The 109,356-nt window shown below is 41.1% G+C and overlaps 2 protein-coding genes, 1 long non-coding RNA gene and 1 other non-coding gene across 7 annotated transcripts in view; 1 reads left to right on the forward strand and 3 right to left on the reverse strand.

Annotated features, from left to right (window-relative positions):
• LOC101159437 (calcitonin gene-related peptide type 1 receptor) overlaps positions 1 to 5,425 on the reverse strand; it is a 35,625-nt gene extending 30,200 nt beyond the window's left edge. Inside the window, exon 1 of one of the 2 annotated variants that reach the window (XM_023956337.1) lies at positions 5,299 to 5,425. The gene's annotated coding sequence lies outside the window, so the exon portion shown is untranslated. Of the gene's footprint in view, positions 1 to 4,267; positions 4,459 to 5,298 lie in introns of those variants that run through there. The other variant, XM_023956339.1, reaches the window with a different exon arrangement.
• A 526-nt stretch (positions 5,426 to 5,951) lies between these two features.
• On the reverse strand, positions 5,952 to 6,023 carry trnaq-uug. The gene has a single exon. It is a non-coding gene; the product is annotated as a tRNA-Gln (tRNA).
• A 28,160-nt stretch (positions 6,024 to 34,183) lies between these two features.
• On the forward strand, positions 34,184 to 99,955 carry vdralpha (vitamin D receptor alpha). Of its 3 annotated transcripts, none has more exons than XM_023956221.1 (10): positions 34,184 to 34,236; positions 35,018 to 35,097; positions 73,676 to 73,823; positions 74,923 to 75,053; positions 83,778 to 83,962; positions 84,840 to 84,939; positions 87,674 to 87,851; positions 90,101 to 90,252; positions 90,557 to 90,673; positions 93,396 to 99,955. In XM_023956221.1, exons 3-10 carry the CDS (start codon positions 73,678 to 73,680, stop codon positions 93,647 to 93,649), a joined length of 1,263 nt encoding a protein of 420 aa, XP_023811989.1. In that variant the 5' UTR covers positions 34,184 to 34,236; positions 35,018 to 35,097; positions 73,676 to 73,677; the 3' UTR covers positions 93,650 to 99,955. The 3 variants fall into 3 exon arrangements, with proteins under 3 accessions (XP_023811989.1, XP_023811990.1, NP_001121988.1); XM_023956222.1 differs by lacking the exon at positions 34,184 to 34,236 and adding an exon at positions 34,314 to 34,672 and having other exon boundaries at positions 93,396 to 93,649; NM_001128516.1 differs by lacking the exons at positions 34,184 to 34,236; positions 35,018 to 35,097 and having other exon boundaries at positions 73,678 to 73,823; positions 93,396 to 93,649.
• LOC110015319 lies at positions 41,144 to 49,624 on the reverse strand. Its single transcript, XR_002290498.2, has 2 exons — positions 43,159 to 49,624; positions 41,144 to 41,582 (listed from the first exon to the last, which is right to left on the reverse strand). It is a non-coding gene; the product is annotated as an uncharacterized LOC110015319 (long non-coding RNA).
• Positions 99,956 to 109,356: the final 9,401 nt, after the last annotated feature.

Here is a 109,356-nt window from a genome sequence, read left to right on the forward strand (position 1 = left end):
GACCCGTTTCAGCACGTATCATGTTAAAATGACATAATTGGCGCATGAATCACTAATGAATTGCATATCCAGCGCAATAATCACGCAGAGTTCCTGTTCAACGTTGATGTACGTGTTCTTTGCATGGTTTATTCGCGATAGATCTGTGAAATTTCACATAAAGACCACAGCTTTTCTCACTTTTTTCCACATATATTCACGAATGACCAGTTTTCATCCAGTATGAATACATGGATGCGCTAAATATACGTAGCGGCTGCTAGACACGGCCTTAACCTATGCACCACGTCTTTGGACGGCAGCAGGAAGCCAGAGTTCCCGGAGAAAACCCAAACATGGACAAGGAGAACATGCAAACTCCACACAGAAGGGACCCAGCCGGGATTCGAACCAGGGCCTTCTCACTAGAAAGAGTGCTAACCACTGCCCCAACTATTGGCAAGTTTGCTTGTTTCCTTTAATTCTTTTCTCTAACAGCCAGCATTTTTCTCCAACTCCAGCAGCAGCAGCTAAAGTTAAAAACAAAAACTCAAAAGCTAACATTGCTCGTGTTTGTGGAACAGCGTCCTGAAATGAGATCTATGACCAGATGAAGCCAATCAATCATGATTGTCTCGTTTTAATAATGATAAATTAGCCAATTTTCTGTGATTAAAGTTCCCTTGCATGTTTCTCTGAATTTCAGAAGAGTTTGATTTATGGCTCTGCTTTGAGGTCTGGGAAGCTCCTGCAGACGGAATCCAAACAAGCGTTTGCATTCGTGTAGATTGTTTACAATAAATCCCCACATGCTGACTGAAAGTACAGGTCCCTGTCCCGAAACGCTACAGTCGGACGCCAAAGCCAACATTTGGCGCTTAAAGCCAATGCTTTCATAGGTGAAGGATGTCTAATGGACAGAACTTTAGGCAGCCCAGCGGTGACAGAACTTCCAGCCTGTCTTAAGACAGGACTGTTTTGGTGCCGTTTAGCATGTTTAGCATGTTTTTACTGTTGACAGTCCATCATCATCATTAGCTAGTAGACTTGTCTCTCTCTTCATTGTTGTCATGGAAGCCAGTTGTAGTCTGTTGTAGTCTTTTCTGGTTCCTGCACAGCCTGGTGTGACGGTTGTGACCCTGAGCTCTAGACTGCTGGTTTGAATCCTCTTTGTTGATGTGAACAAACCAAAACAGTTTAACAGCTTGCAGTTTTAGATCTGAAATGATTTAAGATCTAAAAAAGAAACTTCTGTTATTATCTTGTTGTATTTGAGCTGATCTAGACTGTAAATGAGTTCTCTTTTAATCCCACGAATTGTTTTAAAGTACCAAAGGGATGGATCGTTAGTGATGATGCATTTGACATGCTTGTACACATCTTGAAAACGGATTAAATTAGGTTAGAAAATGAGTGTTAATCACATCAAAGTCATTCATTCGTCTTCTAATCTGTTTCGTCCCTTTCTGGGTCACAGGGCTGCTGGAGCCTATCCCGGCAACTCATGGGCAAATGCAGGGGACGTCCTGGACAGGTTGTCTGTCAGTCTGTCTCAGGGCCACATGCACAACTGTGGACAATTTAGAGTGACCAATGGAAACCATTTTCCAGCGTCAGCTTTAGTGATAATACACAGTTTCTGGTCTGCCCTCGCGGGTATGGTTTTCAAAATAAAAGCAGAAGTAGTTCTGCGAAGCGATCAGATAACGGCAAAAGATCAGACGGTACACCGGCAGCCCAACAGTGGCTTCCTCCACCTCGCAGTAAAGGTTAGAGTTAGAAAACATCATAAATGTAGATAAACAGAGTCACTGAGTGGATATACACTATTAAATGTTTCCAAATCTTTTTTTCTTCTAAACATACAGCAGCTTCTGTGCGAGCCAAGAACCATCAGGAGCTCTGACAGCTCCGCCTCCTCAGGCTGATCCATGACTTCTGCAGCGGAACACAAGTGCGACCGGGAAACTCGACACGGCCGCTCCAAAGTTTTGGAACATGTCAACTGTCCAAGACTGGTGTGTGCATTTCCGAATCCCTCAAAAGGGCCCTCTGCAGGGAACACCGCATGGATTATCTGGAAGTCTGTTTACGTGCAACCGAGGTGGATGGAGGCAAACGTTAATGGGAAGTTCTGCAGGAGATCAGAAAGAACTTTCCAAAGAATATTTCGTTTCTACAGCAGAAAGAGGGAAAAGGCCTCAGCAGGTACATCTGGAAGAGCTGGAAACAAAGTTTAGAATCTGTTTGCTCCCTGTGTGAATTCCAGAATTTAGTTTTGTCTCTTCTCCAGGTTCTTTTTTTTTAGACTGATGTTACTCTGAATACTTTTTAGTTTGAAATAATCTGTAGTGGAAACTCCTGTATGAATGTTCATATGTCAAAAATATGCCCCAATTTACATGATCGTGGAAATGATCATGTAGGCCTTCTAGGGGGAATTGGGACTTAAGAAAACCCCTGAAATGTTGTTTCCCCAGAACAAGTTTCAAAGATTACCTGGAGGCCTTTACATCAGTGCAGCATTTGCTTTAGGACATAGTTTCTGCAGAGCAGCAGGAGCTCATCAGAAATTCCCCTCTGAGTTGTGGGCGGGATTGTTGGTTTAATTTCTACGACACAATAATGACATTTTTCAAACTGCTTTTTTTTTCGATTCACAATTTGAGTGAAGACATACTCAGAAATGCAATCTTAAGCTCATTTTGCATGAAAAGTTCTAAAATAACAATTTTTGGTCTGATTTTGGATCTAAAACACCAGGAAAAAAATATTTTCCCTTTTTTAAACCACATTTTTTTGTTTTGCCTCTTGACTTCCATTGAGACCAATTTTGACCGTCTTTCTGCCGTTTCTGTTGAAACTTAAATGCCGGATAAACGAAAGCTAAACATGGAAATGAGCCCCAAAAAGAAACAGAAAGGACGAAGAAGCTCCACAAAGTGATAAACTTTCAAGACTTTTATAGATATTTGCATGTAATTCAGTTTGAAAAATGTTTATTTAATTCCAATCAATTGATTACAAGGTCAAAAAGAAAGTGTTTGGCCACACTTTGGGCTCAAATACAGACTTTTAAAGATTTCTAACTTTTTTGTAAAAGTGATGGAGAAGTATTTCTGTTTCAAGACCCACTCCAATGAAAATGGGGTTTTTGGTGATCTTGTGGCATTTGATGGACGACATAAATAAAGAAAAAAAGAGCTTAAATCAGCAGCCCCGCCCACAACTCAGAGGTGAATTTCTGATGAACTCCTGCTGCTGTCTTAAAAACAACACTTTTTGTGTGTGTGTGTGTGTGTGTGTGGGTGTGTGTGTGTGTGTGTGTGTGGCTAAAAACCACTGCAAACACTCTGAAAATAGATCAGAGGATGATGGAAGTGGGACTTTATCCTGTAAACACTGGAGGTATTCTTTCAAAAGACGGGTCGTTCAAACGCCGACCCGAAACGAAGAACCAGCATTCTGACACTGCAGCTCTGACTGTGTCCACATTACACAGAGTAATGGTTCATCCTCATTCTCTGCTCATTCCAGCATTTTTTGGCTTAAACTCAGTGGAAAGTGGTCATTTACCAATTTCTCATCCGATAAACCACAGAGGAGAGGCGGCGCTCCAGCAGCCTCAGGATTTGCAGCCACTGACTCGGTCCAGAATGACGTACAAACCTTGTTAGGAACTTTCAGGGAAAGATATTTATCCCAGACAGGAATAATCTCATCATTTCATTCTGTGCTAAAACACGTGTCTACAGAGTGGCCACATATGGATAGCGGAGCCAAAGAGGGGGAAATGTCATCTTGTTTTTGTTTTTTCAGTTGAATCAAACTCAAAGACAAGAACAGCTGACTGTTAATCCCCGTATGCAACGATGACAGAGTGAAAAAGAGATTGGGAGGTCCGTCCCGTCTATCCGCTTGCGTTAACCATCAACATAGTTCTGAGCTCTGGTCGTCAGAATCGACCTTCGTTTAGTTCTTCGTCTTATTTCAAGTTCTTCCTTTGCTCCTGCTCCTGAAACATCACCTTTTATTTTTCTCCAGAAAAGTTCAACTACGGATCATTTAGTTTATTCTAGAACCACAAACAACAGAACTGCACTTTCTAGAATGAGCTTTTATGCACCACCAGCCCCTTTACGTGTTTTTATATTAATATTAGTCAAATAAATAACTCAGGGTGTTAGCTGGCCCAACGGCAGCTCCTGGAGCTCCACGGCTATTATCTGCACTGTAAAACGTGTTGGGGGTGGGGGGGGGGGGGGGGGCAACAAGGCGGCCAAAGCACCTATTAATATACTGATAGCTTCCTGGCGAGAGCAGGCCGTTCCAGTGGGACTCTGGAGGGGTCACGGGGGGGTGGTGGTGGTGAACGTTTCCCACGATCCAGGCCGCTCTCTGGGTGTGACTCTCACCGCCGTGGATCAGAAACAGACAGACGGCGGCGAGGATGAGCTGCTGTAGGGGGATCACGATGGCCCTGGAATCATTTTAGTGACAGTGAAGAGCTTCAAGAGGACTTGACTTTCACAGTTAAAGTGGAACTCAACAGAGGGAAGAGGCTGCTGCTGCTGTTGCTGCTGCTGCTGCTGCTGCTGCTGCTGCTGCTGCTGCTGCTGCTGCTTGTTATTGTGCAGGTGAATGAAAATCAGCCAGGAGAAAATGCAAATACCCCCCGACTGGCTGATTGTTTGCCAAACAGGCTTCAGTGGATTTTGCTTTTCTTTGCAAATAAGAGCAAATCAAACGACATGATGGAATATTTCTGTTCATGGCAGTTTGAAAAACGGATCACAGCAGTTTTATCAACGTCTCCTGATCTTGACTGAGCTCCCTAAAGCCGCTTCATTTAATACTCCAACAAATTATCACGGCAATGTTATTCTGTTCTATTCATACGCTACTCAGAAATGCAATAGTAGATGGAGGCGACACACCAGCCAAGGGGCTAACCTTCCAATAACCTACATCACTTCTTGTTGATAGATATAAACAAAACTAGACCCAGAGTCCTGCAGGGATAGACTCTTACATGTTTAAGCTGAATACAATTATTATCTGTGTTACAAAAAATAACTACTATATGTTTAACTTAACACTCTTTAGATTTAGTTTTTGAAATGATTCTACCTTTTCTAAATGTATAACAACAGCTTTTAATATTTATATTATTACTAATAAAGATTTACATCATTAAGGGAGCATTTCATTGTAAAAATGGTACAAACTAATCTTCTACACCTTTAAAATAAAGCTTAATGAAGCCGGCGCATGCGCTTTAACGGATCAACATGTTCAAAACTGAGGTTGGGTGTTTACCTTTGATTCCAGATAAAACGTCAAACGCTTTTTTCTCCCAAATATCCGAACGCTGACATGATCCGCGCGGACAAACTGCTCACCGACCAAGCCTGGCGCTCCAACCACAGCTGTCAATCTCTGTAGACCCCACTACAGGCCGTTTCCGGTGGCTCCCTTCAAAATAAAGCGGATTTTTAGTTGTGTTTTTTTTATTATTATTTTGTCATTATTATTATTTCACTTTTAGCTGCACTCTTTGAAGCTGGAATACAAGTATTTGTTGAAAAATCCACTTTAAAAAAATTAATACATGTATTGTTTTGTAACTTTGTTGTTTCCCGGCTGTTTTATTTTTCTTTGTCTGTGGACAGAAAACGTCGCATCTGCTTTAGTACTTTTTTTAAACAAAAATATTCCACTAAAATGTGTAAAGTTCAATGAACACGTACTCCCTGACGTCCAAATCAATGTATTTAAGGAGCGTAGCCTACATTAAAACAAAATCTGAAATGTTTTTAAGGAGATTTTATCAAACAAAGCTTCTCTGCATTTGCTGGCTATGATGGAATAATCCCGGGGGGTGTTTTTAATCTGAATATGAATTTTCAAATACCACATAGATGTGAGGTATTTATCAAACCGTTTAATCAGTGCGGGGGAAAAAAAGGATGAGGTCCCACCGAGATTTGAACTCGGATCGCTGGATTCAAAGTCCAGAGTGCTAACCATTACACCATGGGACCATGCCGTCGCCCGGCGAGACAACTTTTTAAATAAGGTAAATAATCGATCACATCACTGCGATCATATCACGTGTATTTGTTTGTTTTATACTTCCACATTAAAACATAAATTTGTATTTAAAATGACATTCACAGTTGCTTATATTTGACATACTAAACAGAGCCCAGTGAACGCGGAGGGCTGAATTGGTTTGGGAAAACTCTATCTTGAGCTCCTCAGCCAAAACACAGACAGAGAATTATTAAAGTATAGCTATTTTCAGGTTTTAGAAAATGTTTTCCAAAGAATCTATTTACTTGGAGGATGTTTTTCATGTTTTTCATTTTTTGGTAGCAGCATATTTGGGATCACCTTTTCTAGATGAAAAAGTAAATGACCAACTAACACATTATACACATAAATAAAATAACTTTTAGAAGATACGTTTTTAAAATACACTATCCAATAAATAAATAAATAAATAAAAAACAAAAAAAAAAAAAAAAAAAAATGCTACTCGTCTTGTAGTTCGTTTATACGCCACATGGGGGCAGCAGAGTGTGGCGTACACACATTAGACGCAAAGACAAACAGGTAAAGTGGCTGATTTTACGCATCTAACCCTTGTGCTTTCTTAGGCACTTTAACATTGGGAGTGGGGTCATCTAGAGACACTAGACAGTGCGCTGAACTTTATTTTTAAATGATTTGTGATCTTCTCTGGTGTCCTCTTCACCTTTATCCACCTTTGTCATGGTAGAGAGAACACGTCAATGAGACATCGGATAGCACAAGGGTTAATCTTACCTAAAGTTAAAATGTTTACCTTTATTTGTCTAGAAAGGAACATTATATGATATTCTTTTCCTCAAAGTTTAATGCATGTAAAGAGAAATGAATGCAAATGTGCACAATCAGCATGAGTGACACGATGTGGAGCAGTTTCTCCACTGCAGGCCTGTCCCATACAGCTTCACCCACCCTCTGCTAAACACAATGAAGGCAAACCAACGCCATGTCCCTCTCTGCTTTGTCTTTGCTAACAGCTCAAAGCACACCACACTCATCCTTGTCATCACAATCTCTAACACGTGAGGAGATCCCTCCCACTTGACCTGTGACCCTTTTATCCCCATTTAAGGCTAGTGTTCATACATACGCACAGATGGTTGGACAGATTCACAGGAGATTTGGCCGTGTATGAACACATTTGAGCAATTTAGAGGAAAATTGGCATCCAGGTGGAGTTTCCACTTGATGAAATAATCAATAATTAAATCAATTATTGCAGGTACTTAAAAAAAGCGCAAAAATGTGTGTTTTGCATTATTTATGGAGGTAGTGACTCTACTCTTAAATGATTGAAGCTGATCAAAATTTGACACTTAAAAAGAAATGCTGCAACACGTTATGTAGGATGAGCAGGAAGGTTAATGACCTTCAAGAAGTTTTGAAGTTTTGCCATATCTGATTAAATCCCTTTTTTGAGTCTGTGTGAAATAAACACACTTTATCTCCCCCTAAAAAAAAATCCTGCCAGGTCAGACAAATGTAATCTAGCATCCTCCTGAGCTGGGAGCCGTTTTAAGGGGTCAGTGGGGGACAGAGGATTTACCTTTGTCCCAGTTTCAGATAATGTTGACTTAAAACTTTCAATCAGTTAACACAGCAAGAGCAAGATTAACAGAGTCCAGCTGTTCTCAGCAAATATAGACTGAACGTCTCCTATTTATTTAAAGATACTTTAATAATTAGCAAAATCAGAAAAAAGTACAAGAGTCTGCTAAACAAAAAATTCTATGTAGGAAAAAATCAAAATAACAATTTCAATTGAAATAATAATGCTAGAGCATTAAGGCAGAATTTTATACACAGTTTTTTACAGAAAAAACTAAAAGGTTTGGCCAAAACTTTTGTCAATTTTAACCAAAACAACTGGTAAGGGAAAAAAAAGTGTAAAATTTTGCACGACAGCAGTGACAGATGGTTTGAGAGCGCCGCTTAAAAAAAACAATTCATTTATGTTAAAGGAGAAAAAGCGGCGCCAAACAGGTATCACCTGTCCGACGTTTACAAAGCCGCCTCCTCTCCTCTGCCCAGGCGGCTTCACAGCAATTCACACCTGGAATCATGTGACCAAAACAAGCCGTGTGTTGACCACAGCGCGCTGCGACCCCGATGACCCACGGGGCGGCTGGCTGGTCCAGGAACACGCGTGACTTCCTTCCTGACTCACAAGTGTCAATGTCCCAACAGGTCCCGCTTCAACAGACGTGAAAGGAAACCTTTTGATTTGAAGCAGTTTGGACCACAAACACAGGTTTTTGCCTACTGTGCTGCTGAACTGAAGGACAATGTTTTGTTTTTTTAATCCGACACACTTCATGCTTCTCTACTGATCCACGTTTCACCCGTCGATCTAAGACCTCTGCATCTGAGGCAACTTTTTTGCTAGAAAGAAATAACCAGAAACTAGGTTTTGTGTCATCTGTGTCCCGGTGAAGAAGGCTTCACCTTTGTCTCTGCTGCTTAAAGAGAAATGTTTACAACGTTGGCATCTCTGACTGATTACAGTCACTTTAGGAGCTGCTATGGTGCTTCAATCAAAAATAAGTTAAGAATATTGTTATTTACATCAGTGCTTCTCCTGTTTCCTAAATTATTATTTTATTCTAATTTTTTATTGTACTTAATTACCAATAAAGAATAAAATAAACAACCGTTTTCACAACTTTGATATCTATGACACCAAAAATGAAGGCAATAATAAAGACGGCCCTAAATAACAAATAGCGAGTATTTCCAGCATTTGCTGCAATGACAGCTTGACGGCGGCGTCTGCCGCTCCTCACCGGCCCCATGGTGATGTTCTGAGGCAAAGATCCACCTGCAGCTCTACCAGGTCACTTGTAGGTCCAATCATCCGGTCTCTGCTTCAGCTGGTCCCAGACCTGCTCTGTGGGGTTCAGGTCATGTGAGACACGCCCACTTCCTGAAGTCCAGCTGTAACGATTCTGGTCCCGTGTGGTGGAGCGTGACCATCCATGAACAGGAAGTTGGAGGTGTTCTTGGGGGATGATGGTGGTTCTCCGAGGTCAGAACCTGCAGTGACTGGACCGTCTACAAGAACCTGCTGAAGCCGGTCCAGACTGTTGCTCCTCCTCCACCAAAGTGAATCCTGGAGACCACGTTGACCTGGGGGTGTCGCTCCCCTCGCCTTCTCCAGCGATGCTGACGGCCGTCATTTCTGTCTCATCCGTGAACAGGACGGTAGACCGCCGCTGCATCGTCCATGGTTGTGGTCTGTCACTGGGGGCGGGGCTCCACTCCTGGGTCAGTCACAAACTCTGCTGATGACACTTGGAGACTCCCCAGGTTCACCTGCAACACCTGAATGTCCAACCCCAACCTGAAAGGCGCTGTGGTCAGGTGGAGCTGCTCGCCGTCAAGCGGCGTCGTGTGTTTGAACGATGAACTTGGAACGACTTCCTGACTAAATCGGCCTTTTGGACCCACAGAACGTTGACACTGATGAAACTCTGAAAAGGTTTTAGTTTTGGTCCCCAATAAGTGACTGAACACACTGAGTGACACCATCATGTGTTTTTCACCACATCCTGAACCTTTTGTGAGGGTGGTTCCAGCATCAGCCCAGCATCCCTCTGGAGAATCTCCTGACCCACAAAGATTTTCTCCTCTGAGTTCAGCAGATGGACCTGGCATATGTTGCATGCCTTCCTTGTCTGCCTTTTGTTTTGTTTTTTAGACGTGTCACCTTCATAATGCCTTGTATTCGGGGGTCAGGGCCTGAGAAGAAGGAATGTTTCACATGCAGAGAGGAACCTCACGAGTCACAGAGCTGAATCCTGCACAGCACAAAGTCTCCAAACGTCTCTCTGTGGGTTTGGTTTTGCTGGAATGAGAATTACAGGGGGCTGAAAGTGGAGTTCGCACTTGATAATGTCTGTTAGGGCCGGCAGGGTTTATTTTGGAGGTGAAACAGGACACTGAGTCCACAGAAAATTGACGCTAAATGTATTTTTTAAAAAAAGCTTTACAGCCCCTCCTGTCCTTTCTCAGATCATTCTTTCTTTCTATTTGCTTAAAGAAATAAACTGTTTCAGTAATGTGAAGCCTTCATAAAGATCATCTTCTGATTCTCCAAAACATGGAGGAGCTCTAGACCTCACATAACCTCCATTTCTGTGTTCAGGTGTGATTCATGGTATCTCCCAAATGTTTTTTTTTTCTTTTTTGAATGCAGCCTCTCTCCTCACAAGAATGCATGCTCTCATCCTTTGCCATTTTTAAATGAAGCTTACCCAAATATTAGCCTTGCAGGCCATCAGCCATTAAATCTGCCACCATTGACATGAGCGGAGCTCTGAAATGTGTAACCTTCAGGGCTGCGGGTAGCGCAGGTGTTACAGGAAGGAGGAAATGCAGGCGGCGTCCTCGGAGACTCGCAGTTTGGCACGAAACAGTGAGGGCGTCATGCAGCTGTCATGAAATTATATCTGCTATCCACTCGAATACAGAAAAACTGTTGTTTTTTAGTTTTTTTTTTGCAGTCTGAGCAAAGCGGGTTGTTTGAAGAACATGAAGAGAAACAGAAACTAGATTTATAAAAAAATCATCAGCCTACTTTTCTTTTTTTTGGACACATTCCAGCCCACCGAGAGCAGAAAGTGAATTTTTTTGATTTGGGATAAAACCTTTAAGTCTGATCATGGACAGAATTATTTCTGAAAATGAACATCCTTCCAGGTTGTGCAATAAGGAGCAGAAATGAGTGTGTTAAAGCCTCTCAACAAGTCTTTACATGATTTGTGGAAAGGATCCTTCTGATTTTTGTGAGATAAAAAGCACCAAACTGAAACCACAGAGGAGGACCAGAGGTGTGTCCAACACCTTTGGAACCAAGAACTAGTCCCGATTTAACTGGAGAACAGACTGTCCAAGCTTTAATGAGCCCAAACCACTTCTTTTTAAAATAACTATTAGTTGTTTTAGTTAAAAGAAAAGACAAAATTACCAAAGAAACCTGAACCACGTCCAGAGCCTTGTGGAACACCATCACAGGCCCATTTTATAGGGGAAAAGCCGTTAAAGTCCCACTTCAATCAGCTTTTAAAATACTTTCAAGGTGTTCCAAGTGGTCTTTAAATGCCTAAAGCAAAACACTGTTGTTTTCTAGGACATGTTTTCTGGAGAGCAGCGGGGGTTCGTTGGATTTTCACCACCTGAAGCAACCCAGCCCCCACTTCCCGTCACCCGTTACTGCGATTTTTGTTTTTGTTTACACACTCTCTCCAGCTAGCTGACAGCCCCTCACACCTAACATTGCCGTCAAAGACGGTTATGAATCTATTGGTCTGCAGATATGCATCAGAATGGGGCGGAGCTCGGAGCTTGTGGCCCCGCCCAGCCCATTTTCTTCGTCACAATCACGGCATTTTTTCATCTGCTCCTGATTCTCACTGATTTAATAAAGAAATACTGAGATGCAATTTTTAATTACATTTTCTTTGTTTGTCCTCCATCTTCAGATTTTTTTTTTTATAACACCAAAAATATCGTTTTACATCGGAGTGGGTCTTTAAAGCGGCTCTTAAATCAGGAAAAGTGGGAACAAAGCTAGAAAACATGAAGTCATCAGGGACTTTCCACTTCTTTTGCGGGTTTTCCCGTGAATTTTGGATTAATTGGCGCTAGAATTCCTGCATCTGTCCTCTACACAATGCTGTGTAAACACAGTTGTCATATTGTGATGAATTATTAAACCAAGGTAAAGGATTGGGTTCATCTACATCAAACAAAAAAAAGAAAATAAAACCAAACAATTTCACAGTTGGGGAGAAAAAAGTCATTGGATGAACAGAAAACTTCCTGTTTTATTATAAACACTTAATTACAGTTGATTCCTTCTGATGCTTGAACAGGAAGCATCCGGACTTAAAGGCTGGGAAGTGGAAGGAGTTTGGACATTTTGATCACTTTGGTGGTCAACAAATAAATAAATCTGACAGAAACTGTTTTTTTTTTCTTCTAAAACTCTCTTTCATTGCCAGACAAAGTTTTAAAAATGCCATACATACGGCCTGCATCACTGAGAGAAACAAAAAATCAATTGAAGATAATTATTAGAGCAAAAAGAAACATCCTAACTGATAGATCTAAATGAACTGAATAGGTGCTCCAGTAAAAAAACAAACAAAAAAAAATCCCTTTTAGCGTCTAAACTCTTTAATAAAATCACAAAATAAGAGCTTCTATTTTGGCAGTTTCACAGAGCCTTTCCAGAAGCTTCAGGAAGTTTAAGGTGTCCTAAAAATAGGGCAGAGGATGCAGGAAGTAGGTTAAAAAACAATAACATCCAGTCAGAAAGGATACGCATCAACGAGCAAAGGGGAGACACAGAAATGTGTGTGTGACCCTGAAAAATGAGGGAAAGTCCTCCAAACCTGTGAAGAAACACAAAGTTTACAACAGCGAAGAATAGAAAAAATACGTTTAGACTATTAGACCCACTGAAAAGCCATCATAGATGGATTTAAATGGATAAAAATATCATTTAAAATAGATACATCACAGAAATGAAAGGAAACAAAAAGCGAATCTGTTTTATTCTTCAGCCGTTTGTCAACATCTTGTTGTTTAAAGGTCTTCCTCATGAGGATCTGTGGAGATTTTGAAATGTAAACTAAAAATGCATCATTTTATTAACCAATTTTTATTAACCATGCCATGTTTGTCCTTTGATTGTTGTTGCTTTTAATTAATATTGTGTTTTATGAATCTTAAACATTTTTTTACCTAATGCCAAAATAAAAACCTCCTGTAAATGTTGAGTTTTTTTACAGTGAATGGTTGGGACAATGATAATTCCACACTGTCAGTGAATCTGCATGAAAATCCTGATATAAAGGCCACAAAAACCTCCTGTCAGGGTTGACTGCAATATTTAAAACACTTATTGTTTCCTGACAAAAGGGAGTTTTGTTTTTTTTCAGACAGGAGGTTTTGCATTTTGGTCATCAATACGTCTTTTCTGTCAATCACCGTGTTTTTCTACTGCAGGTTGATGAAAGGTGCTCTACAAATGAAGTGATTGATAATGAATCAGATCCACTTTCTTTTTGATAATCTCTTTTTTTATCCGATGCCTTCATTTAAAGACAGGAAGTGGGGCATCAGCAGCTTCTGGCGTGTTTTCTTTCCTCGCAGTTGGTTCTGTTTTGTTCTCCTGTAGGACCTGCTGGTAATTACGGCCGCACGTGCCCCGACTGGAACCTGAGAGGCAGCGGGGAGATCATTTCTGTCACTCACAAAGCTCAGATTTGCACTTCTGGACACCTGCACACCCTTACAAACCTGCTTTTCTTTCTATTTCTGACACCTTTCTCTGTTTCATGTATGCAAACAACCTAATGAAACCTTCAGATTGCCTGTGACTGACTTTCCTGCCTGTAGTGAATAAACCCTCTTGGTCCGGCAGAAACAAACACCTCCTTGTGTTTTGAAAGCCCCTCTGGGCCGCTGCTGCCACTTTCCCTCCTGACTTGAGATCTCCCCTGCTCCAGCTCCACATGTTGACATGCACGGCTCCTTCCCTGCAGTTCTGTCACATGTGATCTGCTCACTCGCCGTCCCTGCTTCACGCCTCCGTGCCCACGGTTACAGTCATCCTGCCCGATGGTCACAAAGGCTAATGGAAAGCAAACAAAGACAGTTCTGACATCCTCGTCAGCACCGTGCTGGGTTAAAAGTCACTAAAGCACCGTCCAGTCTGAACAAGAATTTAGAGAAATTCAGTTTTCTAGAAATTGTTCACAGAACTCTGAAAGCAGCGCCCTTAAGTCCTGTCCCAATGGCAGATTTTCTTTGAACAAGCAATAGAATCCTCCAATGAAAATCCTCTAACTAGGAATTCTTAAATTACAAACTCCAGTCATTTTATTTCAATCACTAAGACATGGTTTCTCAAACCAAAATTAAAAAAACTTTCTTGATACGATTATTTAGACAGACGGTGTGACCATTTTTTTATTTTTGACTAATTTCAATCTCATTTGTTTTAAAATCATGTTTTTTTGTGTAATAAGATGTCAAACAGAAACAAAGAGTTCCACGCGAGCGATCGAAAAGGGAAAAACAAGCCGAAAATGTGAGGATTCTGTGCTACTGGTTTTAGTTTGTTTTTTAAGTTGTGTTCTTGGTTTTTTGTCATGTTTTGAGTTGTTCCCCAGTTCATGTTGATTCTCCACAGCTGTTTTCATTTCTGTAGATTATCCTCAGCCTATTCAGGCGTCTGCTTTTTCAGTTCTTCCTTGTGAGATCATCTGCCCCTTATTTTAATTTTAATTTTGTTTTTTAATTTCTAGTTTTATTTAATTTTCTTTTTTTTTTACAATTTTGTTTCCTAGATGTTTCAGTTTCTGTCACCAAGCCTGGTCTGCTGTATTATAGCTCCTCTACTGCCTGTCCTTACAAAAAGGCTAACTGTTAGACACAACTATATTAATTTAAATGTTATACAGCCCCTTAAGTATTTGCCAGTTCTAAGCAAGTAGTCCGTATTTTTTTTAGTTTTCATGAAATATTTGTAGTTCAGTTTGCTTAGTGACCAAAAATATTGAAATAAGTGGAACGTTTCTGAACAAACTGTGAAGTACAAGTTGGCCATTTTTAATAAATCCTCATAAAATCTAAAACATCAAAGACCTATCTCCAGAAAATAAATCTAACCTTTTTGTTTTCTAGATAATGAGTCTAACTTTTCCACATGTAATTTAACTTTAAGATAACATCCTCAACCCAAGTCACAGGGAAGTTTTATGAGTTTTAAATCAAGATTTTCGTCTGTCAAGAGCTTGATTGGGACTCATTTTAATAATTGTTTCCTACATTCCTACAGAACCTGCATTGGTGGTGCTGATGGCACATTTCTGCAGTCAGCAAAGAACACATGAGAGCGTGCAAAAGAAAGAAGAAACTAACAACTGGGTCCTGCAGTGTCCACATGCGCGGAAGAGTCCTTTGTGGTTAGAGGTGTAAATCCTCAGATTATATTGCACATTAAATTTGTCAGCGTTTCCCAAGAAGGTCTGAAGTTCTTTAATAGCTGTGGGAACGCTGTGTGCATGAAGCTGGATCGCCATCTGGAAGAAGAACAAGATGCCCGAGAACATTCAGAAGATTCTAGACTGAAATCTCTGAATGCCGATCTGCTTTTATAAAGAAAACCCCCCAAAAAGAATTCTAAACTTATGCATTTACATAAAGCAATACCATCATTTTACTTTATGTATTTATTCATGTCTGCATTTTTGGTTCTATTTGTTTTGCAGCCTAGTATCCCTTGTGCTATCCTAGGCACTTTAACGTTGGGAGTTGGGTCATCTAGACCCACTAGACAGTGCTCTGAACCTTTTTTCTTCAATGATTTGTGATCTTCACTGGTGTCCATGGATTACATGAAATCTTTCCACCTTTATCCACCTTTGTCATGGTAGGGAGAACACCTCAATGTAAGGGTGGGGTCATCTAAGATAACACAAGGGTTAAGAGAAGTTTGGGACTTAGAGAAATATTATTTAGGCTTTACTGTGACAATCTAAATAACCAAAAAAACACTTTTTTATTTTATTTTTTGGTCCTAATTTGAAAGATGAGACTATTGAACAACATTTTCGGTCGGATGCTTTTACGTGACCTTTACCTGACAGCAGCAGAAGAAGGCAGTGGTGCAATCTGGAGGAAGCACTTGTTGAGATGAGATGAAATCACAATCGAACGCGAGAAGGAAGAGTCTATGTCCAGCAAGCAACGTGAAAGAGGGTTTTGTTTTTATTGACATTTGTCAGTGTGGGTAGAGTAGAAAAAGACTGTGTGAGCATTCAGTTTTCCTAAAAAATGGGGTTTGAACTAAATATTTACAGAGTAGAATGACGAAAGCAGCTGAAGTCCTAGTTTTTCTGTGAGGTTGAAGTTGGCGCTTGTGAACGTAGAAAGCTGTTTGGTGATTATACTGGGTCCTAAAAACCTCAGAGATGCTCTGTCTGCTCAGATAGTCTCCCTGGATGGTATAAGTATAGCCCCCAATTCCACAGTTAGAAACCTTGGGGTTTTATTTGACCAGGATTTATCATTTAAGGCTCACATATCTCAGGCGTGTAGAACTGCCTTTTTTCACCTGCGGAATATTGCTAAGATCAGAAATCTACTTTCTAAGAGTGATGCTGAAAAACTCATCCATGCATTTGTTACGTCGAGGCTGGATTACTGTAACTCCTTGTTAGCAGCGTGTCCTAAGAGTTCCTTAAGAAGTCTCCAGCTTGTTCAGAACGCAGCAGCTAGATTGTTGGCAGGAACTAGCACTCCTGGGGAGTGGGAGTGCTTCCAGATTCCAGTTGGCTCATCCGTGCTCCTGTACCTGACCGTGTCCCTCGTCTCTACAACTGCTCCTACACCTGGCTGTGGTTCCTGTCTCAGGCTCGACTCGCGCCCCCGACTGTCCCCCCAACTCCATCTGGATGAAGCTCGTCCGCTGGACTTTAACCATGTAGTTGTAGGGTTTGATAAGTTAATTCTCTATGAGTTCTGGTAAATCGCCTGTCCGTCCTGGGGGAGGATCCCTCCTTCATGTGGACACCCCTGAGGTTTCTTTGTTTTTTTCGTTTTTCCAGGAGTATTTCCTCACTGCGAAGGGGGGTCTAAGGGCAGGGATGCCCAGTTTAGTCTGTTTAGTTAAAGTTTTAGTATTATCCTATTGAATTCTGCGCATTTATGATCCTTTTTGATTGTATGTTTTCTTTATAATTACAGATACAAAGCCCATTGAGACGACTGTTGTTGTGAATTTGGGCTATAGAAATAAAATTGAATTGAATTGAATCCCTAATCTTTAAAATCTGGTTGATAAATAGTACATTCTGATGTACATTTCTTTGAACTTCCTTACTCACCTGTGATTTTAGATTCTTCTCTGTTGTAACTGTTACTTATCTGTGCTTTTCCTATTTGTTTAAGGCATATTGGAAGAATGAAAAAAAATATACCTAATACATAAAAAGTGAGAAACGTTTTAATCTTTACATGAAATTTTTACAGATATGTAAAGAATGAATCTCGTTAAAACCACGGAAGAAGTACGAATAAACCACACAATGAACACGTAAACCAACGTAGAACATGAACCATGTGATTATTCAGCTGTTCATATCAATTCATTAGTGATTTGTGCCTCAATTAGGTCATGTGAACACAATATGTGCGCCGTGTCCGCGATATAAAAGAAATACATCGGTGGTTCATGCGTGAAAAGTTTATTAGACATACGTGGAACGGTCGTGGAAAGACAAAAATGTGTGAATGTATCTCGGTTAAATGCGCATAAACTGTCTATTTCTCAACCGACTAAACATTTTAAGCAGCTCCAAATTGATTTCAGGTCTAAAATCATCGTTGGACGTCTGCGCACATCGACGAATGCAAGAAACATTTCTGAATGACGTAAATCACGCCTGGATAACGCAAGACATGAGAATTTCATTCGTGGAAAATGCGCAGAATGTACGTAATGGTGAGTCTTTCCTGTTTTCCAACTCGTGCTGTTTAATGTGCTCTATCCTAATTCTTCTCCTGATAAACCAATCAAATTATGAACACGAGTTTCTTATGTGGTGCAGTTGAGTACGGAAGTGATTTTTTTGATTCTACAATACAACAATTTATATTTTTTTCCCTAAGTTGAAACAAACGTGTAAATTAGGGCCCATGGATGAGACTTGGCAGGCTTCAAGTCAACCACGACGCCGTCATCTCACTTTACCTTTATTCCGTGTGCTGTTCTGACGGCGGTTTGACGCGTGTCAAAGTCGCTTTCTTCATGTTTGTTTATTCATCTTATTAGTGCGTGATGTGCATGAGACATCTGTAAGGTCGCTGGTCAAAAACAGAGAGATCTCTGGCACACGGCGAGGATTCATGGCTGCAATAAAGAAAAAAAGAATCCTCACTGAGTCGAATGTCTGACCTTACTGGAGCAGAACTGCCATTAAGGAGGGAAAAACCTGCAATGTTTGCCTTCAGGAGCTGATAATAAGACAGAAAAACAATCACTGTGAGGTTATTCATGCATCTTCTCTGCTCAAACGTTGGCTTGTGTGTTGCTGCTCTTCTGTCTGCATTTCTTAGACTTGATAAGGACCAGATTATTACTTCCCTTACATTCTAAATCCTCATTTTCCAGGGCATTTTATTTTGAAGGTACTTAGCGTCTCACCAGGTCAGACTTTTACGAACTACCTGTTTTCATTTTTGGTCTCGGATAAGTGAATTCCATGTCGCATACCAGCTTCAGAGCGGCGTATTCTTGGTCCAGAACTATATTTTAAAATGACAGAGTCAGCTGCTGAACACATGGCGGCTCATCTGTCCACAGAGAACTGATTGTGAATTGCCAGAATCTGCGGCTCACACTGTTTAGATTTTTTTTACTCCCCAACCACAACATTTACGCAGCCTCCTGCTTCTTTAGTGTTCTGAGTTTAACCGATGAAAGGAACTTCAAAATCTGAACTTTGGTTTTACAGCATTTTGGAGAAACAGTTGTTTATTTCATAAAGTATGCGGCCAGTATTTGTGTTCAGGTTTATCCGACAGCATCCCCATGAATCCTGGCTCTGCAGGAGCCACTTGCTTCGGGGAGGCTCGGCATGAGAAGAGCGCTTTTTAAAGGCCGCGGAGCGCCAACACTGCTCATTTATCCCTGCGGTGGAGAAAGAGCTCTAAATCTGTCTGAAGCTGTTTTCACTCCCAGACTCCCTCCAGGTGGGACACCTCTGATAAAACCCACAGACTGCTCCGAGGAGAACTCCCACAGACAGACTCACTCTGTAAAGCAAGGCCTGGATTAGGGAGGGAGAGGAATAGAGCGGCTGTGAGAAAGAAGAGGAAGGCCTCTATTTGTACACACTTTGTATTTCTCTGTGCGACGAATCAGCATGACACCCTCCAATAAATCGCACGTATTGACTAAATAAACTGGCACTGGACCGGGGCGGCATGTGTAAGACGTTTTCACTGTATGCGCATTCAGATAAAGTACGAGTGCAAACCGAAAGGGAAATGCTGAAATACGGACAGAGGTGTGCTTGGGTGGATCTGAGTTTCTGAAGGTCAGCTGCACAAAGCGTGTGAGATTACATGCAGATATCTGGCGAGGAGGGTTGCTTTCAATGTATGTGGGAAAGGAAAGATAATTACCAGGAGTGCAGCGCTTTTGATTCACACCTGGAGGGACACCTGAAGCAACAATGGCGCTTCATGTTCTGTCCCGTTTGTGGTTAGCGCCGTTCATGAGCGGTTTTTGGGACTTCTAGCATAAAATTGCTAATGTAAAAATGTAATATTGCAAATGTTTTGTGTTACGGATTCGAGTTCAAGAAGCCAGATGCAGAGAAAGGCTTGGACGCCAAAAGGGCGAGCTGAAGCTTGTTTAATGACAGGAGCCAAGAATCACCTCACAAGAGGGGAAAAAAGAGGGGAAAGGTCAGTAAATCAAAACGAAGGCGCATGCAGCGTGTGGAACCATGAAATGATAACCAAACACAACGCTCCAACACTGAGAAATAAAACAGGCAGACAACTTAACTAACAAGGTGCAGCTGTGAACTCCAGCAGGACGCACAGGTGAGTGGGCGGAGCTGCACCAAGTGATGGGATTCATGGGAATGGAGTCATTTCCCATCCAGTTTAATTCCTCTAAAGCCAAATTTTGTACTTGCAGGAAACGGTACAGAGCACTTAGCAGGAGGATCTTGAACTTGATTCTAGAATCAACTGGGATCCAGTGAAGTGAAACCAACACAGGAGTGATGTGATCTCTTCTGCTAGTTCCTGCTAACAATCTAGCTGCTGCGTTCTGAACAAGCTGGAGACTTCTTAAGGAACTCTTAGGACACGCTGCTAACAAGGAGTTACAGTAATCCAGCCTCGACGTAACAAATGCATGGATGAGTTTTTCAGCATCACTCTTAAAAAGTATATTTCTGATCTTAGCAATATTCCACAGGTGAAAAAAGGCAGTTCTACACGCCTGAGATATGTGAGCCTTAAATGATAAATCCTGGTCAAATAAAACCCCAAGGTTTCTAACTGTGGAATTGGGGGCTATACTTATTCCATCCAGGGAGACTATCTGAGCAGACAGAGCATCTCTTAGGTTTTTAGGACCAAGTATAATGACCTCAGTTTTTTCTGGGTTCAAGAGGAGGTAATTAATTGTCATCCAGGTCTTGATGTCTCTAATGCAGGCATTAAGTTTCTCTATATTGTCATTCTGGTCAGGTTTAATGGATAAATACAACTGTGTATCATCAGCATAACAATGAAAACTAATGCTGTGTTTCCTGATTATGTTTCCTAAGGGGAAGCATGTAGATCATAAACAGGATGGGTCCTAAAACTGAGCCCTGTGGGACTACATAGTTAACTCGCATGCACTGAGAGGAATTTCAATTTACATTAACGAACTGGTACCTATCGGATAAATAGGATTTAAACCACTGGAGGGCAGATCCTCTTATTCCTATGTTATGCTCTAATCTTTGGAGTAAAATACTGTGGTCGATAGAGTCAAAGGCTGCACTGAGGTGTAAAAGGACCAGAATAGAAAGTAGTCCCTTTTCTCTGGCCAATAACAAGACTCTGACTAGTGCAGTTTCCGTACTGTGGTGAGGTCTAAACCCCGACTGAAAGTCTTCAAAGTGGCTATTGTCCTGTAGGTGGCAGTAAAGCTGCTTAACTACAACTCTTTCTATGATTTTAGAAATAAAGGGCAGGTTTGATATCGGTCTATAGTTGGCCAAGATGCTAGGATCCAAACTGGGCTTTTTCAGAAGAGGTTTAACAACTGCATATTTAAAAGACTGTGGCACATAACCTGTTTCCAGAGAGGTATTTATCATTGTTAATATGGAATCATTAATTAGGGGAAAAGTTTCTTTAAAAAGTCTAGTGGGAATTGGGTCTAACAGACAAGTTGAGGATTTGGAGGACGTAATAACTCATCTTATTTCCGCTTGATCCACAGCAGTGAAGCAGTCCAATGTTACAGAGGTTTCTATGGATGCCTCCACTTCTACCGCTTCAGCCTGCTCTAGGCTGATAGTAGGAATAATTAAATTCAACTTATGTCTAATATTTGAGATTTTACTATCGAAAAATGTAAGAAAATTATCAGAGCTGAGATAAACAGGAACATGTGGTTCTACTGAACTCTGACTGCGAGTTAATCTAGCAATAGTACTAAAAAGAAATCTTGGGTTGTTTCCATTCTCTGATATTAAGGTTAAATAGTACTGGGTTCTAGCTCTACGCAGAGCTTTTTTATAATTTAATAGGCTATGTTTCCAGATATCCAGAGACTGCTCTGAACCGGAGCGGCGCCATTCTCTTTCCAATTTATGGGTTACCTGTTTAAGAGAACTTGTTTCAACATTAAACCACGGTGCTACTCGGTTTTGTCTAACAAGCTTAAGTGTCAGGGGGGGAACAACATCGAGTGTACTCCTGAAGGCTTATAAGGCATCATTAACAAAGTGGTCATTTATACTAGGACTGATGCTATGGGAGCTGGACTCAGAGTATTTTCTCAGTAGGTTACTAAGTACTGGCTGAAGTGTGTGTTTAAACTCAAACACAGAACAATCAGATAAGGTTCTTCTAAGCTGTTTCTTATTCACCAGGGCAGTAGCATGATCTAATGTAAACTGGAAGGTAATTAGAAAGGGATCAGAAATGATGGGGTTACGAGGAATGACACTCAGCACTCACTTTGTAAGATCCACTCAAAGGAAATCAATGTCTTTTGTGTTTTTAACAGAGAACTATCAGTTTTGGGTGACGGGAAGGGGCGGCGGGGTTGCTCCGTGCCAATGATCCTGCCCCACAGCCACAGAGTTGAATGTCTAATGAACTCCTGCCGATCTGCAGAAACTATGTCCTAGAAAACCACACAGGCTTTTGGACTTTTCCAAAAAGACGATTGGGAACGCTTTCAAAATAGATCAAAAGGTGATCAAAGTAGGGCTTCAAGGGGAAAAAAAAGTCAATGTTTTCCGGCTTTAATCGCATAGTTTTAGTACCAAAACAAGCTTGGCAGGTGAAGCCGAGCCTTTCCGACTTCCAGGGAAGCACGAAAGAGTCTGCTTTCAGGCCCGGTGGCGGTGATTTCTCTCTGGATTAAGCAGGAAAACACCATGTGAAACAAATTTAGTCAACAAGTGAGTCATTAAGGGATTGAGCCTGTGAAGCAGCACAGACGCTGATAATGGCCTGGAAGGAGTTCGGGTACGTGAAATTGGCCATTTGTTTTACTCCTATGTCTCCCCCACAGCGAGTCCAGTCGTGTTTGACTTACTTCACTGAAACCAACACAAACTGAGCCGCTTAGAATAATCCAGATAATTTGACATGGGAATAATGTAAACTATCCGAAAGGATTTGCAGAGACGTTTAACTGGCTCGCTACCATGAGAGTAATTGTAGTTAAACTTCCTTGAAACTTTTTCCCAGCATTTTTACCTAAGGGGGGGGGGGGATGCTGCCCCTTCTGGAGAGCCTCTGCTGTAATTGGTTCTGGAGGTCTCGGGCTGCAAAGCAAGTGGTTTACTAACAGAGGAGAAGTGTCGGCGGTCTCGTTTTAGCACTTTAAAGACAGACGTGACCACACACTGGCTTCTGTGCTCTTACGACGGCAAACGGTCCCGTGTATGAGTCTGTGGCGACTTCAAGCCACAATTAGTGTCAGAATTTCAACCAAGATTAAAGATTTTCTATTTTTAATGCTCCTGGATCACAAGGCGGCAGTGTTTCATGCTGAGGTGGAAAAACCTCTGCAAAGTTTTATGAGATGTTAACTTTCCACTCGGAGTCAGACTCTGGAGACGGGGATACCTGGAAATGTTTCTGGGAAATGAGATTATTGCATGCAATTAGTTACTCACCTTCAAACTTTCACTTCATTTGCTTTTCATTTAGTCCCGGCTGGAAAAAAAGGAAATAAATCATAGTCTTTGCACCTTTGGTTGCATAAAATTCGCCAAAACTTTAAGGAAAATGAAAAAAAACAAAATCACAACGTTTGGGGATTTATTTGAGTGTTTAAGCTAAGTCAAGACATTTAAATGACTTATTGTCATCCCAACTGAGCACAGACTAAGATTTTGCGTTCAAACTTTTCCAGGTGTGAATCAAATCCCTTCAGTTTTATTGTAAAATAACTTTGAAGACAGATGAAAATGTAGCACGTGTTCACATTCATTCAAATTTCGGAAATGAAAAGTTTTTTACTTTTTCTCGGGGTGAAATTAAATAATCTACGCTCACGCCATTCACTGCGGCGACCACTTTCAAGAAACGTTTATGTAGTCAAGGCGCGTTTTGGGGCTCTCGTGTTCAAAACTTTGGTGTTAAAGCGTAGCCAAGCACATTTTTGCAACCGTTTTCAGGCTCTGCGGACAAAATGCATGTCCACTGAACGCACATTGCAAGTTAAACCAGGTGGAACTTGAATCAGGGGGATTGGATTTGGTAGTGGCGTAAGGTCATCGTCCTTTTGAAGTGACGGAAATGCCAACCAAAATTGATCAGGAGGAAATAATAATTGCAGTCTTTTTGTCTGGCTGGAATTCTGTGACACCAAGTCTTTCGTGTATTGGAACAGAGCTGTGAAAGAAAAAGCCTGCAGCGAGATTCACCAGATTTAAACCGCGTCGACCTTTCACACTAAGACTCTTCCAGCTGTTGGTACATGCGCCAGCATCGGGTGGCGACAGTCCAGTGTGAACACCATAATCTAGATGTGTCCCGGTGAGAACGTAGTTTAAGATTAAAACTCAAACGTGGTTTGAAAGAACTCAAACGTTTTATTGGGTGAAGGCGGGCTTCGCCCTGAACAGGTCACCAGTCTGTTGTAGGGTTACACACTCTCAACCACACACTCTGTGTCCGAATTCCTTCACAACTCATTACATAGTGCACTACATAGTGCATGTCGAGCTGTCAGAATCGACAATTTCAAAAGTGCCCTAGAAATTTCCCAGAAGTCTTCACAAAAAAACAATGGACAACAATTCTTACTTAGTAGATTGGGGAAAATAGACCACAATGCATTGTGTTTTAACAGTTTTTGCAAAAAAAAAAAAAGGTATTTAAATGTCTTTTTTAAATAAACAATCAATGTTTTCATCATCAGAACACAGAAAAAAGTCTTTGTAAAATACTGTTATTTTTTTACTTCACATAATCGGTGGAATCCCCTCAGAAACTCATCAGTTTAAAAGCAAGTTCTGAGTCTAAAAGGGAGGTTCAAACGTGGCGCTTTTGTAGTAGCTGTGTTTTGGGAATCGCACGTCTGTTACAGTAACTTCACTGATGTTTTTCCAATGGAAAATTGCATGCAGGATTTTCTTTTATTTCTTTTTATTGGAGCAAAAATAAAAATACAAATCTTGTCGTCTTCACTTTCTTTGCTCAGACGTTCCCTCACTCAGCTGCTGCTCCACCTGCTTCTCCTGTTTCCATCTGCTTCAGCAGAACTTCAGCAGCCAGACAGTTCTACGGCTTGAGGTTCTTACACCAGGGTTCATGGTTTTTCCGAAGTAACCGGTTCAATTTTCCAGGGAATTGTTTTGCTCCCCCCCCCCCAGCCTCTGATTCATCTTTACCTGCCAGCGTCGGTGGCTCCATTTTCAGCAACGCCTCAACAGCCACACCCACATCCACCATCCTGACGTCCACCTGCTCCGCCCCTTTGGTCCTCAGCATCTGCCCACAGCCATTCATCTCCAGCCAAGTCTTGCAATAAATCTTTAAAAATCTTCCGGAGTCAGCGTTCTAAATTTGGGTCCACTTGTTTGACAGTGGTTCTCATGAATGCAGTCTCCATGGAAACCAGTCAGATGAAAAACAGAGAAGTTACCCTCTAAGCGATGACATTTCGGTCTGTGATAAAGTGAAGCTGAGGTGGACGGCGCGTGTTTACTTCAGGGTTTCCCTCCCTCCTGGATGGAAGGAATGAAGAAAGGCCTCTGCTACAGCCACAGCACACAGCAAACACGACAAGCGGCGACACTTGTGGTCAAACATTTACCCGGACCATGTCCGGTTGGAGGCCTCTCCAGCTGTTTCAGCTCCCTGGCTGGACTCGGATCAGAAGAACTTTGCCGCAGCCGCCGAAAAGCTGAATCAAGGCTGCAGGAGCGCGCAGCCGCAGCTCGCAGAAACACAAATACCGCACATGAAAGATTTACCATGGGCATTCCAGGGGGCTTCTGCCTTTGCCTGGAGAGCCCTAACAACGCTTCAGCGGTTTAAAACATTTAGGTGGAGGAGATGTGAGTTGCGTAACCCACGTGCGGTTTCATCACAGATGTAAGTAGGATGGAAAAATGCAAAATGCAGCCTGTCGTCAGTCCAGTCACACGCCACAAAGGATTCTGGGACCCCGTTTGAATGTTCTATATGTGGTATTTACTGAGCTGAGCCTCTGTCAGTGAACGCATCTCTTCATTTCTGAATAGCTTGAGGGAGCTGAACTTAGACATTGTTGGCACACTGCAGTGTAATTTTCTATGCATAGCTCTGCCTCTGAGGCCTTGTGACGAGCACAGTCGTTTGTTTCATCTGCGTTCGTTTCATCAATGAAGTAAACACGACGCACAAAGCAGAAGTGCACCTGTTCATGGTGCATGTAAATCAAATCAAGCAGCAGTTTTTCATGCAGCTGCAGAAGCTCTTTCCTCCAGAGCAGCAGGCACTTTGTGACACGAGGAGCCAATTCAAACTCTAATACAAAGAAATCCAAAAACATTTAGATCTGAAATGTTTTTGAATTCACAAACAGCAACTCAAATTGGTTTTTAAACAGATTTTAGCAATAACGGAAAAAAAAGTGCTTTCATAACAATATTGCAGAAGGAAAATAGGTGCAAATAGTGTTGGAACTATGTTTATTTGAAACTAACAGTACTGCATTAGTATGGTATGTCATACCTTCAGGAATAGGATACCATCCATCCATCCATCCATAGGATACATCAAAACAAAATACCATCAATACTTATAAGAACTTAACAACCATTAACAGGGGAAACAAAAGCCTATTTGGGCTTATTTAGCTTAGCTTAGTCACTTATGTTCATTCTGTCATGGTGCTTTCATTGCATGTGCATTTTTTAATTTTACGTTAGTTTTCAGTTATAATAATAATTCATTAAATTTTATTAAACAATTAATAATTAATTTAAATCGTCGTTTACAATTTTGTCCATTTCTTTTCAGGTGGGCATCCCTACAAAATCAGCAAAGGACTCAAATGAAAATAATACCCTTTTCTTTTCCACCTCTCATTTCCCTCTGGGGCAAATTAGACAGGATAATGGAGAAAGGTGCAAATCTGGAGCTTATTCAGATTTGCACCTGCTGTCTAGGACAAGGAAGAAAACAACTAAGAAAGCCCCGTGCTCCACTGGATCAAATCTCCTGCATGGTGCGCACTCCCAAACCTGAGGAGATCAGACACTATCTGTCCTCAAGCTGACAGTGAGGATGGAAACTGATGTGCAAGGAGATGAAAGCAGGAGGAAAACAGTGTCCTTTTGGCATTTTTGGACTGCCTCAGTTCTTTATATTTGCTTCGATAAGCTCTTCGGGTGCTTTGTAGCGCCTTAATTAGTTCTACTTCCTGTTTTATTTCGGTAAATGTGTCCCTGGAGTGCCATCTGACCTTAGTTGTCTCTCTCTCCCTGCTAATCTGTCTTGATTGTTTCCACCTGTGTCTCCTCAGCCCGGCCCGGCCCAGCTTGGCCCGGGTGTGTGTGGTCTGCAGAAACATCCTCCTGTCTTTCACTATTTCTTTGTCTGTAGGCTTCCTCTACGTCTCCTTAGATTCCCTGCTTTTACGTCGTTCTTCTGTTTCCACCTGCCCCTGTTCGGGTCAAATGAAGGTTTGCTGCTCTCTTCAAACTCTTGAACACTTGCGTTTGAGAAGAAAACACGGACCGTTATGAAAAACCTCCCTGTTTTTTCCTCAAAGAACGTTGAAGCAACAGTTTTATGGTCAAAAAAAGAAGAAATTCAGTTTGATTAAAAAATGTAAAAGGGAGAAAAGTGACTGCAGGAAGCTGCCAGCATGACTGAAGGCATATGACTTCATAGTTAACTCCAATCAGTCTAACGAGTGACAAAAATGCCAGGAGAGGGTTGAAATTCCCCTGGGAAGGGGCCTCCGGGTGCTCAGAGGTTCAGCTCTCCTTTTTGAAGTTATTTGGAAGAAGTTCTCATTTGTTGAGAACCATATTTGTGTGGCAGCAGTAGATGACGATGTCATTGTTGCAGGAGATCCACATGTGGGATTAGGTTCATTTTAGGTTCTGTTACCAGAGAAAATGCAGTGAAGGTTCGTTCTTTTTTAAAACATCTTTGTAGTCGCATTCTGATTCTCTGTTGATCTATTTTTAAAGTGTGATGATGCTGTTTTGAGCCTGTGTCGTTTTCTGGGACTTAGTTTCTGCAGAGCGGCGGAGGTTCATCAGAAATTCACCTCCGAGTTGTGGGCGGGACTGCCTGGACGAAGTAAGCCCGCCCACAAGTCTCGTCATCCACCTGTTTACATGCCCTCCCGCCAGCTTACAGCCCCTCACACCCCCAACCTAACATTGCAACAAAAACGGCGAGCAATATCGTAGTCATCCAGCCGTACAGTTCTAATTCAGATTCCAGCTCAGACCAGGAAAATAAAGACATTCAATGATCTATTTGTCTGCAGGTGGATGCCTCAGAATGGGGCGGAGTCGCAAGCTTGTAGCCCCGCCCAGTGCATTTTTTGCATCACATATTTTATCTAATTTACCCGGCATTTTTTCGTCTGCTCCTGATTCACAACGATTTAAAAAAGAAATACTCAGAAAAGCGATTTTGAATTGAACTGTCTTAATGTTTGTCCTCCATCATCAGAAAAATGTCACACGAGACGCTAAAAACGCCATTTTCATCGCAGTGGGTCTTCCCGGGATGGACGAAAAGCACAGGCGTCTGATCAGAACGTTTTCTGAAGCCGAATAAGCTTCTGGTGTCTGTGGTGGGAGGGAACCGTGATTGTTTTCAAAGGAAGGCGGGCTCATTTGAAGCTTCGCCACTTATGGGGCCAGGGGTCACGAGGGACCAGAGGGAGCGGGGAGGGGGTGGCAGAAGTGAAAGCTGAGAAACCCAACAATGCAGAGTGAGACATCACTGCAGAAACTCTTCTGTTTGGACCGTCCTTCTTCCTGTTTGCTCTCCGCTGTGACACGGACACCGGCGTTCTGTGAAGGAGGAACTTTTAGAGTTATTCAGAAAATGAAAAAGTCAAGGGAAAGACAGAAAACATGCTGGCCCAGATAACAAAATGGCACAAAGGAGTGGGGGTTTGGTGTTGTGCAACAGCTTGACATTGACCAGGGTTGCTGAAAGATGACGTTGTGGTCCATTGTTTCATCCATCTGCAGCCTTCAGTGTTCCTGTCAAAGAACCTCACAGCAGCTCCTTTTCTTCAAGTGAGAGTTGTGCAGTTTAATGGCTTTGGTTCCCGTCTATAGAAATGTTTCAATGCAACCTTCATTTGAGTGGAAACATTCTAATTATTGTGTATTTAAACTTCTGTTTATTTCTGTTTAAGTAAAGAAAAATGTGGCTTACATATGGCATATCTTCACAGACAAAAAATGTCTGTTTTCTGTTCTTTTTGAACACATTACTAATGTTATTTTTAATTATCTTTTATTTTAACCCATGGTGACATCAGTGTCACAGAAAAACATCAGAGGTGTCTTCCCATGAAGGAAAAATGAATCTGGGTTCCTAATGGGTACATTGTACTTCTGTTAAAAGAATTATAAAAACATACTTACAAAAGTAGTTGTATTTGTTGTGTTTAAAGAAAATTGTTTTCTAGATTCAGTATCACTGCTTCCACTGAATAAATCAGCAAACATCAGCCGGACGAAGAAGGAATTCTTTGGTAAAGACATTTGATGAACATGTTTGATGAAACTAGAAAAATGGTTCTCAGCAAAAAAGGGACAATAAAATGGAAAAATCCAACAATCAGTGATCAGTTTGTATTTTTGGGGGATCGTGTGGGAAGAATCTTAAAATCTTTTAGGCATGAAGAGAATCTCGGAACCGAATTGACGCCCATGAACTCGTGGAAAACAAGATGAGACGGAGATGTGAGCGGTGAGAAGAATCATTTCAGAATAAAAGAAGGCCTTGAATGAGAGGAAGCACAAACCCTTGGTGCAGTGTCTCTGTGAACAGGACTGCAGCATCACCAGGATGCCAGTGGTCAAAGCTTCACTGTTTGCTGTGCTAGTGGTTTTTTGGCTTTTTCTTTTATGTGGCCTGAAAGGTTTGAATCTTTCAGCAGATTTCAGAAAAGGCCGCTGAACCGATGATGCCAGCTGGCCAAATAAAGCTGCGATAAGAACCTGTTTGAGTTTATGCTCCAAACTTGCCGACTGAAGAATTTCAGTAAATGGCTGCGATTTTTCCACCAAGATTTAAAAAAAATATGTATATATAGGACAGTTAATATTAAATTTCATCCACTTTAAAAAAAACTGTGATTATTTTCCTAATAGTGTGATACTTTTGGATAAAAAAGGCAAAGAAATCCAGCAGTTTTTATCCTTTAATAATAAAACAGTCATTCTTCTATTAACTTATTTTTTTTCCATGATGTGGATTTTAAAAAATGTTACGTTGCTCACAGTTTCCCCAAAATGTCACTTTTGTGATTGTCAATCTGAAATGCATCAAAAAACTTTCCAAAATAAAATCTCTTTGACTTTAGCAATAATTTTTATTTCCTAGCAAAACTTACATGGTAGATGGAATTGATCTGTTGTATTTTTTTTCAGGTTTTTGTATTTTTGTTGAGAAAACTTTTAACATTTTGCTATAAATCTTTGCAGTTTTGGTAGCAACTTCCTGTAATTCCTATTTTGGTGGCTAACATATTTTATTGATATCTCAAACAACAACAGTGGTGGTAATGATCGATAAAGTTTCTAAAAGAAAAAAGGCGGGTTTGAGTTCCCGCCTTAAGGAGTAAACAAGAATTTGTTTTCCAAACGGAAAAGCAAAGATCGGATTCAAAGGTCACTGAGGTCACTGCATTTGCTGCGCGTGGGGCGGAGCTTCTGCGGCGTTCGGTGTTGCCGTGGATCTGAGGGAACGCCCCTATCTGAAGATGTTTGGCTGCTTTATCAATCCGGCGTGCAGGGGGTGTGCCGCGTAGTCCCGGATGCTGTTTATCTCACGCAACACTCCCTTTCACACGATTATCTGTGGATGCATCTCCGAAGAGGCCGTGTTTGTGAAGCCTGTTGGACTCTGATGCTGCTCCATCAACCGGTGACTGCGCTGCAGATGTAAATGATGCCGTTTGGCGTCAACAAGCGCAGCGTTCCTTCGTTTTTTGCAGCCATGTCTCATCTTTCTGTAGAAAAGGCCTGAGCAGAATCAGGAAGTGTTCTTGTTTCTACATATATAATATAATATGACATTGAGCTGAATTCCAGTTATTATTGCAGTTTTTTTATGCTGTTTTATAAAGTGCTTACACTTGCCACGGAGGCAAAGAAACAAAACCTTCTGTTTTTTTGAAGAGATAAAGAGCTGCTGTTCCATTTCCACATGATGTTCATTTCTACAGAGACTTCAAACAAACGGCAAAAGCTGCTGCAGGAACTCAGAAAAACAGCAGAATTACACAGGAAACAGCTTTGAGGAGAATCCTGCATTCACTGCTGTGGAATCACATTGGAAAAATAAAGCATCACTCAAAATAGGTCAAAACATACAATACTAGATGTTTTTCCCTTGTTATTAGTGAGAAATCTGCCAATAAAATGATTAGAATTAGGCCTAGGAAGATTTCTTGAAAAAAAACGAAACCTTAAAATTAACTATAAACTTTAATTTAAATATATTGTTCTGGAAATTGAAAATATGTCTTGAAATAGGTACGTTTTCCCCTCAATTACATCCTGTTTAATGCGTTTTTAAAAGTCTACAATCATCTCAAAGGAAGACTACAATTTACACATTTTAATAGAAATGCCTCCAAAGATTTTACATAAATGTATGTTAACTTTGATAAGTCTGTCCTGCATTTGTTTAATGCATTTATGGGGTTAATTTGTTTTATTATAAGTTTGTTCACTATTCACACAAAAAAACTTCTGCTTCAAAATATTCTGTAAAGTTAAATTTTTTCTTAGGAAATTAGTTTAGTCTGAAGTGCACTAAAATATCTAAACCCAACACCAGACAAAAGTACTTGATGGGATTTTGTGTTTTTGCAAACATAAAACATGCAAACGTGTGTGACATGTTTTGGGGATTTTTGCCTTTCCAATCAAATCGTTGCTTTTTGCTCCTTGTCTCCACTTCACAGCATCCCAACCGTCCTGCTCTGGACTTGCTGCAGGAGAGCTAAAAAGGGACAGAGGTCGCTCCGACTATTCCAGGTCTTTCTCCTAAAGTTAGAAAACAGGAACACTGGGTCTTTGGTGTTCCCTGGCAGACTTTGACATGTCCTCTTTCTGTGAAATGAATCGGAGAAAAGAATTGACGGCAGGCTAATCCAACTCCCCCATCAAACATTTATTGGATTTGATTGAAAGAGAACAGAACACAGTCCCTTTTTTTAAACCTTCTCTGCAGTCAATTTTCATTTAAAGTCTTTTATAAATGATTTTTGGAAACAGGAGTTATCTTCATTTTTTACTGTTCACTGTTTGGGATTTTGAAAAACTCAAAACATCTTTGAAGATAAGCATCATGAGAGAGCAGAGAAAACTGGACGGCATCCGTAATAGTCTGATTAAGCTGACAGTGGTGAAGTCGGGGGACGGAGGATATCCAAAGAGCACGGCAGTCATAAATAAAGACAGAAGAAAGGTCTGTTTGTTACTGCTGGTTCTGCAGCGTAAATCCGTCTTTTGTGACCATGGAAACCGATGAAAATCGCTGAGAAGCCTCCCCAAAAATCTGAAGATGACAATGCATTTCGGCTGCACCCCTCACAGTGTTTCGACAGTGTGTGCTTGTGTCTTTGTTTTAAATTGAGCTTTCAGAAGAAAGAATCAGCGTGAACTCTGCTTTCATCCGACCGCAATCCAGTCACCTCTGAGGGCCTGAAGCTCTTCAGGACTCGGCCGGACTGCGACTGTTTGCTTTTCCAGCTGTTTCCTCCGCTCGGCCTGCAAGTGGGAGAGAAAAGGGCTGCATGTGTGCGTGTGGACGCTGGTCTGGCCGCGTGGGCGTTGAAACAAGATGGAGAGAGTCTGAGGCTCTAAGAAGAGAGAGCCACAGAGAAGGTGTGTGCACGTGTGTTTGTGCACGAGTTAAGTCAGAGTTTCTCCTGTTTGCACTCTGGAAACACTCCTAGACAACCGGGGCGTTTCATACCCTATATGCCCTCACTGTCACACACACACACACACACACACGCACAAGGGGGAAGATACAGCCCCAGCGCGCATGCTCCTCACAGAAACCCGCCCATGGCTTGCTGCCCCTCGTATAGACTGAGCTCAGACACAAAGCCACTAGGGATGGCCTAGATTCCTGCACATGCACACACAGGCAGGCTGATGGAAAAACATCAAACACACACATGAGTGTAAAAGAACAACTTGATGTTCTAACTCTACTAAAGTGGGGGGGAAAAATAAACATATTTGACATTTTTTGTTTTTATTTTTTTATTTGGAAGTTTGAGATTGTCTTAAGACTGCAGCTGCTTCAAAACTCTTTTCTTTAACTTAGCAGAAATAACTCTAATAACAATGGGAGAAATTAAAAGAGCACAAACAAAGATGGAACACAGAGACGCGACGGCATTCCTGTGCAGAATGAGGAGAAAGGTTCAACAAAGAGGCAAAAATGTTGTTTTGTGCAAACATTTTCCCACACGGCAGTGGCATTTTCTCATGAGAAGTATGTGGTCAAACGGGTGACTTTAGTCTGAAACACCCTCACTCTGCTGCTTTCTACATGTTTCTCAGTGCAAGCTAACATTCATGGAGTTTTGTTAAACTAAACATATAAAAATGGTGGTGCTTTGATTTACAATTATATTTTATTATAATATATTATGTTATGTTATGTTATACTATATTATATTATGTTATATTAAATTATATCATGTTGTATTATGATATATTATATTATATTAACACTTGCTGAATATGTACAGTATATATGTTTTTTTCAGACATTAAAAAGAGTTTAAAAAACATTGTAAAGTAAACAAAAAAACACTAACAACACAATGTAAATTAAACAAACACAATAGTAAAGGCAACAATACATTCCCTTAGCAAAAAGTATTCTATTTTAGATCTACTACAAGTACTAAAAATGAGGCGGTGTACTTGAAGTTTACCTTTCTACAGTATATATTATTTTATTATTTTGTAAACTTGAATGTTCACATTTAGTCTGAAGAAGTAGTTAGTTTTACTTCCTACACTACATGGTCTTTACTTATACACAAGTAATAAAATATACGTTAATCTATTGATCTATACGTGTGTTGCGGTGTAGATCAGGCATGAAAGCATCAGTTTCCAGGCCGCAGAGACCAGAGCGGGAGGAGAAAAGGATGCTGGGATGTCATATATTATGTATAGGTAAATCATAAATAATCAATGCCGGGAATCGTGGGGGTACTTTGTATGTTTACATTGTAAATCAGGCGTGGGTACAACAAAAACATGTCAGCAAAATGCAGAAACGAATGTGTCAGGATGCCAACACTAACAGAAATACGTTTTTCAACTTGTTCAAAAGTTTAATTTTTCATGTCTTCTTATTTCATTATTGAATGTTTACTATACATCAGGCTGTCCGGTACGTCATGACACACCCCTATATGGCAGGACGACGGCTAACAAAACAGCGACGCGGACGGACAAGCGTCTCCACCAATCACAGAGCAGATCTTCCCGGAGTGGCGGGCTGTGATTGGGCGCGGCGGGGACCCATATGTATATGTATAGATATGCCTGACGGTGGGGGCGGGGCTTCAGAGAAGTGCAGTCCATCTGTGTTGATACGGACCGAAAAAGCTGGACTAACGGAGTGCGCGCGGCGTCGCCCTTTGCGTGGACTTATGTGAGTCAGTTGCACTTTTATTTGCGTGTGTGTGTGTGCGTGTGATTGTGTGAGGTGGCGCGCGTGTCCCGTGCAGGCCAACGTGCTGTAATTAAAGCCCCCGTGTGCTTTCGCTCAGAAGTGTGTGGTGGTACCGCACGCGCGTTTCGGAGGCCTGGGGGGTATGCGCGCGCGGCGTTAGCTGTTGTTATCCCCACATTGTGAGCCGCCGATGGCACCGACAATGCGCCCGGTCACGCCGCGCGTAATGTCATTGTAGGAGCCGCTGCCTGCTGGCGGGCCCAGCAGCTCCGTGTGGAAATTTCAGGACCTTCCCACGCCCCCCCCCCCTCTCTTGGAGTGGACGCGGCTGCGTGGAGAAAGCAGGACAACACTCTTTTCTAACATGTGGCGGCGGAAACATGGCCGTCGGAACGCTCCCGTGGGCTTCAGCTGAGTAAGCGTTTCTCCCGCGGACGGCGCTTCGTTTTCCATGTTTTACTCGTTATTCGGCGGGGAGGGGAGGGGGGGGGGGGAGAGAAAAAAGAAGTTTAAACCGAGCTGAAAAACGGCGCGTTGTGTGGCGCATTCCTGATCCCGGTTATCCCGGGCGCACCAAAAGCCGTGCCAGATTAACCGGATGACGTTTGGTTTGGCTAAAGTGCGCGTCTGGGCAATAAATAACAGGCCGCCTCCTCCTCTTCCTCCTCCTCCTCCTCCTCCTCCTCCTCCTCCTCCTCCTCCTGCTCCTGCGCTGACCGTTACCTCCCTCATTTACCTCCGCTTTCTCTTCTGTTGACAGTTTTCCTTCTGCAGCGGGAAGAGACTTTCTCCAGCGCCTGGAACATTTTACACCGACAGAAGGGTAATATGCCACATCAGGTGAGGATCAGTCCCCCCCCCCCCCCCCACGCCACCCAGCTGATGTGTGTGTGTGTGTGTGTTATTGTTTTGGGCGGTGCATCCCTCCACATTCCACCCCACGTGTATGTGTGTGCGTGTGTGCCTTCCTGCCCCTCTCCCAGGGCAGTTTAATTTAACAATACAAGTGTGCTTTAAAGGGCTGCAAGAAGCTGCACACATGCAGCTCGGGTGCAATCTGAGATGAGGCTTCTAAAAGCAGAAAAAGCTGCATGCCTTCCTTCCTGGAGGTTAAAAGTCTTTGCTGCGTGTGTGTGTGTGTGTGTGTGTGTGTGTGTGTGGCGGTGGGGTGCTGCTGTTGCTTGCTGGGAAATGGGACGGTACCGAGGCACCTCACCCTCTCATTCACCACAGAGACATTTTGTGTGAGTCTGTGGGAGTCATGGAGCGGCGCTGTAGTAGAATGAGAAGCTGTTTCCTTCAAAGCAGAATATTATGTGATGCATTTCAACCGTCTAGGTACAAAATGAGCTTTTATTTTGGAATCATAAAAGCTCCTATTCAATGTATTCCCCCCCTTATGTTACTTATACTTTGTAAAGTTCAAATAGGCAAGAAAAAGGAAAAACTCTCATCATTGTTGTTTTTACCTTTAAAGACCCACTTTGATGAAAATGATATTTTTGGTGTTTTTAACCGGCATTTCTTTGACGATGGAGGACATATATAAATAAAGTTAAGCCTCAAACTGCATTTCCGAGTAAAACGGGAAAAAAAAGTCCCCGTTGAAAAAGATCGTATGTGTGACATAAAAAAGTTGCTGGGCGGGACCCAAGCTCCGCCCCCATTCTGACGCATCCGCCTGCAGACCAACAGATCCATCGACGTCTTTTTTTTCCCCGTCTGAGCTGGCAGCGGTAATGTTAGGCTGGGGCTGTGAGGGACTGTAAGCTAGCAGGAGAGCTCACAACTCGCAGATGAATTTCTAACGAATTTCTTGCCGCGCTGCAGACACTATGTCCTAGGAAACAACACAGGTTTGTTCATTTTGGCTAAAAGCCGCATCATCATAATTAAAAGACAGCTGTGAACGCTGGCAAAATATGTTAGAGGATGATCGGAGGGGGGGCCTTAACCCTTGTGCTTTCTTGTGGGGTCAAAATGACCCCACCCTTACATTGACATGTTATCCCTACCATGATAAAGGGGGATAAAGGTACACGGTACTACTGACCATGTAATCCATGGACACCAGTGACGATCAAAAATCAATGAGGAAAAAAAGGTACAGCGTCTTATGGGTCCAGATGACCCAACTCCCAACATTAACGTTGGGAGTGGGGTCATCTGGACCCCACAAGACAGCACATGGGTTAAAGACGTTTCTACATTAGGTTTTTTAAATACATTTGAGACTGTAAAAAAGGCGATTGCATGTGCAGAAGTGGGCCGTGTCGGCTCTAATACTCTGTATGGATTATTACTTTACCAATATCAATAATCACTACCGCTATCGATAAAAGCTGCAAAAATAGAGCTGACAGCTTTTCATATTCCATACCTGTTGTGCACATGTTTTTTTTTCTTCTTTGTTTTGGCCAAATTCTCATCCAAATCTCTCCATCTGTGTTTTTAAAGCTTTGATTGGACTCGTCTGGTTTGTTCCAATTATCGTTCCATTAGGGTTTGGAAAGCTTTGAGGAGCATGCGCCTCTATTTACCCAGATGATGGGGTTTTTTTGCAGCCGGTGCTTGTTTGCGTGTTTTTGCCGTGTTCTCACACATAATAATCCACTCAGGTTTGCGCTGCACGGTGTTGTGAGTAAACACCCTGTTCTGCCCGCAGTTGTCCAACCACTTACTTTTTGATTTTGCGGATTCTAAGCTTTCCATTGCAACGGTTTGGCGCGGGACCGCCTCTTGCATGAATGTTGGGTTTGTCGGAGTTTGTGTATTGAACGTCTTGTCATCTTTCCTTGTTGCTCCTGCATCATCTGAGCGCTCCTCGCTCCCCTGCTACTCCCTCAGTGGGATGCAGAGAGCCTTGTTTCTGTAATGAGGGGCTTGGTGGAGCATGTTGTGTTCGAGAGGTATGTTTTTTTTTTTTTTACTCTGCTGAGTTACCGACGCGTCATAAAACAGTAACAGATGTACGGGGTCTTCAGTGTGCAGCGCGCTGGTTTGAAATGTGGGAGCTCATGCTTTCTTTTGCCCTACAACCATCAGTCTGAATTTATTTTCTATACTTATATGGTATTTATAGATTCATAACAGGCATAAGTTCTTATCTCATGGTGGTCTAAAATGTGCGATGAATAGAGTTGGAGGTAATTCCAGTTGGGGCATGGAAAGGGTAACTGTTTCATTTAGGAAATGGTGGAGGGGCAGTTATCTCAAAATTATTCAAAAAGTTACCCCCCGAGGGGCATTTGCTTGTTCCCCTTGTACCCCGGCCTCCTCTACAGACTCAAACCTGCTTCCTCCAGTTGGTTATGGACAGAATGCAGGTGTTGCTGTGTTCGCCAGGCTGTACCATTTTTCTCTCTTTACCCTGTGATTGACTGGTGACCCTGTATGGGTGTCTGTTGCTCTGAACAGCTGGACCCCCCCCCCCCCCCCACACACACACCACACACACACACACATTACAGCCAACAGAAGGAAGCAGGTATGAAGGAAATGCTTTGTCCATTTGGTCCTGGGCTGTAAATCCACCTTTACTGCGTCACGCTGCACTTTCACCCCCTCCCTGAAAACTCTCTTCCGGCAGATTTAAAGTAGACCGAGCTGAGGCTGAAATGAAGGGATGGTTTCCATGGAGACTTTGGGGACAGATTTAACAGTCTGGGCAGGTTAGAGCAGCTGAATTAATAAACATTTTTTGGTTCTAAATAATGACCATGAAACATGATGTTAGTTCTGCTGTTAAACTACTGACCGTGTATTGAAGGTTCATCTTTGACATTCAAGATCTACCGACCTGTCTGGTCTATGCGCTTCCTCCTGCTCGAATACCTGAATCAGGTGTGTTTAGTCAGTCAAAAAAGACCTGATTCTCAGAAGAGAGAACTGTAAAACCAAGTTGTAGATCTCCATAACCCAGTGGTCCTCAACCTTTTTTTTAGGTCAGTGAGCACAACATTTTCTGCGACTGGCCAGTACGAGGCTGAAGTGGGCGTCTGATTTTTTTGATTTTTTTACCTCTAGATTAACTTTTGAGGGTAAAGTAGATCTCAGCCCTCTTTAAAATAGCTGCAGCCGCTTTAAACTTTATTTATAACATAGATTTTGTGTTGGAACCTTTAAAGTGAAAGCTAAAAAAAACGCCAACTTCCCATGGATTTAGAAAAAGCCTGTATTTTCTAAGCATAACAATAAATGTGAATCTATCGTTGGAGTAACTTTATTAGCAGCATCATTGTAAAATCATTACACAGCCTGTTGCTGCGTTATTATTATTATTATTATTATTATTATTATTATTATGGTCTGTGGGAACAACTGTCACAATAAATCCACATCTGGAGTGCAGACTCCTGGTTCTTTGTCTGTTAAATGCAGTTGTCTTTTATTCTGAAGGTGAAGGCTCTCCTTCAGTTTCCTTTCTGGATCTTTTGTGCTAAAAGAAACTTTCTGAGAAAGAAATCTTAGAAAAGAAAAAAAAAAAAAAAAAATAAAAAGAAACTTTCCGATGTTTGTTGTCAACTTTGCTAGCTTGAGAGTTTCAGTTTAGCGGTCGGTACGGCTGCTTTAGGAAGGCAGTGGATGGATATCTGACACCAGACCAACAAAAACCAACACGTAAACGTGCACAAAGGGACAGAGAAGTATTTCTCTCTTAAAACTTGTTCATCATAGGTACGCTTCGACTGTGAGAAACAGAATGTAAAGAAGAATCCTGGAAGAGCTTGCAGAATTGGTGACATCCACCAATTTTATTAGTTTCTTTTTCCCCCCACAATAAAAGCTTGGAAGAACTGGTCAGATGTTGATTTCCTGTGCTAAAGATTAAATCAGAACAAGGCTGATGAAGGAGGTCTACTTTGTGTGACAGGGTCTTTGTCTTTTATGAACACGAATGTGCTAACCGGCAGCTAATGGATTCCGGACGAGAGGTAATTGTGTAGCTACAGCATGGACGTAGTAGGAGCTCCGCGTTTGAGGCTGATGTGATTAGGTCTTGTTTAAAGCCTCTCAGGAGCTTGGAGAGATTAAACATCAATAGCGTCTTAAACCATAGTTTTAGGTCACAGGTCAACATAAAAGTGCTGTACATGGAAATGTAAGTTCTAGCTGAGAGTTTCACACCAGAATGAAACATGGTGGCACGCTGTGGTCTTGGGAAGATTAGCATAGCAGCGCTGGGTTTAGAGGCTCAACAGACAAACCACCATGGGAAATGGCGGGCTATTTGGGTCATAAAGTCCCCGTCTAGATGTAGAGTTCCAGTCTTCACTAGTTCACAGATACAGGTGCTTTACTTCTGTGAGGAACCATCGTTCCTTTAGAGGTCTCCAGGTTTTCAGTTTTCTAGAATGGACGATGAAGAAATGCTTTTTTATGCTCACAGACTGGTCTCTGATTTATTTAAGTAGAACATTTGTTTTTTTTCCTGTAATCTAACGAGGCAGCTCACCAAAAGTGGAATAATTTTAATAGGAAAAAACCAATTCAATGGTTTTATCAACATGTTTTAAAGTAAAACCTATAACTTGCACCCAGAGTCTAGACTTTAGCCCATAGATCAGTGTTTTTCAACCTTTTTTGAGCCACGGCACACTTTAACCTAGATAAAAAATCACCACCTTAAAAAAATACCAGCTAAAGCTCGTCTTTAGCTGGTATTTTTGTTAGACTTAAGCGACTTTATGAGCAGAATCGAAACAAGGAAGTGAAGACTTTAACCATTTCTGATTGGTCAGACTGATGACGTGTGATTAAGCCTTCAAGAATGATTGGTGGAGACAGTTAAAGGGGTGGGACTTTTCCGAAAAACAGCTGACGCTACGGCTAAATCGCGGTACCGTCATTCTTATCAAAATGTCTTTAATAGAATCAAATAAACACAACGAAAAAAGTATTTTATGATCTTTCATATTCCTTACTTCTCAGTGTTTTATCAGGACCTGTTTGGATGAACACAGAGCTGATATCCTGGAGATGGAAAATGTTTTTACATCACTTAATGAGGGCAATTTCCCACTGGCAAACCAGTGTGCCGCGGCCATAGATCATGTTTGTTGCAGGTAGGCCTGCACAGTAAATCGCAAATTTATCGCGATATCGAACTGTGCAATATGCATATCCCAAAGGACGGTCGCAATAACTGGTTACTTTAGATGTGCTAAAACAATCTTATTGCAGCTTGAAATATTTAACAAGTCAAATAAATCCATTTATGCACTTTATCAATTGGATGAAGCCCTTTTATGTTAGATGTTCACCTCCCTGGTAGAGTAGTTTAATTTGGAGTATAATTGAAGATATGTTGACTCTTATTTAATTAAACTGCAGTGAAATGGAAATTATGGTTTTGGTTGTTTTGGTATATGTTCATATAACGCAAGTTATATCGTCATCGGAATATTGATCGCTGATATTGCACATCGCGAGTTTTCCTTATACCGTGCAGCCCTAGTTGCAGGGATTCAGTGGGATTAACTTGGGTGCACAGAAAGTGCTGCTAATGTTTGTTCATCTTGTTAAACATCAAACTTGCAGCTGATTCTTAATTCCTAATGTTCATAAAGGACACATGTCTAGTTTACGACGACTTGGAAAACTCCAGAAGAAGCCATACTTCATGCATCAGGTTGGTTTTCTGGAACTATTCAAGTTCTTCCTGCACCGTCATATTTTTCTGCCATCTGGAGAATTATGAAGTGGCCTTTTTTGGTCAATCATTGTATGGTTTACATTTTTCTAAAGGTGGGAAATTTGTTTATTAGTAAATGACGGCACATTACTTTATTAAATTGACTTTTAAAGTCTGACTGACGGAATTGATTTCTTTATTTGTACCTAAACATGAGGTATGTTTAAAATGAGAGCACTCAGCATCAGTCTGTGCTTTGATATTTTATTTATTAATCTACCATAACTAACATTCATGCAGACAGATTGGACTTCATTGCGATGGCTTTGAAATCATCTTTCTAGCAGCTTTTAGCCGTTTGTTCTTGTTGAAAAGCTGCTGTTCTTTTGGATAAAAGCTCAAAATCAAACATTGGTTCAAATCAGCGTGATGTGGAAATAATTGAATTTTGTAAGTGTCATAAAGAAAAAGGTGGACTTTGTTTTTGGCTTTGTTGTGCCAATTCCAGTTTGTGAGGCCCAACTTGAGTTGTTTGAGGCAAAGCGGACTTCCAGCCTGTAAAAACACCTATGTGGTGCTTCGCCATCTGCAGTGGATCCGTGTGATGAGCTTCAACAGCCACTAGTGGTTTTCAGAGGGGGCATTTTTATGAACCTTTGTGACCCACAGACCTGTTTTTGCAGGAACCTCCCTAAAAAAAAAAAAAAGAAGTTTCAAGCATGAAACATTGCTCCTTTTGGTTGCAGTTGACGTACGAAATAAACATCATTCCAACAGATTCTACATCAAAGCTGCAAAACTTTACTGTAGAACAACGTTACCACTTTACAGTAATAGGGCTTTACATTTGTAAAGTAGTAACACTTTACTACTGTACCTAAGAGCCTACTGTATATAAGAAACACTTTACTGTGAAGTGCAAATGTGTTGCACTTTTCTACATTTAAGTTTTATTACTGTAAAGTGTTGCATATCAGCGCACAGCTGATTTTCTCGTCTTCCAGCATCCATTGAAATTAGCTTGACTGCGTGAATAGTCAAAGATTTAAGGTCATTCAAAGGGTTAGTGTGTTATTTCCAGTCACTGGCAAAAGCTCTAGTGTCAATGTGTTAGAAAAAAAGTTTAAAAAAAAAGTTGAATTGTTTGTTTGTAAATTTTCATTTCGAACAATGAAATGGAAAACAATGAAAAAGTCAACAGCAAAGGAACATTTTTATACAGACTATAAATTAGAATAAATGTCAGCAATATATAGATTTTTAATCCTAGCCCAACAAGTTTATACTGTAAATAGTCATCAACATCTGCCCACATAATCACACGCACACAAAGATCTACACACAAACATGTACATGTTTACAGTTATACTAGATTTACCATTTTTATACTTTCCCTGTCCATAGTTCTTTCCACTGGGACCGCAACACCCAACCCCTGTCATCCCCAAGCAATACACAAAACACAGCAACTCATTCATATAAACTAGCACCTACACAAACAACAACCTGTGTAACTTGATTAGATGTATCATTCTTACTCAGAAACTATATTTACTGGAAACTATCATCTTGTGCTTTTGCTTGAAGTGGGTTATACTGTTGCTGAATTGTATCACATCATTTTGACTGTTCCATGACGTAACTCCATATATTGTTGCACAAAAGCTCTTTGTAGTTGAGTCCTCTAAAATGATTTTCTTCACATTAATACATGTTTCCTGTTAGGCTGTGATTTCTGGGATTTGATAAAACTACGGAGAGGATCAAGGAGTTTCCGTTCTGACAACGGTCCGATATTTCACCGTCAGTCCACCCACCTTCCCAAATCAGAAGGGAGCATTGGATAACTAAAAATGAAAGTCTTCATAATGATTTTGCGCTAAAGCATTCTTCTTTATGTGAAAAGTAAAACTGAAAAACTCTGCTAGTATCTCGTAAGGCACCGGCGTCAGGATTTATGGGTTTTTTTATGAACACCCATAAATTAAGGTCTTGGAGGAACAGCGTGCACCTTTTCATTCCTGAACTGATTAAAAAAGAGAGAAAAATCAAGCCGCGTCTTGATAAGTGGTGCTTCTTTTTCTGAGAACCGCCGTCTTCATTGGTGACGTTTCTGTTCGTTTTTCTCACACATGGCGTCCGTATTTTCTGCCGTTGACCTGCCCTGCCTTAAAAAGGTCCGACCTCGGCTTCTGTCTGCTTCCCGCTCGTTTTTGTGTGTCTGTCTTTAGAGGCCGGCCGACTGGGGCCGTGTGCAAACCGCTTACCGTCCTCCTCGACCTTTTTTTTTTCCCCTTCCTTCCAGCCTCCATTTCTTATTTTCACTTTCCCTGGAGGAACTATAGTCCAGACAGGGAAGGACAAGCCCACCTACAGAGATTGGTTGTAGCTCAACAAGCCTCCAAAGAAGGCTCCGCCCACCTTATCTTGTTTGTGTGACAGTTTAGTCATGCAAAAATGTGCACGATTGCACGCCCACTCTAAATCCAGTTTAAGTTAGCGCCCCCCTGTCGGTATTGCCATGAATGTTTCATGGATCTTCGTCCCTCTGGCTCACATTTGTTGTGACCCATGCACGTCCGTGCACACTTTGGAGGGGGTATAATTTTAGGCCACTGGATCGATGCCCGCAGGACAGGGTGAAGCACGCTCATGCTTAGTCTGCTGCCTTGTTGTGCTGTCTGTTCACACACACCCCTACTTTGCTGGACCTTATCTTGATATTATGAAACTACATCCTAGTAGGGTAAAGGATACAACAGCTTCCAGATAAAATACTATTACGATTGGTTAAAATTTCACATGTAGCATGTATTTATTTATTTTCTTTGTGACCGTAATCCGTGTGCATTTTTGCAGGCTCTGCTCTCCTGTTGGTCCCCGTCTGTCACGTCTCACCCCCCATTGCTCGGCTGGTATTTGTCTGCCTAAGCCAACGTTCAAACACATGCAGGTTTTTGGTCGGCTTTGGGGACTTCAAAAAGTACTTGCAGTTCTGGGATTCTCTTTTCAGCGCCGGGAGTTTAAAACAAACAAGGATACCTACATAAACATTATTTTTTATTTTTTTATGGGAACTATCCAGTAAACATTTAGTATTTGGCAAAAAAAAATATATATTTCTTAGCTTAAAAATAGGAATTTTAAGAAAAACTGTATAATAAAAAAAAGTACTTGCTGAGTGAATACAATAGGAAAAACAACAATAGCTTCAAAAATGCTGCTTTCAAAGAAATTCTTAAACCAATCAGAAAATCTAACTTTGCATTAAACTCGTGTTTTTAGGAGGAATAACCTGCAGAATACATGACTGACAAATCCTGTTGAAGCTTTAATGTCCAAAATAAGTTTCAAAGTGCAGTTCTGTTTTTATTGAATTATGCTTTTATTTTATTTTTTGATTTAGAACAGAAGAAAAACACTTCAGAACTAAAGTTTTTGTTAGTAGGGCGTCTTCTATCAGTTTAATCGAGCAGAGACAGATTTACTCGGATACATATCTTTGTATCGGTGTAAATGTGTGTAAACAGGTTTTAAAATGGAAGTGAACAGTAATACATTTAGATGATTTAAGGTTGTTTACACTCATAAAAGCAGCAACAAACTCAACAGCTGTAACCGAACGCAGTGATTTATCCACCCTCATTTTCTGCCCTTAAATGGATTCTATAATTACACACGTGCATGCCGTGATTTTTCTAGCAGTCTGACGACTGGCTGCTCAAAGTGAGGATCGTCAGCACATGCACACGCGTGTTGGGGAACACGTACTCTGAAGCCGTCCGTCACACGAGCCGAAGGGAACAAAGGGATTTTCACCAGCAGAATGTCGGAACACGCCATCGACCACGTGTTGACAGTTGTGTCGACCAGAACAGCCATGAAGAAAATTAGCTTCCTCAGACTGTATATAAAATGTTGTCATCGTGTCTGACAGACATGCACTCCACATTTTAGAAGATGCTTTATTCCAATTTACTGCTTAGAATCTGAATGACAAAAGTGTATAGGTGCACAAACAAAATAAAAGGAGAATAAAAAGAACCTCAATTCAAGAATATTTGACTTCTTTGTTGCAAGAAAAACAATCCAAATACAATTTTTAAGGGTAAAAAATAGACGATTTTTCTTACACCATTGGCAGATTTTTGCCCATTTAATTGAAAGTTTTATTTCTATTTTATTTTTTTGCAGCAGCAACACGGTGGGGTTATATAAATTCACTCCCCCCACTCCCTAGAAAAATTAAATGTAATTGATCTATGCTGAATGTGATTTTAATCAAAAGTTCTTTAAGGATTTGTCGGACATTGAAGTCCTTTTCTTTTGTTGTTGATGTAAAAATGTTTTTTTATGAAAAATTTGGGTTTGTTCTTTTTTAAATCAACAGGTTCTTTAAATGGAAAAATGAGACAAATGTATCTTTGAATGTCCTATTCTTTATTGGAATTTCAATAAGTTAGTGAGTATAGTTCGATTCGTACTATAACCGAACTAAAAGACGCATTAAGCGAGACGAAACGGTCCGAAAGTCCGTCAGTCAGACTTTAACTCAGAACTTGTCTGTAACACGCAACACGTTATCCATGTTAGAAGCGTTAGCCATGTTGGCGTATTAACAGTATCTGTAACTCCCAACCTTATTAATAACTCGTAAAATAAATTTATAACTGCCCGACATTACTACGCTCACAATGACGGCCAAAAAAAACAGACGGACGTTTTGACAGAGCGCCGTTTAGCTCTCTAAATCTCTTCACTCAATCAAAATTAATAATTAATAAGAATAATAACATACGGTGCTCCAGACTATAAGGTGTACTATTGTTTAAAAAAACAAAAACAAATTAAAGCGCTGGAAAATACAGTAAATAAAACTGGTTCTGTAGTTTAGCAGAGGAACCCCGCCCACATTTTTATTACACTGTAAAAACAGGCCCCCTAGAATTATTTTCAACATTTTTTAAGTTTTCTTTTAAATAAGGAACACAATGTTGCCTCTGGGATTAGAATATAGTCTTCAACAGTCTAGTGACTAAGACATGTCTTCTTTTTTTTTTAAACCCAGTATTTTTATTGAGTTTTACATTATACAAACACAATTACAGAGTTCTGTTAGTCTGAAAGACAAATTACTACAAGAAGTGTTTATAATAAAGCTAAGGAAAGAAAACAAAAAGAAACAAAAAAAAAACCATACCATTCCCTGTCACTGCCACAGTCAAACCATCACTCCATCACGCATGACCTGTACTATATGCTACCACATGCAGCTAAGCTGCTGTAGGCTTGTATGACTAAAGAGCTGGAAATGTTCTCAAAAAGGGACCCCATAATTCTTCAAACATATCAGGAGACCTTTTGAGTGAACACCTAATTTTCTCCAGTTTTAAACAGGACATGATATCCTGTAGCCACTGTGAATAAGACGGGGGAGAGGTATCTTTCCATTTAAGCAGTATAGCACGTCGTGCCAGGAGTGATGCAAAGGCTATACAGTGTTTTTTGGCAGTACCTGAAACAGCTTGGTCCTCCACAACCCCAAAAATGGCTGTTAATGGATTTGGTTTTAAATTTGTGTTAAATACACGAGACATTGTGTCAAAAATTGTCCTCCAATATGCATTCAAATGAGGGCATGAAAAGAACATATGATACAGAGAGGCATCTGTAAGATTACATCTTGTACATAGTGGACTAACTGTGGGGTACATAGAAGCCAGCTTTACCCTGGAAATATGGACCCGATGTACCACCTTGAACTGAATTAGTTGGTGTCGAGCACAAAATGAAGATGAGTTTACCAGTTTAAGAGCAGAAACCCAAGTATCATCTGATATAGCAAGGCCAATATCTTTTTCCCAAGCCATCTTAAATTTATCCACAGAGGAACATTTAAAGTTCAACATAATGTTATATAGTATAGAAATAAGACCCCTCCTGGATGGATCTAGTGAAAAAATCTTGTCAGTTATTTCTGTTTCTGTGGTAGTTGAGAATTGAGAATTGAGAATGTCTTCTTAAACTAAGATTATTTTTCATGATAAGATGATTTTTTATGTGTGTTTGTAGACAGAAAATACAACATTTTTTTAAACAAGTGTCTTTTTACTTTCCTGAGATTCCGTTTTTGCAGACGATCATCTCTAGTCAGTCCGAGTCTTCTGGAGTTCTGACTCGAGGAGGACTCTGTCGCCTGAAACCAGACGGCGCTCACAGCAGATGCAGCCAGAAGAGTGGGTCTCGAGCTGAAACGTGTGTTCTTGAAGCGACATGCTCTCAGTATGTGCACGTGTGGTTGAGCGAGCGCAGGGTGTGGCCGCTGCATGCTCTGGGCTGCCCAACACACACTTGCAGTGCCAGGAAAGCGTCCGATGTCCCCTCGCTTCTGATTGGTCCCTGTTGGCTCAGTTGGGTTGAAGGAAGGTTAATTGTTGTTTTGATGTTTCTTTCATCGATGGAAAAAACAATTTGGAAGCTTATGCTTTAAAGATGGACTCAATCTTTTCCATTCTAAGGTAAATTGGCCTCAAATAGGGTTGTGGTCTCATGATTGACGGGCTGTTCTTGAGTCTTGGACTTAAGGATTTGAAGCCACCTCTAGTTTCTTTCTGCTTCTTTTTAAGATGAAATCTTTCAGGCGAGAAAGGTACAACTGCTGTTTAATCAGGACATTTGTCTGCCGTCTCCCTAATTTCATTTTTAGACAAATTTTGGAATGCATTTGCATGTTTTCTTCCATTTCTTCTGAGAACAGGGCGTTCTAAGCAACTTTCTAACTTTTGTTTGTTTACCTCGTCAGTTCCCGGAACTGACCCCGAGCGTGCGGTGCAGGTTATTGGGGCCCATGTTCTCATTTAGGTTGAGCCGAGTTTTAATGGACATGATGTGCCGGAGCTGGTAACTAGACAAGAGGAAAGTAGAAAGCGAGAGATGGAGGGATGAGTCATTTTCTCTGTCAGACACTGTTGTTTTCCACTAAACCCTGTTATTTTCACTCATAAGTGGATGCCAGGTAGTGGGTGGAAAAAGCGTCTCTTTTTGTCTTCACATTCTGTGTATTTTATAATTGGGCAGAATGTGGTTGAAGTTGAAACTTTTCCATGTACTTGTCCCAGGGTAACCTTCCTCTCCCATATTTTATGGGAACAAAAACATATTTTCAGAAGATTCTCCTCATCCAACTTAAAAACAGGAACATTTCACTGCTTGTTTTTGTGTGTCCAACATTTTTCCCGTCTGATACAACAAAAGCGACAAGACACATTGTTTTTACATGTTTTACCTTTATATTAATCATTTATATTTTATATTAATCAAGCTGAGCAAATGCAGTTTTGTGATAAACATTTTTCTGTCCAGAAACAATATTTTTTTTTATTAGGAGTGGGTTAATGTGTGAAAACTTGTTTTTTAGGGGAAAACGGGAAGCTTTTAAAATGAACCTGTTGATTTATCTCCTTCTGTGTTCATCCATATGTCTGCTGTCTTTCCTCAGTTGGTTTTATCTGTTGAAAGAAAGAATTTATGTGATCATCCTTAAATCTAAATTCTTAAATAAATAGGTCCAATATTGGATCCAAGCTGACTCTAAACTTCCAACTATTTGACCTTTTTTTTTTAAAATGGTGCTTAGGAAAGTCTTTATTGGAGTTCTTGTTTGTTTTGTAGGTCTGCATGGTTTCTTTTCTTGTCTTTGTAAGGCGGGAAGTTGAAGTAATCTAAAACAGCCAGACACAAACGTCTTCAAACAGTGGAAAACCTCAAAAACAAAAATGTTTAATACGACCAAAACTATCCACCCTAAAATCCCATTGTCTCTCTTTTTGTTTTGTTTTTATTTAGCAAATGCATTAGGACGATAATAAAAAAATAAAATAAACTAGGAGCTGGATTTCCAGAAGAAAATGCAGGGTTGAATGCTATATTGCTGAATGAAAATCAAACTTAAAGGGTAATAATTTGCAAAAGAAATTCACAAAAAAGCGTCAGCGCCAGGTATGGAACCAGTGAGCTTCTGCACCAAGGATTCCCCATGTATTTCAATGGAGGCCGAAATCCTGGAACATCTGGAAACGTTCAAGGATTTGAAGGACCGAAAGTCTTAGCTGTAAAAAGCTGAAAGAGCTGAACATTTGAATAGTTGAATGGTTGAAATAGCTGAAAACTTGTAGGAGTTGAGCAGCAGAAAAATGGCGGAAGATACTAGAATAAAGAAAGAGAAACAGGAAAACAATGGGTTGAATACTTAATAACATTCAACCAAATAAATATTGTGGTATTTGTGTGGCGATAAAGTTCCCCTTACTCATATTTTGCTCTGTTTCTGTTGGGTATTATCTCCATCCTGACAGGAATGGCAGAAGAATCCTCTGAGATGATGAGCAGTCTGTGTGGCTCACTTTGCTGCTGGTTTGGTGCCAACAAATACATCATCTGATATTCAAATGCCACCGAGTGTTTAGGATGCTGCGCGGCTCCTTGTGCTAAATGTTAGGCGTTGACAGAGACACTTTGACTGTGAGGCAGTGAGATGAGGTTTCAAAAAGCCATTTAAACATCTTTCGCCAAATTTGTCACCAAGTCAAAGAAGTTGATTCAGTTCCAATTAAGACTATAGATCAGTACTGATGTGGTGATCGTTTCTATTATGTTTGAATGGTTGCCATATCTTTTTAAATCTTTTATAAACCCAGTTACGTCATTTGAATTCAATTCAATTCAATTCAATTTTATTTGTATAGCCCAAAATCACAACAACAGTCGTCTCGATGGGCTTCGAAGTAAAACATGAAATCAAAAGGATCACGAATACAAAGAGTTCAATAGAAAAATACTAAAATGAACTAACAAACTGACTAAGCTATACTGGCATCCCTGCCCTTAGACCCCCCTTCGCGGTAAGGAAAAACTCCCAAAAAAAACGGATTCCGGAAAAAACGAAGAAACCTCAGGGGTGCCCACATGAAGGAGGGATCCTCCCCCAGGACGGACAGGTGATTTACCAGAAACCTTAGAGAAGAATTAACTTATCTAAATCTACAACTACATATATAAAAGTCCAGCAGACGAGCTTCATCCAGCCGTGGTTGTGGGGACAGTCAAAGGCGCGAGTCGAGCCGGAGACAGGAACCACAGCCAGGTGTAGGAGCAGGAGCAGAGATGAGGTACTCGGTCAGGTACAGAGCAGAGACGAGCCAGAGATGAGCCTGAGACAGGATCCACAGCCAGGTGTAGGAGCAGGAGCAGAGACGAGGCACTCGGTCAGGTACAGAGCAGAGACGAGCCAGAGATGAGCCTGAGACAGGATCCACAGCCAGGTGTAGGAGCAGGAGCAAAGGCGAGGTAAACGGTCAGGAACTGGAGCACGGATGAAACAACTGGAGTCTGGAAGCACTCCCACTCCCCAGGAGGGGAAAGAGGGACAATACATGAATCGCACTGCACCAAACAGAGGCATGGAGAACTAAATGATAAATTATGATCAAGAATAGAGGAGAGGAAGGGTAGAAGTAAAAACAGGAAAGAGGAAAGAACCCCAGTGCACCATAGTTACCCCAGCTTCAACTTCTAGCAGCCTTTTAAACGAAATAGCTATTATTAAGTTTAATTTAAACAAATTAACATTAAGTTAAATAATCTCTGAATACTAACTAGTCTGACAATAAGCCTGTCCGAAGAGGAATGTTTTCAGTCTAGCTTTGAATGTAGAAACTGAGTCGGCCTCTCTTACATGAGCTGGGAGTTTATTCCATAAAACAGGGGCTTGGTGGCTAAACCCTCTACCTCCAACCGTACTTTTACTAATTCTAGGAACCACAAGCAGTCCTGCATTTTGCGAGCGAAGTGTTCTGATTGGTCGGTAAGGGACTATGAGGTCCTTAATATAGGACGGGGCCATTCCATGTAAGGCCTTATAGGTTAACAGGAGGATCTTGAACTTGATTCTGGAATCAACTGGGAGCCAATGGAGCGAAACTAACACAGGAGTGATGTGATCTCTTCTGCTGGTTCCAGCTAACAATCTAGCTGCTGCGTTCTGAACAAGCTGGAGACTTCTTAAGGAACTCTTAGGACACGCTGCTAACAAGGAGTTACAGTAATCCAGCCTCGACGTAACAAATGCATGGATGAGTTTTTCAGCATCACTCTTAGAAAGTAGATTTCTGATCTTAGCAATATTCCGCAGGTGAAAAAAGGCAGTTCTGCACGCCTGAGATATGTGAGCCTTAAATGATAAATCCTGGTCAAGTAAAACCCCAAGGTTTCTAACTGTGGAATTAGGGGCTATACTTATGCCATCCAGGGAGACTATCTGAGCAGACAGAGTATCTCTGAGGTTTTTAGGACCTAGTATAATGACCTCAGTTTTTTCTGGGTTCAAGAGGAGGTCATTAATTGTCATCCAGGTCTTGATGTCACTGATGCAGGCGTTCAGTTTCTCTATCTGGTCATTCTGGTCAGGCTTCATGGATAAATACAACTGCGTATCGTCGGCATAACAATGAAAATGAATGCTGTGTTTCCTGATTATGTTTCCTAGGGGTAGCATATAAAGCGTAAACAGGATCGGTCCCAAGACTGAGCCCTGTGGGACTCCATAGTTGACTCGAGTGCACTGAGAGGAATGGCCATTTACATTAACGAACTGATACCTATCAGACAGATAGGATTTAAACCACTGGAGAGCAGATCCTCTGATCCCTATGTCCTGCTCTAATCTATGGAGTAAAATACTGTGGTCGATAGTGTCAAAGGCTGCACTGAGGTCCAACAGGACCAGAATAGAAAGTAGTCCCTTTTCTGAGGCCAATAACAAGTCATTAGAGACTCTAACTAGTGCAGTTTCCGTACTGTGGTGAGGTCTAAACCCCGACTGAAAGTCTTCAAAGTGGCTGTTGTCCTGTAGGTGGCAGTAAAGCTGCTTAACTACAACTCTTTCTAGGATTTTAGAAATAAAGTGCAGGTTTGATATCGGTCTATAGTTGGCCAAGATGCTAGGATCCAAACTGGGCTTTTTCAGAAGAGGTTTAACAAATGCATATTTAAAAGACTGTGGCACGTAACCCGTTTCCAGAGAGGCATTTATCATTGTTAATATTGAACGTGATATGTGCGCCGTATACGTGATAGAAAAGTTATACATCGGTGGTTCGTCTGTTAGACAGACGTGGAACGGTCGTGGAAAGACCCAAACGTGCAAAAATCATACACAAACTTTACATATTAATTGCGTATAAACTACATAAAATACACAATAAACTGCATAATTCGCAACCGACCAAAAATGTAGAATTCACAAAAGGACCCGCCGGCCAAAACCCTCGACAGACATTTATTTGTGCACATCAACGAATGTCGAATGCAAGAAACACATGTATAGCGCGCATGTATCTCGAAAGGTCAAAATTTTATACGTGGAAATTGCGCAAAATGCACATAGTGGCTGTGTGACACGGCCTAAAGAAAAAGCGGATGTTCTACCAAAGGGTTTCATGGAAACTGGAACCAATAAGCGCACTCATGCCACCCCTCTGCCTTTATGGCGACATTGGCTTCCTATTAAATTTAGTATAGATTTTTATGATTTTAATTTGGCTTTAGAGCCTTGCACAGACAAGCCCCATCTATATTTCTGACCTTTTAATCCCTGCACTCCTGCACGTTCCTTGAGGTCCACTGATGGGAATCTTTTATGTGTTCCAAAAACTCGTTTTAAAACCAGGGGAGACCTTTCCTTCCAAGCAGTCGCTCCCTGACTTTGGAATGACCTCCCTATGTCTCTACGCCAGATTGACCCAGTCGAGTGTTTTAAAACTCAAATTAAGACGTTTTTATTTAGAAGAGCTTTTAGATGACTTTTACTTGTGTTCACTTTTATTTGTTTGTTTTACTTCTATGCCCGAGTGTGTTTTCTGTGGGTCTTACCTGCTTTCTCTGATTTTGTATTGTTTTAACATTGAGAAGCACTCTGTGAGTCATTCTCTGCGAAAAGTGCTATATATACATAAATAAAGATCGACTTGCTTACTTCATCTGTCGATCATGAAATGAGTTCTGTCAAATGCTGGAATGGCTGCGGTCAAGCAGTTTAATTATAAAAACGAGCGCCTCAAATGGGATTAATTTGTCAACACAAAACCTAAATGTTTCTCAAAACCCAGCGTTTACAGGTATCTATGTGTGAAATGGATTTTTGTTTAAAGAAACACTTTGAAGAGGGATCTTTGCCTTCCATTAATCTGTCTACTTGATCACAGTGGCTAATCTGTCTTTTGGCGGCTCCACTCTAACCACTCATTTCCCACACGGGTCTCTGCCAACTTTTTCACAGCAGAAACTGTCATTAAAAAAACCATGCCGTCCTTCCTTTAACTTTATTCTTCATTATTGCGTCCGGCTCAGTGATCTGCTGCAGATCCACCGCTGTCGCATCCTTTTGTTGGCAGATCTCAGATGCTTTAAACTCTGAAAGCTTTTTCAGCTGAGTAAAAACCGATCACAGATCCTTCAGCATGTAATAACACAATGGGAGAAGATAATTATATAAACTGATGTTGGTTGGTATCCAAACCATGTTGTCAGCGTATGAAAATGTTTTCCTGTTACATTTTGGTTGACTTCAGTTCTGGAAGATCCTGTTTCTCCCGCCTTTGCTTGTGCGTACGTGTGAACAATCAGGTATCCCCCGGGCTTAGCTGCATTACCTTCTTTGGATTAGAAGAGATAATGGGCTGTAATAGGAAATCTGGAAGTGACAGGTAGCTGTGATCCACCCCGACTTCACAAAGCCCGTGCCTTGTGCGTGCATTTTGCTTTTCTAGCCATGGTTTCCTTCTGATTGCAGTTGTGACATTCATGAGCCGTAATGGTTGTTTCGCTGATGTGGGAGTGAATACTTGAGGAAGAGCAGCTGATATTTGAAGGGAAGAAAACAGACTTTTATCCTCTGGTAGGGGCCCTGCTTGGCAGTTCTTTCTGCTTCTCAGCTCGTCTTCCTTTACAGGTTTGCCAAGTCAAGAATGTGTAAGAGTCTGTTTTCAAGCCTTAACCTGAAACCCATTCCCAATCTGAATAATCTATTTTTTTCCCTGTGTGGTCAGTGTCTGAATGTACTTTAAATTGGTTTGTTTTCCCATGTCCTCTTTGTAAAACTGGACGTTTTCCTTGGGGAGTTAAAGCGATCTGATGGCACGGTGGGTACACTTCAGATAACGGTGAACTTTAAATGTGAACTTTGGCGGGGCGGTGGCGATTGATTTCCACCTGCATACTTGGCAGTCTAGACGAGCTGGGAGAAGTCTGTCACACTACAAGGGTGGAAGCCGCATGGTTACTCGGCTTATTATCGCCCAAACAGAAGGAGTGATGGTGAAAGAGAGTTTTGTGCCAAGAACAAAAAAGAGAACATTTCTGAGGAAGGGGCTTGTTTCTTATGTCACACGGGTTTGCGTCTTTGCATTTTTTGGGTGGAAAGTAGGGCAGATGGTAACGGTGATTAGCAGGATGATGAATGGCGTGATCATATCTGCTCATTTCTTTGTCCTCCGTGCACCGCCGGCCCCCTGTGACACATGGAAATAATACACACAGGAATTTACCTTTCTACTTTCAGAGAGGATAAAGGGAGCCTGAAGTACACTTGCATACCGGGTGGGCTTATCTTCTATGAACCCCACTTTCACAATACCCACTTAGATTATAACTTGGCAAAGAAAACGTCTGGAAAAGTTGAAATCTTGGCAAAAACAATTTGTCGTTTTTTCCCCCCATTGATTTAGATGAGGCTGCTTTTGATGTAAGACAATGAATGAACATTTTTTTCTGCTTCTGCTACAAGATGTTTTGCCACCTGGTTATGTGTGAAGCAACCTCGTGTTCAAAATGTTGAGGTCAGTCGGGACGGAAACTTGATCCTTTTGGTTCCATTTGTTTGTTTTTCTTAAAGACCCACTCTGATGAAAACGGTGTTTTCAACATGTTGTTGTATTTTTGTGATGGAGGACATATATTAAGGAAATTAAAGTTAAAATAGCCTTTACTGAGTATTTCTTTATTCAAATTGTTGTGAATCAGGAGCACAAGAAAAAGAAATCTTGAAGATGGGACATAAAAGCTAGCAACAAGCTCCCTGCGATGCATTCACTGTCAGACAAACAGATCCATGAACGTCTTCGTTTTCCTCGCCTGAGCGTGAATCTGGATCCAAACTGGACGGCATGATGGCTCTGATATTGCTCGCCATTTTTGTTGCACCGCTAATGTTAGGTTGAGAGTGAGAGGGCTGTAAGCTAGCAGGAGAGTTTGCTAGATAGATGATGGGAAGGGGAGGCAGGATTACTGTGCACCAATGATCCCTCCCACAACTCAGAGGTGCATTTCTGATGAACTCTTGCCGCTCTGCAGTAACTATGTCCTTGAAAACTATGCAGTTTTTATTTTAATTTACATTTTTTAATTTGGGCTAAAAATGACATCATCATAATTGAAAGACCACTGTGAACGCTTTGAATATAGATCAAAAGATGATGGGAGTGGGACTTTAAGGAGTTTATCCTGAATTTGCCCGGGATAAACTACTTCAGGATTTGGAAGCTTAGGGAATTCCCTGCAGCTATGAATTACTTTGACTTTGATTGCATTGTCATGTGGCTTTCATGGTGAACCTATAGATTCAGTTTTACTGATGTCTGCCTGCAGTTCAGGCAGGGATGCTGCTTTTGTTCACCTTCATAACACACCTGTTCAGCCAAACAGGTGTGTTATTTACCTCCATCTTATCAGGAAATGACAAGTACATTTCTTGTGGAGAATTAGACTTTTCTTTTGTTTTAGTATAAAGATTAGAAATTGAGCGAGTTTTTGATTGAACCTTAACATAATAATACTTCAGTTTTTGACTCTTTGTCATTGTCTATTGGTAAATATATGTATAAACAAATGGGATGTTTAACATCATCTTCTTTAAGGAGTTTGTAGATGTTTTAGGGCTGTAAACTCCTCGCTATACACTTTTCTCTGACGGACATGAACATTTTCACATGCTCAGTTAAACTCTCAAAGTTGAACCCTTTCATAGAAAACGAAGTCCAATCAAAGTTTTATGTAAATATCACAAACATTCTCTACTGGAGACGCTGCAAGAAGGAGATTGAGATTGAGAACACAATGCACGTTAAAATAAACTGATAAATAAAAGCAAGCCGAGCGGTGAGGCCTGACAGATGCTCTGCTGTTTCCTGAGGGAGCCCTGGATTGGATTTTGCTGCTCACGTAATGAGGAAAACACTTCTGCTGCTCCATCCTTTGTGCTTTTAGGTGAAGTCAGTCTGTCAGTCAGTGTACTGTACATATTGGATTCACCCAACACTGTTGGTCTATACTGAGCAGTTGTGCCCACATAAGCCACCAGAACACATGATCAATAGCCCAACCGTCTAAATAACATCATCCCATCCAAGCGAAGGTTGGTTCTTAGACGCTCAGATGTGGTCGACTTTCTGTAAATGACAGATTTTCTGATGTTCCAACCTGACGGTTCTAGACGACACTGATCGTCCTGTTCTGAGTCATCTTTGGTTAAACACGTCAAAGTTTTACTTCTTAAAACATCAAAGGTCAATCTTTAACCTGACAGCCATCATGTTTCAAAAGTTGCATTGAATAGATGTCAACTAAATTGATTGTTAATTAATTGCGCGCCTGTTTTATTGGACTCTTAGATACTTTTATTATTTAAAGTCTATGTTTAGTTAGTTGGCTCCTTTTTTTTGTTTTTTTGTTTTCTTTTCCTCCCATGTTTGTTCTTCCTCTCTGGTTTTCTTTCATCGTCATTCTTTCTTTCCCTTTCCAGCCTTTTTTTCTGTTCCATTTCTTTCTGTCCAAAAGTGGGACTTTATGTGATTGTTTTCTCTAATTTTATGCTGGTGGGCAGTTCCTCCACCATATGTTTCTAATTTTTATCCTTAAAATGACCTTGATCTTTTTTTTGTTGTTGTTTTTTTTTTGAAAAGCTGGGACATGTCAATCACAGAAGGGTTATGTTTGGGTCCTAGTGAGTTTGTAGTCGGCTTCGTAAAAACATAGAAATGATGAAGAAACCATTAAAAAGTCATTTTTAATGTAGCTTTTTTAAATTATTTTTTTGTATATTTTTACTGGGCATCTTCACTTGGACTGCTGCTCTTGTGACCCCCACCCTGGAGCAGGGGATTTTTTATTATTTTTACATATTTGTTTGCAATATTATAAAATAAGAACATTAAATCAAGGTACATTTTTACTTTGTTATTGATCTTTTCTTGACTTAGTTTCGAAATAGTCTCTTGCACACGACTCGTCCTGAATTCTACCGTTAATTTCATCATTGCAGGATGAAATAACGGCTCTGACATCACAAAAAGCACATTTTCGTCTAATCCAAATGCAGTTTATGAATTGCATTTAAAAGGAGACAGAGATTTATTCCTGCGGCTTCCCTGGGTGTAAATAGAAGTGCAGACGTCCAGCTGATGGCGAGTGCCGCCGAGCAGCTGCTCATTGCTGTTGTAAAATCCGACACAGACCACAGCGAAGCTTTTTCCTGAAAGCCTCCTTGAATGAACGCTCACATCACTCACAGCGCTGCTCATTGAGAATGAGCTTCCTTCTAAAGTCCAAACAGTTTTTCACTCGTCGAGCAGAAAAAGGAGAAACGCAGACGCACTAATATTTGTGTATTTGAAACCGTCTCGATCAAACACCAAGGTTCGGACATATTTTGTAAATCGGAAAACATTGAAATGGCTTTTTGTGGGGAATGGCTACAGATAATTTAAAAAAAGAAATGTCATTCATGTTTTCGAAAGGAACACTTGTGTACAAAGCCACAGACTACAAGCTGGGCGATATAGCCGATAAAAAAAATAAATCTCCAATTTCTATTCATTCCACATTCGATTTTCGACTTGAATCAACTTTTTTTCTCTCTCTGCTTTTCCTTTTTTTAACAAAAATGATGAAAAACATTTGACCATAGCTGTTTTAGTTTGGTGGCGCAGTGGTTAGCAGTCTTGCCTCACAGCAAAGAGGCCCCCGCTTCAAATCCCGGCTGGGGGACCTGAAACAGAACATCAATGGGGGGCCTTTCTGTGTGGAGTTTGCATGTTCTCCCCGTGCATGCGTGGGTTTTCTCCAGGATCTCCGGCTTCCTCCCACCGTCCAAAAACATGCTTCATAGGTTGATTGGCAACTCTAAATTGACCATAGGTGTGTGAGAGTGAATGGAAGTGTGTTTGTGGACATTCTATCTCTGCGACAGACTGGCGACCTGTCCAGGTTGTCCCCTGCCTTCGCCCACAAGTGGCCGGGATAGGCTCCGGCAGCCCCGTGACCCCGAAAGGGAAAAATGGAATAGAAAATGAATGAATGAATGAATCTCCTTTGGAAAATAGCCTTTGGAAATTGGCTCCAACACAACTGTAAAAATACGACGTTTTGCTTGAGCATCTCATAAAGACAAATACTAGAACGCACTCGGCAAAGCAACAACCTTGAAACGGATTGACTCACCAGTCAAGTTGGCGGTGGATAAACAAAAAGTTGATTCCATTAATTTGCATTTATTAATTACATTAAATGGAAACAGGTACAAAGTCACAACGTAATTTGAATGTTAGATAAAAAAGTTTTTTTCCTAAGGAACGCCTGTTTTGATTTCTAATCCATCTGCTTTAGGCGTTTTCACGCCACCTATGAAATATTTGATTTTCAATCACAAATGAGTTGTTTGTGTTTTCCTGCTGAATAACCCCCCCATTAGAAGAGGGGTTTCAGTCCGTCACCTGAAGTCTGAACCAACTGGAAAGAATCAAACCTGCTGAGGAAACAGATTCTCTAAAGTTGAGAGGATTGACAGAAAAAGCCCCCCCCCCCCCGATTCTGCCTCCAGTTGATTCATTTTGACATAAAATCAGAACCAAAACTGCCTAAATACACGATCATGTTTTAGATTCTTCCATTGCAGCCCCGCCCCCTCACGAGGAGTTCCACTCAAAGTGCCTCTTAAAATAAATACAGTGTTCTATGAGTTACATTTGTTGCATTTGTCCGCCACGTCCCAAATTCCGGTCCGTGAAAATATATTCTGACCTTAAACCGGTCCACGATTACATGTTGGGATTCACACGGAACAGCTTGTTGACATGGAATGACAGCATCGTAGCATCGTACATTAGTTTCTAAGTATTCTTAGTCCATATCAACGCTCTTTATTAAACGTTCCGTTGCTGCTGTGAGTTCAACAGGTTTATCCTCCAGTTCTTTCTGGAGCCTTTCTTTAGCCTCGGGGAAGAAGGGTCACATCTGCGCTTTGCCAGAGACCGGCGGACTGACTTTACTCTGAACAATGGACACTCAAGAGAGCAGAGAGCTGGGAAAATACGATCTAGATTTTCCCCCAAAAAAAATCGTCGAAAGCAACAAATTCGAATAAAAATGATTGATTGCCCAGCCCTACCTCAGACCCATTTTCGAGATGTATACAAATCATGGGAAGAAGATTTCCACTCTGTTATTTGTCTTATAGCTCATTCACTTCAGCGGGAATCTGACCTCAGTTTTGTGTTGTTTGTAATCCGTTGCTTATTTTACTTGGACCCCCTTTGAAGGTCGACAGACATATTTGATAAAAAAAAAGTTTGAATCAAAGTCCAGCGTGTCTGGGATGAGAAATCATGTCTGAAGCAGCTCGACTGTGAAGCTCTTAGAAAGGATATGAAAACAAAAGTATCAAAGATTCGACTTTTGAGACTAAAGCAGCTCTAACTCTACGGATTTGGTGGCTTTTTGAGTCTAAACCTCTGTTTGTTTTTGCTACATTTCTCTTTGGTTTGTGCAAATCACAGAAAAGGAAAATATGGACTTCTGCTGCAAAAACAAACATTATCCCGCTTGTGGAAATCCGTGCACATGTTGTGTGAAACCGCTTCAAAGATCTGCAGCAGACCTGAAGCCCCCGTTTGTAGTTGTGTCCCGACCGTGCAGTCATTTCAGCCTAAAACGTCCAGCCACTTATCAGAGCGCGGTTCAAACATCGGTGAGGAGCTCTAACACACAAAAGGTAAACTTAGGGTGTATTCAGAATGGGGGGGGGGGCGTTTGCTTCGGACCGGGTCCACTTAATTTGGTCTGGATCGAGCACCCAACCTTGCCGTTTGGTCGGTATTCGAACCAAAGCTTGTAAACAAAACCATGTGACCAAAGATCTCTTCACTCATTGTTCAGGAATTATGAAGGCGCCACAGGGCGGTTACTGACGCAAAGACAGCTACGAAGGTACGCTAAGGCCGTTTTGGTTCAGTTGTTCCGCTTTGAGGATGGATTGTATTCAGATTGAGGAAAATCAGAACGAACCGAAGCTCAGTCCGATTAAAAACAAACCGAGACCACTTCCAAAGATGGATCCGAGAGCGGTTCCAGGTCCCGGACCACAGTCCACTTGGGTGTATTCAGACGGGAAATTTGTTCCGGATTATCGAGGTTAACGGACTCTGGTTCACTTTAAGCGGACCAAATGTGTCCGGTCTGAATACACGCTAAGTGTCAGACATGGACCAGGATGGAGTGGTTGAAAGAATTTCTCTAAGATTCACTTGATCCTTTCAGTCCATTCACTTGTCTATTTTATTCTGGGAGCTGCATTTGTATCACTGCAGAAGATGATGGGATAATCTTCTGTGCACAAACCAACCCCCACTTTAATGTCATTTCAAAACCAACAGAAAAACACCTTCCCATTTATTTACTTTTGATGTTTTTACCTCTTTATTTTAGTTTGATGGGGATTCCTTTTCCTGTGTTCTTCAGTGTCTGTTTTCCTTGACTTTTATCTTTGTTGGGTTTTTAATACTTCTTCCTAACCTTCTCGCGTCCCTCATCTGCTTTTGCTTTTATTTTTTTCATTGCTTCATTCCTTTCTTTTCCAAGGTCCACTTCGTCTCTCCCACTCTTCCCCTCGCTCCTCCTCTTCATGTCGGAACGCCAACAGCCCGATGGCCCCCTTCACTTTCCCTCCGTCTGTAAAACAAAGTCGAAAGTTCAAAGCTGCATCTTGGTGACAAAAGAGAAACAGTAGGGCAAAATATGCCACATAAAATGGAAAATGAGCTTCCCGTGTGTTAGTGTTTGTGTGGCCCGGCCGGAGAGCGACAGTTCTCATGCCCACCTGTATTTATCCCAGCTCTGCTTCCTTCAGCCCCTGTTATTATAGCTCCTGCATGAAGCAGCCTCCCACCAAGCTCAGCTTGCTGGCAAACTCCACGTGCAATTAGCACAATCGTATTCACTTTCCCCGCTGGTGAGCGCGTGTGCATCAGGACGGATTTTTTGGGGGGTTTTCAGGGAAGTGCATGCTGCTTGAGAGGACCAGAACAGGGAGAACCAAAACAGCTTGTACCGGACCAACCCACTCAGAGAGACAAGCAGCCATACATGGGACAAATAAGGTTTCCCCCGTCCAAAGGGCTTTATTCCAGGAGTCGTGTGATTTATTCGCTTGTAACTGTGCAACCCTAAGTTTCTTTTTAACCGTTTGTGGAGGATGATTGTGCAGCTTTTCCAACAATTCAGTCAGGAATTTGTACAATTTAGCATTTTATATTGAGCTTAAATCTGTTTTTGGACTTTTTGATATTTTCTTAGGGTTGTCGCTGACCCGGCCCCAGAGGGAGGGCTAGGCTCGCCCATCTGCAAATTAGGCCCCCCCAGGACAGGCGCTACCATATTGTTTTGTTTCAGTTTGTTTCAGTGCTGTTGTGCCCTGGGCAAAAATGGACATTAGAATTTGGGTAAGAAAAAGAAAGCATGGAATGCACAAGCGGTAGGCCTAATATAACTACTGAAACGACTTCAGCATCAGCAAGGCAAGTGCAGCCACATCAGCTCCACCACTGCACACCAGCACAGCAGTGCTCTGTTTGACTCGCCAGCAGTCGATAAAGCAAAAGAAGCGATTCTCAAAAAATATCCAATATTCATCTGCAAAGAAACACAGTTTCTCTAGTTCATGGTACTTTGACAGACCCTGATTAGAATATTGGTTAAAACAATTATGCGTATGCCCCCCCCCCCCCCCCCCCCCCCACACACACACACACACATACCCCTCAGCTAAACTCCTTTGGAGCCGGTTCTGGGTTGTCGGTGTGACCTATTTCTGTTTGTGATGAGTGATGAATTTGGCTGTGCCATATCGAGCCATTGCAATAGCACCATTAAGTATCTTATAATCAGAGTTGAGCCCCCCCACCACCACCACACACACACACACAGTGCCGCTTCAGGAGGTGCATGCATGTGAGATGCAACAGCGTCCTTTCTGTGGTTTTCTGCAGGGAGACCGTGAAAATATTTGTTAAATCCTCCTGTCAGCCGTTCAGCTCAGTCCTTCAGCGCCGTGCAGTCACTCTGACCTGGCTGCATCTCCTTCTCGGGTTGATTTTTCACAGGCTGACGTTCACCTGGCACGGTTGTGTGGAGTGTGGAGAAGGAGGGGGTCGTCCACTGCCTCTGGGTGTGAAAACGAGAGAAGAAACAGTCTAGAACAGGGGTGTCAAACTCATTTTCACCGAGGGCTACATCAGCAAAGTGGCTGTCCTCAAAGGGCCAGATAGAACCTATACTGTAATGAAAAATAAACGTAACTACTCCTTAATGTTAAATAACTCAGTATTTATTTATTATAACCTTTTAAGGTGAAAATTACAGTTGCATAGAAAACACATGTTTGCTTTTAACTCTAGCATAAATCCTTTTATGTTTGATTCTGTCAGGTTAGGTTATATGGACAGTATTAGAGTCCTAATGTATAGTTGCCCAATCCGATATTTCAAGTCCGATTACCCCTAGATGTGAATAAATACACACCCATTTTTTATTTTCATTTTAAGAAATTAAAAACTTTTATGCTCTCGCGCGCCACATAAAATGACATGAAGGGCCACATTTGGCCCCCGGGCCTTGAGTTTGACACATGTGGTCTAGGATGTCCGTCAGGGCATCCTCAGCAGTTGGAGTGCTGTCAAGGCTTTGATCTCCTTCCACGTGATGCCAGAACCATCACTATGGGACCTTTTCACTATCTGCTGTTTTTAAGCCTGCTTCGCATCTTTCTTCTGGCTCCACCTGAGATATAACACCTTAGTCACATGCTTCCACAGCAGAGTTCATTGTTACAGATGCTGTGGGTTTTGGCGTGGAGGGTTGTAGAGAGGAGCGGCTGTGCATGTGGGTTTTGCAGTTCCCTTGAGACTTGTATGGCCACCTTAAGGGACGACATGAGAATGGAACGTACCATTGTGTGTGTTAGGTGTATCATGAAGTATTTGTAAGGCTAATGAAGTTTCACTCACTGTTAAACCATGGTCCGGGTGATTTCTCAATTCTGATTGGCTGCTGGTTGTGCATTAAAAGGTGATATACCACAGTGATAACTGCACGCCTAAAAAAGAAGTTCCAGTGGCATAGCTTAAATGTTCCATATCACTGCGCTGGCTTCTTTAGAACAAACTTAAGCTTAATATTGAATATTTATTTCTTTTGCAAGTGACCATGGTATAAGCGGGTGAATGGCCTTCAAATTGTGCATTAGCAGAAATGAACTCACGCTGTGGAAGCCTGAACCATCCGATGCAAAGGCCAATAACCCGTACATGACGTACGGGTGATACTGTCGCATGGAGCCCTGACACCACACTCATTAGTCATTAGTGAGAAGCATGCCAATGGCCGTGCACCAATGAAGCACGGACAGGGTGTGGAGGTGACACGCGGGTTCACAAAGTGATCTACTACCTTGATGTTTTGTTTGGGCCACCTGCGTGACCCAAATAGGGTGGAGCATATTTTGCCCCTAGATCCACCCGTAAGGGCAGTAGGGACTAAGGCTTTAGCGTGTAGCCACTCTTCCTTTCCCTGCTTTCTGTCATTCTGCAGCATCCATTCAACGATGGAATGGGAGCTTCACTATTTCTTGGAAGACTAGAAAACCTTTCAAAATAAAACATTTCCTGACAAATATAGAAGATGTTAATACTATGAAAATTCATTATTTCTGCATTGGGGTTTAGCTTTCGTTAACATATAATCATAATGCATGATTTGTATTTACCAGTGGTATTAAAAATGATAAAACTTGTTTAAAATGCAATGTCTTCATTATATTCATGCATATAAAGCATTAGATGGCGTATACTTATATATACTTATGAGATGAGTGTACATGTGTTGCTTTTGGTTTTTGCACATGGGGGAGTAACAGTTTATGAGCCATAGTGGGATAGGAAGAGGTCCACTATTAGATCCCCTCACTTCTTTCCACAAAACGTACCATACCGAACAATTTCTGACCCACTAAGTCATGATTTTCTTGTTTATCGCATCTTGCCAACTATGTGGTATTTATAGTTCCAGTAAGTGGAGTACACACATTTCTCAACAGTTCAGCCAAAAAACATGGCTGCCATTTGAGCATTTCTATTATGTTGTTTTTTCAAACAAGAGTCAGATGGCTGCATTGGTTCATTATTGCTTTTTATTTAATGTTTAGCATTAAAAAAAACCCTCAAACCTTGGAAAATGCAAAGAACAAGCTGTAGCATAAATATTTGATGAAAAGTGGGACCCTGTGTTTGTCGCTGGAGTGTCCGTTTGCGTCTGTCCAGTTCTCAGTCTCCCATCTTGTTCACAGGATTCAAATAAACATCCCTCCAGCCTCTCGTCTAACTCCCTCGCCTCGTTTCAGCCACAGACATTTTCCTTGCTGTAAGCCCTGATCTCCCCTCGCTTTGACTTTATTGTTCTTTATTGTACCATTCGACTAGAGCCTGTAACATTTAGCTGCGAGTGAGGCCCACTTTGAGGCATCTGGTGATGAAAGTGGGCCACGTTCCCCGTTGTGCCGCCTATAGAGTGATCTACTCACTCAAAGCTGCTCTTCTCCTGTAACGCCCTCGTATACTGAGTTTAATGCTCAACCCCAACAGCTTTCTCTGAGACTTCAAGCTACATGGAAGGTAAGGCCGTTTTTGGACGGGATAGAACTTTGGAAAGTCTTCAAGAGGCCTTTGCTGTTTGATCTGAACAGAAATGAGCAAAAGGTTCATGGAATTTAATAGGATTTTTTGGCTCAGGTGGACTTAAACATCTCGTTTGTCATCCGAAAAAGTACCTTTACAGCTGAAGTGAAACCACCCTGAAACCTGTTCTGAATCCTAATCAGGACAGTGACACATTGCTGCTACATGGTTTTTTTGTTTTGTTTATGAAAGTTGTATTTTCCCTCCACTCTTAAGAGCACTAACAAGAGAAATAATAAGAAAATGCATCATTTTATAACCGGTCATCAAAGCGCTGCCTTGTAAAGTTCTAAAAAGTTGTAACTTGTGGTTTCCGTTGTTCATTTCTAGAGATCGCTGTGTGGAAACAAAATTCATTCAGTTCTTGTTGAGGCACTCCTTGAATTACAAACACAGCTGAGGAAAAGTCTCTATATGGGCACTGAATGCTGGGATGGTGTGCAGGTTATTTCATATATTTCCTCCAAAAATTGGTCTGTTAAGTTAATGTGGGCTTTGTCCTTCAGTTGTGTCTTAGCCTGCGTCAATATTTACTACTCTCCTTTAAGTGTGTCTCCAAAGTCGGCACGCAAAAATTTTCAGCTTTGAATTTGTAATGTCTTTCCTTATTAAAAGTTCCAAACCAGTGTGAGGATGACTGGACCCTAAATAAGACTGATTACCTTAAATAAATGTAATTTAGCCATAAGTCGGTTCAGTAAATGGTTAAATTAGCCATTTACTTTGACACCCACAGTTATGTAACTGTTCAGCAGCCGTTCTTCCTAAAGCAGCCTTCAGTTTCCCTGTTTTCCAGGAGGATTTCTCTACATAAGAATGTGCTGATTTGTTTTTGATGGAAAAATACCTAGATTCTTCCTAACTGTGGGGTCAGAGGTCATCTGCAGCCGCACAGCGTCCAGTGTTCGTCTCTTCTTCAGTAATAGCAGTACCTTGATTTTATTCACATATAGATGTTTAAAAACAAGTTCTTTGTGGGTTTACAAGATTCTGTTCATCAGGACAGCTGAACCTCAAAGGTTGATCTGAAGCCCCCTGGCTGCAGACCGGTAACGGACCGTGGGACAGTTGGTACCGGGCTGCAGACCGGTAACGGACCGTGGGACAGTTGGTACCGGGTTGCAGACCGGTAACGAACCGTGGGACAGTTGGTACCGGGCTGCAGACCTACATTTTTTTCATTCTGTTGAAAGTTTTATTTTGGAAAACTACTGGATTCTCGGACTCATTCTCGACACGTCAGTAGCTCGGTCACTTGTCAAAAATCCGTCTGTTACTTTCATAGAGCGGCTGTGCCTAGAGCTGTGACGGTGTGGGATTTATGATCACCACGGTGATGAAGCAGCAAGAGTCGCGGTGTCAGCACTCTTGCGACACTGCGACCCCCCCCCCAGCGCAAAATCCTCCGGCGGCCGGCCGCGTCGCTCAGTCAAGAACACACAGATTGTAATGGAAATGTATACAATGGAAAGGTTTTAATGTCATGATTCCAGTGACTTGTCAACGCTGTTTTTGCAACTGTTTTACAACTTCCTGTAAACGGACCACCAGTTTACAAAAGGGTGGACTTAAAGTTGTGACGCACAAACAAACATGGGGTGCCAGTCACATGGAAATGGATCCGTGCACCTTTGATTTGATTCGATTTATTGATTTATTTCAAGCATTGTAGTCAAAGCAATAAAGAAATTACAAATATTTATCAACCCCATTACAGAAATGTTGAAATGCATAGTTTAAAAAGACAAAAAATAAAACAAAACAAAAAAGTCACTTAAATCACATTTGCTTAATTAAATATAGAGATAATTAACTAAAGTCAAGTAGAGGTTGATTTATTGCTTGAAAAGGAGCAGGAAGAAGCGAACTTATATAATCCAACCCCTACTGCGTTCATTCATTTGATAGTTTTACAGTTTTTGAAATCCGGTTCTGATCAAATAAGATTTGCTTCAAGTAAGTAAATCCAGTTCTTATTGATGATTGATTATCTTCAGAAAACATTCATTCAAAATTTCAGTATACAGTAACAGTACCGATATGTAATAATCAGTGATTATCATTAGAACACATGATCACAATAAACCATTAATTATTGCTACACATTGCAGATCAAGTAAACAAAATTGATAGCTTATTGATTGTAATTAAAAGTAATCAGTAATCAGTAATCATTATTGCACATTACAATGTAATACTCATTGGTTGTAATTAAAAGAGCTTTGATTATTTCACCACAATCAAGTTCACACATGTATTTGGAATTATTTAAACACCTGTTGATCCTTAAATCCTCTTATCTTTATATTGTGAAATCAGAGTTTCTTTATACATTTTCTTGAATATTTGAACATCTGAACATTGTTTGAGCTCATTACTTAACTTGTTCCAAAGTTTAGTGCCACACACCGACACACAGAAACTCTTCTTTGTGGTTCTTATCAGTTTGATTTTGAAGTTCCTACATCCCCTCAGTTTGTTCCTCCTTCATTTTCTAAGAACTGTTTTTGGATATTGAATGGTAACGATTTCCAATTGGCTAAATTGTATGGATGATCAAGATATCCGGCTTTATGTACAATTCTGACGGCTCGTTTTTGAAGTAAAAAGAGAGGATGTAGTGAGCAGTACAATAAATATCTACTGTTGTATTCTAATATAAGTTTAGATTTATTTATGATTGAAATACTTTTTGAGACTTTAGTTTGTATGTGTCTGATGTGAGGCTTCCAACTTAGTTTGTCATCGATAAAAACCCCTAAGAATTTGATTTCTGAAAAACTTTTAATTAGGACATTATTTATTTCAATTGAGAGCTCTGTATTGGCGTTGTAGTTTCCAAAATACATCACTTTGGTTTTATCTAGGTTCAAAGATAATTTGTTGTAATCCATCCATGATTTTATATTATTTAACTCTGTGTTTACCACATTGATAAGTTCCCTATGATTGTATGTAGAATAAAATATATTTGTGTCATCAGCAAATAATATGAGTTTCATAAGCTTTGAAACATTGAATATATCATTTATGTAAATATTGAATAGCTGCGGGCCCAGGATTGATCCTGGTGGGACACCACGACTTATCTTTTTGGTTTCTGATATATATTCATCAATCTTGACCAATTGTTTTCTTTCCGTTAAATAGCTGTTGACCCAAGTTAACGCTAGTCCTCTTATCCCAGATATTTCCAGTTTGTCAAGTAGGATGTCATGATTGAGAGTCAAATGCTTTTTTTAAGACAATGTAAATTCCAGCTGCACATTTATTTTCGTCCAGAGCGTTTGTGATTTCCTCCACAGCATCAATGATAGCCAATGAGGCTGATCTGTTTTCTCTAAAACCATATTGGTTTTCATTTATAATGTTATATTTATCAATAAATGTTACTGATTTATCATTGACAATTCTTTCTAAAATTTTTGAGAATCAAGGAAGAAGAAAACAGGTCTATAGTTTGTAAATTGGTGTTTGTCTCCACTCTTATAAATAAAAATCACTTTTGCAATTTTCATTTGGTTTAGGAATCTCCCAGTTCGTAATGATAAGTTACATATGTATGTTAAAGGCTAAGAGATAATATTAATTAGGTTTTTCACCACCTTCATATCTAAATCCTCACAGTCTTTTGAGTTTTTAATCTTGAATTTATCTACAATTGATATCAGCTCATTTTCGTTCACATCAGAGACAAAGATTGAGTTTGGGATCCTTTCAATGGGAGGATTATTGTCTTTGCTGGTTGTGCATTTTGGAATTTCCGCTGCCAACTCTAGTTATATATTTGTTTAGTATCATTTACAAAGACTTGACCAATGCATTTGGCTTTCTTTTGTGTACCGAGGAAAGTACAATTTTGAGTCAAGGTATTCTAAATATGAAGTTAGTTTTCTGTTTTGAACATGTATGGTTTTCACTGGTCTATTGCCTGAATCGATTTTATTTTTGAGAAAAAGTAAGGCATGGAAAAAAAAAGTGTCAAATCTTTTCCGTGTCAAGAAAAAGATGTAGTTGTGGACCAAAGCGATAAAAAAGTGGAATCAAACGGTCACAATGCAACAACCGTTTGTCTATTGAGCTGTTGTTATTGATGCTTTTGTCTTGTCTGCCGTTATCCAAACTGCTTTTGAAGCTGTGTGGAATCAGCAATAGGCTAAGTATTTCTTTGTTTGTGCAAACCACAATCCAACAATCCAATCGGACTGAAATGGACTCGTGTGCTGTTCATGCGTTTATATGATGTATTACTATTTTATAAAGGTTTATTTATTTTCTGTTGAGTTGTGTTCGTATATCAGCATCAATTTTTACTCTTACCTACATTTCTGTTGAAGCTTGCTCCCATCATCCTTACACAACAGTACGTTTTTGGTACTGCCTTTAGCCTCGTTGCTTCTCTGTACCAAGTTCAAGTCACATATGGCCTCTCTGTGCACACGTGTTGTGTTCTGCCCCCGTCATGTGGCTGTAGTGTTTTCTCAGCTTAGTGGCTGGATGCTTTTGTTTTCTTGATTCAACAGAAATGGTAGTAATACTATTAGTCAAAAGATTTGTGTTATAGCACAAAGCCAATGAAACAAATATGCATTTGCTTGAGATCCTTAAGGTAGAATGGAAAAAGTGGGAGTTTTAAGTCTGTTTGGTAACACAAGATCTTTAACAAACTTGTGAAGGGCAACACAACAGGACAGTCGGAGGCTGACTGCTAGAAAAGGGGCGGGGCTGGGGGAGGCAAGCTAAATGGTTGGATATGTCGTCTAGATCTGTGATTGACAGTGAGGTTAGCTTGAGGTAATGCACAATAACGCTGCGTCTTCAATAATGGAGAGTGATACGGAGAAAAGTGATGCCAGTTTTACCACATAACTTGCTGTTGAGGATTTTACTTCTCCACCTTCTCCAGAGGCAGGTCCAGTTCACGGTCCAGAACCGTATTGTATCGAGCCGCTGCCTTTGTCCCACACTGGCATCCCAATTGTTGAGTAAATATTGTTGTAATTATTGAAAAAGATTGTTTTTAAAAATCACTACAATCTTCTTTAAGCAATGCAAAAAATATCAAAAGCAACACTTTTAACAAAATCAAAGCAACAACTATAATAAAACTGTTAGAATTATGTATTTTTGATCCTGTCACTTGTAACGACCTTCACTTCTGCTGTTTTGTCACCCTTCCAAAGTCTTTAACACCGAACACAAATGTTAAATCCCTAAGCTAAACCACAGTTTATATAATGAATATGTTTGAAGACTTTACAGTTTGGTAAAACCACGATTAGCCAAGTTTACTGTAGTAATCAGTGGTTTGTTGTTGATCCATCTTTTCTACCACGAAGATCAAAACTTTGGAGGCGTAGTGAGACTCATAAATCAGGTTGAGGATGTTAAAACCACACACACAAACACAGACGCACACGTGCATTTACACACTGACGCACACGTGCATGCACACACCGTGCATGGGCACATAGCTCACATGACGACTTTTTCTTCCACAGCTGGGGTCTGTTTTTATCCTGCAGCATTGTCTGTCGTCTCTGAATTGAATTTGTTCCGGTGACATAAAAGTCATTTCACTTCTAGAGGATAAACATTCAAAACAACATCAGCTCTAAATGATTTTGTTTTTAAATTTTAAAGAAAGAGGAAATGCAGGACAACAAATACCAGGGTTATCTGTGGGAAAACAGAGTTTCCTCACATTTAATGGGAATTTTTTTCTTCTAATTTTTTTGTTTTCATAAATGATCATTATTCCGTTTATGAAGCAGAATGAATATGAAACCTGAATGTTGATATAAGCGAGCCTCAAGATGCTGTAGATCCTGAAGTCAAAGTCTTTCCGCTTTTTCTCTTTTGTGCAGTAATTACATGTGTTGATCCAACAGCTTCACAAACACAACCGAGTGAGAGAGAAGGGATTAAATCTGAAGGAGAAAGGCGCGCCTAAAGGCTGACGGCGGCGATCGGCACCGCTAATGAAACCACGGCGTGTTTTTGTGTACGTCTCTCTGTCCACGCTTTCTCCGTCCGGTCATTTCATTATTCACCTGCTGCCGCATCAGTAAACAAAGCTGTTTTTGTCACATGGTGACTAATCTGGGCCTCTTGTTTTTTTTGTGTGCACACATCTGTCCTGACTTCTGCCCGCCTCCCTCACGGAGGAGCGCCGCAGCTTGAATTCAGTGATGCGTTGCACAAACCGGGCAGACGGTCAACAGGCAGTAAAGTCATATTGCGTCAGCTCTAAAGAGTGCATTAGTGCTTTGCGATTTCCACTGTGGCGGCAGACCTTCAGCTATTAAGACTGATGGTCTGCAGCCAAAAAGCTGGACGGTGACCTGCCCTCCCGCCCGTTCCCTCAGCACCCACCGAGTCCTCCATCCTTCACAGCGCTCCTCTCATCCGTGCGTCCTTGTTTGACGTCCTACTTCTGTTCACCGGAGGTACCCGCAGGCTATATCTGCAGCCCTGAGAGTCCCAGTCCATGCATGTCCCCCACCCCAATTCAGTTTTTTTCCATGACCTCTTTTTCTGCTCATTTATTTAACTGTTCATAGACTAAAATGTCTCCGACTAAGCAGAGACATCTTTCTTTAACAGCACTAATTCATAGTCAGGGGTTTAGAATCCAAAATACAGTTAAGACCAGAAATGTTTGATTGATTTGACTTATTGGTTTATGTCGAGCAGTAAATCACAGTAATGCAGTAATGAGTAATGCATTGATTAAAACAATAAAGACAAATTAAGAAAATGTAAGTTGCCATTCTCTTAACAGTGCAATAACTCATAAATAGAGATTTTACACATTAAAAAAAAAAATATATATATATATATATATATATATATATATAAGTCAATTATAGTTTGAGTTATTGCTTTAGAAGGGGGGGGGGGGGGAAGAGGCAAACGGGGTGTATCCAGACTGGACACGTTTGGTTCATTTAGTTACTCCCGATGATCTTCAGTCTGAATAAACTAGGGTTGCTTGATGTGAGGAAAACTCGCCATGTGCGATGTTAGTTAGTTGACATTTATTGTGCAGGTCTAGAATCCACCCAAGTGGTTCCTGGTCCAGGACCAGGAACCGGTCTCTGAACCGCCTTTGGATGTGGCCTCGGTTCGTTTCCAATCTGACTGAGCTCCTGTTTGCTCTGAGTTTTTCTCATTCGGATTAGAACTGGACCAAAACAGCCACCGTAGCCTGGCATTACGTAGTGTGAAGCCCCCTTTGAGACACAGCTACTTATTGAAATGTGGTCGGATGAATGCAGGCTCGTTAAAACAACTTTGACCGTGACACGCATTGTTTTCCTGACAATCTATGTCATAAAGACTTTTCAGCGTGCCTTCCCTGCCAACGTTTCCTTAGCAACCGTCTTAAAGCATGCCTCCGCCGTACCAAAGTAACAAGTGTTGCACCTTGATACCTGTTGATACAGACTTTTAAAACAGTAAAATATAAAGTCTGAATCCGTGAACTATCCCAACATGGATTACAAAGCGCAGGATTCCATCATTTCTGCCTTTAGCTGCTTCGCCCCACCCTCTTAATTCTTGGCCAATGATTGAAGAGACTTTAGTCACATGGGTTTTGGTTTACAAGCTTTGGTTCAAAACAGGAAATTCTGCTGAACGCAGACCCCAAACGCAAAGTTCAGGACTCGGTCCGTACCAAAAGGTTTTTCCAGGCGGAACACACCCCATTCAAGTTTTTTTTTCTTTCTTTTCTTTGCATAGTTGTAATAATCCGGTTCTGATCAGATCAAGTTCAGTTTGATACCGACTTTAATGTTAAACAGTGTAAATATTTCACAGAAACTATCGTTTATAACCTGAAACTGCCTCCCTTTAAAGTGAAATTTCACAGATTCTGAAGGGAAAAATGGAAACTAGACAATGACTAAAGTTGTTTGTAGACCTCTGGGGGTTCGAGCTGTTCATTCAGGTGATATTTGCTTCTGACTTACATTTTTTCCTTACATTTTTTCTCTTGTGTTTTTGTTTCTATTTTGGGATTTTATCTGCAGGGACGTCCTGGTAAATAAAAATACATTTTCTCCAGTCTATTAAGTGTTAGAATGACCTTCATGTCATGATCTGAGCAGAGAGATTTCAGGGTTCTCCCTGGTGAAGGTTCATATGAAGTAGATTGATGTCTGTGTGTGTTTTTCTGCTGCTGATTATTTCATAAGACATGGCCAGATGGTGCAAGGGAAAAAAAATGTCGCTTTAGAGAATTGGCCGTTTTAATTTCACTGGCCATTTTTCAGCCTTACGCAGATGCCACCTTTTTGCCATTTCCCCCCTCCGTTTAAAATCTGGTTTTCTTTCCATTTACAATATATACATATATAGATATATACATACATTTTCTCAGGATTGTGTGTGCAAGCAATTGTGTGCTTCTCTGTGACAACCAGTAGATGCGAGATGCAGAGTGTGGTCGTTAATACCTTGCACTAAATATGCTAATAGCTCAGCACCTGTTTATATAAGAAGAGAAAAATCCACAGCGAGTCTTCGGTACGACTCCCACTCGGCCAGTGCCAGGCGGACTTTAAGCTGAGCGCGTTCATCATAGTAAACGCTTCTTCTGTTTTTGTTTTTTAGCTGGAAAAGGCAAGAAAGGCTTTATTTCTCTCTCTTTCCTTCTTCTCCTCAGTGATGGAGTCCATTACCGTGACGACGTCTGTGGTCGGACCGGATGAGTTTGACCGCAATGTCCCGCGGATCTGTGGGGTGTGTGGAGACAAAGCTACCGGCTTCCACTTCAACGCCATGACCTGCGAAGGCTGCAAAGGCTTCTTCAGGTCAGTCTTTTCTCTTTTCTGTCAAATTGTAGATTTTTTTGCATCAAGAAATACTTGAATTTACTAGGATAGTATGTTGAGAATTCTCTAAAGCCTGATTAGAAGCTGCCAAATAAAAGGCCATTAAGCTCAGAAGTTGTGAAGATTTGTGGCAGATGTTTCCACTTTGATGGAGTTTTGTCACCAACATTTTTAGTGTTTTTCCTCTTTCTATACATTTGGGAGCCGTGTGTTGTCTCCATTTTTTAACCAGAAGCTTAATCACATTCATGTAGATGTTTTTTCCCTTTATTTATATGTATTTTATTACCTAAAAAGGACATTTATTCTGATTAATTTTAGTCGTTTTAGTTGCAGTTTAAGTTACAAAAAAGGCAAATAATGTGTAGTTCTTCATTAGAGTCTCACTTTAAATAATAATCAGGTCATAATAAGAAATCATTGATAGAATTTGGTGAGAAGTCACACTTTATGGGATATATCTTTTGGAGGTTTGTGATCTCTGCATTTATTCTTACATGATTTCACTTTTAGAAAAATAGATTTTTCTCTGTTAACATTTTTTTATTAAGTATAAAAAGGGAATTTGTTTGTCAGATATTCTAAAGCTCTTGGTTTTTTTATGCTGTGCTTTTCATCCATTGATCTTTTTTCAAAGCGTTCCCTGTGGTCTTTAAATCGTTTTTACCCAAAATGAGAGAAAACTGTTGTTTTCCGGGACATAGTTTCTGCAGAGCGGTAGGAAGTAATTAGAAAATTCACCAGACTGGAGTTGTGGGCGAGACGGTTGGCATAGAGCAACCCCGCCCCTTTCCCCTCCTTGTAGGGATCTTTTTCTACGTCACAAATACCATCTTTTTTTAAACAGGATTTTTTTCGTCTGCTCCTGATTCACAACAATTTAAATAAAGACATACTCAGAAATTGAATTTTAAGCAAATATTTTTGATAAAGCATGTCCTTAATCATCAGGATTTTCATCGGAGTGATCTGTATGATCAGCTGTCACTGATTTTTCTTCTCCTATCTTTTCCATTTTCACCTTTCATTAAAACATCTCGACCATCTCCTGTTTATTTATTTGTTTTTTTGGGCGCAGGCGCAGCATGAAGCGTAAAGCCTCCTTCACCTGCCCGTTCAACGGAAGCTGCAACATCACCAAGGACAACCGGCGCCACTGCCAGGCCTGCCGCCTCAAACGCTGCATCGACATCGGCATGATGAAAGAATGTGAGCCCCCTTTTCTGTTAGCCGTTCACGCCGTTTCTTTGATTGTCCTCTCAGTTTGCTGCTTCTCGGTCGGGTGGATGAGCGTTCGGACCAAGGGGGGGGGTTTAGATTTTTAGAGTTGATGCTGATTAAAGAGAAGGAGCTTTTTCTGTCCATGTTTTGCCAGATAATTTGAGGAAATTCTTGAGATGCCTGAGAATTAGAGAAAAAGAGCTCCTCTAATAAAGGCCCGTCCACATAAGCAGCCAAAGTCTAAAAAAGGCCTTTTTCTCTTTAAACAACAGATTGTGTTTCAATGCCAAGAGAACGTCTTTGTTTAACTGGTTCAATGTTCTGTTCTTTGGTCACTCAGGTGACACTGGATGAGCTTGTTTTTCCAAATAAACGCGTGGAGTTGTAAAGGTGGCTGTACGTTAGTGACTTTAGTTTATCAGCTGGACATTGCTTAGCAAGCAACAGAGGGATTCTGGGAATTTCTCCCAGTATCACTGCAGACTTGCATGAAGACGTCAAAGGCTACATTCTTGCTTTGTGTCAGATAATCTTCAGAAACTGTTGCTCTAAAAAATGTTTGCCAAGTGGATCAATTGTCCTTAGTGGGGGATTACACACCCACTCTGATAAAAGTTGTGTGTTTTTGTTTAACATGTCCTTCTGTCATTTTTCTCATGATGGAGGACATAGTTTAAGAAAATTAAGCTCAAAATTGCATTTTCGAGTACTTCATTATTTAAATTGAATGTAAATCAGGAGCAGACGCAAAAAAAAAAAGCCGTTGGAAAAAGATCGTATTTTTGGTCACAAGCTTCCTGCTTCGCTCCCCAAAACTCAGAGGTGTATTTCAAATCAGCTCCTGTCGCTCTGCAGAAACTATGTCCTAGAAAACAGCACAGCTTTTTTATCCCGCCCACTCATGGGTGAAGGGAGACATCGCACACCCATACACCCTCCCATTCAACCTCTCATTCACTCCTAGGGGCAATTTAGAGGAACCAATGAACCTATGGATTAGGGCTGGACGATATGAGGAAAACTCGCGATATGCGATATTGGTAATTAATATTGCGATAACGATGTAAATTGCGGTATATAAACAAATAGCAAAAAAAACAAAAACATCATTTCCATTTCACTGCAACAGTTTAAAAATTATACTCCAAATGACCCTTGTCGACGTAGGAGGCAAACATCAAACATAAAAGGGCTCATCTGATTGATCAAAAACATGAACGGGTCCCTCTGATTGGTTAAATGCATAAAGGGATTTCTTTCATTTGTTCAATATTTCAAGCTGCCATGAGTTTGTTTTAGCACATTTAAGGTAACCGTTTATTGCGATTTTTGCAGTCTTTTGCGGTATGCATATTGCACGGCTTGATTTCGCAATAACGATAAATTTGCGGTATATTGTGCAGGCCTACTATGGAGCATGTTTTTGGGCGGAGAAAACCCACGCATACACAGGAAGTGTATGCGTGGGTCCACACAGAAAGGCCCCCCCAGCCGGGACTTGAACCGGGGACCTTGTCGCTGTGAGGCAAGAGCGCTAACCACTGCGCTTAAAGTAAAACCAGCATAATCTTGATCGAAGGACCACTGGGAACGCTTTGAAAATGGATCCAAAGGTGATGGGAGTTTTTTAGGATTCTTTTACGCAGTAACACAGAAACGGCGTCATCACAGAATTAGGTTAACATCAAATAAAAGACAGGTTGTCTCCTTCCAATGTTTCTATGAAGCTGCAGAACTAAAAACAACCGCGGATTATGAGAATAACAGGGTTAGGTCGTCGTGTCCCCCCCCCGTGGACACCTCTGTACGCGGATCGAACTCCACCCTTGCCAAGAGGAGCCACCCGTCAAAGACGTTCTTCATCCCACTGTGTCCCGGTCTTGAAGAGGGCAGCACTGCGGCAGGATAATGTTCTTTTCTCAAACACGCCCTAAAGTTCAGAGAAGTAATTTTCCACCGTCACCGCTCCTCAGTCACAAGCAACCATTTAGGAATTTTTGAAAGCTGAGAAGTTCATGCAGCGTCGCTGGCCTTTTTACAGCCTCCGATCCGTCTTCTGCAGACTTCTCCATCTGGACTTTTCACTGCAGCTGTTTTCTTTAATGCATGAATCGATTTACAGAGCAGGATTTGAAATGCTGCTGTGATCCTCGATGCTAATGCCAGAGAAGAAGACAGGCCCCAAAGTGTTTTTAATTGTTATTCAGGATTATAATGGTAAAAAAAAAAAAAAGAAAAGAAAATGGCAACTTATTCCCCAACATAATATGTTTGCTAGGTATGTCCTAATCTGATTTTTGGAATCGGTTGATTCAGACTTGATCCAAAACATAAAGAAAAAAAACCAAACTAATCTATTTAAAACATCCAGGTTGTTCCCTATTTTTGATGGTATGGGATTTACATCTACATTAAAATTTCCCAAAAATCCAACATGACTTTCTTCCAACTTTGTGTTTGCAGCATGAAAACGATGTTTAGTATCCATAACTAGCTCGTATCAATGGAATTATTTATTAGTTTCCCTTGTTTTTGGGAGATTTAAATTAGTATTTTTTTGTGATCCCTCTTTCCCGGAGCTTGGCAGCCGTCTCATTGCCATTTCTCCATTTAATTCTCATAAAATAAATCATCTTATTTTTTTAAATGCTGCTGAAGGTCGTTGTTTGTATTAGGATAAACCATTAAAGACACTCTCTGTCAGTTTTATTAATTTATTAAAGTTTTAGGTTTTTTATGCGCCTTTTTTATACAACAGTACAATGTGATCATTCTTGATAGGCAGACTTCTAATAAGGTATTTATTTAAAATAATAAGCATGAAATATACAGCTGATCAGAATAATAATAAAATAAAAAACGGATCCACAATCGGGATACAATATCCAATTTTGATCCAGTGTAAAACTACGTGATCAGCCCGATTTCCGGTTGTGTGATCAGATTGGAACGTCCTTAACCCTTGTGCTATCCTATGGGGTCCAGATGACCCGATCCATACATTGACGTGTTCTCCCTACCATAACAAAGGTGGGTATAGGTGGTCTAGATGACCCCACTCCCAACGTTAAAGTGCTTGGGATAGAACAAAGGTTAATTGCTCAGCTATATGTGAAGGTAAGCAGAGTCCAGGTACACCTTTATTTCAGACCAATGCTACAGTCGACACACCTCGTTCCTGCTGAACGTGTTAGTTTAGGTTTGGAAGACGAAAGCGGCAAACTGGTTTTTAATCTAATTCTATAAAGGCATTAAGAAAGAGAAGTGGGTGTAGAATCAATGCTTTAACGAACATTGATCTTATTTGCAGCAAGGATACAGACCAATGGTCCTCACGGTGCATATGCATCAGCTGCCAGATGGCAAACGGAGCCTGGGGTTGCACAGGAGCTGCAGATCATTTGTTTTCGGGGCCTGCTGTTTTCCAAACAGAAGGAGGTTGTCATCCATGCACCAAATCAAAGACTATGGAATCAGCACTGAGGTGGCATTAATAAAAGTCTTTAAAAAAAGCATCTTAGCTGTCTTTTGCTCCTAATGGCGATGCACGAAGCGCCCTGCGTGGATGTAATGCAAGAAGAAGACACCATGAGGAGAGAAGGTCGCCTCTTGTTAACCCATCAGGACTTTATTTCCCAGCTGATTAACATGCAGGGACGTCTTCATTCTGCATTCAAAGGTGAAGACTGTGAGGAACCAGCACTTTGAGGTCACTACACCAGGAAGAAAAGGCAGGAAGACTGCAGGAAGACAGCAGAACGATGCCCACGGGAGAGGAAAGATCCAGAAGGAAGGAAGAAGACTCTCATAATTATCTTTCCCCCATGCCATTCACACAAAGAGTCACAGATATTTTAGAGCGGTGATACGTTTCACTGGAGGATGGAGAAGTGAAGAGCAATTGATAGAAAGGACAGATGAGAGAACATTCTTCAGTTTTATGCTGCTTTTACTTTGTTGTTTTCCAGCTTTCATTAGGGCCAGAGCAGTAAAAGTGACTGGATGATGGTCATCTGTAATTCTGTGACGGCTCTATTTACATCTGATCTACATTTAAGCCTTAGCCCCAGCTGCCCTTACGGGTGGATACGGGCTGCGCGAGGCCAAGAAATGATCAAACCTACAAGGGGCATGCTAAAATAACATCAAGGTTATGGATATCTCAGTGAGCGAGAGTTAAGATGTTCATGCAAAGACCTGCTGTGGGCGACAGGTCGAGTAGTGAAGACTTGTACAACACGTGAGGGTAATGGCGGACGGACAAATTGTGCTTTTGTGGTACAAGCACCAAAGTTGTCATTGATGTACCACAGGATCCGCTCTTTCAGAAAAACATGTTAGCCACCAGATTGGCGGCCATTTATGGGCCATTGTTGCAAAAAAAAGCAACGTCTGTTTGTCCCACTCTCAACAATATGGGCCATTCAAGCACAAAATATGCCGGAAGCCCTTTCTTGACGCAACCCTAAATTGTATCCAGGCTGGGGACCGACACAGGGGCAGACCTAGGCCCCCCTGTGGCTACATAGTTGGGCAGTAGTGCGAAGGGTGGTTGCCCAAGGTCCCACATTGGAAAAAGCTCATCGCGGGAGATTGAACCCTCGTTTTCCATTAGCCGGTCCTGCACTTACCCAACGGAGCCACGCAGCCGCTACCAATAAAACACTTGTGCTTTGGTGCTTGTACCGCAAAATGCACGATCATTTTAATAAAATATACGAAAAAGGATTAGTAGGCGAGATGTCGTACGGATTTTTACATTTTTGAACGCCCCCCAAATCCTGCAGACTGTGCAAAGGAGCCTGTTAGTGCTCTCCATGTGATACGTGCGCACCAATTGCTGCAGCTGGACTGTTAGAAATGAGGAAATTAGACAGTGTAGTTTGTGTGGACATCCTACGGGCGCTTACGTTCATGCAGCACTTACGCACAGTCAGTGCTCACACCTTTCTAATGCCTGTGGCATAAGGAAACTGTAGGGTAGCCTCACCCGTTCGTTATAAGTTCAGTTAGCTTTACAAATGCTTCAGGATACACTTACCACACCCACGGCGATGGTGCGTTCCCATTTCACGATCTCCCTCGGTGGGGTGTGTGTGTGACTAAGGCTTTAAACGTTTCTTCTGTTTTACCAAATTCATTTCATCTGTTTATTTCCATTTGGAATCAGTTGTAAGAAGACTAACAAACAATCCCAACAAACCCGTGTTGAAATGGAAAAAATCAGTTTAAAGTTCAAACAATGTGAAAACCTTGTCCTCAAATTGTTTACATTTTTAATTAGACATTGAGTCTTAGCGTCTGTTCATGAACTAATCTTTTTTTAGTTATCAGATGTCATTTTTCTTTGTGGGTTTTTGTGCTTTTTTTTGTTTTGGTTTTTCTTTGTCGTCTCTCAAATTGGTAGCTTTTTCCAAAATTCGGTACTATTCAGACTTTAGACTGTGTGCCTCTGTGTGCGTCCTCTGAGCTGTGCCAGCCGAGCTTGTAGTAAACACCCTGTCCTTATTTGACACAGGTTCAGACCGTGCCAGGAAAAGACCCCGTGTGGGAGGGTTTTTGTGTGCGCGTGCACAAGTGTGAGTGTGTGGTTTTTGTGTGGATCTGTATGCCTGAAAACGTTTTTTTTACTTGTAGCAAATTTCTGAGAGCATTTTAGCTGATCCAATTCCCTCTGTGTGTCTTTCTGTAGCCAAAATATTTGAAGCAGCCTTTTAATCCCTCATTCTATGATAGTCTGGTCTCTTTTAAAAACATTTCTCATAAACGTAAAATACACTGGAAAGACTCAATCTTAGTGAAAAGACCCTCGTTTCAAGAAAAAAGTCTCTTTTGCTGTCTTGCTAGAAAAATAAACTTCAATTCAAAAATGTTTTATTTCAAATCAAAACAACAATTACATAAAATAAAATAAGTCAATACAAGACTTTTAATTTAGTCAATACAAGAAAATTAGATTTGAAAGCCTCTTATCAGAAGAAGTCTTTCAACAGAAAACGTGTCTCTGTGACTAGAATTTTTTCTTCAACTGAGAATTCTTGGTAAGACCAATTATTCTTACCAAGCTGGCAGATTATTGGAAAATTTGTTTTGCAGCGGTAATATGCTTGTTTCTGTTATTCATTTTGAAATTGATGCTATCACATTTTTGTTGCATTTGTCTAGAAGGTTTTTCTTCTTCTAATTGAGCAGTTGAGCACTTTTATTTTGGCAGATTTCCAACGCCTTACAGTACTGCAGATGAGGGGGGCAAACCGGATGTTTTCAGAGAAAAGAAACCGAAGCACATGGTTGGTTTTACTGTAGCCCACATCAATATAGGGTGTGTTTTCGACGGCTTGTGTACCTGCTACATTGTGTGGTACATTGTGTTGGCTTGACGGATTACCGTAACAGTACGTGCACCGCTGGCGTTCCTGGTTTTTGTGTCATCTGTTCTTGACGCCTTGCTAACCTGAATGCATTGAAATGAAGTCAGAAGATGTGGGCTTGATATCAAGTTTTTTTTTTTAAGAGTTTCAATTCTGCTCATCTGGTTCATGGTTAAACCCACGGCGAGGCTCTGTTCTCCACCGCAGGGATTCTGTGGGACTCCCTTTTGCCAGTGTTGTCGCCTTTTCTGATGTTGTCCAAAACCCGATTCTCTTCACTTAATTGCCCCACAAGGTTTGTTTGCCCCTTCATTCTGTTGGTATTTCTAAATGATTCCGGGCCCACAGTACCACATCCAATCAGTCGCCGTCTGAACACCACACTGTCTTTTGGTAAACTCTTGCATGTGTGCCAAACTCTGTGGGGTGGTCAAGATGTTCCTTTGACGGCCACTTGTTTCTTTGTGGACTCTCGTCTGTAATGATGCCATCCAGCGCTCGGGCTTGGCTGCCAGGTCCAGGCTTCAGAATAGACCCTTTGATGGCTTGTGCCAAACTTTGACCAAACTCTGCCTATTCATTATTATACCTTGCATACTTGGACGTACTCAACACAAGGAATGGCTTTTGGCAGTCTATTGCTGCAATGGGCTTAGATTGTCACTCGAGTTCCTCCGAAGCTTAATTAATGCTGGGATCAAGAGAAAGCCAAGTAAATCCTGGTTGGCCAAGCAGTCGTGTTGATTTACTTGCGTTTCTAAGCCTGCAGTGTGGTTTCTGTCTGCATTCAGGCGCACTGGACTTATGAAATGTAGCTTTTGTAGTTGCAGCATCTTAGTGTTGCCGTTGAAAGCTGTCGTAAATAAAATATGTCAGTTTGATTAAGTATCATGTCTGAGGAAACGGCACCGTCTTGTGTGGCACCAAAACTACCAATCTCAATGGAGATATTTCACCTTTAATGAAGCCGTTTGATGAAAATCTCCTCCAGTCAGGTTTTTATAGATTTGCTAAAGCCTTTTTATTTATTTATTTGCAAGGTCAATAATTATTTCTTGGTGGTTTTGTTAAAGGGTTATCAACCTCTCTTTAATGGTTTATTTTATTAAACCTTATTTAAAATAGAAGCAACAGAGCATCATTGAAATGATCAAAATAAAAACGAAAGCCTTAAAATATATAATGATCTTGATTTGGGAGCAAGGTGAGATGATTTTTATTTTATTTGTTGAACTGGTAATCTTTCTTTTTTTCAGTTTTCTCTGCTGTCAAGAAGTTGCTCTATAAATCACTTTCTAAATGCTCTAAAGGTCTCTTGGTAGTTGATGGGGTGTTTTTGTTGTTGATTCTTTTGTTTAATCATTTCATTGGATGGTTAAATAAATGGTTTTATAGACGAGCATCCTGTCCACGAAGCTCTCAGACCACGTTTCCCCTCTTCCTCTCCCTCCATCCTGCTAAAACTGGCGGGACTTTGCAGGGATCTGCAGCTTCCACCTCCAACCTTCCTGGATCTTAATGAATCGTGGCTGTGTTAAAACCCGAAGGAGAGTTTAAGCAATAAATAAAGTCTTTTCTATTTGAAAGTAACATGAGGCTAAATAAAAACAAACAAATGTGGAGTGTTAGCATCACATTTCTCGTTTGATGTCGGAGCGAGCAAAAAAAGAACGACTTCACCGGCTTTTGGTATTTGTTGAAGCCTAACTGCTAACATGTCCTCTCCATTCATCCTGGGGAGTTTCTGTGGAATTCAGCTCTGCTTTCTACATTTGTTTTTAATTTACAAGATTGTTTCAACAGATTTGTCTTTTCTCCCCCAAACTACTTTATTCATAAATGTCAGAAATATCTTTTTGGAATTCATGAATTTATTGAAATCTTTGGAGATTTGGATTCTTGAATGCAGATTTCTTTTTACTGACCCTCTCCAATCTTCTTCTGATCTTTTTTCAAAGTGTTCTCAGTGGTCTTTTCATTTAAGATTAAGCAGATTTTAGCCAAAATGAACAAACCCTGTCGTCTCTTCCCCTTGACCGTTCTCTGTTTACGCTGCATCCCGCTAGCTTACAGCCCCTCACACCCCCAACTTAACATAAGCGGTGCAACAACAATGGCAGCAATGTCGTAGCCATCCAGCCAGACAGTTTAGATGCAGATTCCAGCTCAGACGAAGCTCAGAGTTGTTTTTTTTAAAGGGATTCATCACTAAATATTTGGCTAAATTATAGAAAACTATCAAATGAGTTGTTTATGTAGCCTTGATCCTAATATTAATCTTTTAAAACCACTACGATTTGTTTCAGGATGAGTCTGATGATCCTCTCCCCTTCTTTTCCAGTCATACTGACTGATGAGGAGGTTCAAAGGAAAAAGGAGATGATAATGAAGAGGAAAGAAGAGGAGGCGGCCCGCGAGGCCATGAGGCCGCGGCTGAACGAGGAACAGGCTCGGATCATCTCCTCCCTGGTAGAAGCCCACCACAAGACCTACGATGCCTCCTATTCGGATTTCTCACGTTTCCGGGTTAGTCCCGCCCACTTCTTTTTCTCAAACCCATATTTATCGTCCTAAATAATCTATTTCACAGCAATAAACACAAGGTCGTACGTCGAAAAACAAGTTCATTGTTTTATTGCATGTTTTTCTGTAATCAAATGGTAAAGTTGTGATTGATTTGTGGTTCCAGTTGGGGCCTTGACAGCAAGTCTTATATTCTCCTGTCCTTTATTAACTTGATTACATCCGACGCGATTCTCACACTGGACTACAACAATGGGATTGTCCAGAGCAAATGAGATGGAGAATATATATTGGCTGGAATGCCTGAGAAAGCCTGGGTGTCTCTGTGATTTAGCAGTGCAAAGTGTGATTCAAGCACACACTGTGCAGGCAGCCAGTCGCGCACTGAATTCCTGAGTCCCACAGATATTGAGTTGTGGGTGTTACATTGACCTGCAAGTGAACCTTACAATATGAATACGCAGTCAGGTCTTCCAAAAATCCCAAACAACGCGCCCATACTGTAACTTTTGCTTTGCCTTGTTTGTTTGTTTTTTAGAAAATGCATCTTTGGAAGATCCTAAAATTAGCTTTTCAGATCTTTAACTGTGACAGTTTCAGTATGCGTGTAGCTTTTGGTGGCATTTTTGCCAATCTTAATGCAAAATAGCAGAATTTGAGCTTTTCTCATTTTTATGCTACAAACTTTTTCCAGAAACTGGTATGAGTCAAGTGAGGACATGTTTTTGAGGGAAAAAAGGAGAAGAAAAAAAGCTCTGGTTTATGTAAAACAGCTCACTGGAGTGTATGGACTTACTGTGTATATAATTTTAGTCTTAACTCCAAGTGGGATGCAGGAGAAAGATCTGAGGCTGCTTAGTGAAATCTGGGTTGTTTTCAGCCTCCAGTCCGGGACGGTCCGGTGACTCGGAGCGCCAGCAGAGCCGCCTCCCTTCACTCGCTGTCCGACGCCTCCTCTGACTCATTCAACCACTCTCCCGGTGAGTACGTTCCTTCATCTCGCCGTTTGGAGCTGATCCAAGCCGTGGAGTCCCTTCAAGGCAGGATTACATTCGTATCCAAACATGCACTGATCTTCAAATGCCCAAGGCTTTTGGCTGCGAGACGGACACCAGCATCAACCGGTTGTCCTCGGGAGGCAAACGCTGCATTTATCTGCAGGACTTCAGAGTCTCCAATCATGATTACAGCTTTAGAACGTGAGCTAACAGAACAACTAAGTATAATAACATGCTAACAGCTAAAAGCCTGGATGTGATCCAAGTTTTTCCTCTCACTCTCAGAACGTCTGTAATTAAATCTAATTTAAAGCGTTAGTCACGTGCACCCGTATGGGGGGGGCGACCTGTACAGGTGCTGCAGGTTTTGGGTTGTCCAGCTCTGTAGATCATCATAGAGAGGAGTGACCACATCTTAACATGTAATACCCCGGTGTTAACATTCTTTTGTCTACCATATGTCTTCAGCCGTTTATGCAATAACTGTATTTCCGGCATATTCTGAAGTGGAGAAAAGCGGCTTTGCACCGAAATGCTTTTATGTCAGTAATGCGTTTCATAGCGGTGCAAAACCGCTGATTTATGTTGAACGCGTAAACGATGGGAAATTTATGGTACAGCGTATTTAAATGTCACTGGCGCCATCTCCTGTGTTAAAGGTCTCATGTTGTGCTATTCTTAAGCTTCTTCCACTTTCGGCTTCTCCCATCAGGGGTCGCCACAGCGAACAAGTCGCATGGTAAATTTGGCAATGTTTTACGCCGGATGCCCTTCCTGACGCAACCTTCTCAAACCGGGCTTGGAACCGGCAGAGGTAGAGAAGGGAACAGGGAGCAGCCCGGAGTCGAACCCGGGTTTCACGGACGGAAGGCGCCGCAAACCAGCACGAGCTAAACTGGCTCCCCATTTGTGCTATTCTTAAGCCTTTCAGAGTAAATGAAACACAAATATATGACAATAACCTTATGCACACTAAAGAACAATTTAAAAAAATGAAATATGAGGGTTTTTTTTCTATCAAAATATCGCTCTGGGGTTGTTTTCTCATGGAAAATGAACATTATAATACACTTAAGATATTGCATGATATAGGGCCTCTAAAATCAGTGTTTTTCAACCTTTTTTGAGCCAAGTTACACTTTTTCCTTGACAAAAGTCCTGCAGCACTCCAGCATCCAAATATGTAAAAAAGGAGACTCCATAGTCTGCATTGATGTACTGTCCAACCAAGATCTCACGCACATTTTTTGAAATGATTGAGGCAGAAAAAGCTGGAAGTTGCAGCTGTTTTTCCTAAATGTTGTAATAAAAGTTGTGATCGTTTTCAATAATATATTTCAGCTAAATTAGTTGAAAAATATGTCCAGGTTGTTAACATGCAATTTTATGTAACCTCACATAAAACCAAATGAGAACAATAATATGTTCTTTCTAAACAGTGATTATTTTTTTTTTTAAATGTTAAATGATCACAACATGCGTGATGAATTGTACACAAAAAAGACCAACAAGTTATCCATGCTTGGGTTCAGTTGTAACATTTTGAAGTTTTATTATTTTTTCTTTTGTCTTAATCACAAATGTAACTTTACCAAAAATGTTTTTATTTCTTTTTGGTTGAATAAATTGTTTCAATTTAGTTTCAATTTATCTGTTGGCCACTTAGCCTTAATCCTGTTTCTTTTATTTTGCTATTACTTTTATTTAAGCTTAACTCTTCAGATTTTTTGAAAAGTGAAGCTGAATTCCTCCTTGATGTAATTAAAAAACCGTCTCCCGCTTTATGACAGTTAATATAGCAGCGTCATTGCAGAGATACTATCACCCAATGCATCATGGGAGATGTAGTGCAAACACTGACGCTGATGCCAGACAGACTCGCTTCTCTGAGCTTCATTGTTTTGTTCACTTGTTCCACGGTCTGACACCGGATTCTGCAGGGAGCTGCACCGCTAAAGACGAGCTTTAGCTGCTATTTTTGTTGGAACTGAGAAACTTTATGAGCCGAGTTGGAACAAGGAAGTGAGGACTTTAACCACTTCTGATTGGTCAGACTGATGGTGTATGATTAAGCCTCCAAGAGTAATTGGTGGAGACAGTTGAAGGGGCGGGACTTTTCCAAAAAGAGATCTCCTAAAACTGCGGCTAAATAGCGATGCCGCCATTTTGATCAAAATGTCTTTAATAGAATCAAATAAAGACAAAGAAAAAAGTATTTTATGATCTTTCATGATTCTAACTACTCAGTGTTTTGTCAGGGTTGTTTTGATGAATGCACAGATGATATCCTGGCAATGGGAAATGATTAATTTCCCACGGCACACCTGACCATCTTCAGCACACTACTGTGCCGCGGCCCACCGGTTGAAAAACCGGATGTCCACACATTTCTATAAGGCTTTCTATAAGTGAACACTTATCAGCCCTACCTGGCTCTGTGCTTCACTATTACGTGTTGTAGAAGTGGTCATCCCGAGCTGTCGCCTGTAGCGTGCCCGTAAAAAACAATGTGCATGAACATTTTCTCTTTAGGAGGTCACAGAGCGGTCTTCAACCTTGATATTTTGACGTCGATATTGTGTCCTGTACAGGTTTGCCCGTTGACGGCCCGTATCCACCCATAAGGGCAGTTGGGACTAAGGCCTTTCATTGATTATCTTTGACGCTTTGTCAATCATCTGACTTAGCAGCCGTCTCTTTACCTGCCATGCAACAGAGTCCGTGGACACAAAGATGAACTTCAGCAGCCTGTTGATGATGTACCAGGACGGAGTTAACAGTCCGGACTCCAGCGAGGAGGACACCAAGCTCTCTATGCTGCCCCACCTGGCCGACCTGGTGTCTTACAGCATTCAGAAAGTCATCGGCTTTGCAAAGATGATCCCAGGATTCAGGTAGGAATTTCAAGACGTTCCAGTTTTAGTGGATCTTTCAAGAATAATATTTTTATACCTAACTGAGAAATGAACCTTTCCTATGGAAGCGTTTCTGCAGCATAATTAAAAGTTTCGGAGGATTGAATTTTAATTTTATTTCTGAGTCATTTGATGCAGTTACATTGTGAAAAGGAAAAAGAATTTCTGTTAATCCGTTTTAATTGTCAAATGAGAAATTTCCAATTGAATTTTGCTACACGCTGACTAAAGAACTTTTTGAAAATAAAACGTCAAATACTATTTTCTTTATCATTTTAATGAAGTGACAAAATGAGCGGTGTTGAAGAAGAAAAAGCGGTTCTGCGGATTGCTTTTCTTTTTAATTTTGAGTCAACATGTGCAGCTTCATTTTGAAAAGCATTTCTGGTATTGACTCTTATTTTTAATTATGCTACAGAAAGGCTTCCATATTTTTCATGATGTTTCTTATAAAGCTGTTGTTTTGCTGCATCAAATACGTTTATCATTTTGGTAGTTGCGTTCATGCGTAATGCAATGTTTGATGGGTAGTGATATATGTAAAAAGAAGAGAAAATTTGCCTTTTGTTGGTTAAAAAAAATGTTTTTAGCAAAGGAACAGATTTGTCAATCATATTACTGTAGCACCAGTGCAGCCACTCAGATAATCGGCTAAAATAATCCCACGTGGTTCCACAGCTATGAACAATAAACACTCTTGATCTAAATAAGTAACATCAGTGAGACTAACAGGAAATATCTAGAAGATTGAGTCATAATTTAATTGAACTCTGCTGGTATTTTTGGTTTATTTTGAGTGTCAAAGATGCAACTTATGTGAATGTCGGCCTGCAGGAACACAAATCTGAACGTTTGGAAGCCATCGACTCGACGTTTTTGAACCTTTTTCTCACGGACTCGTTTGCAGTTTATTAAGTCTAACAGTCAGGAAGTGAGCAGACGTTTGAACAAAGCGCTTCCCACATGCAGAAATGGGACTTCAAGAATGTCCTAGAACATTTCATGTGTACGTGCTGAGCTGTGAGGTAGCCCTGCATGCACACACACAAACACACACAGAGGTGATGACAAAATGACAAACATAAACGGCACAGCGCCCTACTTTTACAGTGAACTTACTCCCTGCACACTCATTGTTTCTCGCGCACATAAACATCTGCTGAGGTCAAGACTATAGGAGGTCAGGTAGAACTTTCTGACACATAAACGCACATTATCTCCTACAATGATCTCTCTGGAACATTTCCTGTGTGACCGGAATAAGAAGAACACAGCGACGACATTTAAATATTTAATCTGTTGCAAATGTTTAGCACACCTCAGCATCACTCTGTGTTTTTGAAGCTTCTGTTTGTCTGCTTTGTAGTGGTAGAGCTTTCGTTTTTTCACCATGTTAGCAGCTGTAGCTGGATTTAATTTGTGCGTGCACTCAAACCCTGTTCTGAAGGCTTTGTGCATTTTTATAGCAGCTGACAAAAGTTATTTTTTTATGAAAAATATTAACAAAATTCCTCGGTTAATTGAAAAGCTTCCCCCCTTGAAATTTTTGAGCTGAAATTTTTAGCAAAAATTTGATTTTATTGTGGACCTAATTCTTTTTCAGCATTTCGATGTTCTGAGGTCAGTTAATTGATGTTTTTTTCTTTTTCGTGCCTGTTGATGCGTTTTGATTGTGGATTCAGTTGTAGGTCTGAGATCAAGAGGAATTCAGCCTTTTTTTCCACTAAAAGATCTCCAAAGGTCTTTAAATATTTCATGATTTTCTACACTTTGGGGCGAAAATATGTGAATTATCTCAAATCTTGGAGAGGAATTTTGTTTTTTGACACAGCGTTGACAGTTCTAGCTATTGGATGGTGTCTTTCAAATCATCTGTCTGTCTGTTTTTGTTTCACAGGTTTGTCTTTTTGCTGTGTTAGCACAGTAACCGCCTATTATTTTTCTTCATTACCGAGTTTAATTTGCTTTTGCTAAAAAGACGAGGCGCTGTTAACAAAGAAACCAAGTTGTTACATTGGAAGAATGATCTGTGTTGTTACTATTTGCATTAAAACTCTCCTGTGGAAAAGAACGGCTGAAAGTTTCTCTTAAGATGCTGCTACTTGCAGAATTATTCAATCCAAACCAAAAATTAAAGATGTGACAAAGGGAGTTTTATGGGTGGAAAAAAATGTTCAGTTTTAGATGATGTTCATTGAACTTATTTCTTTTCTTGCAAATGCTTCCAGAGACCTGACGGCAGAGGACCAGATCGCTCTGTTGAAGTCGAGCGCCATTGAGATCATCATGCTGCGCTCAAACCAGTCCTTCAGTCTGGAGGACATGTCCTGGAGCTGCGGGGGGCCCGACTTCAAATACTGCGTCAACGACGTGACAAAGGGTTAGTTCCACAGGAAAATCCCGGGCCGCATGTAAAGCGTTAATCTGGGGCAGGATTAGTTTTCACTTCCGTTGAGTCTTCTACAGACGCTCACACTCCGCTTTCTTTGTTCCTTTAAAGTATCAGATGTTGACTTCAGGTTTTTCTATCAACACAGCAGCTTTTGTTTCTTCACAGAAGAAGCCATCTCTCCGTCCATCCCATAAAAAACAGTGTGAGGCCTCCAGAGACCCTATTTCCCCGTGTCTGTGGAGGGAAAAGTGCGAATGTTTCCGGGTTGCTCACGCTTGTGTCCTGTCTGCAGCCGGTCACACCCTGGAGCTGTTGGAGCCTCTGGTGAAGTTTCAAGTTGGTCTGAAGAAACTGAACCTGCATGAAGAGGAGCATGTGCTGCTCATGGCCATCTGCCTGCTGTCTCCAGGTACTGCAGGGGGTTCACTTTAGCTCTTTGGTGTCAAGAAAAACCTTCTTCTGGAAGGATTGCAAGAAAACCAAAGGTTCTAACTTGGCGTGACCATCCACAGCGCCATAATGGAGAGACGGTGGTGGACTCTGTGGATCTTAGATGTTACCAAAACGTCTGGTGTTGAGTCGATTCACATCTTTATTTAGGGCTGTGATTCGTTACTGTAGGTGGCAGTCCGACCCACAAATCAAGATCAACAATCCATACATCAAATCAATATATAATGTCTTAATGGTGGCTAAACTTTTGTCTTTTAACTGAATTTATGGAAATTAAAGCAATATATAATATATTTACAGCAAAACACAACAGATAAAAACACAAAGATAAAAAAAAGACATTTATCATTTTTAAACTTTTCACACCCAGAAGTTTTTCTCTCAACTTCCTGGTTAACTTCAGCAGGAAGCAAAATATAAATAAACTCTCTTTTGCTTTGAATCATTTAAAAACAAGTCTCCACAGTTTTTTCATCCTCTGAGTTTGGCAGACTGTAGTTCCAGTCGATCGATGAAGAGAAGATAGTAGATGAAGACACAGCTCCACCTCAATAGAAATAGAACAACTAGAAAATAATAACTATAATCAAAACAAAGTCAGTTTTTAGAACGAATTTCAGTAAGCTGAACCTTGGTCTCACATTTCTCCACTTGCAAAAAAGCACTCGATACTTTTACTTTCAAAATGGAGCCTTCACCGACACTTTACTTTGAAGGTTTGTTTCATTTCAGTTTGTTTGGTTTATATACTTAAATCAGACACGATTCGGTCATTTTAAGGCGATACTCGGATCGTCTCAAATGTATTTTTACTACACTGTACTATATCAATAAATATCACAAATCGGCAATCTCTGACATCACAAATATTTGTATTTGATTTTTCTGGAATGAACCGCAAGTATCCGAGTATTCGGACGTTCAGATACTCATCACAGCTTATAGTCATGTATCTTTTGTTCCTCTTTTCTGCCTTTTCAGTGTATAACCTCACATCTGTGAATACTCATGTCAGTAAAAAAATTCACTTTTTCTGGATGCATGAGGGTCTTATGTAATAAAAACACAGTAGAAGCCATAAACACTTTTCTGCAATCATCACTTTGCTGTTCACGGAGCTGCAACATCCAGGCAACACGTGCTTGAAACCCTTGTGCTATCCTAGGCACTTTACCATTGGGTCATCTAGACCAGTGTTTTTCAACCTTTTTTGAGCCACGGCACACTTTAACCTTGACAAAAATCCCGCGGCACACCAGCCCCCCCCCCCCCCCCCCCCCCCAAAAAAAAAAGCAGAAACTCATAGTCTGTTTTGATCTACAGCCCCCCCCCCCCCGGCAATCTGACGTGCATTTTTGTGATAATTGTGGCAGAAAAAGCAGGAAGTTGCAGATGTTTTTTCTAAAAGATGTAATAAAAGTTAAGTTACATACAAACTGTATGTTCGTTGTGGTTTCAATCCGTGTAACAAGGACGACTCATTGTACGCTAAGGCGCTGTCCCTTTAAGCCAATGCATCATGGGAGTTGTAGTGTGAATACGGCGAGAAAACGGCAGAAACACTTGCGTCTCTGAGTTTCATGGTTTTGTTCACTTGTTCCACGGTCTGATACCGGATTCTGTGGAAAGCTACACCGCTAAAGACGAGCTTTAGCTGGTGTTTTTGTTGGAAATGACTGAGTTATGAGCTAAATTGGAACAAGGAAGTTTAGACTTTAAACACTTCTGATTGGTCAGACTGATGACATGTGATTAAGCCTTCAAGAATGATTGGTGGAGTCGTGGCGACAATAAAAGCTGCGGGACTTTTCAGAAAACAGTTATAGCTGCAGGTAAATCGCGGTGCCGTCATTCTTATCAAAATGTCTTTAATAGAATCAGTTAAACACAAAGAAATAAGTATTTTATGATCTTTCATATTCTTAACTACTCAGTGTTTTATCAGGACCTGTTTGGATGAACAAAGAGCTGATTTCCTGGAGATGGTTAATGTTTTTAGATCAGTGAATGAGGGCAATTTCTCCACGGCACACTTGACCATCTCCCACGGCACACTAGTGTGCCGCGGCACACTGGTTGAAAAACACTGATCTAGACCCACTAGACAGTGCGCTGAACCTTTTTTCTTCAATGATTTGTGATCTTCACTGGTGTCCATGGATTACATGAAATCTTTCCACCTTTATCCACCTTTGTCATGGTAGGGAGAACACCTCAATGGAAGGGGGGGTCATCTAAGATAGCACAAGGGTTAAAAATACTCGACAGAATTATCGGACCAGATGCTGGTTTTTGATGATTTGCTTCAAAAATAGTTACTTTTTGAGTTTTTAATGATTTCAAAAAAAGTTTTAAGAATGAAAATTTCTCTGAATCATTTGGTTTTTTGCGTCAACATGCAAGCGCCGAGCTGTTTTTCTCAGCTCGAGAAATTAAGTTAATTGCATAAACAGTCAAAGATGATAGTTTGAAGAGTGCATGTTTATACGTCCGGTGTTAAACAGGAAGTGAAACAAGGCAGCAGGCTGATTATTCCAAACTCCTGCCTTTGTTAGAAGTCTGTAAATTAAAAAAAAACAAAAAAAAGAACAGAGACCTTTTGACCTGTGTTGTCTCGTTTTTCATCCAATCACCTCAACTTCAACCGTCTCTGAATTCTCTCCCTCATCTAATCGCAGACCGCCCGGGTGTCCAGGACCACGCCCGCATCGAGCAGCTCCAGGACCGCCTGTCTGAGGCTCTGCAGGCCTACATCCGGGTCAACCACCCAGGCGGACGCCTCCTCTACGCCAAGATGATCCAGAAGCTGGCGGACCTGCGCAGCCTGAACGAGGAGCACTCCAAGCAGTACCGCTCGCTGTCCTTCCAGCCGGAGCACAGCATGCAGCTCACCCCGCTGGTGCTGGAGGTGTTCGGCAGCGAGGTGTCATAGCAGCAGAGGAGGTGTGTGGGCTTGCTTACGACACCGTCACACACAGGATAATTCACCAACTCGCGCTGCCTTTTCCTCAAGAGAACTGCAGTCCTCACGAAGCCTTGGACCCGTGGGAGAACTGCCTGGGTCGCACATGCTTTTTCAGTTTTCAGATCCCCCTTTTTGTACCTCAAGAAGCCCATCTCAACCGCAGCCACAACTGGACCTCCGGATCATCTAATGAGACCTCATTTATGCTTTTGGCTCCTGCAGCTCTAGGATCACCAAATGTTCTTCTAACCTCTGAAAACCTGAGACTGCATTCAATGTACAGTTTACAGACTGGGCGACGCCGCCGCCATCCCCTCCGTCATCACCCGGGAAACTACGTCTGCCACGGACACGTTGGCGGATCTCGTGCTTCTCTCATTTACCCTCATGACATTTCTCCATGGTAACGGCTAGGCGAGGACAGAAAAAAAATGCACATATTTACATCTATTAGCCAGTAAGAACTTAGATTACTAGAGGCGTTCGCTGGTTTAGAGTATGTTAACAGCAAAGGCATCCAAATATATGAAACAGCAGAGGACATGGGCAACCTCCAATAAATGCATAGAAATGCTTTGTTTATAGGTCTTAAATATTCTAACAGAGTTATGCTTCTGCCCTTTCAATCTATATCTATACATACATTTATCTATAAAACGATGTGCAAGAAGTTGGAATCCTGCAAAACCCAGATAGATGTCAGAAGCGGAGATGTTGTCAGGAAATGTGCAATTTGAAGCAGCATGGAACGGAGGTGGGAATCATGGGAAAAAAAACAAAAAAAAGGGGGGGGGTACCGTTGGATGTCTCTTTGTCACAGAGGGAATGCGAGAAAACAAGAATGTATGGAAAATTTTACATAGTTGGCAGTTCTTGTTAAAAAAAACCGCTGGTGTTTTTATGGTACAAGTCAAATGTTTTGACATGCCAACGCAAGCAAAGTGAACGGATGAATGGGTGTGTGGCGTGATGGTGTGGCGGCCGGGCCTGGTGGCGCCCAGGTCCGACCGTGCCACGAGGAGCAAATATACTTCAGAGAGTTTGGAATCATGTAAAGGATCTTGAGAGCCCCCCCCTCAGTTTTGTTTGTGTCTTTGTAAGGGACACGCAGAGCGGCGGGTGGGGGCTCCTTCTATTTTTGATATCTGTGTACAGTGTGCTCGACTTTTGATGGACCACAAGGGGGTGTGCGTTCAGGCTCTGACTGAGGGTGCAGTGCAAACAAAGTGCTCGCCTGCCGGCCCCCTCACTTTGTGGAGTCTGCGGACGGACAAACAAAAATCTCATGCGTTGAGGATCCGGAGTGAATGGTTTTGCCGGATGGATTGCTGCTAAGACAGAGCTAGACCCAGCTGTCGCCTCAGGGAAAGTTTGTCTAACGGTTTTGTGTACTTGGTTTTTACAGTGTGTGTGGCGTACGCTTACAATCAGGAGACACAGATTATTACTTTTTTTTATTTTATTTTATTGTAAGCTCTAGGCATCACTGTGATCATACTGAATAACAGCATAAGGAAGCTAAAGACGAAACATTTATAAACAATTATCACAAGACTTTTAATTTGTTAACATTTTTAATGAAGACATTTTAGGTACAGACTCTATTTTTTTTTTATGTTACCCCCTTTTTACAAAATGATTTCAGCCAAATTAATGTAGTTTAATTACCGAAGGAACAGTTTTTATTTTTATATTTAACAGGACGTTTTGATGCTAAGAATTGTCATCACCGGTTTTTCTATGACTTCAACACCAGCCGCATAAGCAAGGTTTTTATCACTACTTTATCACTACATATCACGTTTCTGTTGACACGGCGCACGCCCGTCCTTCATGCAGGCCTGGATCACCCCCTTGTGGAGGAACTGTGTAAATACCACTCACTAAATCTGTACATAGAATGAAATAATAATAATAACATAGGTAAAATATGACAAGAAGCTAAGCTGTTGTTGAAATGATGTTTGGAGGCTCTATGCAAGTAGAGAGAAACTCTTACACTGAGAATGGACGCAGGCACCGTCTGAGGAATTTACTGAGCTGCTCCAGGAAGCACTGATCGAGTCTGCCAGGGTCGGAGAAATCTGTGGCTGTGACTGAAGCTCAGCCTAATGTGCGATCCATCTGAGGGGGGGTGTAGGGGCAGTCGTGTTACCACGGGGGCAGCTTTTATGTTGGTACCTGACAGCTCAGTAAGTTCTGACTATTAAGCTTCCTGTCTGTTCATTCCATTTAGTGGATATTTTGTCCTTTTTTCTCCTATTTCAATCGATAAGCTTTCTAGAAATCCACCGTATATACAGAAGATTTTTAGTTTTGATCGGCATCTGACTTCCTGTCTGTCTTGGTTGTTGATTTGAATGTCCGTCAGGGTTTCCTTGTTAGCTAGCGCTTCGCTTTCTTTGTCCAAACAGTTTGAAGAAGCAACGCTGAGCGCCATGGACCTCTGGAGCCTTCTGCAAGTGCATGTAAAGAAGCTTCCTGTTCTGTGTTTCCTTGGATTTTAACTGACAAAACGTCACTTTTCTTTTTCTTTTTTTTTATGAAGATAGGATGCCCATTTGTTTTTTTTGTTTTTTTTATATATTTTTTCCTTCAGCTGAAACCACCAGGAAAAAGGACACAATCAGATACATCCATCATTTCTTTCCAGAGCTAAGGACAGACTGAACGTTTGATCGTTCAATGACACTGCCTCAACGGACAGACAGGATTCAAGCTGTTGGCGAACCTTTGCTTTGGCGCGCCTCTTCATCCGACAAGCAGCCGTTCAACCGCCGTCTCCCATCAGCAGGATTCTTGCTTTAAAGCTTTAAGTGGGCAGCCAGCTGTGGGGTGCACCGAGGCCCGATGGTGGCGTGGAGAGTGAAGCGGCGCCTGTTCGCAGGCAGGAGGCGCTGTGACTGGACCTACAAGACTGTAAAGCTGTACAGAGATCACAGGAGCTGAACGTGTTTTCAAAGTAAGCTGTCGTGAAGTGCTGATGGGGCAGAGTGAGCAGAGACGGACTCTTCAGACCCAAAGTGTGGAACTCTTTTTCCTGTGCCTCGCTTTGAGGAATCCACGTCCTGTGACAGTTTGTTGGTGTTCATCCACATTTACACGATTTGCTTCAGAGGGAATGCAGGACGGGGCTCCGTGGAGAGTCTGCTCGGCGCTGAGGGTTCATGGGAGTCGCTCATCAGTCGTTTACCTCTGCTGCTTCAAAAGTCTTAATCCAGGGATGCATTTTTTTCATCATCAATGTCACATTTGATGTGTTTCATCAATCAGGCTTTCGGTTTGTCATGGCTGCAAACTGCAGCTCCTCCGCTCGTGACCCCGAGAAGCGCCGAGTTCTCTCCTCGCCGTCCTGTCAACCCAGGTCAGACGCTCCACCTCAGTAGCCTTACTTGTAAAGACCTCACTCAGCTAAAAACATCTACCAGATACCTCAATAACTAGCAGGAGGACTTCTCTCAGTAGCCTTCGAAGGGAACCAAACATCAGTACACAAACGACAGACGTACAACCACGCAGTTTTCTTCATGCCTCATCCGGTTTCCAGTAGAGTTCTGTTGTCGGTCGGTAAACCAGCGGATCCCAATGTTTCTTAGCTGTCCTGCTTTTCTCCGCCGCTCCTCGTCTTCTCCTCCGTCTGTCTCTTCAGCAGAAATGTGCCGCTGTGCGTCGGTACTCCGATTAACAAAAGTACTACCTCCTCTCTGCACATACAAGTATATACTTCTATTTTTGTTACCGTTGTTTTTGCAGCGCAAAGTGTTTAACATAAAAAAACATCTATTTTAGTGAAATATCAAGCTCAGATTTTTATTTTAACTCTAGATTATCTTTTGAGCATAGAAACTATTTTTTTTTGTTTATTTGCTTTTGAATGCTGGATGATGGTTACCTCAAATCTCAACCTAAACCTTCAAACACAGAAGGCGAAAACAGCTGCAGTTATTTTTGCCCCCAAAATAAAGACTTTCAGCCTGAAAGGAATTAAAATATTTTCAACTTCCAGCATAAAAATGAAGATTGTAACAGATCAGATTTAAAGGTTTTAGTATTCTATGGTCGTTTGTGATGCTCAAAAGTTAAAACCTCATCTTTGAAGCATTTTTGACTTTATTGAAAAAAGAAATCTTTTTATTAAAATGTAAACACTAATTATCAGAGATTTTCCTCATTAGTGAGCTAACTTATTGTCCCAGTTGGAATGTGATCTGGACTTTTTATTAGGTTTAACATCAGGTTTTTTTTCCTTTTGCTTTTGCCCCTCTGGCTCTGTAAGGATTTACCCAAACAGCCCCTGAACTGCCCCACGCCTTGTTCAGACTTCAAATATTGCCTCCCAACCTTCCAGGACTCCTTGTGTTGGAGATCCGTCATGTGTTCATCATTTCATCTCCGTTGGAAGAATCTGAATCTGCTTAAAGCTCAAATGTGATCAATAAGAAAAACCTGTTGCAGCTGCTTGAAACCTCCCAAATGGCTGATAATGACGCCCTTTTTGGGGGTCTTTCTCTCCACATCAGAAAAAAAAAAAAAAAACCTAACAGGCTTGTTAGTCCTTTTTGCACAGTATCAGGATTTTAACTGATTCCACCTTAGTAAAAAAAGAAAAAAGGGAGATGAAACTTGTAAAATTCTGTCCCCAATACTTAAATTACTGATCATTTTTCCTGGAAACAAAGGAAGTTTGAAGGTTTCTGACTGTCGGTCACCTTCGTCGGCCGTCTTTCTGGATTTCTGTGTGGATTCTTCTAACCAACGCTCTCCCCTGTCTGTGTCACAAGGGTCTAAAACATTGGGATCCAACTTTAGCTTCCGTACTTGTGTGTGTTTGGTGTTTTGTTGGCTTCACATGCAGGCATGTCTCTCACCACTCTGCCTTCTTTTGTTCCCAACCGACTGGTTCTGAATCTCTGCTTCGTCATTTTGCTTTCTGTTCACTTTTCAGACGCCAGGCCGTCAAAACGATATGCTGTGAATGACACACCAGGCCTTTCAGTAGTCACTTTTGTACGAAACCACCTTAAGAGAGATCATGTTTTGTTTGTTGAAAAATGAAAAAAAAAAAAAAAGTTTGAGCGTTTTCCTTCAAGGCAGGTCTCTTTAGCTCTTGATTGCGTTTTTCTGCTACCTCTCTAAATGTGCGCTTTCTCTAACACGCATGCACTTAAACTGCTTTCACAGGTGAGCCCTTAGTGACACACCTGCAGGAAAAGAAATCCCAGAACAGTCTTTCAGACAGACACACGGGTGCACCTCTTCTCTCACCAGCAGTTTGTTTTTTCTTTCTTTTTGCCAATGATGCACTTGTGATTATGTCTCTTGGATGCTCTGCAAAAAAAAACCTAAAAAAATAGTCTAACAAAGATGTGTCGCCTTTGTACGTCCTCCTCTTAAACCTCTAATCTCGGAGACAGACCTGATCTCAGACAGGTGATCTGAAATAAATGGACATTTGTCTGGTTTGTACAGTTAGAAAAAGTTTGGTGTCTGTTTAAAAAAGAAACATATAAATGCACATAGCTGCTCAGATCAGGTGTTACCTTGGTGTGCCTGGAACCCACAGCCTTATTTTGGGACTATATCAGGGGTTTTAAAGAGAATACAAGGCGTTTCACTCGTTTTCTGTTCACATCCGCTCTTAGGTTTCTTCCTTTTTAACTATCCAACAGTTGGTTTTCCTGCGTAAGAGCGCGCGTCCTCACAGGGACGTGCCGTCCGTGTTGAAGTTTTATTTATTCTCCTTTTTTTTTAAAGTGAAGTTCTTTAAAATAAATAAATAGATCTTATGAATCCCTTTGAGTTGTAGTGTTGCGGCAAAGTGTAATTATTATTTAATTGGACCTAATTTAAGTTTGTATTTTGTTTTTCTAAGTAAAAGTCCTATACACTGACCTTTTTCACGTCGTTCAGTCGAGCGAAACGGATCCGAAAGAGAAGCAAAAGGTTTGAATCCGATTAGTTTAAACAAGAGTCCCAGGATAAGAATCCTTCACACACACACACACACGCGTGCACTGCTCCGTGCGGTGCACACACCAGACTGTCGTGCTCTTTTGCAGAAATTTGTTTACTTCATCAAGCAGTTGTTTGTACCTTAACCATGTCTCTGTGGTCAAAAAGAAAGACACCTGTTTCATTTTTGATTTTTTTTTTCTCTCTTGTGTAATTTTATTCCTTTGAAAATGATTCTTTTTGATTATCTGTATTACATGTAAAATACTGATAATATTTTGGAGAATCACAAATAAAACAGCTGTATATAATAATGCAAAACTTGGGAATCTGTGCTTTTTGTGCCAGGAAGACGCAAAAGAAGAGAGAAATGGAGGAAAAAGCAGCTTATAGGCAAATTCAACCACTTTCTGATGCTATTTTTAAAAAAAGGGTAAAAAATCTTATTTTTTTAAGGATAATTTACCTTTTAAGTACCGTATTTTCCGGACCATAAGTCGCTCCGGAGTATAAGTCGCACCAGCCCAAAAATGCATTATAAAGTAGAAAAAACACAGATAAGTCGCACTGGACTATAAGTCGCATTTTGACGGGAAATTTATTTGACAAAATCAAAGACCAAGAACTAATAACTTGCACAACCTCATATGACACAATCATAGCAGAATGTTTATCTCATAATTTCACAGTAATTCTTTCTCATATTTATTTATTCCTTTCATGAAGCATCATTGGCCAACTAATACTCTGTTTTCATCCTGTATTTGTAGAAACAGTTGTCATTTTTATTGCATTTCTGAATCTATGAAATCATTGGAAAACAGAATATTATGTTGTTAGCCTTCAAGATCGTACTGTAAAAAAAGTTTGCTGATTCTCTGAGTCACTTAACATACTCTTAACACTTAACATACCTCATACATCAAATTGACCCAGGAACATCATCTCTGTTCCTCACAAATGAACATAACAAGAGGGTTAACAATGTATTTATTTCTAATATAAGTCGCTGCGGAGTATAAGTCGCACCCCTTGCCAAACTATGAAAAATAGTCCGGAAAATACGGTATTTATTTTAAGGTCAATCAAGTCATAAAATGTCTTCAGAATATTTAAAAACCAAACTTCAGAAGTTCACTAAATTAATTATTTCAAGCAACCAAACAGTAACTACTAAAGAAGACAAACACGTATATCTATATGTAGACTTATAAATCTGGATGAATGGTCATGGCTTGATAGAAAAAATTAAAAAGGAAAAGATAATCGACCCAAGTAGAATTGTTTGTGGGGTTATAGTTTCTGCCTCTAGATGTCACTAAATCCCAGCAAATTGTCCTCCACCCACAGAAAAGCCAACCTCCACACAAAGACTCAAAGACTCATCTGGCAGCTTCTGAGCTCTTCCTAAAACTGCATCAGTCTAACTTTTTTGAGTGGTCTTATTTCCTCAACAGCATCTGAAGGACTTCAGGTTTAGGCTACTCTTCTCCGAATTTGACGTTTGCAGTGGAGCAAAAAGAGTTTAGCAGTCACAGATTATTCAAGGTGTCAGACTGAAAACAATCCGTTTAGTCTGTAATGTTCTCCAAAAAATACAAAAAACGTCCAACTGTGAGAGACAGAATGAAGATTCCAGGAAAATCACATTACTAGATTGTTGATTTACTTATGTGTATGATGGAGCAGAAAGTAAGGATCTGTCTCCTAAGAAGAAGCAAATATTGTTACTTCTTCTTTAAGATGCTCTTCTATTCTCCACTCATTACCTGTATTAATGTCACCTGTTTGAACTGGTTATCCATATGAAAGACGACCGTCTACGTCACTAAACAGTCAGACTGCAGCCTCTCCACCATCACCAAGACCAAAGAGCTGTCGAAGGACTCCGGGGACAACATCTGAACAGGGGGTACAGGGGTACACATGATCTGGAGAACAGCGAGGAAACAGTCCAGAACCGCACAGGTGAAGTGGTCGATGACCTGAAGACGGATGGAACCACCATCCGTCTTAACAAAGGTTAATATGGTAACGCACAACGTTGTCATGGATTCAAACCCTGCAGAGGCCCCCGTTTTAACCAGCACATGTCCAGGCCCGTCTCAAGTTCTCCAGAGACCATCCATCCAGATGATCCAGAGGGGGATTGGGAGAAGGTCACGTGGTCAGATGAGACCAAAATGGAACTCTTTATACAAACCCCATTCGTCATTTTTGGATGCTTCCACCCCCACTGTGAAGCATGGGGGTGGAAGCATCACGGTGTGGGGTTGCTTTTCTGTGAAAAAGACAAAGGATGAGGTTTTGAGCAAAAACATTTTTTCCATCAGTGAAGATGAAGCATAGCTTTGTTTCATCTTCCAGCGGGATGATGATCGCCATGGCAACGAAGGAGTGGCTCTGTACGAAGCACTTTCGAGGTTCTGAAGAGTTCTATCCAGTCTTTGGACCTCAATCCCACAGAGAACCTGTGAATGGAGTTGAAAGTACCTCTTTTCCAGAAACGGCTCCAAAACGTCACGACTCTTGAGAAGATCTGCATGGAAGAATGGGCCAAAAACAGCAATTCAAGCCTGGTCAAGGCCTACAGGAAACCTTTGAGTTCATTGAAACTAGGCTTACATTACAAAGTATCGAGGTGAACTTTAGTTCATTTTTCTGCTCCATTATAGAAAGAAATTATTTAAAAATTAAACAACGTGATCTCCTGATTGCGGTACATTCTTGTCTCTGACTGTTGATGTGTTTCTATGGTGAACATCACAGTCCAAAGTCAGACTTTTAGGTGGAACAAAAACGAATACTTTATATGAATGTTCTATATGTTTGGAAGAAGTGCTTCACAAAACAATGAACCAAAGTGAAACTACAGTCCGTGAAGAATCCAGATCAAGCTGACAGGCTGTGGAAAGGACCAAACGTTCCCAAAGAAAGCCTTACAGGCTTCCCATGAATCCACCGACAGATCAGTAATTCGGGTTTTACGTAAGTTATGGAGGGCATACCTGAATCTAAAGCAAAGAGGGCTCGGCTGGTTTCTAACCGAGTCCAGCAAGTGTCTGAGCTGCAGCTGTGATAAGAAGCTCATTGTCTCTGTTATCAGCTTCAGCAAAGGAAACACTTTCCTTTATGAGAGGAAGGAGATGATTCATGCCCACAGTTCCTTCAGCCTAAACCTTCAATACTTTCAACCGCTTTTGTGCAGCTTTTCCTGCACTTTTTACATTAACACTTAAGCAATGTACTAGATCAGAGGGTAATACTATTTGTCTGGAAAGTTCTCATAAATTAGTCCTTCAAACTTCTCATCAGCTGTAGAAAAGTTACATACAGGAGCTCAGAACAAAGTCTTTGAAATAGTTGCACCATATTTTATGACAAATAAAAAGATTTCCAGATGCTTTATTTATTAAAGTACCACTTTGATCATCTTTTGAAATATTTTTAAATGCATTCCCAGTGGTTTTTTAATTATGATTATGCTGTCATTTGCCCAAACTTGTCATTTTCTTGGACATAGTTTTTTTTTTTTTTTTTTTTTCTTTTTAACTTGTCCTGTCCAACAGCTGGGCAGACAGATGAGAGCTGAGGGCCTCTTGTGTTGGACAGATTTTACTTTAACAAGAGGGGGTTCTTGGACATAGTTTCTGCAGAGTGGCAGGAGTTCATTGGTAACTTACCCCCGACTTGTGGGCGGGCCTTTTAACATAAAGCAAGCCCACCCCCACTTTCCATCATCCCTCTTTCACCAGCAATATTGGGGCCATCCAGCCGTAGATTCCAGCTCAGATGAGGAAAAAACAAGGAATCTAGTCGTCTACAACTTCATGCATCAGCGTATTTTCTGTGTCACACATACAATCGTTTTCAAGTGGCATATTTTTATCTGCAAAGAAATAAGCAGAAATACAATTTCAAGAGTAATTTTCTTTATGTATGTCCTTAATCATCAGAAACAAACATGTTAAAAACACCAAAAAGACCTTTTTCCTCAGAGTGCGTCTTCATGGTAACCGCTGGATCGGTGTCTTACTGACAAAAACAAGGACGTTGCAGATTTCTTTAACTATTTTAAAATAACCTAAAAGAAATGAATAAAATCTCTACTGGCTTTTTCTTCTGCAAAAAATGAATCCACTAAGAAAAAGTGCTGAATGAATTGTCCACTTTTTAGATGTATTAAATGTTAATTTAATGATTTAGATGTATTAAACTGAAGACTCAGTGTTTGAGCTTGTGAGGGAAAATGGAGTGGGTGGAGTCGAAACAAAGGATGGAGGAGATGCAGACTGACAAAAGTGGCATTCCTTTGTGTGTAAATAATGTAGTGTTGGACTTTTCTCCTGATGGTTTTGTCTTATCTCATGATAAGGCTGCAGCTGTGGCATGATGAAAGGAAAGAGGAGAGCCTGCCTGACGTGATAGACAGAAAAAACAAGATAGTGCTTAACGCTGATTAACCCAACAACAGCTGGAAGGGCAAAAGGCAGCATTCATAATTCCAGAAGTTTCCTTTTGATCTAAAAAAAAATGGGAATATTTGATCGTGTTCTCACGTGAGCAGAATGAGACCAATGCTCTCCCTGTGACCATGGAGGAGACTCTTTTCTCCTGGAAAGAGACGGACGGAAGGAGGAAGCTGCAGGAGATGGAAATAATAATAATAGGTTGGATTTATCTGCGCTTTTCCAGACGCTCAAAGTTCTTCCATTATTCAGTCATACTTGGTGATGGTAACTACTGATGCAGCCGCAGCAGGCGGACTGACAGAAGCGTGGCTTCCAGTTCACGCCTACCATCAACCTATGAATGTTCATAGGCATTCACACAGGGAGGGTGAAGCCTCTTGCCCAAAGACACAGTTGGGGATCGAACCCCCAACCTGATCAACCACCTGAGCCACATGTTTGCAAAAATACTGTTTGAACAATAGACCCTCTTCACGTCACGTCCGACAAAATGGCGAAAGCCAGGCCACTGTGTCATGTTACTTCTGGTTTACGGGTATAGACTGGCATCTGAACGCTGTTTAACACCATTCTACGTAAATAACACCACCAATGGTAGCAGAAATGTTTACAATATTTAATATTTAAGTGTCCTACCTAACTGTATTTGTTTTCTTCTCTTACACTGATTGTTGCCTTAGGGATAATTGTTGTTTTAAGGGGTATTTTAAGGGGTGATTGTAAAAACAGGATTGGTTAACAGGTGGCTCAGCGAATATTTTACGCTATTTTATTCCATGTTTCCTCTGCTGGCTTTTAACAGTTAAATTTGGCACATTTAGTTGAATTTGTAATTTGGCAAATGCTTTTATTTTATTTCTACCTTTATTTCTACCACCTCACTTTGACTTTTTAATTGTTGGCGCCTGCACTATCAAATGTTGTATTTTAACATATATTAAAGGTTTATTTGATCCTTTTTTTTTACCTTTAGTTTCCCGCAGATCAGACATGGTTCTCAGCAAAAGCAAAGGGGAGCAACGTTAGAAAACATTGCAACAGTAATTGGTTTGACTTCAATGCAAGACTGGCTGAAATTGTCTTTTGCTCGATTTTCAAGGATCTTGTGAACATGCAAATGTAAGCAGCGCTAACTGGGCCTTTGCAGCTCTACATCTCATACCCATCGTGGAATAAACAAAAATCGTACAAGTATTGTAACCTTTGTGTAACTTTGATCGAGACAGAAATGATCTACGACTCGTTTAATAATTTGGGGAAGCAGCTTTCCAGGATTTAGCTGGAAGGATTTCTTTGTATTTTAGATTTGTGAACAATCTAAGAGAGGAAAACAAAAACAGTTAGGTAGGGCATTTATGAAATAAATGATGCAAACATTTCCGTTGCGATTGGTAAAGTTGCTCTGTATTATAAACGTAGAATGATGTTAACCCTTCTGCTATCCTAGGCACTTTAACATTGGGAGTTGGGTCATCTAGACCCACTAGACAGTGCTCTGAACCTTTTTCTTCAATGATTTGTGATCTTCACTGGTGTCCATGGATTACATGAAATCTTTCCACCTTTATCCACCTTTGTCATGGTAGGGAGAACACATCAATGTAAGAGGGGGGTCATCTAAGATAGCACAAGGGTTAAACGGTGTTCAGGTGTCATATTTTGCTAGTCTTAAACTGGAACCAACGTTACACAGTGGTGGAGATATTGCCTTTTTGTCTGACGTCAAGTGCAAATTAATAAAAATTTGGCAATTTTGTGGTTGAGAGAAACAGTTGTGGGAAAACCTTTGTTTACATAGCTACTCATGGATGGATGACTGTGTTTTCAAGCACTAAAGAAAATCCTATGAGGCCACAGAGAATCCCTCCACTCTGTTGTGGTTTCCATTATTACAGCTTCTCTTTAGTTACTCCAGCATTTCTCATCCTGGAGCTGATGGCTCCTCCTGTCCGCCTCTCTTATCTCACCAGCTTTCACAGCTCTGGAAGGGATAAAAACGTTGATCTTCTGCAGCTACATTCTTCTATAATCACCAAGATTGTGCAGTCATGTTGGAAAGCAGCTCGGACACAACAACAAGCAATGGCCCGAGCACACGCATCTGCACACAAAAACCCGCAAGGTGTTATTGGAGGCCGTGCCAGGCTTCCTGAGGCGCATCCTGCTGACGGGGATGCCGAGGTTGCGCTGACTTCCTGGAACGGCGTCGCGCGTTCTAGCACTGCTGAGATGAAAGAACATCTTGACCCTAGTAAAAATGGAAGTATAGTTTATGGCCTTGATGTAAAAATAGAAGAGAAACCAACAACAGACATGGATGAATGCATGCCTTGTTCTAAAAACAGATCCTTTTTATTTTTGTCTTCATTCTTTTCTTGTACAATTTAACCCTTTTCTGTCTGCACACTGTTCAAATCCCCTTTAAAAACCCTTTGGGCAGTTCTTATTTTTATAGGTCTTTTGAAAATGAGCTAAAATATGTGAGTAAAGTAAAGATGCAGCAGAAACGCTTAAGAAGCAGATATAATAATATCAATATAAGCAATATGAGATTTTAACCAAACCCCATAAAAATGTTTTTTTAAAAGTTGACCAAACGCTGAAATGGATCATTACCTGAGATGCTGATGAGCTCAAACCCACCTGCTGATCATCCAACATGAACCCCAACATAAAGAGGATTACTTTTTAAAAGGATATTTGAAAAATTCCAACAATTGCAGGATTGAGGTGAAAATTATTCATTAAACAGACAGTTTGGAACTTTCCAATCTTATGTACGGAATAAAAGCTGTGGTCACACGTGCAAAATATCTGTGATCGGACCAAAGATCAGATTAGAGCTGAACTGATTACATGGGCCCAGAAAAAATTCATCCGATTATAACAAACATTTATATACGCCACACTTTTGGTTGGAATAAACGTTTGGACATGCGCAGAACTGTCTGAAATACGACCATAGAAGAAGTTCCGTTGTAAATAAAGAAACCGGCATCGATGATCTTCTAAATGTGGTTTTACTTTTGTTATGATTCGTATTAAGGGTTTGTTCGCTCATACATTTTTAATCTGTGCTCTTTTTCTTGGCGGAACGGAGCCGGAAGAAGGGTTAGGAGTTGGCTGATACTAACCCTTCTGCATTCTCCTTTCATGTCCTACAAGGAGCTTTTTAATAAAAACGTATTATTTTCATTAAAAATATTCAGAAATCACACGTTTATTTGACACTAAGAAGTCAAAGGGATCCATTTAAATGCATCTCATTTGCTGTTTGTTTAGTTTCATCACATATTGACCATTAATGATTGTTTTAGTTCACATTTAATGCAACAATATAGCATGTACATGTGTCAAAAAGTCCTTAAATGCACACTTAGATGAAAATGATGTTTTTGGAGTTTTTAACACATTTTTGTGTTAGCTGTACGGCTGGATAGCTCCAAAACTCCTCGCCCTTTCTGTTGCGCCGTAAATGTTAGGGTGGGGACATGAGTAAGCTGACAGACCATTTTCCAAAATTTTTTGGGGGGGGGTTGTTGGAAATCCATTTTTTATGCTATCCTTACATCAAATGATTGATGGTTTTTATTACCGTACCTGTGAATCTCTTTGTGGAGCGTCCTGGGTCAATACAAATACATTTCACTCACCTATTACAGTCAAAGGTGGCAGGGAAACAAGGAAATGATGTTTATTCCTAGCGAAATGCAGCCCCCCCTTTTTCTTGATCGTACCCTAGAATGGAGTCACCTTCAGCCTTTCTCTCGTTCAACATCCCTGTTTGCCAGAGCTGCTCCGCTTTTCCCAGCGGAGGAGTGTTTCTGTGAATAAGATTCTTGTTCCTGCAGCCAAGAGTCCGACAGCCACAGCTGTTGCTGGAGACAAATGTGGAGTTCAGCTTGAGTTTTAGATTTATGCCCCGCTCTTTCTTTTTAATAAGGCCCCATAATTAGAGCAATATCCTTGCCCACGACAGTCAGCAGACCTCCGCTTTAGATGTTACCTCACATCCCTGATGTTTAGTGAACACATTTATTCATTTAGCAGGCGGAGGCCCAGACGGCTGCCTGCGCAGACACCGGGGGACTTCTGCGAAACTGGAGAAGAGGAAGTGAAAAGGTAAGATCAGAAGAAGGGGGAAAGGAGGACGTCAGAACACTGAGGAAGAGGAGGGAGGCCAAAAAAACGAGCGAGTGGGTGGGGTTTTCAAAACACAAAGAATCATGGGATTACAGCAAAAGAGGGGAATGAGAAGACCAAGGAGGTTGCGGTAACACTGCTGACGCAAATGTGAAACATGAAGGGAGGGAGGGATGGAAAGGAATCTCTGGCTGAGATCGCCAAACCTCGAGACGAGGTCAGAAAGCCACTGGCGACAAGACGAAAAACACTCCAGTTCAAGCCCTCGCAGTGCAGGCGGAGTGGTCCTAATAACTGGAATAATAGTTTAATGGTAATGATAATGGTGGAAGGGTTGGTGAGAGGGAAAACACAGATCCCGCCCTCGGTGTTGTCTTTCTCTCTCTGCAGGACAGTTTCTGCTCCTCTGTAACCTCCGGGTTTGTGTTCTAATGAACTCCTGATGCTGCGATTCACGCTTTTGTTTGGTCTGAGCTGCTTCTGCATACTGGCAGACTTGTTTGGTGATAACATTTACTGATTTGTGCGTGTGCGACCAAAGGCCCGCGTGACCCCTGCTGGCCTTTTCTCAGGCCCAGGTATGTGAAGAAAGGCAGCCTTGTTTGTGCGTGAGCCTCGCTGGTATGTATGTAGAGTGTGTTTGTGCGTGCTGGTGCCTGCTGGCGTGCACGGGCGTTCTGGCCGGCTGGAGCGTGGGAATGCGGCGAGGGATTTCTGTGGTATTTTTAATGTTTGTTATTAGGTATTACCACAAGAGACCGGGATCAAACCCCAGACACGCCCCCCTCTGCTCCTCTTCGTTCCTCTCGTCCTCCTCCTCCTCCTCCTCCTCCTCAAATAACAATGAAACCAAAACGGCTGGTGAAAATAAATCTGACGCTCGGGGGGGGAAGGAAAAGTTAAGCCGATCACACTGTGACCCGTTTGTTCCTTCAGGTTACAGTTCAAGAAACCGGAGGAACCGCCGCTTTAAGCAGCAGATGTTTGGAGGTGGACTCACTTCTGAAATCATCCTTCAGACACGGCAGCTGGATGTTGATGTCCGGACAAAAAGCAGAATTTTTGGAACCAAACGATTATAAAGAAAAGTCATCCATATGTAAAAAT

Source organism: Oryzias latipes, chromosome 7 (genome assembly GCF_002234675.1).
Source record: "Oryzias latipes chromosome 7, ASM223467v1".
Classification (NCBI taxonomy): domain Eukaryota; kingdom Metazoa; phylum Chordata; class Actinopteri; order Beloniformes; family Adrianichthyidae; genus Oryzias; species Oryzias latipes.

Excerpts from the sequence above, each read along its gene's own strand:
- vdralpha (XM_023956221.1), top strand. The coding sequence starts at position 73,678 with ATGGAGTCCATTACCGTGACGACGTCTGTGGTCGGACCGGATGAGTTT. Across the intron at positions 75,054-83,777 it reads CATCGGCATGATGAAAGAAT|TCATACTGACTGATGAGGAG; the intron begins GTGAGCCCCCTT and ends CTTCTTTTCCAG. Across the intron at positions 87,852-90,100 it reads AAGATGATCCCAGGATTCAG|AGACCTGACGGCAGAGGACC; the intron begins GTAGGAATTTCA and ends AAATGCTTCCAG.